Source organism: Amblyomma maculatum, chromosome 5, assembly GCF_055883805.1.
Source record: "Amblyomma maculatum isolate TAMU_Amacu chromosome 5, ASM5588380v1, whole genome shotgun sequence".
NCBI classification, from domain to species: domain Eukaryota; kingdom Metazoa; phylum Arthropoda; class Arachnida; order Ixodida; family Ixodidae; genus Amblyomma; species Amblyomma maculatum.
Genome location: NC_139348.1, coordinates 121741124 through 121861601, shown reverse-complemented (window position 1 = coordinate 121861601; position 120478 = coordinate 121741124). Strand labels below are relative to the sequence as shown.

The window sequence follows — 120478 nt, the reverse complement described above, 5'->3', positions numbered from 1 at the left end:
CGAAGGTCGCAGGAGCGTTACAGAGGCCAAATGGCATGACCTTGAATTGGTATAGTCCGTAAGGGGTGACAAATGCGGTTTTCTCTCGATCCCGTTCGTCGACAGCTATTTGCCAGTAGCCGGAACGCATGTCGATCGAGGAAAAATAGCTGGCACCATGCAAGAAGTCGAGGGCGTCGTCAATTCTCGGGAGCGGATAAACGTCTTTTTTAGTGATCTGATTGAGGTGGCGGTAATCTACACAGAATCTCCAAGTTTGATTTTTTTTTTTTACTATAGCGACAGGAGACGCCCAGGGACAGCAGGAAGGCTCAATAGTATTATTTGTCAACATCTTGTCGACCTCCTTCTGTATCACGTGGCGCTCAGCAAGAGAGACTCGATAAGGCCTTCTGTGAATAGGGCTGGCATCACCAGTATTGATGCGATGGGTAACGACAGATGTCTGGGCCAAAGGTCGGTCGCCAAAAAAAAAAATGTCGCTGTAGGAAAACAAAAAGTCGGAGGGAGCACTGGCTTGCTGAGGTGTCAAATCCGGTGCTATCATGGGAGTAAAAAGGGTCGAACGAGAAGCTGATACGGGGGGTTCAGACAGAGGCACAGGCTTGAGGGCAGAAACTTCGCAGTCAGCCAACGTAAGCAAGTCAGCGAGTGCAATGCCATGGGGCAAAACTTGGACAGAGCGGCTAAAGTTAAGGACGGGAAGATAGGTTCTGTTATCCGTGACGGTCAGGACAGTGTGAGGGAGTATGACGTTACGGTGGAGAACAACATCGGTGATTGGACAAGTGACGTATGTACCATCATGAATAGCAGGAAACGGGCCCAAAGGAACATACATGGCAGCTTCGGGTGGTAGGCGAACAAACTCGACGGAGCAGAGGCGTGGCTTGTCATCTGTGCGGTCGGAGCAGAAAGGCAGGTCTAAGCGAAGGAGGCCACTTGAACAATGAATCAGGGAAGAGTGCGCCGTTAAAAAATCGATGCCGAGGATCACATCGTGAGGGCAGCGGTCGATTACAGTGAAGAGCACAGGGGTGGTTCGACCACAAATGCTCACGCGGGCAGTGCAAAGTCCCACGACGGCAGCGACGCCTCCATCGGCGACACGAACGGCTGATGAAGAGGCGGGTGTGACAACGTTTTTGAGTCGGCGGCGAAACGAAGAGCTGAGAACGGAAATTTGGGCACCAGTGTCAATGAGGGTGGTAACAGGCACACCATCTACACAGATATCTAGAAGATTGCGGCGATGAGCGAGGGTCAGCAGAGGATTTTCGGGCCGAATCGTCAATGCAGCTTCACCTGCGGGAGCTGCATTGATCAGTTTTCCGGGAGCGGGCCAGAGAAGTGAGGGGACGAGGAACGGCGAGGTAGGGGCGAGCGGGAACGGCGGGTCTGGGGAGACGGCGATCGGCTGGACATGCGCGGGGATGGCGGGTTAAAGTCACGAGAGGGCGTATCACGGAGAGAGGTTGGGCGTGGTCCGTAGCCGGTGCTGCGATCATGATAGTAGCGAGGTCGAGGTGGCGGAACCCAACGGCTGCGGCAATGGCGAGAAATGTGGCCGGCACGTGAGCAGTTGAAGCAGATGGGTCGGTTGTCCAAGGTCCGCCATTCTTCTGGGTTTCGGTAGCTTCGGGTAGATTCGGGGTATCGCGTCGGGAAGGGCGCAGTCGGAGCCGCAGCAGCTACCACCGGAACGGTGGGCTGGACAGATGGCTGTGCGGACGGCTGACCAGAGCTGAGGCTTACGCTCTCATTAAGGCCCACGTTCGCGATTTCTTGGCGAACGACAGCTTGGATCAGTGCTATAGTAGCATCCGCCGGCTGAGGTGTGAATACGACGGGGGCCATTGCCTCCAGCTCTCTGCGAACGATCCTGGTCAAGTTTGGCTCATGGGACGGCTGCTGCAGTGTTGGCAGATCTTCGCACGAAAACGTAGCAACTGTGTTTGGCAAGCGGTCGAAGCGGGGAGCAATACGACGATGTTTAGCTTGCTCAAACCGCCGGCATACCTCGAGGACGGAGTCGACCGTCGTACAATCTTTGCAAAATAGAAGGTTAAAAGCGTCGTCAGCAATGCTCTTTAAGATGTGGTCCACCTTGTCACACTCGGGCATGGCGCTATTCACTTTGCGGCATAGAGCTAGTACGTCTTGTATGTACGACAGATATGATTCGGTCGACGACTGTGCTCGCGATGCCAGGTCCTTTTTAGCGCCGATCTTGTGTCCGATCTGCTTGCAAAAGAGATCCCGAAGCTTCTCTTTTCACATGTCCCAGGATGTTAGATCTTCTTCGTGCGTCTCGAACCAGACGCGCGCCGTACCAGCCAGGTAGAAAATAACATTTGCAAGCATCAACGTTGCGTCCCATCGGTTGTGCTTACTGACTCGCTCGTACATAGCGAGCCAGTCTTCGACGTCGATGTCATCGGTGCCGCAAAAGGTTCCCGGATCACGAGGCTGCGCAACGACGACAGTGGGCGCTGGTTGTGCCGCTGTAGAGGTAGCTGCGTCGGACTGCATAGTGCTAGCACCAAGTTGGCGGCCACTACGGAGATCCAGCTTGTGGTATTGGTGTCTTACCCAGCAGCTCCACCAAGATGTTACGAGGCACGTCGAGATGTTAGGAGGCGATGGTACGTCGTAGCCGCAACAGTTCACCGTCAGGGACACACTCACAGGAGAACCAGACGTAGATGCAGCGTCGTCTTTCTCCACTAGCCCAGCACTTCGTCATCGTCCCTTTCACTGCGTACCGTAACAATATTATTAGTATTAGTATTACTAACATTGCACCAAAGTTACTTTATACCGATCAGTGAGGCAATAGCGAGAACTACTTTAGTGGGGCGGCATCGTCGCAGAGGAAGCGGCCCCGTCGAAGCTGTTCGGGAGCAACGTGATGGCTATCACATAAATAGTCAGAGTCGAGCCGATGTCTCAGGGGCGTAGCCTCGGTGCCAATGCGCCAGAGTGATATTATGGTTGTCATGTGGTTTCTTCTTGGTTCAACAGCAACAATATGAACTACATCCGACTTGCGCGATACATGCAGCGTACTGTCAACGTTACTCAGACCGCAAAGAAGCAGCGGAAAGGCGTAGAAAGCTTTCCCTTTAAAATATATATTTACAGCTTTGTATGGGAGAGTACGGGGTACGGGCTGCCCCTTATAATCTCTCACTTGGTTCCCTCTCATGGCAGCCAATTGGCGTCGGCCGCAGCCCGGGCCCGTTCGACCAAGGCAGGTTGGGCCGTCACGTCAGAGCGGCGGACAGAGGCTTCCCCATAGTCCTTTCGGGAAATGTTGAGTAGAGAAAAAGATTCGTAGTTCTGGCTTGCCCACACCATATAGAAAATGTGCAAAGACTTTTCCTGACAGTACAGTCATTTCCCCGTGCAAGCGCTGTAAAAGGAGTTAAGTACTGCCACACACAGTAAACACGTCAGAGCGGCGGACAGAGGCTTCCCCATAGTCCTTTCGGGAAATGTTGAGTAGAGAAAAAGATTCGTAGTTCTGGCTTGCCCACACCATATAGAAAATGTGCAAAGACTTTTCCTGACAGTACAGTCATTTCCCCGTGCAAGCGCTGTAAAAGGAGTTAAGTACTGCCACACACAGTAAACTCAAACTAAAGTGTGTCCGCGCGCCTTACATGGACGCGCATCCTACTTGCGTTGGACACAACAACCCAAAATAGCCCTGCATCGTTAACATGCCAGGGGCAGCGAGACTAAATGGAAAATTTAAATAAAAGACAAGCCGCAAACTACGGCGCGAAAAGCAGCCTAGTTCGTTCTGTTTACCTACTTCGGCTATGATGGCTTTCATAGTAAATTGGAATTGCTGGGGACTGCTGGGGACTGAAGGGATATAAAAGACATTGTAGGTGCACACTCAGCTGTCGCTTTATGCTTATAGGGAACTAGCCTGGGTCCTAGCAAACGATTCTATTAAAGTTGCAAAGTTTTTCGCTTTGGCAGAGAACAGGTAAACAGGCTCTTTGGTGGGGTTGCCATTATCTATGAAATCAGTATTGCAGAACGTGAATACAAGCTAATGATAAGGTTTGAAGTAGCAACCGCCACACTGGTACCATATAAAACAATTACAATGCACAGAGTCTATCTCTGACCAAACCTAAATGTATCACTTAATGAAGTAATGATGAATCTCCAGCCACACCTTAATGTATCGCCTAATGAACTAATGAAGAATTTTGTTTGCTGTTCAATGATATCAATACCCACTCTTCATTTGGGGAAGGACGTTATAGAGGACTTTCTTTTATGGAACAATGTTTGATTGCTAAAAAAAGCAGTAAGGCTACGTACTGTTCTCCAAGCTCAAGGAAAATGAGCTGCATAGATTTGTCGTTTAGCTAACCCGGTGTTTTTAGCGATTTTAAATGGGACGTTCTGGACAACGCCGTAAGGAGAGAATTCATATTATTCACTTTATTATGTGCGCCAACTGTCATACCCAGAAAGCCACCAAGTTGGACGCTTTACACGACAGACTAGAATCTGTTTAGAAAAGAAGCCAGTATACATAAACATTTTCAGGGGCCCATCGTACTGACCAAGTCGACGAACTTTTCACGACTTGTATTATTGTTGCACGTCTAGCCATGCGACAATCCACAGAAATAGCATAACAAAGCAACAAGGTATTGTGGACACACGAATTCAAAGAAGCAAAGAAACATTAAAACAAAGCATGGGGTATTTAGAAGATAAGGCAAGAGCCAGGCCCGCTATATTCTTCGTAGTGCAGAAGAAACATCCTGGCACAATTATGTGTCATCTATAAATAGCTCTGCCACATCAAAAAAATCTGGTAGCAGGCACATAAACTAAACCGTACTAAATCTCTAGTAAATCTCCCTTCACAGTCCCGTTTTACAGCCCCGGGAGTAAAAACAAGATAGACGAACAGGCGGATATACTATGTGAATATTTCTCCACAACTTTCGATTTTGAAAACAACCCAGAATCTTTCTTAAAGTAGAAAAGAACAACTGAGAAACAAAGGAGGAGGAGGAAACAACTTTATTTAACGCATTACATTAAGTGTTAAGAATGTCCTGGGCCAGGGTCACCAAGGCCAACTGATCTTGCAGCTGGTCAGAGGCTAACCAAGCCCGCCAGGTTGGGGGAGGAGGGTGTGGAAAGTGAGGAGATTGTAGGGTGACAGGGCATGAAAAGATGCAATGTTCCAAGTCCACATAGTGTTCTGGGCAATTTGGGCATGCAGGGGAATGTATGATTCTGAATAGAAGAGAAACAAAGACTTGCTAAAGGCTGTGTAGAAACTAACCTTGAATGCAAGTAAAGAAACTCCTGGCCGCTGATAAGCAGACTGCGTCCGGCAAGAATGAAATACACCACAAAGTGCTCGCGCATCTATCTGAACTCTCGGTACAAGCATTTTTTACATTTTATCTAATTTATAGGCATTTGGAAAAACGCCGAACGCCTGGAAAAAGCTGTAATTGTACTTTTTCCCCAAACCGGAAAACCCCAAACATCACCGATAGTTAAAGACCCACACGCCTCACTAGCTGTCTGGCAAAATCATTTGAAAGTGTTTTAAACATCGCAGTAACCTTCATTTTAGAATCTCGCCAACTTCTCCATACTCATAAATGCGGTTTTACCTCCTGTGTTTTTAACTACCTGCAGGATGCAATGCTCCTAAGCAAGTTGTAATGTCTCAGATATTTGTAGTTTGTATTCATAACATAAGCGTAATACCCCTAGTGTGGCGCATAATAGCCTTAGTTTCTTATGCGCCATAAAATCCAACAGCACAACACATTATTCAGCCTTCGCTGTAGATTTTCAGCCGATTTCAGTACTTCTGATGCAGATAGACCAGTGTGGGATAGAAATGATCAAACGAGGGTGGTCAATACTGCAGGCGGGTGTAAAGTCGGATGAAAGAAAATCACGATGTGCATCAATCGTGTTTGTGAAGAATCTACGTGGCTAGGTTGTCGGAATGCTGGCCATATAGTAAGAATAAATCAGAGAGGTGACAAATATGTGCTGCCAGTGCACCAGCTGTTATATAATTGTTCCCTGAATTTTACTTTATTGGTGAGAACTTGTGCATCTGTAAAGGCGCACTTGGGCAATTCTAAGCGCGTCTAGATGGCTTTAGTGTTGTGGATATCGTATGTTTCTTTTCTTCAAGTTTCCAAGTACAGAAAGACTGCGCCAAAAAAAAAAGAAAACGCATAGATATGCATCATCGACCGCATTGGCGCTCCGCACGATGTTTTTTGAGTACTCAGGCGATATCAACAATCGCTGTGAGCCTCTTTTCATGCGCGAGACACGTGGTATCCGCGTACATAACGACGAATGATTGTTATGAGGAAGCAATGACTTCTTTTCGAAGTGCATTGATATGCCATTTGTATATACAGAATAATGAGACATGATATTGCCTATAAAGACAACAATGAAACATTTTTTAGTTGAAGTCTCCGGGCATTGAGAGGCGGAATCGGGATATTATAATACATGCCGAGTTTTAAAATCCTTGTTGGTGTTTGTGGCCGCATATCTTCTTGTGCCGAGATGCAATGTCATCCGTGTAGATTGGGAAGTGCACTGAATGTGGTAGTAAGTAGGCAAGCCAAGTGCAAGATTGAAGAGCGTTGCGTTCAGTACTGCACAAAGTGGGACTCTATGGGAAATGAAATCTGAAGATGTCGGTGCGCCGCAGTTTGTGTGAAGAGCGAGTTTTGGACTGACAGCTCCATAGTCAGCAGAACACGGGACCACCAAGCTCGGCAGATGTCAGAGCGTCTGTATCACGCTGGTGAGTTGCAGTTTCATACGCCTCTACACCGAAGTGAACAATTCAGCGGTGAAACTATACAAGTGCTTTTGGTGTTGAACGTAGTCAAGCACACTGTCTATAGAGGAATTTCGATGTCATAACTCTGGAATTACAGCCGGTTATTTTGCTAGCGCTCACACTACCATGCAATTATTCCCAGTATCGTTCCGTGACACAATGCAGCTTGCCAGGGATGTTGGTCCGTATGATGTATAACGAGACAGTGAATTTCAAGTGTTAAGCTGCGAAACTGGAGAACTGGATTCGCAGCATGCCATAACTGTACGCGAGCACTCCAACATTTGTCGCATGCGTCCATGATTGCGCGTCGAGAATCTTGACTGCTTCTGGCATGCGTGGTGTATGTGGAATATGAGGCTCTAGTGATGGCGGTCCTCTGCAAGCCGATTTGCGTGTATAGCTCTCCTATGAACAGGGGATCAATTCGTGATTTTATACAGCTAGGAACTTCGCGACGAGTGAGTAGCGTCGATGTGGGTCCTGGGCATGGTACCCTAGGGCAGATGTCTTCGGCACCTCGACCTTCCTACATTCTTGGTGAAATGCGAGATGCTTTAATGCTTGAAGTTGCTGAGCAGATCTGTGAAAAACACGTACTACATTTCAAAACAAGTGAAAGAAACATTCAAAGATGCAGCGATTCACAGAATTTCTTCAATAGTCAGCTTACGAAATATGAATTCTGCACTAGACTTTATTGTACATGTGCCTTCCATTCGTGATGTCTAGGAGAGACGGTTTACACATGTAGCGCCTTTTTGATTGTTGTCATATTGATCGGAGGTGCCGTAACGCCGCACTGAAAGCTACGAGCTTTCGCGTTGTGGGGCAGGCGAGGCATTTCTCGTTTACCTTAGCCTCTTTGTACGTGTAAAAATACGCGTGAAAAAGGATTGTTTACACGCTTCCTCCATATCAGTTTTGAAAATATACCACTGTGCTACAAATGTTTGTCAAAGGCACATAGAAAAGCCAGGTATAATAGATGTAAGAATGTGACTACTCCCATGTGTTTCAGTATTTATTAGGAATGTTCCGTTGTGGTGGTGCAGTGGTTAGCGCGCTCGAATGCTGAGACTAAGGGTGCCGGTAGAATCTCGGCCACGGAGGCCGCTTTTTAGGAGGCAATGGGAAAGGCACCTATGGGCTGTGCATGTAAGTTCACGTTAAATAACCTCAGATGGTCGTCATTTCCTAGCCCTCCACTATGATGTCTCTCATAGCCTGAGTCGGTTTGCGATATTCGACCCCATTAACGAAATAGCAGTGTAGCTAAAGGCAGAAGGACATGAAGCTGTTACAATACAGCTCATATATGCCCGTTGAGGAGCCGTCGCTGAGACATAGCAGGGCATGCATATCATTAATAGAGGTCCAAAGACTAGCGGATACAGCTAGCAAGTGCACGAGTCTATCGGTGTTATACTGGAGAGTAGAAAATATACAGGCACACAGAAGTGTAATAGTGAGGTCGCTCCTTCACTGCCAGGAAAACGTAATGAATGCGGATTTGAAGGCTAACGGAAAGATAGATTTAGGTAAATTCCTGTTGATTGCAAACAATTACCTTGCTGTTTCCTGAGAGATAGGAGGATTGAAACCCCTAGTAACGAAAAAGTGGGATGGCATTTTGTAAACTTGGCTCACAAAGCACGATGATTGGACATTCATGCCTATTGTATTTTGTACAAAGAGGTGTCCTCAATTGATGACCAAGTGTGTCTAAATAATGATTTCGCGAAAGTGATTGCGTGGTGAAATGAATGGCAGATGTGTGTTAATTTTTAAAATACAGTTTTTATGATAATTACACATAAGAAAAAACATCTTCAATTTGTGTACGGCACTAGCAACATGTCATTGATGGAGGTAATAGAGTATAAATATTTGGGCCTGCGGATTACTAACAACCTTTCCTGGATATAACACATAGATACTGTTGCAGGAAATTCAATGCGCAAACTCTTTTTTTTTTTTGAGGCGTTCATTGAAGTCTGCCCCCACCAGTGTTCGTCTACTAGCATACGATTCCCTCATCCGGCCGCTCTTAGAATATGTTCCGAAATTATCTGGGACCCTTTCACATTAATCAACATTCATAAACTAGAGCGAATACAGCACAAGGTAGTTAGGTTTTTGTCTGACTCATACGGCCGTGCATCTGTCAGTGAGCTCGTGAAACGCAGCGGATTACCCCCAGTTAGTGAGCACAATCGTGTCTGTCGATTAAAGTTTTTGTTTCAGCTCATAAAAGGTCACTATAGTATTAATAATTCTAATTATTTTATTTACTCCTCAGGTTATAACACGCGACAAAGGCACGATCCGACAATAACTCCCTTGAAAGCGCGAAATAACTGCTTTAAATATTATTTTTTTCCTAGAACAATTACTGAATGGAATGAACTTAACAGCGAGACTGTTACTCAGAATAGTGTAGTAATATTTGAAAAGTGCCTACAAATGTTATGAATTTGAAGTGGTGTTTATATGTCTGTATTTCATTTTCCCCACCCTGTTATGATTTGTATTGGATCGCAGTATCTATAAATAAATAAAAATATAAAAGCATTCTCAAATGTTTCAAATGCAGGATTTGAGCCGATTGGCATTCGAATTAAAATGAACGCTCCCTTTGCTTGTTTTACTCTTTACTTCTCTTTTTGAATTCTAATAAAGAACAGCGTCTTTGTCTTTTGAGGTTTCACTACGCTAGCCTTCATGAGCCAGTGGCAGTGAAGATTTATATTATTGGCCAACACAAGAGTGTTTCACAGCGTCTCGAATTTTGCGAAAAGTTTGACTGCGGATTCTTCAGTGTTCTCTGATTCCTTGTGCCAAATGTTGCGGTGGCTGTTGCAGCTGAAATGTTGTTCAAAAATTTCAATTTCCTCGCCCTAATGCAAATAATTTCTAGGGGAAACTTGACGCCTTACGTCACTTGATGCATAGCCGTCTTTATTAGGTGCGGAATGTTACAGGGTGAATTGAGGGCAAATTTTGACTATTTCAGAGAAGTAGCGACCTCTACGGTCGCTTATTGCAATCATTTTAGACAGCAAGAATGACACTAATAACTTGTTATTATATGCGAGACGCCTTCAGCTGGCATGTTGGGATGTCAGTGATTGGCTGAAACCTGTTTTGCATTTCTCATTATTGATAGTTTAGGTTCTTATTCCCGGTGTGTTGAAAAATGGCCTTTTGTAATGTAGAGACGGCACTGCAACAAAAGTTGATTGTTAACTGAAATATAGGAAAACGTCGTCGCATTTGCCATTTGATGATAACATTGACGCAACCCGCAACGTAGCGAACTAGAGATGCATTCAGGTGAAAAGCAGAAATATTGCAGCCTCGGCTGTACTACCATCTATTGTGTCTTGGTTCTTGGACCAAGGAGTATGGAAGACTATAAAACACTAACCAGGCCTGCATCGCTAAGCGCAAAATAGTTAGGTTTCGCAGCGATTAGGTAGTGTCCATCAATGGAGGCTAAACAACTCAGCTATAGCCGAAACTAGCGCGAAACGCCGCGGGCATGATTGAAGCCTGGTTATAAAAAATATAATGAAAAGTCTCAATGGAAACTGGCCGTCACGTGACACAGCAAACAGCGGGCGGTAGCTGGTTTTGATTACGGTTTCGCACGCTTCGCTCTGGATCGTAACGCGACGCCTGCGCTTTAAACTTGAGGCGCATGCTGTGCGTAGACGATGTATGGTACTTTGGACATTTAGACAAGGCGAAATCTTAGGGGGCTGCCCTCACCACAGTGCACCCGTGTATTTCGCAAGCTGTGGTTGGGTCTCCTCAACTGCGCAACATATGCCGGGATGCTACAACTGCAATACGTGCCAGCATACTACAACTACACGGATATAACATCTGGACCTTCACTCCATCCGCATCTTGCTATGCACACTCCTCAAGAAACGAAACCTTTGTCTGTCAAGGCATGTACATGTATTGTTCGAGGGGAAATTTGCCTGTTTTATTTAGGAGACGTGGACATCACAATTCATCATCTACTGTGGCAGTCAGTTCCCCAGGCATGTAAGGCTATTTCGGATCCACAGTCCTCCTACCTGCTGTTCTCTTCAATGTGCCTATAAGCATGGATTAAGGAAAGTAACTTAGGTTTTAAGAGGAGATCCTTAAGGTTCAGTGGTTCACTCCGGTAGGCTCTCTGCTGGGGCAACAAAACTTATTAAAGAATACCTTGCATCCTGGTGTATTTGAGCCTAGCAACTACGCTGGCCAACTTCCCCATATTCATCGCGCGCAAGAGAGAGAAGACAGCGGCGTCAGAAGAGGTTGGCGCGAAGTGTGCGCAGCTCCATCCAAGTGTTTTGGTTTTTCCATGTTCATTCGGAATACTTAAACACGTCCGTAAAGTCGACGCTCTGTCAACGGGTCGAAAACCATGTCGCAGTGTACTTTGCAGTTACTACCTGGGATAGGCGGGTCATCCGTGGCAAATGTTATGCCCTAACTGAGCAATCACTTGTTGTGTGGTGCTAAGACCACAAATGGAAAGCCTGGTCCCTAAAGCGCAAAAAGGTCAAAGATCAGAAATTAAAGAAATATTTCCTGAAAAAATATTGAGTCACCAGCCAGAAATTTAAGATTTGGTCTGTTCAAGAACAACTTCAACGTAGTGTTTCTGTAAAGCCTAAGACGAAGTCACTAATTATAAGTTATCATGAACCAATAGTTACACTCCACCAAATCGCTCAATCACAATTGCCTGTAATCGGGTTCAAATGCTTGTACTGCGAGCTGTTTCTTATTATATATATATATATATATATATATATATATATATATTGAAATGTGGACTTAATAGTTGGCTGGAACGGCTAGCGCTGGCAGTAATTCGGGCACAGCAGGATCGGAATACCAGCCGCAGGGCATAGCTTCAGCGCGAGAGCGATGGGCGCCGGAGACCAGCGATGGTGATGGCGATGCCGCAGCGTTGTTTCTTCTTCATCTTCTTTACATTGCCCCCGCGTGAAGAAGTCGCCATCCTGGCGACTCACGGAGAAGAGACAACCAGAGGGTTGTAATAGGGCGTGAGGCGGCTAACATGGACAACCTCACGGCCGCGGCGGCGGTGGTCGGAAGAAGGGGTGACTGGCTCGATGATGTAGTTTACAGGGGATTTGCGTTCCAAGACGCGATAAGGTTCGTGGTATTTCGTTTCTAGTTTGCTGGTGGCAGGAACGCATAACCAAACGAAGCTGTCGGCCAGGAACGTCGGAGCAGGGGTATCGCTATCATGCTGATCTTTGCGATAGCCTTGAGTGTTGGAGGTAATCGTGCGAGCCAGCTGACGGCATTCCTCAGCCTTCTGTACAATATTGGACAAAGCACTGTACTCAGAGGCATCTGGATGGTATGGCAAAATTGTGTCCAGAGTACAAGATGGTTCACGGCCGTATAAGAGAAAGAAGGGCGAAAAACCAGTTGTTGCTTGGGTGGCAGTGTTGTACGCGAATGTTACGAATGGCAGTACCTGGTCCCAGTTGGAGCTCCCAGATTCAGATGTAACATACATTGCGAGCATGTCTCCAAGCGTACGGTTGAAACGCTCCTTGAGGCCGTTGGTTTGCGGGTGGTACGCGGTTGTAGCCCGATGTATCGATTTGCAAGACAACAGGAGCTCTTGGACTACTTCGGAAAGAAAGACACGACCTCTATCACTCAGTAGCTCGCGGGGGGCGCCGTGTCGAAGAATGAAGTGGTGCAGAAAAAAATGGGCTACCTCTCGGGCTGTCGCCGCGGGAAGTGCAGCAGTCTCGGCGTAACGGGTCAGGTGGTCGACGGCGACGATGACCCATCGATTACCAGCGGCACTGCATGGTAGCGGACCATAAAGGTCAATTCCCACGCGATCAAACGGGCGAGCTGGACACGATAAAGGCTGAATGGGCCAGCAGGGTGGCGAGAAATCTTGCGTTGTTGACAGGCGGTACAAGAGCGAATTTAGCGACGTACGAAATTGTACATTCCCCGCCAGTAGTACCTTTGACGAATTCGATCATAGGTTTTGAAGACGCCGGCATGAGTGCTTTGCGGGTCACTGTGATGGTGGGCACAAAGCTCAGAGCGGAGGTGGCGCGGAATGACAAGAAGCCACGTTCTGCCGTCTGAGTTGTAGTTCCTTCGGTAGAGAAGGCCGTCCTGAATGGCGAAATGGGAGGCCTGTCGGCGGAGTGCCCGAGGATGCGTAGCCGCGGAAGTAGTGCCAAGGATATCTAGCAGTTTAGAAACCCAAGAATTTTGTCGTTGTTCGAAAGGCATATCCTCAATGGTGAGTGCTGACAAGGATGCTTGAGGAGGGGACGATGAGTTAGGCGAGCACACCGGTGACCGAGAAGGAGCGTCAGCGTCAGAGTGCTTGCGGCCAGAGCGGTACACTACACGGATGTCGTATTCCTGAAGCCTGAGAGCCCAGCGCCCGAGACGGCCAGACGGATCCTTGAGAGACGCGAGCCAGCAGAGAGCGTGATGATCTGTAACTACCTCGAAGGAGTGGCCATATAAGTAAGGGCGGAACTTCGTTATAGCCCACACGATTGCTAAGCATCCTTTTCGGTAACGGAGTAGTTGGTCTCGGCTTTGGTAAGAGCACGGCTTGCGTAGGCGACAGCGTATTCGGAGAAGCCAGGCTTGCGCTGGGCGAGGACGGCGCCGAGGCCGACACCACTGGCATCGGTGTGAAGTTCTGTAGGTGCAGTAGGGTCGTAATGGCGAAGGATTGGCGGTGACGTCAGAACATTGCGCAGCGTCGCGAATGCATCATCGCAGGCTGGCGACCAAGAGGGGAGGTTAGGGGCGCCTTTCAAGAGCTGTGTAAGGGGGGCTATGATGGTCGCAAAATTGCGAAAAAAACGACGAAAGTACGAGCAAAGGCCCACGAAGCTTCGCAGTTGTTTCAAAGTGGTCGGTTTCGGAAAGTCAGCGACGGCGCGCAGCTTCTCAGGATCAGGCAGAACTCCATCTTTACACACAACATGTCCGAGTATTGGGAGCTGGCGGGCACCGAAGCGGCACTTTTTGAGGTTTAGTTGAAGACCGGCGCGGGTTAGGCAGGTGAATACCTGGCGAAGTTGAGTCAGGTGGGTCGGGAAGTCTGTTGAAAAGACGACGATATCATCAAGGTACCATAAACAGATGTTCCATTTCAGGCCGCGCAGTACAGTGTCCATCATTCTTTCAAATGTGGCTGGGGCGTTACAGAGTCCGAATGGCATAACATTAAATTCGTATAGTCCGTCTGGAGTAATAAAGGCGGTCTTAGGACGATCCGCCTCTGCCATGGGCACCTGCCAATACCCGGAGTGTAAATCGAGTGAGGAAAAGAATCTTCGCCTTGCAAGCAGTCTAGGGCATCGTCGATTCGTGGGAGGTGGTACACATCACGACGAGTGATTTTGTTGAGGCGGCGATAATCAACACAAAATCGTACGGAGCCATCCTTCTTTTTAACTAGGACCACAGGAGACGACCATGGGCTACAGGATTCTCTAATTACTCCGCGTTGCAGCATGTCATCGACTTGTTGGGCAATAACACGGCGCTCAGTCGGGGACACCCGATACGGCCTCTGATGGAGAGGTGGGTGAGCGCCAGTGTCGATTAGGTGGGAAACGGTCGTCGTGCGGCCCAAGGAAGATTGCGGAATGTCGAAGGAGGTGCGGAATTGGTGTAGAAGGTCGAGAAGTTGCTCGCAGTGGCGCGGTTCTAGAGATCTGTCCACAGAATGGTCAAAAAGGTCCCGCTGTAGCGGATCTGAAGCCACACGAGTTGGAGTCAAGGCGTCAACTTGGCAAACAGGGAATGACACATCATCAAAGGCGAACAGAAGGTCCACGGGCTCGACGCGGCCGAGGCACTCCCCTTCGATCAACATAGCGGGTGACGGAAGAGGATTGGTTACCAGAAGTGTGCTAGCGCCGTTTTTCATGTCAAGGACGGCAAACGGCAGCGGTAAGTGGCGTCTGCGGCAGACAACGTTAGAGGGCACAAAGAGGACTGTCGCGGCGGTGCTAAAGAGGCAGTGAGGGGAACCAGAACAGCGCTAACGGGTGGGATGGTTGTGTCATGTGCTACGAGGAGTTTGGTCGCAAAACGAGGACACGGCTCGTGGAGCAGGGAATCAGACGGTGCATCACTCGATTGAATGAGCTCTGCTTGAGGACTGGCGCAGTCAATGATAGCATGATGCTGGGACAGGAAATCCCAGCCGAGAATGACGTCATGAGAACATGTGGGGAGAACGACGAATTCGATGATGTACAAGGCTGCAGCAATGACGACGCGGGCAGTGCAGATAGCTGTCGGCTGTATACTGTGAGCGGATGCGGTACGAAGCGATAGTCCCTCGAGAGGCGTAGTCACCTTTCGGATGGAGCGGCAGAGGTCTTGGCTGATAACTGATACAGCGGCACCGGTGTCGACGAGCGCAAGAGTATGAACACGTTCAACGATGACAGGAATAACATTCGCGGGATTAAGACGAGGACTTGGAAATTCTGTCGAATACGCAGTTCGTGTCTCGCGAACTGCGGCGGTTAGTTTTCCGGCTGGGTAGCGGGTCGTCGGCGCATTGGCGAAATGGAGCGGCGGCGTGGTGATTGCGAACGACGAGGGAGGAAGTCCGGAGGATCAGGGGGTGCCGTTGGAGGACCCGATGGGACTGGGTACTGGGGGGCCAAATAGGGTGGCGCAGGCCGTGCAGCAAAGGTCATATTTATTCGGCGCCTGCAGTAGCGTGTAGTGTGCCCAGGGATGCCGCAGTGGTAGCAAATAGGCCTGTTGTATGAAGTGCGCCATGGAGATCGTGTCAGAAGCAAGGGGGGAGCAAAAGCTGTTGGTGCGGACCGCATGGGGGGCGAAGCATAGGCATATGCTGGCTCAGGCGGTGGACTTGAAGTGACTTCGGCATACGTGCGACGCAATACTTGAGGAGGAGCCGGCGCGAATGCTGGAGCGTAGCTCAGTGGCGCAACGCCGGACGATGAAACTGTGGGCGTGGAGAACGGCATTGAAGGTGCGACCGGAGCCGATTGAGGAACAGGATTAGGGAGGACTTCAGATACATGCTGCTGGATTGCATGGCGAAGCTCCGGAACAAGGCCAGTTGTTGACGACTCCTTAACATATAGCTGCAGGGACAGTTGTCGCGCGACTTCCTGGCGTACAAAAGCCTTGATGTCTTCAGAGAGGCTAGATGACTCCCTCTCCGCGGCTAGTCCAGCAAGTGATGTATGAGGCTGGCGAATCAAAACACGCTCCTTCCGGAGCTCGTCGTAGCTTTGACAGAGGTCATAGATTTCCTTGACCGTAGTGGGGCCTTTCGCGATGAGCATGTGGAAAGCGCCGTCATCAATTCCTGTGAGGATATGACGTATTTTAATGGCCTCGGTCATGGTCGGGTCAACGCAACGACACATATCAACAATGTCCTCAATGCAAATGGTGAACGTTTCACCAGACAGCTGCAGTCGCGACCGAAGACGCTGTTCCGCGCGGAGTTTTCGGACGGCGGGGCGGCCAAAGACATCAGAAAATTTCGTCTTGAAATTCGCCCAGGTGGCAAAGTCCGACTCGTGGTTTCGAAACCACAGATTAGCGACGTCGCTCAAGTAAAAAATGACATTATTGAGCTTACGATTGTTGTCCCAGTTATTGTGACGGCTGACCCGTTCGTAAGTGGTTAGCCAATCGTTGACGTCGTCATCGCTGCTTCCACTGAAGGTAGCGGGGTCCCGTTGACGAAGCGCACCTGTGCAGGTGACGGGCGGAGGCAGGTGCAATGAAGTCGGCTCCGTCATTGGGGTAGTCAATGTTCTGCTGCGAAGTTCCAGGGCGAGATGGTTACAGGGAACCTCAGATTGACCTCCACCAAGTGAAATGTGGATTTAATGGTTGGTTGGAACGTCTAGCGCTGGCAGTAATTCGGGCACAGCAGGATCGGAATACCAGCCGCAGGGCACAGCTTCAGCGCGAGAGCGATGGGCGCCGGAGACCAGCGATGGTGATGGCGATGCCGCAGCGTTGTTTCTTCTTCTCCTTTACAAGATATATATATATATATATATATATATATATATATATATATATATATATATATATATATATATATATATATATTTATATATATATATGGTCGTTTACTACCAGATTGAATATCATCACCCTCTCTAAAGTGTCATTGCGTCCGTCTGGCAATACGAAGTATCTAACCGAGGCCTCTCTCTGCTTTCCTCACTTGGATATGCGGCCGCGTTTGGTGCAATGGAGCTATCAATGCTATCACTGTGCGCAAGCTAACAGTGGACGAAACTGTAATTCCGCGAACTCGGACATTGCAATACAACTCGAAAACTCCATTCCAGCTGTAATCTCATGCTACTTAATAATTCCTAACTATAGGCTAGCAGGGAAGAGCATATTAAAGCGGGAAAGAGTCATATGAAGAAAGGAGACGAACAGGAGACAGTAAAGTGCCGAACGGGGGCAAGGTAAAGAAACCTCAGCGTTTCAGTTTCTCTCTGAACCCTACTGCGGCGCAATGTAATGAGACGGAGTCAACGGCATAGAGTGGAGGCGCCAAACGTGTGAGTGCAATTGTTCATGCTACTTGAGAGTGTAGAGGTTATATTTTACAGACAATGCAGAAAAGGGTGCAACGAGCCTTCAATCGTTTCGATCAAAGGCTGCTGCGCCTTAGAATCCAGAAAATATGGAATGTGAAATGTTCTTTTTTTTAGAAATGGAGAAATGGGTTCACTTGTATTCTGTTACTTAATCTGAGAGATTCCGGTGCGGATAATAGACGAACCCAGAAACAGTGAGGTAATAGGGCAAACATTGACGCAAATACAAAAAGTTCGCTCGGGTTAGGCATGACAGCACGGCCATACGAAATGGTTTGCACGGTTAAGGACTCTGAAGGTTGTATCCATGTATAGCCACCTTCCAGGAGACCTAACATTCAGCGATACCAGAGATATTGCAGGTCGAGCTGTGGTTGATGTTAGCATAACGGGATGAAAAATCGGTCCCTTAAAAGCATAGCGTTGACGTAAGGGCATGAGAGCAGAAGAAAAACCTAGGACGGCGCCTGATTTTTTCTTTAAGAGTGGCCGTGGTCGCACTTTAACAGCGCTTTTTATTCTGTGAATTGTGAGCAATCTTTCTTTAAATAACGAAGAATAAAAATTATTAACATCAGCAGATATCATGAGTAAAGATTAGTAAAACTTACTCGGCACAACGCACTCACCCTACTCAAAGGGCCTGGCTTTGAACACCAAAAATGGCTAGCTCATTTTGTTAAAGTGCATATTTTTGGACAAGTTAATGGGCTACTAGTTTCAATTCTGCGTTACGGACAACGGCGTTTCGGCTAAATCAGTCCTATACGCTATAGTGAAAAAGTGGCAAGATCTAAATTTATAAGGAAAAATAACGAACGTTCTGTTCATGATAACTCGTCAATGTATTGAATGAAATAGAAATTGAACAATGGGGCTAAAGCTGCGGAGAAAATCTTGGTAACATCTTTTATGCAGATGAAAGTTTACTGCTGAATAACTAGAGAAAAGAATTGCAGGGCATAAATTATTACCTAAATACAAAATTGGTAGAGATAAGCCTCACGGCTGCAAAATACCTCAGGATACAGGCATGGCTGAGGTATTCAAAGCCTTGGGTGCGACCGACTGCCGCTTCTTTCCGGCCGTCAATACAGGTGTCGCGTCATACCCCTGCCACTGCCCCTCTGGAGGAGCAGGCCCGAGGTGGAGAAAAAGGTGTGCTCCGAAACGCGTTAGTATGGTTGCTGAAAGAAGGGTCCGCTTGAAGCTTTTTTTGAAGCAACTGGGCTGCTGCAGAGTGTTTCGCGTAATTTGACCATCAGCCGACCTTCAGCCCCATTCATAGTGGCGGGCGGCCTAGTTGCTTCTTTTTGCGTGTGGTGCACAAAGCGGGCGGTACCACTTTCTTGGGGTGCTGCTTCGCTTCTACTTCTACCTCACACACCAGCTTCTTCAGATACTAGGCGAACTTCATTCGTACCTAATCATATTGGCGGTCTTCGCACTGCGTGACTTCAATAATTAGCTATGCGCATGCGTGGTGCTCTTCAGCTGCTGCTCCGCTGCGGGGGATATAAGCCCTTGAGAAGCCGCTCTAGAGCTCACTGTATACGCTCGCCTACAAGCCGAATCTGCTAATCCTGCCGGCATCGCTCGCCGCGAAGAGGCAGAACTTTGGAAGAAAGCTCAGAGAGCTAAACGAGCGCCGCAAACTCTTGAAGAGTGCTAAGAAAGGCTTGCAAAATAGCAACGCAAGGCGGCGGAGAAGGCACTATACTCCGTTTCATACATCAGGTGCAACGCAGCGAAAGCTACGCAAGTAGTCCGCAAGAAAAAAAACAGGAGGCGTATCACTACGCGCTCGTTCCGTAGTCGAGTGGTTCCTGCCTAAATGGGCTCTATTCCGAGCATACAAGTTTACAATAACATGCTTCGCATGCTTAGACATATTCACAGAGCGGATCTTATATAAAAAATGCACACCAAAGAACCATTTTCTCAAAAAGAGATGCGCTGCGCGGAGGGCACAGCCAGCGCCATCTGGTGGCACCGCTGGCAAGGTTGCGGGGCAGCAAAACGCGGCACGAACAAAAACGGCATAAAAAAACATACAAATTAGCCGAATCCGACCTTTTCTCCCTAAAAGTGCTTTTTATGAAGTTGATGGCAAATGTAAAATGTATTAAGCTTGCAGACAAAGCCACTATTATTTTCTCTCGTCAAGAGCAGGCACTATTTTTTATCGCGGATGCGGAGAGCGCAAACAAGAGCTGTAGCTTTGGTAGTGTTGCACTTGATGTATGAAATGGAGTATAGAAGAACAAAAACAGTGGAACGATTCGGTCTCATCAACTATACTACAGATTTCGCTTTGTATAGGCTGGATTAGCCGAGTTAAGCCACTGCCAATTTTTGCTTTCTGTCAGTCAAGTAGAATCATGTCGTACTGTAGAAGAAAAGTTAGAGCGAGGATAGTAGGGTTTCTATTCTTGGTATGGCGTCATTTCATGGCTCTCTTGCTTGTCCCATGAGGACCCCTTAAAGCGTAGCAGATGCGGCTTCACATTGTAAAGCGAGAATGCGCTTCCGGTGCCAGTGCTGTAGGAGAAGTGGATACCGTCGCGCATGGGCAGAACAAAAGGTTGCTCTCTGGCGAATGCACTATACCATCGCGCATGCGCAGATCACAAGATCGTGCTCCGGTGAAAGCTTAGGAGGGTTCACTGCTAGCACTTAGCTGGGTTTTTAGGACGATCGCCGAAGGACTAATACATGCACTTCACGCTGGAAAAAGATAGTGCTAGAACCGGAGGCGCATATAAAGATGGCTTTTATTTGAAAAAGTCGAAAGGAGAGAAGAAGTTTACAAAGCTTGTAAGCACTCATAATCATGCGGCGTATATACAGGCTGCTCGAAAGATATCTGTAAATTCCGGAAACGGTAGATACATTTATGCAACAGTACGAATAAAATAGCGAATGCCTGGTAGGTGCCCAGAAGTAATGAGTAGCTTACACGTTATAATGCCACGGACGGAAGGGTTAAAAGACTGGGATTTCGTCCTTTTTTCAGGCTTAATTGTATGCGCAATGTGTGGGTAGCTGAGAGCCATCATTGACAGCGTTTAACGAATGAATATACGGTAAAGGAAAGAAATTTAACATTAGTACCATAAGAGTCCAGCAACAATACAGAAACAGATGTACCACTCAGAAAATACTACACTGCTGACTTAAAACTGCTAAAGCCAAAGTAATACAAACTACACATCTACTGATAGATTTGAGAACAAGGCCCCATTTTAGGAGCCGAAATGTTAACGCAAATTGTTTTTTTTTTACTGGTCGCAGACACTTGGTTCGTCCAATATATTATTTACTAGAGCTTAAATAACAGTTAAAACATGAGCCAGCAAGAAATCTAAAAACTAGGAGTAGGTTTCCTTGTCAATAAGTATATAGCGAGTAATATAGATGAATTCTATAGTATTAATGAGAGGGTGGCAGGCATTGTAATTAGGCTTAATAAGGGGTACAAATTGAAGGTTGTACAGGCCTGTGCACCTACATATAGTTATGATGACCAGGCAGTTGAAAGCTTCTACGAAGATGTAGAATTGGCAATGCGAAAAGTAAAGACACAGTATACTGTACTAATGGGCGACCGCAATGCCAAAGTAGGGAAAAAGCAGGCAGGAGACCAGGCAGTTGGTGACTATAGCATTGGCTCAATAGCAGAGAGGATTAACTAGTTGAGTATGCAGGGCGCAATAACTTAAGAATCACGAATATCTTTTTCAGCAAACGGAAGAACCGAAAATGGACACGAAAAAACCCTAACGGGGAGACTAAAAATGAGATTGACTTCATAATGTGTGCTACCCCCACCGTTATGCAAAATGCAGAGGTAATCGGGAAAGTGCGATGCAGTGACCACAGGATGGTGAGGTCCCGAATTAGTGTAAATCTGAAAAAGGAACGCAATATATTAGTAAGAAAGAAGACCATCAATGAATTAGCGGTGAAAGGGGGAGGGAGGGCAGAAGAGTTCAGGATCTCGCTACAGAATAGATATTCAGCTCTAACCGAGGATGGCGACATTACCCTAGAAGCAATGAACAATAATTTCAGAGATATTATTACTGAGTGCGCTATAGAAGTAGGCAGGAGGATAGTTAGAGAGGATACCGGTAAGCTGTCTAAGGAGACTAAAGATGTGATTAAGAACCGCCAGGGTATAAAAGCTTCCAATGAAACAGATCAGATAGAACTGGCCGAGATATCGAAGCTAATTAATAAGCGCAAGATGGCCAATATAAGGAAGTATAACATGGAGAAAATTGACCATGCTGTAAAGAACGGGGGAAGTCTTATAGCGGTAAAGAAATTGGGCATAGGCAAAAACCAGACGTATGCGCTAAGGGACAAGGCGGGCAACGCCATCATGAATATGGACAAGATAGCAAAGTAGCCGAGGAGTTCTGTACAGATCTCTACAGTAGCCAAGGTAGTCAGGACCGTAATGAGATTGACGGTAGGGAAAAACAGTCAGACGTTCCACCAGTGACGAAGGACGAGGTCAAGAAAGCATTAGAAACTATGAAAAGGGGGAATTCAGCTGGAGAGGATCAGATAACTACAGATTTGTTGAAGGACGGGGGGGATATCGGGCTAGAAAAACTGGCCACCCTGTATACGCAGTTTCTGGTGTCATCGACGGTACCGGAACCATGGAAGAATGCCAACATTATCCGCAATCATATGAAAGGGGACGCTAAGGACCCTAAAATTTCAGACCAATCAGCCCTCTGTCTGTTACGTATAAGGTATTTACTAAGGTAATCGCTAATTGAATCAGGACAACCTTAGACTGCAATCAAGCAAAGGATCAAGCAGGTTTTTGGAAACGGTGCTCTACTATCGATCATATCCATACCATCAACCAGTGGATAAAAAAATTCTCGGAATATAACCAGCCTTATACATAGCATTCATTGATTTCGAAAAAGCATTTGACTCAGTAGAAACCCCTGCGGTGATGCAGGCATTGCGAAATCATGGGGTCGACGAGCCAGACGTGAAAGTGCTGGAAGATATATATAGTGGTTGCACAGCAACCATAGTTCTGCATAAAGGAAGTAACGAAATTCCCATAAAGAAATGTGTTAGACAAGGAGACATGATCTCCCTAGTGCTATTCACAGCTTGCTTAGACGAAGTATTCAGAGACTTGGAATGGGAGCAGTTAGGTATAAGGGTAAATGGAGAACACCTCAGTAATCTGCGATTTGCTGATGACATTGCCTTGCTAAGTAACTCAGGAGATGAAGTGAAAAGAATGATTGATGACCTAGGCTGGAAAGTAGAAACGTAGGCTTGAAAATCAATTTGAAGAAGACTAAGGTAATAATCGACAGCCTCGGGAAGGAACAGCAGTTTACGTTAGGTAGCGAAGCACTGGAAGTAGAAGGCGAATATGTCTACTTAGGACAGGTAGTAACCGCAGATCCGAACCATGAAAAGAAAATAACAAGAGGAATAAGATCGGGATGGAGCGCATTTGGCAAGCACTCGCTGATTATGACTAGCAGCTTATGTGCTACAGATATTACAGGGAATAAGATTTCGTTCATGGAGAGTAGCGGCCGAAGTAAATGCGCGCGCGTTCTAATTTGAGCTTTTCACTTGTGTAGCTAACTAAGACGTATTACTGGCAAGATAGAAAAGATGCTGCCTTCACGGAGCAGTACGCTGCTAGAACGAAGAAGGATCGTGCGAAAGTCAGGTAAAATTTTCTTAAAAAAGGTGTTTACATGGAAGTTTCACTGAAGTGAACTAAAGAGTCTGCAACCACGGGTTGCGGTATGCATGATTAGTAGTCTCAGGCAGCGTCTGCAGTGCTGAGGTAATTTCAAATGTCAGGGTACGTGAATAAATGGGAAATCGAACATTACATGTTGCGATATGCTGAAGTATGCGTCAGCAAAGCTACTCGGTGCGAGGAAAACAAATATGCTCGCCCGTACCATGATTATCAATGACGGTAGTCAGTGCGCAAGAATTCGCAACGTGGGAAGTACTTTTTTGCACTTGCTATAAAATTAAACCATGTCGTCCCCACAATCTAACTCTTCTGTTCTACTATGCTCAAGGGAGCCGATGAACCGATATTCCACCGCTTCCACAGATATTTGAAGGCGGTCAACATCGGTCAAGTGCCTGGCAGCTCCGCTTCATGTAGCAAAGAATTCTTGTAATTAAGATTTACTGGCAGCTTGCTGCTGACTGGTTGTGTGGGAGCTTGAGTGCCTTCCACAGTGGCAACACCAACACTGGAGAGTCCGCGTGCTCGTCCAAGTAAACTTATAGGCCGGGCCTACGCTTCGGCAGCTAGCTGACTTGATAAAGTGCTGTCTTCCTGAATGAGTGGTCCAAATACCTTAAATAAGCTTAGAAATGCCCAAACCTAAGCAAATAAATATGTGAATACAGCATTAGCGCGCTTCTAAACTGCATAGGAAACGATGGCATAGCTGGAGTTCAACACTCGTTATCTCCCTCAGGGGCTGCCGCGAGATGGCGCCGCGCTACGTCCTTGTGTCCAATACCATCACGCATGCGCGGAATACATGATCTTGGTCCGGTGAACGTTTACGAGGGTTTCACTGCCAGCACAACACTGGGTGTTTTACGGAAGATCACTTAAAAACCAAGAGATACAGTTTATGCTGCGAAACAAAAAATAGTGCTAGAACCGCAGACACCCATAAAGATGGCTTTTATTGAACAACTCAGGTAGTGAGCAGCAGTTTACCAAAGCTTGCTAAATTGTTGTGGCGTACAGAAATGCTGGTCGAAAAATAAGTCTAAATTTCTGCAATTGTGGATAATATTGTACAACAGTGCGAATAAAATATCGAATGTCTGGTAGATGCCCAGAAGTAATGAGTACTTGCCATTATGCGACAAAGGGAAAGAATAAAACATTGCGCTTTCGTGGTCGTTTGAGGCTTAACTGTTTGTACAATGGGCGGATAGCAGAGGGCCATTATTGATTGCGTTTAATGAAGGACAATACGGGGAAGCAAAGAAATTTAACATTGCCTCAAGATTCCAGCCACAATAGACAAACAGATGTTTCCTCAAAATATTAAGCTAGTGGCTTCAAACTGGAAAAGCCGAAATAATAACGATTATACATGGTGAGAGCCGAGAAGTCAGCACAAATCCACTTTTTTTTCACTGGTCGGAGACTCTTTGTTCGTCCAAAGCAGTTAACCTTACATAACCATTAAAACATGAGCCTAATGCTCGAACGTATGGTTCCCCGAAAGCTGGAGCACATCTACTTGGCAGCAAGAAGCTTAAAAAATGCCTTTTATATCTCTGCGTACAACTTCGTATATTTATTATCCTTAATCCTTCGACGTAAAAGTAGACTTCTCTCTTACAGTTTGCTCTGACAGTACCGAATATATGCTCCAATACAAAAGATTTTGATCATCATACTCAGACATTCAAAGCCGCACTGTCAAGACAAAATTACACAGAAGAGATAGCCGATGACGCGATTGAGCGCGCCCGCAAATGAACCGGGTCTCTATCCTGGAAGAGGAATCAGTGAAAGACGACGGCAATACCAAAATAAACCTAATCCTTGCCTATTGGTCTACAGCTCTCAGATTGAACAAGACATTAAGCCACCATTTTTACATAATAAGACAGCGTGCTCGGCTGCCATCGATATTCAAGGAGCCACCACGGGTTTTGTACCGCCGGGACAGAAACTTCAGAGACCTACTTGTTAATGCCCAAATCAAAAAGACTGTTGGTCTTATTGGATGTCATCCACGCGGGTAACCTCTCTGCAAAATTTGTTCGCACATATCGGACACCAAAGTCGCAAAGTCAAAGTCCGGCAGGTTCACGTTTCAGATAAATTAAGACCTCGACTGCGACTCACGCAGTGTGGTTTATAAACTGAGCTGTGAAGTTTGTGAGCAGGAGTATATCGGTCATACAAAGACATCATTTCACCTCCGCTTTAACAACCACAAAGCCCATGCTACATCCCTATCAGATTTGCCCCCTTCTAAACACCAGCGTGGGCCACTGTACAGTTTCGAAACTATCATGTCATTCTTCCACAGTCAGACTTCCTAAATACCAATTACAGGGAACAAAGAGAATCATAGTCATATATGAGTTTGACACTCATCTATGGCATCAACGCTACTCCTGGCAGACTTTCCTGCTCAGAGGAAGGAACTTAGAAAGTCCTACTCGCTACTGATCACCAGGACGCGCGAAGACTAAGCGTTTTTCTTAACAAAGACAGCCACGCGTTCACACTACATGAAAGAGACTCGATATTTATTTGTTTTTAATTTTTTTTTCTGCTGGTCGCTTCTCAGGTCAATATTCACATTCTTCTCAGTAAAACACTGGACGTCCTTCAATCTTCAGAGATGACAGAGACCACGGTGCGGCTTCGCGAGCCGCAAACCTTATCACTGTCAAAATTTTGTCTTTTTGATTTACATGTTACATTCATTACCTTGATTTATTTTTACATTTTTCTTCCCGTCGTTTACATCACTTTTTTACACAAGTTTTTAAACTTCACTCTAGTTTCCTTCACCTGTATTGGAAAATACGGAAATCGCGACACTATGACTGTGTCGAGGCATTGTTCTTGAGCCAAGTCATTCCAAATATTCTGAAACTTCATTTCGTTTAGCGACCTATTTTCCTTAGTAATATTTTTGCGCCCTTCTGTTTCCGCTTTCCTTTTCCTCTGTCTCGTCTACGCAGTACTTCTAATGCCATGTTCCGCAGGTTTACCCTTTCCTGTTTCCTTTCTTCCTCCATGCTGCCGCTTTTCTGTGGAAAAGGTGGAGTCACTACAGTGTGAAACTGAAAGTTTGAGAGGAAGGGCGTCATACGGTCTGAAAGCAAGTTTATGTACAGCTAGAAGAAATATGAAAGGGAACACGGGAGTGCGTGGCCTCTGCGTTTTGCAAAGCGCTGCCACCAATGCAAGGCGAGAATGCGTGGCACCAAGGGTATGCTCGGGAAGAGTAGCCGATCAAGCTTTCTTTGGATGCCTCTTTACCACTGATTCTTGTCACCTGCCGATGACAGCGCATTTGAAAGCATGGATGCCACGCGCTGCCGTGTTCCAAATCCAAGCGAAAGAATGTAAGTTCACAGATGGAAGCGTTGCCAGCGGCCGTTGTGGCGGCTTCTAGCTAGTAGCATTCAGTTGTCGCTTCTGCACCTACCTTAGAGCGCTCTTCCGGGCGCCTGATACGGGCCGGACGCTGTGGCCCAGCGTCGTGGTGGTGGCAGCCTCACGGCCGCCTAGAACCTGCGCTCAATGTTCTCCCCAGCCTCCCGGTTCTTCTCTATTTTTTCTTGGTTTTCTGTCATCCGTTCTTTGTCTCGCTCTACTTGCACCGTTGGAATGTCTGCTGTTGGTGTTCTCCTGCATTTTTTTTTTAAAGCAGGAGCGCCTTCTGAAAGCGGCATGCTATATGGTCTCACCTTCACTCTCAAGTGAGCTGCGGGGTCGGGATCACACCTCTTCGTGGTTTTCGTCAAGCTGATGATCTCAAAACTGGGCTATTGTACAGCTATCCTGACGAAGGGAATACCATCCCGAAACACTCAGCGAAATAAGCACCGGAAACTGTAGCGGTTGTCGCGACGTTCTACTTTCTTCAATAAACTGGCCCATTTAAATTTCAGCTGTGTATATATATATATATATATATATATATATATATATATATATATATATATATATAGCGCATGAGCGCCTTGCTTTGCGGCTCCAATGAAAAGCGGCCGCCGCATCCCTGGGCACAGAGTCGAGTGCCTTAACCACTGCACCACCATGGAATGGAGACAATAGAGGGCCTCAGAAGACACGTAGAACACCGAAGCCACTGCTAGTCTCGTTGTTTTCATGCGTCATTTGTGTCGCTGTCCCTTTTACTCAGTGCGTAGTATCAGTTTCATCTACTCTCGGAGAGATTGTTGGCCTCATAAAAGAGGGCACATATCCGCACAGGGGGATCGCCCATGATATAAGGTTGGGAGAGAGTTTTTGAGATACACATCAACATGGGCACATATATTATGGTTTCTTGGGCGAAAAGAAGTTCCTGCTATAGGGAGTTTTTGAGATACACATCAACATGGGCACATATATTATGGTTTCTTGGGCGAAAAGAAGTTCCTGCTATCAGGAACTTCTTTTCGCCCAAGAAACCATAATATATGTGCCCATGTTGATGTGTATCTCAAAAACTCTCTCCCAACCTTATATCATGGGCGATCCCCCTGTGCGGATATGTGCCCTCTTTTATGAGGACAACAATCTCTCCAAGAGTAGATGAAACTGATGGATATAGCAGGATGGTTTCTTGGGCGAAAAGTTCCTGCTATATAGCAGGAACTTCTTTTCGCCCAAGAAACCATAATATATGTGCCCATGTTGATGTGTATCTCAAAAACTCTCTCCCAACCTTATATCATGGGCGATCCCCCTGTGCGGATATGTGCCCTCTTTTATGAGGACAACAATCTCTCCAAGAGTAGATGAAACTGATACTACGCACTGGGTAAAAGGGACAGCGACACAAATGACGCATGAAAACAACGTGACTAGCAGTGGCTTCGGTGTTCTACATGTCTTCTGAGGCCCTCTATTGTCTCCATTCCATGATGGTGCAGTGGTTAAGGCACTCGACTCTGTACCCAGGGAAGCGGCGACCGCTTTTCGTTGGAGCCGCAAAGCAAGAGCTCATGCGCTGTGCGATTGCAGTGCATGTTAAGGAAGATCAAATGGCCGAAATCTCCTGAGTACTCCACTACAGCGTCTCCAATAGTCTGAGTAGCTTTAGGATGTTAAACCATAGGATGAAAACAACGTGACTAGCAGTGGCTTCGGTGTTCTACGTGTCTTCTGAGGCCCTCTATTGTCTCCATTCCATGGTGGTGCAGTGGTTAAGGCACTCGACTCTGTGCCCAGGGATGCGGCGGCCGCTTTTCGTTGGAGCCGTTAAGCAAGGCGCTCATGCGCTGTGCGATTGCAATGCATGTTAAGGAAGATCAAATGGCCGAAATCTCCTGAGTACTCCACTACAGCGTCTGCAATAGTCTGAGTAGTTAGGATGTTAAACCATATAAAACCAAAACCAATTTTTTGTTTTTTTTTTCGCGGAAGCCCTAAACCTGATTTTAAGCAAGAAACCTTAGATGCCAGACCAAAGTTTCAGTTCTATACTAGCGAAAACGGTTCACTATAGGTCCAAATAAAAGAGAGATGAGGGACACCGCACAGCGTAGAATGATATATCATTGATAGCGTTTGGGAATGGTTCCTGGAAGGGTTCTGAGGGATGAAGTTGCAATAAGCCTGCAATACACTCGATATTTTTTTATACATAGGTATATCGACGTTTTGTGTGTCTTTAATAAGTGCAATATTAATAATTTAAACATCCTAAATACATATTTACTTATTTATGGAGAATAATATTAGGCGCATTAGGGAATATATTCTTGCTGACGAGGACGAAGAAGCGGGCAGTGGCATGAGTATAAGGGCAACAACAACAGAACATTTGGCAGTCCACACTGGACCCTGGCCAATCCCCCTTCGTGAGCATGTGCCAAATATCAAGGAAGAAGAAGAAGAACAGGAGCGCTCGCGCCCACGAGACAATCATTAAATGTTCTATCTCTCATCGCCATCGGTTATGTTCTGTTTCCTGGCGTTCATCGGCTTTCCTCCTTATAACATTTTGGCTGGAGGTGCGCAGTACATTCATCCCTCCACCTACTGGCCCGGATCTTCGGCGACCACTGCAGCGTCTGCTTTCTTATCGGTAGCGGGTTCGTGGAACACATTGCTGGCTGATTCCCAGCCTGTCTGACACGACTTCACCGTTCACTCTGGTTCCTATTGTCCTCCGTCCCGACTACAAGACATGACGAGCTGGAAATAGACCAGATGACTTCACCCGCCGACCCGAGACGCCGACCCATATGAGCACATAGCCCTCACTCATGCCGTGCAATGCGCGCCTAGACATCGACCGTCGTATTGCGGCGACTTTGTCCCGAATGGTTTCTGCACCAGATTTCTTCCGGGGATCATTTTATTCGTGACATTTTAAAACAAGGCACATACCCACATAGAGGAGTGGCAAAGGTGTAGTGGTATAGACCTTTTCATCGGGCGAGCAAGAGGTCAGAACACCTCCTCTACGGGCTGTACGGACCAGTTCCGATGCCACTTTCACCGTGTTGACGTCAGGAGCACACAACAACCACGCGAGCAATATGGAGACGCTCAGGAAACACTCGTTTGTTGCAAAGGTCTATAAACATAAAAATTTATACAGGCAACTAGGACAAAATAATAGCGCAAAAGCTGCAAGCCGTTGTCTTCCTTCTCATCCGTCTTGATTCCTCAGATCACGCCCATCATTATGTCATGCATCTGAAGGTTGTCGATATTCTTTTTTTACACAATCAGGACGACCGCTTGTTAGTCCGAGGAGCGTTACGACGAGGAGGGAGAAGCAGGCAGTGGCGTGGCCTGGAGCCTCGCGCTAGGCCAGCCGACATTCATCAAACGTCATCTCTTATAGCCATTTGCCATCCTTTGTTTTCCTGTGTTGACCGCTTTGCAACCTTGTAATAGCATCAATGGTAAGATTCTTTATTCTCACGCATGCGGGTGCATGAGAGTTTAAAAATGTCGGTAGCACCTCCTGCGAGGAATTCAAGAAGCGGAATAGCAGGCTTATGCGGGTTCAGAAATATTCTTCCTTTGTTTTGGGGTCATTTTAGGCGCCTATAATAAAGTCCCGAGGAAACATCGATATTAATTTACATTATTTAATCTATACGCGGTGTTGTAAACCACAAAAATATTACCCAGACTTTATTTATTTTATCTATGCCGAATACGAAAACCGAAAGCGGAAATTGGAAGTTGGTTTGGAAAAATTCCCATGAACCTGCTGTACACATAAATTTAATGGTTGAGAGATTATTTAACAAAAAGCACTACAAGAATAGCATTACTCGACAACTTTTGTTTGATGGTATTATGTGGGGCATAGTAAGTCTTACAGAAATACATCGGTCGCCCTCGCTTCAGGTTCAATTCGAATTTTCCTATATGGTACACGATGAGGGTGTCGCTAAAGTAGAAGAGATAGTGGAGGCCGCTCTCAGGAAAGCAATGCGGCTATTTGCTCATCTATATAGTACCTTGTAGTGTAGATATCGCATTGGATGGCTATAGGTATGCTTGGGATTGCTGCATAACATCGCAGTATAGTTGTAAACAGCACAATATTATTTTATTTACGCCACCGATCTGGTACTGGCTATAATAGAGACGTGTGTTCAATATGCCTTCATTAGGCATGCATACATGAACCATAATGAAGATACGAGAAATATTTTCCAGTCCAAGGTGAGCTTTAATTAAACAAACAGCTCCAGATGCAAGTCGGGCGGGCGTAGCTAACGTTTTTCTTGACGGGCTTATGAAGAAGCTGCGCGGAAACATTCGCACATACAAAAGTGTTCGCTTACAGATTGGCGCAGCCCTAAATGATCAAATGTCAATCAACAGGGTGAAAATTGAGAAAATATTTATATGGATATACTGAGAGTATCCTCAGCTTTTGTGATATAATCATGCGGGCTTTAATTGAGAGCTACTTCTTTCTGGCTGAAATGAAGGAATGAGATCAGAGCTACGGAAATATTACATCGTCTTCATTATTTTCGGAGCTAGCAAAATCTTGTTATTGATACATATTTTGAAACTTTCCCTAAGGTGTCGGGATTATTTTGTTCTTTGGGGGCCGAATTTCACGCCGAGAAACAATTTTACCACACTATGCAAAATGAGTTTTATAGAGAAACGCATTCTGAATTTCCTGTTTTGTGACATTGGTCATGGCGATTACGTGAGAATACCGTGTCTATGTGGAGGCAGAATGGGCACTCTCATCACCATATTCTCTGTGTTTAGTAGAGCAAATCAACTTGGGCTGGGTTTCATGACAGAGAATAAATAAAATTGAAAATCACTTACAGCCACGAAATTAGGCAACGTGCAGAAAACTGTTCTCGTGTAATATCTGGGATAATATATGTTTGTTCATCCCAGAATCATACCCTTAATAATACCCAGTACTGGTTTAAATTTTGGCTATTGTTAGTTACACAGTTTCCCTGCTTATTCCAGATAATTATTTAACAACCTGAGCGGTAGGTCACAGATGTAAAATGTAACAGCGTGGACATTTCCTTTAAATATTCACACGAGGCGGCATTTAAGCCCTGCCGGGGTGGTGCAGTGGTAAGACGCCCAACTACTGTCCGGAGTTCCTGGGCTCGAATCCGACCTTGGCGGCTGCGTTTCGATGGAGGCGAAATGATGTGGCGTCCATGTGCTGTGCGATGTCAGTGCACGTTAAAGATCCCCAGGTGGTCGAAATTACTCCGCAGCCCTCCACTACGGCACCCCTTTCTCTCTTTCCACGTTCACTCCCACCTTCATGCCTTCCCTTACGGCGCGGCTCAGGTGTCCACAGAGGAAGTGTGACAGATACTGCGCCTTTCCCTTCCTGTGAACCAATAAATAATAATAATAATAATAATAATAATAATAATAATAATAATAATAATAATAATAATAATAATAATAATAATAATAATAATAATAATAATAATAATAATAATAATAATAATAATAATTATTATTATTATTATTATTATTATTATATTATTATTATTATTAGGCGGCATTTAAGACTTAACAACTTAGTATATAGGCGGGTCATGAAACTTTCTGTGGTATCGGCCTTGGCGACATGAACGCTAAAGATTAAAAAGAAGGGCAATGTTTGTCCTGTATTTAAGCAATATCCCACTCCACTTCGGTTACTGTGCGTCCAAAAGGGCTGATGTTATGGCCATTATTTACGGTCGAATGTAATTACAATAAAGAAACGGGAAATTTTTCCGTGAACGAAATTGCAAATTCTATGGCACAAACACACGGTGCTGCTCCTATATGGGCTGTTGCTAAACGCAGATTAAGATAGAGTAATAATGATGTTGGTCCCGATTAGCTTGGATACCGTAGAAATTGTGACTATGTTCGTAGCCTACGGTATAACATTGTGCTACCCAGGATCGAGCCAGGTATGCCATCAAGACGTGTGCCTATTCGCCTCCTGGCATGATTCTTCAGCGCATTGTGTAGCTAGGCGAGTTGTTAAAACCCCAGTTCTTATCAGAGGAGACCATCGTATATGTTGAAATGAAAAACAAAAAGAACATAGCAATTAAGCTCTGCTATGCGCCTAATGACTGCTCGGAATGTAGTCGAATTTCCATAAGCAAAAAAAGAATTTAAACCCTATTCATGAATTCCTGGCTGCAATATTTCTGTTTGTTTTCATTACCAAATCATAAGGCAGCTACTGTCTGCGGCTCACTCTATTACATGCATTTTATTACTTGCCTAGTGACTAACCATTCCAGTGATGTCTGCATGATCCGACGTATGATTACTGGCTTGCTTTCATTACGCTAAATATCCCGAGACATAGATATAGCATGTCGTTTCACTAAGCAGTACAAACAGCTCCTCTCCTGCTTACTATGCGATATCATGAGGTCTCGTGACGTCACAAAACCTTCCGACTAATTAGTGCCCGTCCATGTAACCCCCCAACAGCCACCGGAAAGAGGTAGATTCCTGTTTTTTCACTCACAATGCTGACAATTCGACGTCAAGAACCCCGACACTACATTTTCTTTAAAACAGGACATTTTAAAATCCCGTTAAACAGCACAAGCAATGACAAAAGGAGGTTGGGGGAGAGGGAGAGAGAGGCATTTGAATGAATGCAGGAGGTCGTTGCCTGGAAATGAGCCTGACATGCTCCTTCTGAGAGCGGAAAAAGAGAAGAAAAGAGAGGAAACAGAAATAAAATCTACAATAGAGCACATTCGTGCATGAATGCACATACACAGAGACAAATAGATACATGTGCAAATGCATATACGCACATACTCACACAGATCAGTTTTAAAGGGCGTGTATGAATCTGGGTTCTTGAGATAAGTCAATATGGCATTTGCGCCTTATGCAACCTATAGGCCCCATCGCAACGCGACAAACAACGCGCTCATCACGCAGGTTCCATCCTGAAGTACTATTAAACGAGTTCATTGTGCCCAGCCCCGTGCGTTAAATATTTGACACGAGTAGAGCAAGTCATTAAGGTTTTCGCGCACATCACATGTCGAACACAGAGGGCTGTTTGATACTGCGATAATAAGTCTTAGGCATGTGTAGAGGGACACTTATGCTCTGATTTTAAAGCTGTGACGAGGAAGCGTTCATCGGTACTGTGTGCAGCTCACTTTGCATATTCGTTTGCGTTTCTGGCGATTTCTACTTGTTCAATGAGAAATAAAGTAATTTTAACCTCTATTAACTGAAATATACTGTATGATTTTGTCGTAAAGTTCAATACTCGTATTATGCACTACTTTGCACAACTATAAAGCCAGGCTTTACCTAACCATAAGAAAGTGCCCCAAATGCTTACGGGTAGGGTGTCTGACTTAGAATGCAAGAGTCCTGGAGGCTTAAGTTTCCCTCACCACAGACGCATCTGAACGAAGAAACCCCATTTGCTAGCTCATGCTAACATGAACATGTCATTTTGACTACTGGCAGTGCGTGCCCGGCCATATTAGCTGGTCATCTGCCACGAGCATCCCACCTGCTACTGGCATACCCTGATTCTCCGCTGTCAGTGCTGAAGCCTGAAATATTGGCTGCGTACCGCTGTCACTCTCAAATATATGTGCCAAGCGAAGATGCATTCCAGGGACAAGAACTGCAAAGAAAACGTGAGAAGGAGAAAACGGTAAATACGGCTTTGCGAATGTGAACACAAACGGCCTGTGAGGCTGTATGCTGCCCGTAATTCAAGGTTTGTTAAGCGGACTGTTCTACTCCAATTAAACCTGTCCTCTGCTAGCTGCGTCTACGTGACCCCTGCGAAATTCTTAACCTCATCCACCCACATAATTTTCTGCCACCCCTGCTACGCTTTCCGTCCCTTGGAATCCAATTAGTTACTTTTAAAGATGCATTTGTTATTATCTCTTCGCACTACATGCCCTGCACATGCCCATTTTTTTCATTCTGGTTTCGGCCGTAGTGTCAGTAACCCGAGTTAATTTTCTTACCTACTCTGCACGCTTACTATCTCTTAACGGTAGACCTACCAATTGCCGTTTTATAGCCATCTGCGCTGTCCTCAGCTTAGTAGAATCCTTTTCGTCAGCCTCCATGTTTCAGCCTCATAGGTGGCTACCGGTAACGTGCAACTGTTATACACTTTCCGCTTGAGTGAGACTGGTAAGCTGCTAGTATATATATATGCGGGTACGTACCAAATGCGCTCCATCCCAATCTTATTCTTCTAGTTATTGCCCTATCGTGGTCCACATCTGCTTTTACTACCTGTCCTAAGCAGACATATTCGTCTACCACTTTCAGCGCTTCGCTACCTATTATAAACTATTATTACTATTATAAACTATTATACCTATTATAAACTGCTGTTCATTTCCCAGGCTGTTCAAGATTGCCTTAGTGTTCTGCGTATAAATCTTTAGGTCTACCTTCTTGTTTCTCCTGTCTAGGTCATTGGCCATGCGTTGCTACTGGTAGTTTAATTTACTTAGCCAGGCAATGTCACCAGCGAATCGCAGATTACTGATATTTTCTTCATCCAAACCTGATGTCTAACCGCTCCCATTCCATGTCTTTGAATTGGCCCTCCCAAATGCCACTGTGGACATCGCGTCTCGTTTCCTAACACTTTTCATAACTGGAATTTTCTTTCTTTTTTTAGGCAGAACTATATTTGCTGTAAAGCCACTATCGATATCTTCCAGTACTTTCGCTTACATACGCCCTGTTCTCGCAACGCCTCATCACTGCTGAGGTTTCGAATGAGTCATATGCTTTCTCGTAGTCCATGAATGCTACGTATAGGGCTACCACTAGCATGCCTAACTAAACCTGTCTAATGTATTCTGTAGCTATATTTGGCGGACCCTTTTCTGTCGTGCATTTTTGCTCACTTGTAGACGTCTGTAGAGCTGCATTCCGCAATTGTGTTTCAAAGAAAAAATAAATATGGTCATTTTTTACATTTTGTTAAATATTGTCACGTGGTGGTGACAAGGTCGATGACATAAATGAACAATTGAAGAAACTCTTTACTGGGCTGAGCAACTCGGCGGTGGCGATAGCAACAAACGTGCTCGTCGATCGTCGAACAAAGAATGCCCGTGGCACTCGTCAACGCTCAATTTAAAGGCTGCTCAGAACAATCATGATAACGTCGCAAGCAGCTACCAGCACAAGCTGAAACATTGTAGAAACATACGCGAGGGATCGGAATCTTCAAGACAGATCTCAGGGCATCGTTCGCGACAAAGAAATTGATAACGCGTCGTATCGCGACGAGCATGAACAAACACTGGTTACAGAATTGATAAGCGCGCCAGAATCACAATGATAAGGCCGTGTTCCACCGGCTGTCGAACAGGAACAAATAAAGATAAACAGTTCGCGGCATTACATCAGTGTCAAGGTTATCTCCTGAATACCTTGCAGGCGCGCGGATGAGCATAATATACTTAGAAGAAAGGCCATGCAAGCAACTGCTTTAGTATAATTTTATCGAGGAAGCAATTACTAAAGACAACCAAGTATAGTGGGCTTCCGAGTTCAATAAGTGCGTTCTAACCGCAGGTTTCGCAGATCTCGAGTATTTCCTTACTAATGTGGCGAGTATATATGTTCTCGAGAAGAGTAGTCTTCTGTAGCAGCTCTCTGTGTGAATATAGATTCAGCAATGTAATTCGGCTTTCAAATATTCGATAATTTCGACCCCGCCAGTCACCCAAAACGTGCTCAGAAAGATAAGGCATCCGGCTGGAGATATGACTTGATAATAATAATGATAAGCACCTATGAAACACCACGGTGTCGGTATTCTGTGTAACCTTGCACCAATAGCGTTAACAGCTTCGAAATACAGCCATAATTATTCGCCAGTAAAAATTAACGTGTTTAAAGGCTTCCGCGGTTTTTGACCGTAGCGTCATCACAGGTTAGGGTTGACGCTTATTCGTCAAGGTTTGGCATCCAGATCCTAATATTGATGGTTTAACGCAATTCTTTTCGAATAAAATCTCTGCTTAACAACTTATCGAATAATCTGTAAGCGTTGAGGAGGACACAGAAATTCGGACATTCGATATGGTAATGACACTCAACGGCACATTTAGGCATTTGAGGAAGGCCGAAGTTGACGTAATGCAGTTGCACACAAGGCACGACCTCTTGGATGAAGGAATAGGACAAACAAGATATATATATATATATATATATATATATATATATATATATATATATATATATATATATATATATATATATATATATATATATATATATATATATATATATATTGAAGATGGTCAAGGCGAAAAATATTGTAACTGACGTTTCGGCCGGGGGCTGGCCTTCGTCGGAGATTTGTTCATTCCGACGAAGACCGGTCCCCGGCCGAGACGTCTGTCATTGAAGTGTTTTTCGCCGTGGCAATCTTCAATATATTCTTTTACCCTGGATATAACGCCTTTTCACTTCAGATATTTATTTAGTGCATCAGATATATAGTGTTCATTTGTTATATGCTTCATGCTTAGGCATGTTTGATGAAACAGGAAACAAAAGCAGCCTACAATTGGATATGTAAATATTGTATACTGGGAAGTATACGCGAGTTATATTCGTAGTTTCTGCATTAGCGCTTCTCATACCGACTTAGAGAGCAGTAAGCAGGAAAATACAATGAATAAATTGAAAAGCGTGGCTATAAACTCAATGCCCTTTTAAAAATAACTAGCCTGTAGGGAAACGAACTTCTTATGCACTATCATTTAACAATGAGTTTTTTTTTTAGACACAATTGAGCACGACATGAGATTGGTATTTATGGGGATTGTAATGTCAATCTTTTAGCAGTTTTGTTAGAGTTTATTGCTTCTTGAGATGCGTGAGGTGTTAGTAAGAGCGTGTTGCACTCTAGGTAAACCCCATTTTAACGAAAGGCAGACAACGTCTGGTCCCTACTTGTCATTCCCTTTATGAAGTTTTGCCTTTCACGCAGGATGGCGCCTGTAATACCGAATACATATAGGCGTTTTGTCATCGTTTTCTTAGATTGTTTCCAATGATTTACATACCGCTTCTGTACTGACGCTCCACGTGGTCCTCTCCCCGCTCACAAAAGGCTGCTATTTAAGAAACGGCTTTTGATAGAAAGGGCAGTGTGAAAATTTCGTCCAAACCCACCGGTTAATAGTTTTCACAGTGATCCGACTTGACAGCATGTTTGGTAAGTATTCGCCTTATATCACAGAGGCTTCCGTTTACAAGAGAAAAAAAAAAAAAGACTCGTTATTGACTTTTCAAGGAACATGTGGCCTGCAATGTGCGATGGACGAAACATGAGTATCGAATGCAAAAAAAAGCAAAAAAAGAAACACCCCTCAATGGCGTGACCTAATGTTTTTAACTGTACCTCGCTATGGTGGAAGCCTCTATTATTTATTTTATGGTTACAACGTCAAGTGACTGGGTCTTAAAAACGAGATAGATAACTTTTGTGACCATTGTTGTTCAGCATGATTGTGACGGATAACACGTAAGAAGCATTAGACAGGCTCATTGTTTCCTATTCGAATTTTCACCTAAATAAAAGCAATCATCTTCACAGAGACAAAGTATTGACTCCTATAAGTTTTTAGTGTGTCGCCTTGAAGACGCAGTCGTCGATTGCGGTCGTTATCATAGCACACTTAATAAAAATGTGATGAAATGTGCTCTCATGAACGTGGAAAGATCGGAGATTTAACTCTAAGTCCCTTAAGCGATGAACATTATATTCCTTGTTTTTTTACAAAGTATGATGCTCAATTATAATATTTTACTAACGTTTTTTAAAACGCGCATTCAAATTTATAATATTCAGAATTATAACAGCCTTGCATCTCCCACATATATTACGTTCTAATCTGATCACTGTATATAGTATCTGTTTGCGCCAGCATCGAACAAAGTCATGTGTATCGCAAAAACGTCAATGGCAGCATGACGAATTAGGGTACCATTGACTTAACTAGAAATACCAGATTGGTCGAGAGAATCGGGACGTTGTCATGACGTAACAAGTAGCGACTGCTCTTCATATAAACTATGGGTGTTGTAGGGGGGCTTCGAGCTTCTAACCTTTCTCTGGTGAAATAGGAGGAAGAGGAGGAGCAGGAAGAAACTTTATGTAAATGAAAAACGTAAACACTTCCAGGAGGACCTCTTAGTCCAGGAGCCTTCTGGCTGTTCCTTCTAGCTCAGCCCGCTCGACCACTCGCAACTGACCTGGAGGTTGCATGGCTAGAAGGGCAGCTTCCCAGGAGGAGGGGGTGGGGTGTTTGACGGGAGGAAGGCGGATGGGATGTGGGCATTCCCATAAGTAATGGTAGAGGGTGGGTGGGGTGGCGTTGCATGTGGTGCAGTATGGCGGGAAGTTCGTGGGGTGAAAGATGTGGGCAAATTTAGGAGATGGGAACGAATGTGTCTGGAGTTGTCGCCAGTATGTGCTGTCAATGTGAGAAAGCATGTGATGTGGTGGCGGGTACGTTGCACGGCAACGACGATAGTAGTGAGCAATTGTAGTGCAGTCAAGAGGTTCGATGGGGGTGTATAATGAAGGTTTGGGGAGGCCATCCACCGGCGTCCGGAAGCTTAGTTCTTGGGCAAACGCATGAGCGCGCTCATTTCCGAGGATGTCCTCGTGCCCAGGAACCCATGTGATGGTGATGGTATCGGGAGGGGTAGGTAGAGTAGATAATATTTTAGCAGATGAGTGTGGGAGAGTTCCTCGCCGGAGATATCTGTATGCTGTTTGGGAGTCTGTGCATACTGTGGTGTGCTGAGTGTGCAACTGACTGATGTGTGAAATAGCGAATGTAATGGCCAAGCATTCTGCCTCGGTGATGCTAGTGCAGTGGATGGAGGCGGCATTGCATGTTGAGCGGGCGAAATTCCGTGAAAACAGCAGTGCAGATGAGAGGAATGTCCGGATTGTGTGAAGCATCCTGGTGAACTAGTCTGTACCATTACGCCATGGTTACGCGTTGTTTCGAAAACGTTGAAAACTAGTATTTTAACGAAAGAAGCGGGACGGTGCCGGCAATAGGATGCGCTATTATACCATAAAGCGAGAGCAGGCACGGCGGTTAAGTTATTGCTTTACGCTAAAAAATACGTGTGTCAGGAAAGTAATTTTTCTTTGTGGTGTAGCACTGTCCTCAGGACACGAATGACGCTCTGGTATTAATCAAGTTAGATATGCGAAATTCATATAAAAATTACAGTGCAAAGTTAAGATTAAAAAGGCAAGCAAAGTGCAGTATGATAAATTGTATGTCGCTATATTTGGTTTAAAGCTGTATGGACGCGGACGTGTCGTTCGTGCTGATGCCGTCAAGGAAATAAAATATGGAGCAGAGCTGTTATGAATGATGTTGTTAACGGGGGCGCAAAACAATAATCTGACCAAGACGACATTGAAAAGTGGTATCGCTCAAATCGGTGTACGGATGCACTTTTAAGGGGCTCATACACTTAAAGTTAACGGCGATCGAGAAAAATTCACAGGTACTGAGGGAGGTTCACTGACATCTATTCTTTACCGTTACTTCTCTACAGCTTGTTACTTGATTAAGTCATCTCTTGTAAGAAATGTCGTCCTAGCATATGGTGAGCGGTAACTGGCGGTGTTTTGCTGCTATTAAGATGACGTGTATAAAAAGACTAAACCCCGTGCCCGTTAGCAGTCATGAATAGTGAAGCCATTACATTCGCCGATATCAATCTACAAGCTTTTTTGTCATGTTGTTCGGGACATAATTGCTCTGGTGAAGTGGAATAGCATAAATCTGAATATTAAACGTCCTCTTCCAGGTGTGATTTTCACCGCTTGCATCATCACCACAGCGTTGTCAGGTAAGGGGAAGAACTCTATGCAAGTTTCCATGTGCATCGTCGTTTCGTCACAGGGATTGTTGCGTGCCCTTATGAGGGATCGTGTTGTTTCCACGGACAGTTCCACAGTAAAGCAAAAAATCAGTCATCGAAGCATTAATACCATTGCCCTCAATGACTCAGAAAGTAATTGGCCTGGAAAAAGTCATCGCCAACTTTAGAAATTTCGTACAGTACGCCAAAAACTTGAGCTTTTACGCACGGTAAGAATAATAATGTTTCAAAGGTTTAAAAGACAAATTCAAAACTGATTCTCAAAGGCTTTGTGAAAGCGGTTGAATGTAAATTGCTTCAGAGTAAACATACTGCGAAATTGCGAATCGCTTGCCAAAGTATATTAGTAATTAGCATGCTGAGTACCTTGATATAACATGCCCACATAAGAGTTGCGATGGAATAGGTATTCAAAAAGAACAAAATATGCTTTTGGTGCCTAGAGGCGCTATATACTTCTCGATGTAGAATGAGCGAGGCAAGATGCGCTGTGTTTCTGGGTACCCTCCGATATGTTATAAGTACACTCTTGCTTCCCTCATTTTAACCGGCTCACCAGATTACCAAAATGGTAACTTTTTTGTGGGGACTAACACTTGTGGGGACACTTGAGGGTATGAAGAGATGAAGGTAATGGTTCCAGTCGGCGGATCCTCTTATGAACCTTCGTTTACTTATGTCCAATTTGCTATTCAGTCCAAAACCCTTTAATATGTGCGCTTATAATCTACCACGTATTCATTAGCACACGGTTGTAACTACACAGATATGTAAAAGACCACCCGACACAGGTATCCACCTAGCCTTGATTTAACCTGGGATTCATTAGCACACGGTTGTAACTACACAGATATGTACAAGACCACCCGACACAGGTATCCACCTAGCCTTGATTTAGCCTGGGATTCATTAGCACACGGTTGTAACTACACAGATAAGTACAAGACCACCCGACACAGGTATCCACCTAGCCTTGATTTAACCTGGGATTCATTAGCACACGGTTGTAACTACACAGATAAGTACAAGACCACCCGACACAGGTATCCACCTAGCCTTGATTTAGCCTGGGATTCATTAGCACACGGTTGAAACTACACAGATAAGTACAAGACCACCCGACACAGGTATCCACCTAGCCTTGATTTAGCCTGAGATTCATTAGCACACGGTTGTAACTACACAGATAAGTACAAGACCACCCGACACAGGTATCCACCTAGCCTTGATTTAGCCTGGGATTCATTAGCACACGGTTGTAACTACACAGATAAGTACAAGACCACCCGACACAGGTATCCACCTAGCCTTGATTTAGCCTGGGATTCATTAGCACACGGTTGTAACTACACAGATAAGTACAAGACCACACGACACAGGTATCCACCTAGCCTTGATTTAGCCTGGGATTCATTAGCACACGGTTGTAACTACACAGATAAGTACAAGACCACCCGACACAGGTATCCACCTAGCCTTGATTTAGCCTGGGATTCATTAGCACACGGTTGTAACTACACAGATAAGTACAAGACCACCCGAGACAGGTATCCACCTAGCCTTGATTTAGCCTGGGCGTAAGCCCGTGGGTTCGTGCTGTGGCTAAATCCTTACCGAATTATCGTAAAAAGTTTAATTCCCATACCATTATCTCATCTCAACTGAGAAGCCAGAGATAGGAGCGTCCCACGCTCCGCCGATTAGTCAGATCCCGAGCGTGTTACCTGACCTAATAAATGCAACGCGCCAGATACACAACCCTGAGTTCAAGGCGAAAGTCTTTCTTGACCCATGGGCTGCAGAAATATCCAAGGAAGGAAAAACGTGCCTCCACTGGGAATCGAACCACTATCTGCCCGGTCACCAGCCGAGGGCTCAAACTACCACTCCACGCCGGAGCATGTTTAATTTATTACCAGGTTTTAACAGACATCAAAATACATTGCAAAATGAAAATAAAACGTGCCAACACCTACTAGTATGGCTTTAACACAGTGAAGTTCACTTTTTTTTCCATGCCGGGCTCTTGTTAGAAACCCATCGTATTTCTCTTTGCCATGGGAGGGTCATATTCGCGAGGGCAGTGACGATGCAGTTAGTGATATTGAAAGCAGTAACGGTGATAATGGCGCTGCAGTTAATGCTGATAATAGTGAGGACAGTAGCAATGACAATGACAATGGCGGCATGGCACGGGCTGAGGTGGTAGCTAAAGTAGTATTGCTTCGCAATAATAAGTAATTCCTTCCCTCAAACAAAACTTACTCACGTAAACTTTCCCATTTTATGAGCTAAGACGTAGGGGTGTACAATGAGCCATCTCAAATGTATCTTGATATCTTGAGGGCCTTGACTCCCAGTACAGGCTTGAATAACAAGAAAAAGTCACCCTTTGTGCAGTTTGGAGCATGTCGTTTTAAATACCCCTTCTTTTAATAATTTTGGCATTGAGCAAGAGCAACAAGACAAAAGTAAAAAAAAATATTTTTAATTGTAACATGGTTGAGGTTTAAAGGTTTAGGGCTATCCTCCAATGTGGAGTAGATCCAAATAAGAAAAAGAGGTGTAAAAAATTTCCTAAAGCATAACATTTTTTGCAGTTTTAGGAATCATGAATAATCCGAAAAATTCTTGTATTGTTCCATTAATGAAGTCACATGACAGACCACTGCCGGTGAAAAAAAATTAAGATAATATACGTTACTGTAGCGTATTTCTCGCATATTTAGGAATTTGTTCCATAGTTCAATTTTTGCTCCTTCCCGGAATCTTAAAACACCACTTATGCATGAAAAAAAAAATTCAGAAAAAAATAATCGACGAAATTGCCAAGACGCCCTGATTTTGCTGCCTGGTACGTTTCGCATGAAATGACCCCACACTAAAGTTATATGTCTATCATTCTGCTAATAATGTGATACTTGTTACCGGTTTCGATGGTTGAAAACTAACCATCTCGGTGCAGGCAAACGATGAGAGGACCATGCCTCACCAGCAGCTGGCTGGCGGTACCACCTAGGAGTCGGGAATGAGAATTATTGCATTTAAGTGAGAATCGCTCCCTCCCTCTCTTATCATCGGTATTCATAACACAGTACGCATCCGAGCACAAAATTAAGCATTTTTGCGCTCAACCTGAACAAGAAAAGTGATAAATGAAAAAAGAAATGCAAGAAAAAATTTTAAAATGCAAAATCACTCATTCACAATAAGATATTGAAGAGTTGAGACGACTTAGCTTTTTGAGGTGGTCGAGATCTAATCAGACTTGAAGCTCGCTGTCGAAGTCGGCTCCCTGGGGTAAGTTATCGCTGGCCGGGTACTGTAAAGAGCCAATCACTTCAGGGCTGACGCTCCATACATGCGCACAATTGAGCAGCACCAGTTTCTACACAGGACAGCCAAGGCAAGCATTTGCTGTGAGCGTAGGGTCCGTAGTACCCCGACAAGAGGCACAGAAAGCGGAAACGGAGGACGCCGGATGAGAGATATGTGCGAAAATATAACGTTCGCTGGGACGACCGTCGCGCTAGCGGCAGCGCGCAAACGAGTTCGTTGAACAAAAGCGCAAAGAAAAATGGTGGCCGTCAGGAAGGGAGAAGCCGGGCGGGGAATTTTTTCATTCATGCCGCCGAGCATGACTGTTGCTCCCACTCAGCCAAAGCTTCTTGCCAATGGTACGGTACCCCGAAAAACGATGAGTCATATAACGACTCAATCCACAATGGTCAAATATAGGCAACGAATACTAAAAACGCAGTTTACTCCACGGTCGCACAACGGTGGCAATGTCGTTCAATCAGACATGGCTGGCACTAGCAGCTCTCGCGATAGTAAAATTGCGCGGGAACAGGGCCTGCGCCACCGCTGAATGTTATGCGAAGCGTTCAAACACCAGCACGCCAAGCCTTCTCTCTTTCTCTCTCAATCTTTTTTTGTGTGTGTTTTCCTTACATCACGCCAAGCCGCTTAATCGGACGCCATGTGTTTTGCGTTTTCTCGCAAGGTCCGCAGACGTACGCTTTCTTGCGCTTTGATGCCGTCAGGCACACCACGCAGAATACACCTGTGTTTCTCCAATCACTCTTTAGCATGCTGTTTGTCCTCACAGCTGCATCAATTTTGACTCAAGTTTTTCAGACCTCGGCATATCCACATTACAATACATAGAAAAGAAGATATATATTAAACGTATATAACAGATATATACCACAGTGACTGTCGGGCTCAGGAAAACGTGTGTAACACGGATGTTCTAGACTTCTAGAAGACACTTCGTGCATGCGCGCGTGACGCTGTCCGATGCATAAGTGTCGTCACTTAAAGAATTCCATCAGCGATGGAACATTATTAATAGTAACCGTTGATGTGGTATATTCTAGGTGCGGTTTCTTTCTTTTATGTGCATCAACATATTTCATTCCTCCCGCCAAAGCGTTAAGGAGCTCGTGCATGCCAAAGAACATCAAGTATTCGGCATCCGTAGGAAATAATGATTTCGATTTCAAATCCTTAAAGAGCGGCCACCAAGTTTTGGAGGGCACAATTGAAACATATTTCAGAAATGACTGCACATATTTCTATGCTGTAAGTTACTGCAGTTCCCGGTGTTTGTAATTGAATCCAGGCCTACTGCTCGGCAAATGAGCACGCTACCCATGCTACAAATGCCCATTGGTGCAAGTGTGTGTTTCGGTGTGTGCAACATGCAGCTTGCACTACATCGTATAACAAATCAGAAAACGAAGGAAAGGCGGAAAAGATGGTATCGCGTTTCTTGGTAAGACGAAACTTAATCGTCCTCCAAATGTTTTTTTTTACATACGGGGAATTCCTTCGTTTCATCATCATCATCATCATCATTAGCCTGATTATACCCACTGCAGGGCGAAGGCCTCTCCCATATTTCTCCACTTAACCCGGTTCTGTGCTAGCTGCATCCACTTGAGCCCTGCGAACTTCTTAATGTCATCCGCCCACCTAACTTTCTGCCGCCCCCTGCTACGCTTTCCTTCCCTTGGAATCCAGTTTGTTACCCTCAGCGACCATCGGGTATCCTCTCTTCGCGCTACATGTCCTGCCCATGTCCATTTCTTCTTAATTTCTACAAGAATGTCGGTAACTTGAGTTATTTCTCTGACCCACTCTGCACGCTTTCTATCTCTTAATGTTACCCCTACCATTTTTCGTTCCATAGCCCTCTGGGTTGTCCTCAACTTAAGTAGAACTCTCTTGGTTAGCCTCCACGTTTCAGCCCCATAGGTGAGTACAACAACGCTCCTTCGTTTGGGCGATTGTAAATGTTGTGTTTTTGACGGGCTTCTACCTCGTCTACAGAAGCTTCTACCTCGTTCAGTGAAATTGCGCAGCAGGCGCCGACTCCGTCGGCCCTGGATCGCGGGCGGGACTGAAACAGATAGCTCTTATGTCAATCAGTTCATTTAGAGTGGACCCCATGAACAGGACGCTGGGCAGTTGCAGTGAACCAGACGCGGTTTCATTCTGCTTGCACGACTTTCGTTGCGGCGAGCGTTTGTTCAACACTGCCCTGTGTGTCTTCCTCCTCTTGGTGCTTTGTGCGTGCTTGCTTCCAAATTCTCGCCTTCGGTCGGATACTTTGTGCCCGCGACAGAAGTACTTGTTTGTTGTTATTGATCCAGCATGAGTGTAATTGTTACAAAAAATGCACTGATGGGATCACCATCTTCCGAGCACTCCTGGACAGCTGCAGGGCACTTTACAGAACGTTCCAGTACAGCATATGCTAGGCACCCATCCACACTTATTGCATTCATGTTTTCGTGCAACATTATTTCATAATCGTCGCGAACACTCTAGAAGAGCCGAAAATTCCGCTAGACGATTTCAATCATGCTCACATCAAAAATAACCGCGAGAGTGTTCTCGGAGCCACAATATAACCGCTGGTGCGGCTTAATTCTGCTGTTATAGAGAATGGAGATTCATTACATCTGTCAACTTTTTTCTCTGCCACGTGCGACTGTTCCATAAAATATGCTTTCGTTTACTTGAGCAAACTTTACCAAATGCTAGTAACTTATTCAGTCCTCTTGGTAGAATTAATTGCATATTCTTATCCGTGCGGATTTGTCCAAGCAACTACATGTACAATTTTAAAGCATATCTGTGTACAAGTAAATGGATAAAACTTTACAGTGAATGATAATGGTTCCTTATTCTGCGTTTGAATTTATTTAGGTTTTTTTTAAAGCTGGCCTGAACGGTCGGCCTAAATCGTGCTTAAAGCATTCCTGCGCTGCTTTATGGTTGTAATCAACATCCAGTAAAGCATATGTTTGAGTCGCGAATACTTGCTGGCTACTGGCCAAACTGGTACGTGGCCGTCTGTGGGTCGCTAAATGCCAGAGAAACCATTGAAAATCAGGTCGGCGTTTAGTCGGGATCTCGGGCAATGAGCGCTAACTTCTGCCCAACCTAGTACGTAGTCGGCCTTGGGCGCCTAATGGCCGAGCAACTGTGACCGATTTGGTCGGCGTTCACTCGGGTGCTTAAGCTGTGACCTTGATCGATGGCCGACTTCCGCCGAACCGACCAGCAGTCGATGGCTGGCCATTGGACGGCAGTCGGCCAATGTCGCCTGGGTAACCGTACCTGACGAGTTGTAACTTCTGCCACTAACACATATTATGTGGTCTCGTGATATTAAATAGACCGAGGACCGATCGCTGCATTGTCCAGTGATCTGCCAGCTCCGGCCTGCCAGAGAAATGCCCATGATTTCTCGCTCAGAACGTCGTCATGGCGATGTCTGAATTTCTGGAGAATGTTCCTTCAATGCTGCTATCTTAGTAGAGTCTGGTGGCCTAGGGCGAGAGCTCTGCCACAGCCTCCGCTCGCAGCTTTGTTTTCTCGTTTATAATAGTAGGATCAAGTTGCTATATTGAGCGACCCACAGGCTCTCGGCATAGACTGATGTCAGGGTTCCACAACAAGGGCGTTTCTTGTGGGCAAAATCTTTCCCTTTCTTCCTGGCATGCCCATACGTTCTGCTGATTGAGCCTGGCTGTTGAGATGAATAAGTGGATGCACCACCTAGAAACCATACTACGTATTACAAAAAAATATGAAACAAAAATAACGGAACAAAAATATAAAAAAAAACGATGATTGAAAATACAATGTTACAGGGTTATCGCTGAAACATTCACTTCTTTCACGCCATCACTAGGTTTAAGCCATGCTTAAAGCTTAGAGGTTTGTCTGTTTGTTACAGTGCGCTTTAAATAAATTCCAGAAGATGCTTGATGTGCATGGCGGCAGAAATAATTGTTTTTATCCTTTTTCTTCCAGAATCTTTATACCGTATGGAGTTGCTTCAAAGCGCATTTCAACACATGATGTCGAGTGACGCCTCCCTTCCTTTACCAGATAGACATTTAGAAATTAATGTGACTTCCCCGACTGGTACGCCTGATATTTACACCTTCAATTTAACAAATGGCGTCCTCCATACAACGAGAACACAGCATGATCTTAGAAACGTCGGAAGCTGCTCAGTCGACGACAATAATGTTTTAAAGTGCCGCGTCTCTACTGAAGGCTGGCAGGCCACATATGATGGAGTGATATCTCATCGTGGAAACCAATCTGAAAAATTCAGGTCTATTACGACTATATCTAAATATTGGAGTCCACATAATCCAGCCGAGGTTACTGTACGGATAACAATGACCCTTCAGCCACCTGGTAAGTGCTTTTGTAAGCTCAGAGATTGAAAAGTTTAGATGGAAACTAGCCCCAGTGACACGTAATTTGCCGCGTTTGCATTTATAAGTAATAAACGACCACATCTAGATGGTCTGAAGAAGTTGATCAATTGCTATGTGTTTAATCACAGTTACTTTTATAGAGCTGTGCAGCAAGATAATGAGTACATATACATAAAACATTAGGTAATATAAGGTCCCAAAATCCGGCATTCTACTCGCTTAGCAAGTGTGACACTTCGGAGCACGTTGCAGCACTCAAAATACAGAAAAGTAATGAAGATGGTTGTTCTTGCTGGGGAATGGTATAAAGAGCAGTCCGATATGCTATCAATTCTTCGCTGTAAGAACCATGGAATAATTAGTTTCCTCGTGAGCATGTCTTATGAAATCTTGAGGTTATCGAGTCAGCAATTTCATTGTGAACATGTTTTGTGAAACCGGGAGCTTACAAAAAAAAAAAAAAAGAGTGCTACCATCTCCACTTGATAGGAGCACACTGTGTGTACTATCACTTCACCCGAAACTGACGGTTGGCTTCTACTCCACGCTGCCACCACTGCGGCGTCACTGCTGATGGACAGCTGCTTGCGGAGGGCTGTTTCTTGAAAGGGCGTTACAGTGGTCCCAACTAGCTGTTTTTACCTCAAAAGCTTGAACTCAAAAGCTTGGTTTGATGAGCATAAGAATGCCTATATATGTAGTATGACGTCTAGAACGAAATCATATTAGCCACTTTTATTGGCAGGGATAAAACCGTAGTGTACGTACGCCGCAAAGATTCATGTGATGGTAGTTCCCTCATAAAAAGCACCCAAACGAGATGCGCGCACTTACGTGAGGTAGTGCATTCCATTCAAGTCAGTTTATAAAAAAAAAAAATTTACCCTAGTGCAGAACATTTGGAGCTGTTCAGAGGCACTGCTGTGTTAATAGACAAATTAAACTTAAGCACACAGGGTGTCGCGAATCAGCATTGTGCACCGTCTGCCAATAAGATCAGCCTAGGAGAAATGGCTTGAAGCAAAGGAGTTTTGTCTAAACTTCGAAATCAAGTCCACACGGCATCATGTAATATCCAAGGGCCTTATAATTTTCAGATATATTTTTTCCTGTGATATATAATAGTGATATACAATATAGATATGCTAGTCGAAGTAACTGTATTCTTACCTCACCTATGCAGAAGCCCTAGTAGTGAGGACAATAATAAGATTGGCACTAAAGCAGAGCAATCAGAGGTTCATCTATTAACGACGAAGGGAACAAAGGAAACTTTACAAACCCTGGAAATAGTCAAGTCAGCTTTAAACCGTCGTGACGCTGGCCAAGCGTCTACCCGGGGTTAAGCCCTACTCTGCACTACCTCATTTGGCCCGTTTGTGGTGGGTTGTAAGGCTTGTGCTTTTCGAGCGCACCCCGGGCCTGCTGGACGAACGACGCTTTAATCCGTCGTTTGCCGGCTCCCCAATAAAGTTACACATACATACAAGTCAGCTTTAATTATTGAGGCAACTGCAGCTTTGTTGAAGAGAGTGGAAATGTGATCGAAACCCTTACCTCCTGCATATGAAATCCCTCGTCGTCATCGATTGTACTGAAATCTTTGAAAAACACTAATATTATTCTAACCTATAATGATAGTCTAATCCCTTCAAAAATATAGAGCGATCAGTTCGTTAAGTATAAGGTATTTAAAAAACAAGTCATTAATAGAATTAGGACATCCATAGGCTCAGTAAACACAAAAATCAACCAGGTTTTCGGAATGGGTACAATGCCGTCCATTACATCCATTTTATCTACCAGGTGATGGAAAAGGGGTGACCATATACATTGACATGGTAATGAAAAGGCCGTAGGCAACAGCGCATCGGACTCCAAGTTCACAGAAATTAGTAGTTTATTGGGCTGACTTGCACCCTCAAAAGAACTAAAGAGCTCGGCTGCGGCGTCAGCAGTTATTGTGCTCAGCGGTCGTCGAATTACAAATGCCCGTCGCACCCGTAAGCACTCAATTTAAAGGAGGTGACGAATCATGTAAATCGAGGGAGAGGTAAATCGGAAGACTATTCTTAAATTAATATGCAGGAAACTATGGTAGTCCTCAACAGCCTCGAAAAGGAACAGCAGTTTGTATTAGTTGTCGAAGCCCAGCAAGTGGTAGGCGAATATACCTATTTAGGACAAGTAGTAACCGCTGACCCGCACCACGAAAGGGAATAAAAAAAAAATGAGGCTAATGAAAAGGTTTCTACTTAGGTTGAGGACAGCGGAGAGATATATGGAATAGAAAATAGTGTGTGCTACAAGAAGAGATAGGAAGAGGATAAAAAAAATAACTCGAAGTAATGACATTTCATTCGAATCAAGACGAAACGGGCATGTGCAAGGCTTGTGCGAAAGGGGGATAAACAAATGCCGAGAAACCTAACGCTTTGCATTCCAAATTCCAAGAATGGAAAAACGTAGCTGTGGGCGGCAAAAAATTAGGTGGGAAGATGAGGATAAGTTTACAGGGGTAAGAGTATGCAGCTAGCACAGGGTCGGGTTAATGGAGGATAATAAGAGAGGCCGTCGTCCGGCTGTGATGACGTTGAAAAAAAAATATATATAACGAAGTCACGTAACCTGTTTGTCTTGCTCCGCGGGGGTGGTGCAATGGTTCCACTGTTCCAACTGTTCCACTGCACTGTTCCCAAGAATGTGGGATCGAATCCCGACCTCGATGGCCGCTTTTCGATGGAGGCGAAAAGCAAGGCGCCCCTTTGCTGTGAGATGTTAGAGCACGTTAAAGAACCCCAGGGGATTCTCATTTCTGGAGCCCTCCACTACGGCGTCTCTCATACACTGAGTCGCTTTGGGATGTTCAAGCCCATCAACGAAATCAGTAACCTGTTTGCCCTTCGAAGAGTGAAAAATAACAGTCACTTGACAAAATTACATGGTCAAAATTACAATTACATGGTGTGACGCAGGACGAGCGCTAACTTGCAGCTGACATTTTAAGCGAGAAAAATATAAAAACTCGAGGAAATATATATGCATGCTCAACTATCCAGTGAATTTGGATCAATGGGTCAGATAAGCCAAACTGTTTTATCTGTCTCCCTGTAGTCAGAGATTATCTTGGTTTAGTTTGGCTTATCTATCCTCTTCATCTAAACTCAGTCGATAGCAAAGCATGCGTATACAGCTTCCTGTGTTCCTCTCTTGTCCTTGTCTGTCTCGCGCTAAGACCACATGCCAATCATATAATATGGATGCCTTGCAAAAACATGACATCATCAAGTCGCGTGACCAACATGAATATGTGCCGGCGCCTTTGTCACATGACCTTCCCATTACGGGGATAAGTTACGAAAGGTTTATGACGTCGTCAAGTTCCTTGAGAATGTCACATGACCAGTACGAGTTGGAAAAGTGATGACATCGTCAAGATGCCATGCAAAACTGTAATGATGCAACTAGTGTCACAGCGAGAGCAACCCGCTGAGGTTTTCGCATGTCTCCAGTGCAGGTGGAGTGCTTGCAGGTTTTTCTGTGGCGTTAAGCATGGAAGAAAAAGTGGTCCAGTGGCACCATGGTGGGGTCTCTGTCAACGGATCCAAGGGTCACAGTTAGGGGAGCGAAAACTGACTACCCATGTTTTTAAGTGACATCATTACATGTAACGTTTTATTGCACCACTACTGCTCGCTACCAATCAGAATTTTCAAGTGAAGGTGGCGACAGCAATTGCACCAAAATAGAAAATTATGACTGTCGAATTCGTGCAATCTCAAAAAGACTGTCTTCCCTAATAGAAACTCATGTGATGCTCCAAATATTATAACATTCGCAGTACAGCTGGCAATGAAAGGGTGGACCAATTTTCTAAAGAATCCGTCTTAAGAATCGCAGTGCGGGAATGTCCTTGTGTTCTTAGATTCACTGAGAGCACTGCGTAATATGCGGAAGTTTTGACAATATAAACAGCGCGTGCTTCTTCCTGACTCGCGGCGCCTTGTGGAATTTTATGACATGGCTAGTAAACAACTGCTGGTAACTATTAAATAATTTTTGCAAGCGGTGTTATGAAAGGCTCTTGAGGGAACGCTTGTGCCATCTCGCTGATGGGTAGAATACTTTCACTAATAAGTCTGGGGTTTCTCTTGAGCCTCCGCTCTCATCGCCCACCTCAAGTACTCTGTCTGCAGTAAGGTTGCTTCGGTGGTGTTGTCTCGGCGGTACGCTCATCTATTGTATTTTCCGAGAGACTCTTCGAAACACACTCCGGACTGCAGTGCGAAGTACAGGCAATGATGCATGTTAGTTTTATGGGTTTGCTGTGCGAACGTAAGGAAAATGCAAGAAACGCATTCCGTGGCTTCCACTGTTTTCCCCCTACAGTTCTGAAGCGACATTATTCAGTCGTGTGGCTGTCCAGAGTGTAGGCAGTAGAGGAACTTGCGACACCGAGCTGCAGGCTCGCCCGTGCGTTTCTGTTCCAGAGCAGCACACTTCACTTTCTTGCCGCCTCGCCCCATTCAAAAGTCTTACAGCCACACACATGTACATCAAAAAAAGGCAAAGCAAGCGCTGCAGACACAAATGAAAAGCCTTTCAAGCAGACAATTCCGGTGACCTGTGCACAAGTGGCGGTGCCCTCACTAGATACAAGCAATGGTCACGACTGTAAACTCCTCCAAGACCAGCTCATCTAGTGGAAGCGGCTCAACGCAGCTTGGCGGACCTTGTGATTAAAAGATTTGACGCGACGCGGATTAGACCTCGCTTCTAAAATATTCTTTGCTGCTACATTAGGCGCTACAAGGGGGACTACTAAGAGGACCATAAGACAGAAGCTCAGAAATGTTTTAAAATGAAGGCTCTACTTCTCCCATGCCAAACTTGAAGTTCATCTGACATCGGCAACTTGAGCTTCAAGCCGTGCTGTGGAGGCGTGTCCGTGACGTCATGCCATTTAACTCGCCGCGCCTACCAGCTGTAAGAGCAATGCGCGGAGTCGGCGCTGGCTGGCCTCACAGTTACGCTCTACCACGTGACGTGCCCCGTATTCCGCTGCAAGCGCGAAGCCCCGATCAGGCATCACAGAATGAATGCGCAATAAATTTCGCACAACCTCAACAAAAGCTTTTAACTACGCTTAGCCGCGCTTAACCGAAAAAAAGGGGATGCTTAAAATGAGTAAGTACAGTATTTTAGTCAGTAAGCACTAGAACACGGTTCCAATTCATATAAGCGCATTTTCATGTTCCATCCTATGTAATTTCTTCCCACACGATCTAAATTTTTCTCAAAGTTGAAAACATGCTAAAATGTCGACCGCAGCATCCAACATTTTTAATAGCACCCATGTCAGTAATGCGCTATGAAACTGATGCTGTATTGAAAAGGTTAAAAAGGATTTGGAACCAAAATAAAAATTTTTTTCCCTTCCAAAGTATCCTTTCCTGGTACTTGCGATAAGCGGTTAACCCCACAAATATTTCCGAGTTCTCTTGCACGTAGACTATTCACAAAATGGTTGTCATCTTATCTAGTCTGATATTCACTCGATCGCAAGCACCCAATAAAGATGTTGAAAGTAAAACCCTGGTACGGTACAGCACTTCAGTGCCAATGTTAGCTTACCTTCCGTGGCCTAGCTATTAAGGTAGCAGCAATAGCTATCAAGAATGACTTCAGGGAACAAAAGGGCTCAAGCAGTAGATACAACATTGCTAATTCTAGATAGTATTTCGCTTTCTCTATGCCACCCGAAGCGTTCATTGCAGCGGTGCTTATTAGAAACGCCGATAGTCTGAGAGTACATTAGGCAAGATTTGTTCCAAACAAACCTATTCTAAAGTGAACATAAAGAAGTTTCAGATGCGGTCAAACGCTGGCATTGTACAAAAATATGCCGCATTAAATGCGATGTCACACGAAGGGATTCCGGGCGCTGTTTTTGCTTTAAGGTGGAGGCGGCCCGTTCTATGTTTAGTTCTATGTTTAGAGCGAAATTTCTCCTAGCATTTAAACACAGGAAAACAATAAAGGGCAGCTCTTAGGTACCCTTACATTGCTCGAATATCGTCATTGTTGGAGTAACGAGTGGCCAACTCTATGGCGACATTACCCTAGAGGCAAGGAACAATAATTTCAGAGATATCATTACTGAGTGCGCGGTAGAAGTAGGCGGTAGGATAGTTAGAGAGGATACCGGTAAGCTGTCTAAGGAGACGAAAGATTTGATCAAGAAACGCCAGAGTATGAAAGCTTCCAATCCAACAGACCAGATCGAATTGGCCGAGATATCAAAGCTAATCAATAAGCGCAAGGTGGCCGATATAAGGAAGTATAACATGGAAAAAATTGAGCATGCTGTAAAGAACGGGGGAAGCATTAAAGCAGTAAAGAAGAAATTGGGCATAGGCAAAAACCAGATGTATGCGACAAGGGACAAAGCAGGTCACGTCATCACTAATATGGACAAGATAGTCAAAATAGCCGAGGAGTTCTATACAGATCTCTACAGTAGCCAAAGTAGTCAGGACCGTAATGAGATTGGCGGTAGGGAAAAACAGTCAGATGTTCCACCAGTGACGATGGACGAGGTCAAGAAAGCACTAGAAACTATGAAAAGGGGGAAATCAGCTGGAGAAGATCAGATAACTACAGATTTGCTGAAGGACGGGGGGATATCGTGCTAGAAAAACTGGCCACCCTGTATACACAGTGCCTGGTGTCATCGACGGTACTGGAACCATGGAAGAATGCAAACATTATCCTCATTCACAAGAAAGGGGACTCTAAGGACCTTAAAAATTACAAACCAATCAGCTTACTGTCTGTTACGTATAAGGTATTTACTAAGGTAATGGCTAATAGAATCAGGACAACCTTAGACTGCAATCAAGCAAAGGATCAAGCAGGGTTTCGGAAACGGTACTCTACTATCGATCATATCCATACCACCAATCAGGTGATAGAAAAATGCTCGGAATATAACCAGCCCTTATACATAGCATTCATTGATTACGAAAAAGCCTTTGACTCAGTTGAAACCTCGGCGGTGATGCAGGCATTGCGAAATCAGGGGTAGACGAGCCGTACGTGAAAGTGCTGGAAGCTATATATAGTGGCTGCACAGCAACCATAGTTCTGCATAAAGAAAGTAACAAAATTCCCATAAAGAAAGGTGTTAGGCAAGGAGACACAATCTCCCCAGTACTATTCACAGCTTGTTTAGAGGAAGTATTCAGAGACTTGGAATGGGAGCAGTTAGGGATAAGGGTAGATGGAGAATACCTCAGTAATCTGCGATTTGCTGATGCCATTGCCTTGCTAAGCAACTCGGGGGATGAGCTGCAAATAATGATTGATGACCTAGACAGAAAAAGTAGAAAGGTAGGCTTGAAAATCAATATGCAGAAGACTAAGGTAATGTTCAACAGCCTCGGGAAGGAACAGCAGTTTACATTAGGTAGCGAAATACTGGAAGTAGTAGGCGAATATGTCTACTTAGGACAGGTAGGAACCGCAGATCCGGACTATGAAAAGGAAATAACAAGAAGAATAAGATTGGGATGGAGCGCATTTGGCAAGCACTCGCAGATTATGACTAGAAGCTTACCGGTATCGCTCAAGAGGAAAGTATACAACAGTTGCATCTTGCCTGTACTCACCTATGGGGCTGAAACGTGGAGGCTAACCAAGAGAGTTCTACTTAAGTTGAGGACAACCCAGAGGGCTATGAAACGAAAAATGGTAGGGGTAACATTAAGAGATAGAAAGCGTGCAGAGTAGGTCAGAGAGATAACTCAAGTAACCGTCATTCTAGTGGGAATTAAGAAGAAGAAATGGACATGGGCAGGACATGTAGTGCGAAGAGAGGATAAGCGATGGTCGCTGAGGGTAACAAACTGGATTCCAAGGGAAGGAAAGCATAGCAGGGGGCGGCAGAAAGTTAGGTGGGCGGATGAGATTAAGAAGTTCGCAGGGGTCAAGTGGATGCAGCTAGCACAGAACCGGGTTAAGTGGAGAAATATGGGAGAGGCCTTCGCCCTGCAGTGGCTATAATCAGGCTGATGATGATGATGATGATGATGATGATGAACTCTATGGTGTCCACATCAGGCATGCTATCAAAGTTGGCACAGCTAAACCTGGGGCGCAAAATCGTGCCTGACATCCTGCAACTTGCTATTGTAGTCGGCAATACAGACATTTTCGATGGCGTTCTTAATGCTTCAACGGTAGTGTTGAGATACTCATGGAGCTATTGGAGCCGTCGCGTCCTATACTTAAAAGGGAAAGGATGAAGCTCAGGCAAATTAGCGCAATATTTTAAAGAAGGGTAAACCAGCATTCATATCATAATTTTAAAGATGCCTAAAAGACAATGTATAGCAGGCACAAACGTCATGCATTCAAAATAACTCCGTCAGATTCTTTATTTTAGTGTGTTGCAAAGCTAAAGTACAGATGTGTAACCGCATATCATAGTTATCAGCCATTTTCTATTTTATTGCTTTCTATAGTGAGAAGCCTCCAAATAAGCAAGGATTTTATAAAATAAGATCCATTGAAGTTTTACCAAACGATGCGACTCCCATGGGGGTTTTCATTTTGATTGCTTCGTTAAGACGAAGATGGAAGTCAGCTCTGGGTATTTTGATAGCTAATCAAAGCATTCAGTTCGAAATGTTTGAATCAATCTACCTTGAAGAACTCTTTTCCTAGTTTCTTGATTTACCATTTACGGCGAGGTGCTCTGTTTGATCTTGGCGGCATACCCTGGCAATTATTGATGGTCCCATCGATGTGAGTGGTCAATGCAAATTTCAGATAGCGCCAGAACAGAAGCCCAGGCTTTCTTCACTCTAAACGTGTTCCACCTATTTCTAAAGCGACGAAAAGCGAGAGCTAGAACGTTTACATTCAATCAGGTAATATACTTTGCGGAACAAACCGGCTAAGGAGCATGAAAAAGAATCTTGCATATGGGCTACAAAAGGCCGATTGATTGATTGAATGTCCTTTATTGAATGGGAAGGCTCATGACCATGGATGGGGATAAAGGAGAGTGGACAGAATCTTCATTGTATAGGTTGTCACTCGAATCACATAGCTCTAACCATGGCTACTAAGCGAGCCATACTTGGCAAATATCATCTGTGTGTTAGCATCAGTTTCTAGAAGGGAACGGTAGTTCAGGCGGTAGGGTTTGATCTCGGAGCGTCCAGTAGAAAAAGCAGGGCAATCCCAAAGTAGATGAGATATGCCGCCGCGAGTTAGAGTCGTACAGTGGGGGCACGTAATCATTTTCTCTGTATACTGACGCCAGCGGGCCATACTACTTGTAGTGTAAGCCGCATGGGCAATGAGCTTGTTCAAAAAGACTTCTTGACTTATGAAATGCTAGTACTTTCAGCACAAGTCAGGAGCACAGGTGACTGGACGTGTTTTGTCCTGTTTGCGGACGTTTAAGGGTACATCTCACCATATTCTACAACAAGTAAGCCAGTACCACGATGCTAAATATCTTCAACTCATCATCTATGCCCCGATCTTGAGTCAAGTGTAGATAAAGAAATGCATTTTTCAGCTCCAAATGTCGAGACTTGGAATGCGTCTCCTCTTGACGTATACCTACGCTACGAACAGAAAAAAAGCTAAATAAACGAATAGCACTGATGATAATACCCTCATATTTGTTTTCAAAAGCAGAATGAAGCAATTCGCTGATTTGGAGGTAGCAAAGTAGAAAGGGTAGAGCAAGGAGTCATGGTGCGCAAGTAAGCGCACCAAAATTCAGTGTCTACTCCTTCATGCCTGTTTAGATTTGTGAATAACATCGTGAGCCCACCAGCTTTGATGTCAAGTGTTAGGCAAGATAGGGTAGATACAATTGAAAGAAAGAGCATAGTAGTGTTGCGGGCTACACTTCCATTCAACTGTGGACAGTGCCACCATATTACAAGTTGAATATATGTTCCTTCAAGTTGACGTGCGGCTTTGACTCGACAACGTTTTCATGTTCCTCGCTAGTCGGGTACAAGAAATCAACTCATGGAACATTGCCATATCTAGCCCAATAATTGCGTTAGCCAACCCGACAACATGGGTGCAATGTTAGAACAGACTTTGGCGTGAAGTAACAATTTGTTTACAAAGCCGACAATGTGAGTGAATATTTATAACGAACAGAAACAAAAATTCGCTAAATTTTCGTATTTAAGGTGACCATAACTTGCTATTTTGCACATTTCAGGGCTAATGGCTTCAGCATTTGCAACAACCTTCGTTGTAACAACAACAACAGAGCCACCGTTTCGTGACATGCCATTATTTCAAGGCGACAAGGAACTCGGCAACAAAGTTGAAGATAAGTTCGCTGATAAAATGTGGGATACAGCCAAACCAGACATGATCAACGCATTACAAACAAAATATGCCGATCATGTTAAAAGCACAATAAATATTGTAACATAATCCAGATTTACAATGACCCACCCGGCGCTTAAGAAATTCGTGTTAAGTGCCATGTTTGTTGATGACATTTACATGGGTTTACGCACAAAATGAACCTCTACTAGCGCATCGGAGAAAGTCCACACATCATCGGCTATTTTAGGACAGCCGTCAGTATACGTAAGTTTATTTAAGCTTTTCGTACAACTAATCCGCTGTTTATCGTCGAATGGTGTTTATACCAAACGACGACCGTCAGCACTTCAGTTTTCGCGCGTACTGTAAACATATTAAACGAGCCAATAGTTCACGTTCTTAATTTAGACGGATTACGGATAGTCCTGCATTGACGTAAACAGCCTAAGTGCAGTAACGGCCTAAGGAAACACGTTGCAGAGACAGCTAGTTAGGCATCATGACAGTCTTTGAGTGCACTTACTGGTCATAAATCTTCATTGTAAGTGTATGAGCAGCTTTATGAGCTGCCAGCGGTGGCCCAATTTCGGCACGGCTGTCATGCTGAAGAACCGAGGAGGCGGCAACGGCGGTGGTTGTTGTTTTATCGGTTTGAGTAAGTGCGCAGTTGTATGCCCCTACCTCAATGCGTTTACACGGTACGATGAGCGGAAAGGAGTGGAGAAATAGCACGTGCTGCATACCTGGGGCATCACCCGCATATGTAGTGAAAAACTAGCGTCGAAATTATACAGGACTCGCTCACAGCGAATGGCCTTAAGTGTCAAAGATTGCTAAAACACAGGAAAAAAATTCGCTGCTTTACCTTTGACTACCCCTTAGAGGGCGTGTGAGAACGACGTTTTGACGCTGGTGGCATTGTTTGTGGACTAACAGCTAGTTCAAGGTTTATTTGTAATGGCACAACATGCAGGTATGTAACCTGTTCTCTGTCCACGTCGAGGAATTTCATCAGCCTGCCGGCGTATTTTTCGGCTTCCGTTCTCCTACAGAACAAAACTGCGCCAAATGTAGTTGCCAATCAGACCTTCGAGATTGCGTGTGCTGTGCGCGGGCCTGCTGACAGAGCTGCTACAGAAAATGGTGCAGGTAATGTAGGTGACCACACAGGGTGTCTTTTACATACTTGTATCTTTCATGACAGCAAAAAGTCTGCAAACATTGACATGCTCCAGCCGCATTAGATCTTATAGAATGCATGCAGACGCCGAGTGATTTGACTCCCATATGAACGAAAGCTGTTCGGAAGTCCCTCGAACCACTTCTCTGTCGTTTGAATTTAATGGAAAAATACATAGAGAAGATCACTGTTAAGAAGGATCTCTTCTCAAATACCTGCTTCATCTCCACAAAAAAGCATAATACACGAATGTTGTATTATGCCGTTCTGTGGCAAACACGTTTGAAACTGACCGCTTTGTTTTTTAGGAGCCAGCTCATTCTTTTAACTATAGAAAAAATTTAACCACTCATTGCCTGTGCGCTCGCATGAAATCGGGCTAGTTGGGAAGATGAGATTACCGATGTCATTATGCATCAGCTTTTAACGGTAACAATAATATTTCTTATATTGTCCCCCCTCCCCCCCCCCCCCCCCCACTCTCCCTTAAATACTACACTGGAGCATTTTTATTTCATTTGTAAGTAGATAGTCCTGTGAGCAGTAGCGTGCAGAAGACGTTCCTACTAACCTCATAAAAAAGCACTGAATACGCCCATATGTATGGAGAACACAGCTTCCTGCTTTAGTGCAAACGTGGTTGTTAATCAGCTATACTTGCGCATCAGGTCTAGTTTCTTATTTTGCTTCCATCCATCTTTTCTGAAAACAACAAAAGAAGATCAATTTGAATATTGCATTGCTAGATTCCCGCGTGTGAATGAGTGATCGTAAGAAACGAAAGACCTACAACACGCTTATGTGAAGCACGCAATGGATCCTTTTAAAGGCATTCAACGGAAATTTAGACCAAGCTTCTGCTATGTTCTGTCAGTAATGGCGCTAAATGCATTGCTTTTTGACATTAGATATTCTAAATCACCAAGAAATCAACATAGACATTACAAGAATATTCAAGCTATAGGACAAAAACTATTTTTTTCTCAGCAAACCCAGAGCGCCAAAGTTCAACTGTGTTATAATAGCGAAAATCATTCGCACGAATTATAAAACAAAACGCAAAGGAAAAAGAGCGCTCAATTCCTGGAGCTTGAGACGCGGAAACTATTCAAAATTGCACCGATCCCTAAGAATATGCACCCGATTCATGACAAGGAACGAAGACAGCATAAGCAAAATTTATTCAAAGCAAACTAATAAACGACCTTCTTGAGGAATCAGCCTATTTCGACGCTGCCTGCAGGCTAGAAGGGGCCGCGGTCATAGCAGTGGTAGATGGAAATCACTCCCAGAAAGTAATTGGATCTATTAATACGCGTAACGCTTTAACAGCTGAAGAGGCTGCGATAGCGCTAGCATGCACAGGCACTAAAGCCAGAACTATCCTTTCAGATAATAAGGCGGCTGTTAGGAACTTCGGCAAAGGCGTAATTTCAAGCAGGCGGCCAGTCTACTGAGAAAGCACCCGCTAAACCGGGAGGTTTCAGTCATCTGCGTTACAGCTCACGAGGGTCTACCAGGCAATGAGGCTGCCCATCGCTTCGCTCGAGATGTATACACCCGAGCGGCCATAGAGACCTCGCTACCCGGAGACAAAGGCCCCCTCATCACTTACAAGGAGCTCTTTGAGACTCCCAGACTAAACAAAAGGATCTATCCACCGCCAGATAGGTCCAATACCCTCAGAATGCAGGGCCTGACGAAAAAGTCAGGCCAATCGTCTTTTTCCTCATGTTACTCTGCATAATGAGTTGACAGGGGATCTAGAGGCTTGCAATCTCTGCAACGTACCTCTGAGTCAAAATTACCTAATCTGGCAATGCCCCGATACTCCGCGAGCTAGAGAAACTGATCCCCTTTATCAAATTACCTGGGAGTCCTACATCCGCAGCTCAAATGTGGATGAACAAAAGATCGTCCTACGCCTGCCGGAGGAGGCTTACTCCAAGACATTCTCTACCGCCACGGCGCAGGAGAGCCGGCAAGGAGACCCTCCCCTGGCTGAGCCCCTGCCCCGAGGTCCATGTCGGTGTTGTCTTCTCACTCACTCACAAGCGAACGAAAAGATTATGATTTTTGTTTTGTGCTCGCTTTGTTTATGTGGAGCAGACGGGCCTGTGAGCGAACCACGTACAATTATGTAAAACGTGCTCTCTATTGAACTTATTATTTTTTTAATCGATAGTTACAGCCTCAAGGAATCGGTAGGGTATAAGATGAAAGATAATAAATGATTAAATGAATGGAAAAAGGTTGACTGATTTTATGAAGTCCAGGAAAGAGCTATGATGAGGTCCCTGCGTCCAAGCGACATATGAGGCAGCATTGGTTGTTGGAAGGCCAGCTATCCTCAGGTGCCGGATACGTGTTGGTTTGAGTGCTGGAAAGTCCCACAGGAAGTGGTGAGTGTCAGCCCCAACATCTTCGTTTTTAGAGATTGGGCACCCTGGGCGGGGATATAAGTGTTGGAAGTATTTCAATTCTGTTATTTCTCACTAGTTCTATTTAAAATGCAGACCACACATTTGAGACATTTTGCGGCTTTCCAACCAATGCGTCCACACCCCAAAGTTTGATGCATCAGGTGTCTATTCTTGTGAAATTAATATGCTGGAATGTTTATAAATGTCAAAAGCAGCCAAAGGATGTAGCCATACCACCCAAGGGGCATATATATTTGTCTTTCTTGTGTTATTTTTACAATAAAAAATTATGGCCAGAATTTCACTAATTCTAGAGCGCAAAATAGAGCTAGCTTCAATGTCAGGACAATTAATGAAGTTTTGTAGAATGCACGAACTAAATATTGCAAAATATTTGCTAAGTGCAAATAGCTCCGAAGCCGCCTGATTGTCCCGTACGCGTCAAATTCATAATCGATCCGTGCTCTGCGACCAGTGATAAGGCCGCACGACAGCGGCTGTTTTTTTTTAAAAAAAAAACAACAAACAAAAATTTGAATGGTTCGCGGCATTATATGTTTAATTGGGGATGCCAATAACTCGCTTAATATATTTCCAGGCTAGAGAAAATTTCACTTCAGTCGTTCAGTCGTGTCCGACTCTTCGTGCCCCTATGGATCATATTACGCCACGCTTTCCGGTCTCTCATTATCTTCCTAACATCACATAACTTCATCTGCAGCGCCTCGAGGATGCCATCTAACCATCGCGTTGCTGCCTACCCTTTCCTCGGTGACCCTCAACCTTTCCCAACATCAAATCTTTCTCCAGCGATTCCTCTCTTCTCATCAGATGACCAAAGTAGCTGAGCTTTAACTTTAGAATTTGACCCTCCAATGAGCAGTAAGGGTTTATGGTCAGCAATATCGACTGATTTGATCTTCTGGCTGTCCTAGGAACTCTCAAGAGTCTCCGCCAGCACCACAATTCAAACGCGTCAATTCTTCAGCGGTCAGCTTTCTTCACAGTCCAACTCTCGCATCCATACATCACAAGTGGAAAGACCATTGCACGAGTTATACGGATCTTGGTTGGCAGTGTAATGTCTCTTCTCTTTACTAGGCGGTCAAGGCTAGCGATGGCTCTCTTTCCCAGAAGCAGGCGTCTCCTAATTTCACGGCTGCAGTCTCCTTCCGGGGTAATCTTGGAGCCCAAGAAGAGAAAATCTGTCACAGCTTCTACTTCTTGTCCCTTGATGTTCCAGGACTTGATAGGGCAAGACGACATGATCATTGTCTTTTTAATGTTCAGTTTAAGCCCAAACTTCTCACTCTCTTCTTGTACGCGCATCAGAAGTCTCTTGAGTTCCACTTCACTTTCTGCCATTAAAGTGGTATCATCCGCATATCTAAGGTTGTTGATACGTTTTCCAGCAATCTTCACTCCAGCTGAAGACTCGTCCAGACCGGCCTTCCTCATGATGCACTCTGCATATAAGTTAAATAGGCAGGGCGACAGCATGCAGCCTTGTCTCACTCCTTTCTCAATCAGAAACCAATCAGTAAGACCATGCCCAGTTCTGACTGTGGCCTCTTGCCCTTCATAAATGTTCCTGAGTCAAACGCTTTCGCGTAATTAATAAAACAGTAGTAGATGGGTTTCTGGAACTCTCTTGCTTTTTCCATGATCCAGCGAAGGTTGGCAATCTGGTCTCTTGTTCCTCTGCCTTTGCGAAACCCAGCTTGCACATCCGGAAGCTCGCGATCCACATACTGCTGCAGCCTACCTTGGAGGATTTTCAATATCACCTTGCTGGCATGCGAAATAAGCGCGATCGTGCGGTAGTTGGAACAAGCTTTGGCACTGCCTATCTTTGGAATGGGGATGTAAACTGACCTCCTCCAATCCTGTGGCCACTGCAGGGTTGTCCAAATTTGCTGACATAATATACTCTACAGAACGTTAACAGTGTCGTCATGGTTGAGGTTTTGAAGCAACTCAGCTGGAATGCCATCAATTCCGCTAGCTTTGTTCTTAGCAAGGCTGGCTAAGGCACATTCAACTTCACTCTTCAGGATGCCCGGCTCGAGATCAGTAATCACAACCGTTTTATGTTGGGTTTGCACATTCGTGTCCTTCTTGTACAGTTCTTCTGTGTATTCCTGCCACCTTTTCTTTATCTTTGTGGCTTCAGTGAGGCCCCTGTTCTTGTTTGTCTTTTATCACGCCCAGCGTAGCACAGACGCTTCCTTTGATATCTTTGATTGTCTTATACAGAGCTCTTGTGTTCCTCATTTGGCTGTTGTCCTCAACTGCTTGGCACTGTATGTTCAGGAAGGCATTCTTATCTCTCCTTGCTATTTTCTGAAAATCCGCATTGAGAACCTTGTATCTTTCTTTTTCCCCCATAACTTTTGCCATCCTCCTTTCCTCAGCTATTTGCAAAGCCTCTTCAGATAACCAGTTTGCTTTCTTGCATTTCTTTTGCTTTGGAACTACTTTAGTAGCAACTTATAGTATATCACAACATCAGTCCACATCTCTTCAGGCTCTCTGTCTTCTAGATCTAATTCTAGAAATCGATTCCTCACTTCCACAGTATATTCTGATGAAATGTGACCCAGATCACACCTGAAAGGCCTTCTAGTTTTCTGCGTTTTCCTCAATCGAAGCTTAAATTTTCCAACAAGAAGCTGATGATCGGTGCCACAATCGACCCCAGGCCTTGTGTTTCTGCTTGTATAGTACTTCTTCATCTCTGCCGGCAAGGAATATAATCAATCTGATTCCTGTATAGATCGTCCGGTGAAGTCCATATGTACAGGCGCCTCTTGTACTGTTGAAAATGAGTATTAGCTATGGTCAGATTGTTTTCTTGACAAATCTCTACTAGCCTCTGCCCAGCTTCATTTGGCTCACCAAGACCGAACTTGCCTGTAATTCCGGATATTTCTTCACTCCCCACCTTAGCATTCCAGTCTCCTATGCGAAAAAGGACGTCTGATGACGGAGTGCGGTCTAAAAGGCATTGCAGGTCAGCATAAAATCTCTCAACGTCAGCTTCTTCAGCAGTAGTGGTTGGTGCATAGACTTGGATAACTGTTATGTTGGAAGGGTGACCTTGGATCCGAAGTGAAATCATTCGGTCGTTTTTGGGGTTGTACCCTAGCACTGCTTTGCCCATTCTTCTGTTTACTGTGAGAGCGACCCCATTCCTTTTCCTGGATTCGTGCCCCCAATAAAAGACATAATGGCCACCGGAATTAAATTCTTCCATTCCAGTCCACTTGAGCTCGCTGATACCCAAGATATCAATGTTCATTCTGTACATTCACGCTTGACGACATCCAGTTTACCTTGCGTCATAGATCTTACATTACATGTTGCTATGTGATATATCTCCTTGCAACATCGGACTTTCCGGTCGCTTCCCGACACACCCACAACTGAGCGTCCTTTTGGCTTTAGCCCAGCTGCTTCATTCGTCTTGGAGCTACTAGGAATCGACCTTTGTTCATCCCTGGTAACATGTGGGACGCCTTCCAACCTGGGGGGCTCATCTTCCGGCGCCATACCATTAATGCTATTGTGACTGGTCATAGGGTTTTCTTGCAGGAAATACTGGAGTGGGTTGCCATTACCTTCTCCAGTGAATCACATTTTATGTTTTGTTAAATCACTGGTCTTACTCATATATCAAAACATTTGCACATGAATGTTCGGATGGGCTAAAGGATTAGCTGCCATATAACTTGTTGCGACATTCATCGTTAATATTATTGGCTGGCAATCCAGCCTATAATAGTCATGTAGAAGTCCGTGTACGTACAATGAAGCTAGAGAGGAAGGCGAAGGATGCACCTTTTGAGTCGGCATATCCCAATTATCGTGTTTAACCAAGGTTATTCAAATGAGCCAACATTCGGTTAAACTGCATGTGCTGTGAAGGAGCAGAAAAAGAAATAAAATAATTGAAGCTTCTCCCTTTAAGGACTCGGCATATATATTATATACTCGACTAGGTTTAAGAAAGGGGGGTGATTTCTTCTTTTTGTAGCGTTTAGCAACTAGCCATGTGAAAACTATGTTGTCAGTTTTGCGTATCATGACGCAAATGAACCTTCCCATTACTGTATCTTTATTTTGACACACAGTATCTCACACATGAACACTTAAATAGAAGAAGCGGGGCGTGCACCGGCAGGTCAGTCGCGCTTCTCTCAGTACCTGAGAACGCAAATCGCTTAGAAGAGCCGCGCTGGCAGTGCAGAAGCTCACGCTGGCGTCGCTCAAGTTGGGCTGGTGGAACCACGACACAAGCGATTCTTGTTCATTCTGTCCACGAGGCAGAGCAGCACAACTGCGGCTCTGAAAAGACAATTTTATTAGGATCGGGCTTCCTTTTATATCATCTCGAAAGCAGGTATGCATGACTGGTCACAAAATATAGAATGGACTGTTCATGAACGCTTTCAAGTTTAGGGATAGCATTTACCATGTGAAGTCACCATATTAAATTGATAGAATATTCCGCAGTCTGCTAAATATTTAGGCAGTGGACAAAGTTGTCTGAGTGATTCAAGCCTACATCCACTAATATGCAACTACATTCGTTAACACAATATTGATGTTATTTTTAGGTGCCAGTTCAAGCTGGCTGACACCAGTTTATGGATCTCAAAACTTTTGTATTATTGTTCTGAAAGGTGGCGTTTTTCGTCGAATTTTCGAATGAATACGCTACTGGCCTCAGGGGAATCGTGGCTATATATTGGGAGTTTCTGGCCTCTTTTTCTGATTTGCTATCCTATAATTGTGAGCAAATTCGTAGGAATTTTAAACTCTTTGAGAGGCGCCACATTTTGTTGGTCGAAGCAGACTACGTAAACTGTATGCTGTTTGACAGGGCTCACTGTGCAGAAGCACTTGTAGCCTTGGTAGGTATGTAATCTATGTCTGTATAGTTATGTTTAGTAAAACATTCGCAGTGGTTTAACGCCGGTTAAACCTAGTTGAGGTGCGAAAGCAACAGCTGCATGGCTACGCTTAGGATAGCTTATGCTATGCGCTGAGCGGCGGCCGGGCTCTCCTTCTCCATAGTTAGTCGATTCTGGCCGCGCCGCACAACCAATGGATAGAGTGATTCGTAGCAGGCGCCGGCTGCGGTTATGACGTCTCTTCTCCGGCCCCGATGGAGCGCGGTGCCGGGACGGCAGCTCCGACACGCTAGCTGCTGCCTCTGCCGTCACGCGACTCCTCGCGTATGCGCAGCTTGGCCCACGCTGTGCAACGCGAAATGGCTTGACGACTAGCGCAGTGATGCTTTCGCAACAAAATACTAGGTAATTTGCTGTCGTCCCTTCCAGAACACCTAGTTGTCAAGTGCTGGACCGAGCGAAAATTACTCGAAGCCAGTGTTAAACATTAGCAAGAGGTTTCAAACGATCTTTGCCTTCGATTTTTTGTTCCTTACCCATGCTTAGCCCACCTCGTCGTTCCGTCATAATCTACGTGTCTTAGCGAGGGAAATTCAAACAGGCCTCTCGAAGAGAGATCTTCGTTCGAGTAGGCTACACCCGTGGAACGTTTAGTACAAGAACTCCAGTTAACATAATCAGGTCGTCGTTAACATAATCAGGTCGTCTATCTTATTTAACCTGTGCGAAAATTACTGAGTACTTAGTAACAGAGTTACCTGAGTTAAACCACTGCCATAATTTTTAGTGATGGCTTATTCGTTTGACAAACCAATTTCTTTTCGGATCCTAGTTGCCACCCACGCAGCTATGAAGAACTCTGGAAATGGTGGGATGGTGACATTGGGAAGCCTTTTCCGGACTGCTGCCCTCGGCGCATATGTAATAGGGAATCTACGCGCTACACGGCTCACGCTTAAGTGCCGCATAGACTAATACAACCACCAATCGCTCCTTTATATTCCCTGTCTGCTTGCAGCGACATCACGACAAATAAAAGTATCGCAATATTTATAGCACTTATAAACTGGATCTTTATTTTGCTAGATATCATGCTGCAGTGAAGTGAACTGAAGCTACCTTTACCTTAGATCTCAACTAAACAACTTTAAAATTCATCTCAGCAAATTGTGAAGATTGCTGCACGTTCGAGGCCTGTCCCGCATAGTTCCCGAATTCACCCCTCCTCCCCTCCCCGAGTAAATTGCATGCAGTAGTGCCGCCGAAGTTGAAATACTACAGGTGGATTTCACTCCTTCTTCTCCTGTCAGTGTTATAATACTTCGACGACAGGGCGGCGTACGTATCACACGCAGGAGGAATTGCGGCGTAAAAATGACCCTCGTTTGCAAAGCTCTGCGGTAGTCCCAACCACAACGAATTTATGTGCAACTCATTAAGAGCTCGCTCTCTTGAGGTAAGTGTGCGATGAAGCGTCCCTGTAAAGTACATTGATAATGGAATGCAAATAAACTACATGAAGGAATTTGACATTTATTTATTGCCTTCTTCTTCCTCGTTAATTTTGTTCGTAAATCACATAAACGTCAATGAAGGGGCTCGAGTACGGGAAGCGGTAACAGCAAACTTGAAAAAAAGTTATGAACCTAAACCCGTTACGCTTCTTCCATCCTCTATTTTACGAGACCGACCACCTACCACCATTATGACCATTCAAAATCCTATTTTATATATCGATTTCACAATCTCCCTCTATGGTTAGCCTTTCCGCCTGCTTAGAAGTGAGGTAATATCAAAGGAACTCAACCAATGTGGTCGGTGGCTAGTTCTTGTGAAATTTAGTTCTACTATAGCTGAACTTGTAGTTTTTAACATAACACGGAAATGAGCCTCCATTTAGATATTAGTAGGAGCATCCTGCTGATGGCGTGCTGTACCTACAACAACACAGCGTCCTTATGTACAGGGTGGCACACTATAAGTACGGGTAAGCTTGGCAGCACTCCGCAGAACGCCTGCGCATCGAAGCATGTAAGAGTAGACGTGGAGGTCTCTGGAGGCGGTGATTTGTGAAATCTAATATAGGGCACGAGCGCCAGTACCTACTTTGCTTTGATGCGCGCCAAATTCACTTGTTGCTTTCAGTTCCCGAGCACCCTATATGTATTTTAGGAAAGCGCACTTCACGGCAGTGCATTGCATTTTTCGCGTGCAACTGAACAACCGCTCTTCTCAACGCCACAATCTGCACGTATTCTTTGAGAACTAGATTCTCTTGATCTGGAGAGTTTAATATTCTGTAGCGAAGCATGGCATGCGATAGGCCGTAATTGAGGATCCAGGGTAATTTAGACCACCCATGGAGCTTTAAATCCAATGAAAATTCGCAGCAAACGGAAACCATAGTTTGCTTATATTACCGCGGGACCACCTCGTGTGGGATCAAACGGGCTTCCCGACTAAGTAGTTACGTGTGTGATCGACTGAGCCATCGCTGCTAGAGATTTTAGGATTGGCCAAGCTCTGAAACTAAGGAGGAAAATGGACTACGGCGGCTGCGTTTAGATTGAGGCGAAACGAAGTGGCGTCCGTGTGCTGTGCGATGTCAGCGCACGTTTAATATCCCCAGGTGGTCTAAATTACTCGTAGCCCTCCACTACGGCTCCCCTTTCTCTCTTTCCACTTTCATTTCCACCTTCCTCCCTTCCCTTACGGCGTGGTTCGGGTGTCTACAGAGAAAGTGTGACAGTTACTGCGCGTTTCCCTTCCTGTGAACCAATTATATTATTATTATTAAATGGACCACCAATTTATTTTATACGAGGGCTGTCTAAGGCGGATAGCATTTTTTGCAGATTCAGATATTACAAGTGTGTGCACAAACGCCGCATCCATCACGTTCTTGGTCGGATTCATCGCTTGACAAGTTCAGCCCCAAGAAGCTGACGGGTCGCTTCAAGCAAGCTTGCAATTTCATCACTGAACTTATGAAACTCCCCAATGTTTTTTTTCTTGAGCAAATGTCACTTTGTGGTGAAAATGCCGTAGTCGACAAAGGAGGCGAGTGGAGTGGCGTTCAAACGAACTCAGTATTGGGCTGGCTTGTCGCTGCAATAGAACTGGGCGAATCGGCGATGATAGCAGTAAACCTTCGGCGGTCGTCGCCTGTTATTTCCCGTTGTAATCGGCAGTGCTCAAATCAAGTCGGATCAGAAACAGCGAGAAAATAGGTAAAGAATACTGGGAACGTCTGAAAATATACTGAAGCTGTTGTGCTTGCCTAAGTTTTTCGGGACTACAGCTCGCACAGCACATAGACGCCACTTCGTTTCGCCTCCATCGAAACGAAGCGGCCGTGGTCGGGTTCGAGGCTAAGTTTCGATGGAGGCGAAACGAAGAGGCGTCCATGTGCTGTGCGATGTCAGTTGTTGTTGTTGTGGCTGTAGGAAGAAGGAAAAGAAAATGCACGGGCCTGCTACTGGCTCTGTAGCTGAGCCAACGCCGCTGCCTCGTGAGGTGGGTCACCGCCGCTTGCGGCGGGGGCTAGCCTGGCACCGACTTTCTATCTGTTCTAGGCCGGCATTGCACACGCCACCGCTGGTGGTGGACGATGGCTGTTGTGGCGGCGCGCGTCTTTCTTTGCCTCTTCCTTTTCTTTCTTATCTATATTCTCCTCTATCTGCACGAGGCAGCGGAGGTGGTTCAGCTACAGAGCCAGTAGCAGGCCCGTGCATTTTCTCTTCCTTCTTCCTACGTGGCCAGCGGTCCTGGCGCGAGCGCTCCGCCCCGCGCCACTGCCCGCTTCGTCATCTTCGTAGCAGTATTATAGCATACGCAAGCGGTGCTCAGACGAGCATCTAACGCCGACTTCGTTTCGATGGAGGTGAAACGGAGAGGCGTCCGTATCCTGTTCGATGCCACTGCACATTGAAGATCCCCAAGTGTTCGCAATAGCCCTCCGATATGGCTCTTGTTTCTCTTTCTACTTTCACTCCAACCTTCCTCTCTTCCCATACAGCGCATTTCAGGTGTCGACGCAAAAAGCGCACGCTGCGCCTTTCCTTTCCTTGTATAATATTAATACTATTAGTATTGCTAACATTGCACCAAAGTCACTTTATACCGATCAGTGAGGCAAAGGCGAGAACTGCTTTAATGAGGCGGCATCAACGTAGTGGAAGCGGCCCCGTCGGAGCTGTTCGTGAGCGGCGTGATGGCTATCACGCGAATAGTCAGAGGCAAGCCGATAGCTCAGGGGCGTAGCCTCGGCGCCAATGGGCCAGAGGGATGTTATGGTTACCATGTGGTTTCTTCTTGGTTCAACAGCAACAATATGAACTACATCCGACTTGCGAAATTCATGCAGCGTACTGTCAACGTTACTCAGACTGCAAAGAAGCAGCGGAAGGGCGTAGTAGAGCTTTCGCTTTAAAATGTATATTTACAGTTTTGTATGGGAGGGTATGGGAGTGGATATTAAGGGCCGCCCCTTAAAAAAATTACACGAGTTCAACGCTGCTGAAACAAATATTGAATGAAAGCATTAGCTGCAGGTGACCGAGCTTTCTTCTTCTTCTCTTTTTTGCCTTCCTCAGCCTAGATATAAAGCCCAGCTTTAGCCAAGCCGTATGAACGTACTTTAGTGGCCTATAAGGGTAAAGTGAATGCCAGGGTCCTAGCAGGTTGATTCTGACATAACCGTCCCATGTGAAACGAGAGACCCAAGTTGGCAGCTCTTGCCAACTGAGCCGGGGCTCCGACTGAGCCACGCCGACCGCTTCAGTTGGGAGTCCCTCTCTCGTTTTTGTGTCACGTGGGGTGTGACGTCACAGAGTCACTTGGGTAAGACGCGGCTACTGCCGCGCTACGTCCACCGCTTGATTTGGTAGCCCAGCTCTCACCTTAGTGTCACGTGGGGTGTGACGTCAAAGCGTCACGTGGGTAAGACGTGGCTGTCCTCGCGCTATACGCTGAAGGCTCGAAACCTAGAATAGTATTGCTTTCGCAATAATGTCTCGGTTGGCTCTCTCTCACGGCGCCAATTGGCGTCGACAGCAGCCTGGGCCCGTTCGACCAAGGCAGGTTGGGCCATCACGTCAGAGCGGCCGATCGGGGCTTCCTTCTAGTCCTTTCGGGAAATGTTGGGTACAGTCAAAGATTCGCAGTTTAAGCTTGCCCACACCATATAGAAAATGTACAAGGCCTTTTCCTCATAGTAGTCATTTCCCTGTGCAAGCGCTGTCAAAAAAGGTTAGTACTGCTACACACAGGAAACTCAAACTGAAATGTGTCCGTGCGCCTTACATAGACGTGCACTCTACATGCGATGGACGCAACCTAAAATAGCCCTGCATCGTTAACATGCCAGGGGTAGCGGGACTAAATGGAAATTTTCAATAAAAGACAAGCCGCGAACTACGGCGCCAAAAGCAGCTTAGTTCGTTCATTTCACTCACTTCGGCTAGGATGGCTTTCATAGTAAATTAAAATTGCTGGGGACTGGTGATACAAAAAGACATATTAGGTGCACACTCACCGGTCGCTTTATGCTCAAAGGGAACTAGCCTGGGTCCTAGCACACAATTCTATTAAAAGTTATAAAGTCTTTCGCTGTGGCTGAAAACAGGTAAACAGGGTCTTTGGCGGGGTTGCCTTTATCGATGAAAGCAGTATTGCAGAACGTGAATACAAGCTAATGATCTGGTTTGAACTGGCAACAGCCGCACTGGCAACAAGTGGCAACAGCCGCAAAACAATTACAATGCGCACTGTCTATCTCCAGCCACACCTTAATGTATGACTAAATTACCTAATGAAGAATTTTGTTTGCTGGTCGGGGGTATCAATACCCTCTCTTCATTTGGGGGAGTGAAAATCTGACATGGGGGGCCATAATATAGAGGATGTTCTTTTATGAAACAATGTTTGATTTTAAAAAAGCTGCAAAGCTACGGACTGTTCCCTAAGCTCAAGGAAAATGAGCTGCATAGATTAGTCTTTTAGCTAACCCCGTGGTTTTAGCGATTTTAAACGGAACGTTCTGGACAATCCCGTAAGGAGCGACCGTATACCTAAATTATTCACTTTATCTTCTGCACCAACTGTCATGCCCAGAAAGCCACCTCAAGTTGGACGCTTCACACGACAGACTGGAATCTGTTTAGAAAAGAAGCCAGCTTCGATAAACTTTTTCAGGGGCCCATAGTATCGACTAAGTGAAGGAACTTTTAACGACTTGTTGTATTAATCTTTCACGTCTAGCAACGCGACAATCCACAGCAATAGCATAACAAAACAACAAAGTATTGTGGACACATGAATGCAAAGAAGCAAAGAAACATTAAAACAAAGCATGGGGTAATTAGAAGATGCCCATCATATGGGAACTTGATAGTTTTTAAAAAGGCAAGAGCCAAGGCCCGCTATATTCTTCTTAATGCAGAAGAAACCTCCTGGCACAATTATGTGTCATCTATAAATAGCTCTGCCATTTCAAAAAAAATCTTGTAGCAGGCACATAAACTAAATCGTACTAAATCTGTAGTTAATCTCTCTTTTTAAAACAGTCCCTGTTTTACAGCCCTAGGAATAAAAAGAAGATAGACGAACAGGCGGATATACTAGTTGAATATTTCTCCAGAATTTTCGGTTTTGAAAACTACCCAGAATCTTTCTTAAAGTAGAAACGCACAACTGAGAAACAATGTCTTGCAAAAGGCTGTGTAGAAACTAACCTTGAATGCAAGTAAAGAAAGTCCTAGCTGCTGATAAAAAGACTGCACCCGGCAAGGATGCAATACACCACTAAATGCTCGCGCATTCATCTGAACTCTCGGTACAAGCATTTTTTACGTTTTATTTAAATTATGGGTATTTGGAAAAATGCCGAACGCCTGGAAAAAGCTGTAATTGTGCTTTTCATAAAACCCGGAAAACCACCAACATCACCTATAGGTAAAGACCCACAGGTCTCAATAGCTGTCTGACAAAATCTTTTGAAAGGATTTTAAACATCACAGTAACCTTCGTTTTAGAATCTCGCCAACTTCTCCATGTCCATAAATGCGCTTTTACCTCTTGTGTTTTTAACTTCCTGCAGAATGCAATCATCCTAAACAAGTTGTAATGTCCCAGATATTTGTAGTTTGTGTTCATAACATGAGCAAAATACCCCTCGTGTCTGGCGCATTATAGCCTTATTGGCTTATGCACCATGACATCGAACACAACGCACTATTAAGACTTCGCTGTCGATTTGCAGTCGATGTGAGTACTTCCAATACAAATAGGTCAATGCGGGATAGTCATGATCAAACGAGTGTGGTCAGCACTTCAGGCTAGTGTAAAATCGGATGAAAGAAAATCACGATGTGCATCAATGGTGTTTGTGAAGGATGTACGCGGCTAGGTGATCGGAATGCTGGCAAGATAGTAAGAATGAATCAGAGAGGTGATCAATATTCGCTGCCAGCGCACCAGCTGTTATATAGTTGGTCAGTGAATTTTACTCATTGGTGATAGCTGGGGCGTCTGTAAAGGCGCATTTGGGCAATCCTAACCACGACCAGAGATCTTGAGTTGTGTATATCGTATGTTTGTTTTCCTCAAGTTTGCAAGTACAGAAAGGCTGCACCGAAGAAATCGCATAGATAATGCATTGTACACTTGCATCATCGACCGCATTGACGCTCCGAGAAAGAGAGAGAATAAATATTTATTTTATCTATAGAGTTTGTGGTGGTTAGATGTCTATCATCTTCCGTAGCAGTGGTCGTCCGCCCTTATTCCAGGGCACCGCAGGATGCCGCCGCCAGCTGGGCCCGTCGGATCAGACCTTCTTGGTCTTCCCGCCGGTCGCTGGAGAGCATTCCCTCCCACTGCTCCACACTCGGGTTTGTTATGATAGGCTCTACTGGAATTCCCTGACATTCCCACGTCGTGTGATATAGCGTGGGTGTTTCTAAGCACCATGGGCATTTATTTGTGTATTATGTGGGGAACATTTTGTGTAGTGTGTGTAGGTTCGGGAAGGACCCTGTCTGTAGCTGCCTCCACTTGACGGAGTCCTCCTTGCTGAGGGATCTGTGCGGGGGTGGATACCGCATTCTGCAGCCTTTGTAGTAGTTCAGGATTGACGAGTACTCTTGGGGTACTCTTGGGGTTTCATTGTTGGCTTTACAGGCAGTATCATGTCTCATTATTCTGTATATACAAATGGCATATCAATGCACTTCTAAAAGAAGTCATTGCTCGCTTATAGCAATCATTCGTCGTTATGTGCGTGGATACCACGTGTCTCGCGCATGAGAAAAAGGCTCACAGCGATTGTTGATATCGCCTGAGTACTCGAAAAGACATTGTTCGGAGCGTTAACCCTCTGGACATTGACGCTCCGAACAATGTTTTTTCGAGTACTCAGGCGATATCAACAATCGCTTTGAGCCTTTTTTTCATGCGCGAGCGAGACACGTGGTATTCACGTACATAACGACGAATGACAGCCATAAGGAAGCAATGACTTCTTTTCGAAGTGCATTGATATGCCATTAGTATATACAGAATAATGAGACATGATATTGCCTGTAAAGGCAACAATGAAACATTTTTTAATAGAAGTCTCCGTCATTGAGAAGCGGAATCGGGATATTATAATACATGCCGAGTTTTAAATTCTTGTTGCTGTTTGTGGCCGCATATTTCCTTGTGCCGAGATGCAGTGTCGGCCGTGTATATTGAGAAGTGCACTGAATGTGGCAGTAAGTGGGCAAGCCAAGTGCAAGATTGAAGAGCGTTGCGTTCAGTACTGCACAACGTGGGACTCTATGGGAAATGAAATCTGAAGATGTCGGTGCGCCGCAGTTTGTGTGAAGAGCAAGTTTTGCACTGACAGCTCCATATTCAGCAGAACACGTGACCATCGAGTTCGGCAGATGTCAGAGCGTCTGTATCACGCTGGTGAGTTACCTTGTGATAAGCCCCTGCACCGAAGTGAAAAATTAAGCAGTAAAATTATTCAAGTACTTTTGGTGTTGAACGTGACATGAGGTTGAGCACTCTGTCTATAGAGGAATGTCGAAGGCATAACTCTGGAATTACAGCCGGTCATTTTGCTAGCGCTCAAACTACCATGTAATTATTCCCAGTATTGTTCTATAAACTTAATGCAGCAAGCTGAGAGAGGTGAGAGGGTGAATTTCAAGTCTTAAGCTGCGGAACTGGATAACAGGATTTGCAGTAAACCAGAGGTGTGCGCTAGCACTCCGACATTTGTTGCATGTGTCCAATCTTGTGCGTCGAGCGGTTTGATTGCTGCTGGCATTCGCGGTGTATGTGCGTTTGCGGCTCTTGTGATGGCGGTCGTCTGCAAGAAGATATGCCTGTAGAGTTCTCCTATGAATTGGGGATCAATTCATGAATTTATAGAGCTATAAACTTCGCGAACAGCGAGCAGTGTCGATGTAGGTCCTGGACATGGTACTATGGCAGATGTCTTTGGGACCTCAACCTTGCTACATCCTTGGTGAAATACGAGATATTGTAGTACTTTAGTTTGCTGAGCATATCTTTGAACACGTGCAACATTTCAAAACGAGTGACAGAAGCTTTCAAAGACCTTGAGATTTACAGAATTTCTTCAATAGGAAGCTTAAAAAATATGAATTCTGCCTTATATCTTATTGTGCATGCGCCTTCCATTCGTGAGGTCTAGGAGCGACGTTTTGCACATGTAGCGCCTTTCTGAATGTTGACAAATAGATCGCAGGTGCCGTAATGCCGCAGTGAAAGCTATGAACTTTCGCATTGTGGGGCAGGCGACGCATCTCGCGTTTTACATAGCCTCTTTGTACTTGTCAAAATGCGTCTGGAAATGGATTGTCTACATCCTTCCTACATATCTGTTTTGAAGATATACTACTATGTTACAAATGTTTGACAAAGGCGCAGAGGGAAGCCAGGAATAATAATATATGTTTTCTTTTAGAGGCGATAAGAGAGGCGCCTGTGGGCTATGCTATGTCAGTTCACGTTAACGAAGCTCAGATGGTCGATATTCCTGGCCCTCCACTACGGTGTATCTCATAGCCTGAGTCGGCGTGGGACGTTCGGCCTCATTAACCAAATAGCAACGCAGCTAAAGGCGAAAGTCAAGTACATGAAGCTGTTACAATACAGCTCACAAATGTTCGTTGAGGAGTGTTCGCTGAGACATAGCAGGGCATGAATATCATCTATGGAGGAAAGACCAGCGGATGCAGCTAGCAAGTGCACGAGTCTGTCGGTGTTGGAGGGTATGCGATATACAGACACACAGAAGTGTAAGTGTGAGGATCGCTTCTTCACCATCAGGAAAACGTAATGAATGGGGATTTGAAGGGAACCAGAGTGTTGGATTTAGGTAAAGTCATGTTGATTGCAAATGATTACCTTGTTGTTTCCTCAGAGATAGGGGGATTGAAACTCCTAGTAAAGAGAAAGTGGATAGAAGTTTGTAAACTTGGCTCACAAATCACGAGGATTCGACATTCATATCTTTAAAAGCATTCTCAAATGTTTTAAATGCAGGACTTCAGCCGACTGACATTCGAATTGAAATTGACTGTTCCTTTGCTTGTTTTCATCTCCTTTTGAATTATTATACGGAACAGCGTTTTTGTCTTTTGAAACTTCACTATGCTAGCGTTCTTGGGCCAGTGGCAGTGAAGACACCTATAATGGCCAACGCAAGAGTGTTTTCCACCCCCTCGAATTTCGCTGAAACTTTGAGGGCGGTTGTGTTAAAGTTTTCTGATTCCTTTTCAAGAATGTTGCGGTTGTTGTTGCAGCTGAAACAATGTTTAATTTTTTCAATTTCCTCGCCTTAATGTGAAGAATTTTTAGGAGAAACTGAAGACGCCTTACGTCACTTGATTCACAGCCGTCTATATTAGGTGCTCAATGTAAGAGTGAATTCAGGGTGAATTTTGGGTATTTCAGGAAAATTACGACCTCTGGGTCGCTTACCGCAACCATTTTAGCCAGCAAGAATGATACTAACATTTTGTTACTATGTGCGAGACTCCTTGAGTTGGCATGTCGGGACGTCAGTGATTGGCTAAACCTATTTTGCTTTTCTCATTATTGATATTAAAGTTCTTATTCCCGGTATATTAAAAAACGGCCTTTTGGGAATGTAGACACGGCGCTGCGACAAATGTTGCGATTATTAACTGAAAGTGAAGAAAAAGTAGTCGCATTTGCCATTTAAGGATAACACGGGACCCTTTACTAGCCGCTGGCTATGGGTCCAAGCAGTGTCTGCCTATTTTCCTGTAGCGCACCAAAAAACAATAAAAAAAAAACCACCAACGTGGCGAACTAGAAATGCATTCAGGTGAAAAGCAGAAATATTGCAGCCCCGGCTGCACTGCCATGCATTGTGTCTTGGTGCTTGGACCAAGAGGTATGGAAGACTATAAAACACTAACCAGGCCTGCCTCGCTAAGCACAAAATAGTTCGATTTCGCAGAGATTAGGTAGTGTCCATCAATGGAGGCTATAAAGCTATACTATAACCGAAACTAGCGCGAAGCGCCGCGGGATTGGTTGAAGCATGGGTATAAAAAATATAATAAAAAGCCTCATGGAAACTGGCCGTCACGTGACACAGCAAATGGTAGCCGGTAGCTGGCTTTGGTTACGGTTTTGCACGCTTTGCTCTGGAGGGATGCCTTCGCTACGCGACGCCTGCGCTAGAAACATGAGGCGCATGCTGTGCGCAGACGAGGGACGGTACTTTGGACCTTGAGACAGGCCGATGTCTTAGGGGTGCTGTCACTGTGCCTTTGGGTCTCCTCAACTGCGCAACATAAGCCGGGATGTTACAACTGCGCTACGTGCCAGGACACTGCAACTACGCGGATATAGCTCCTGGACCTTCACTTCATCGGTATCTTGCTATGCACACTCCTTGAGAAACGAAACCTCGTTTGTCAAGGCATGTGGATGTATTGTTCGAGGGAAAACTTGTCCATTTAGGAGATGTAGACATCGAAATTCAGCCTCTGCTGCTGCAGTCAGTTACCCAGGCATGTAAGGCTATTGCGAATCCGCAGGTCTCCTGTCGCACCCATGGACGAAATCCTACCTGCCGTTCTTATCAATGTGCCTCTAAGTATGGATTAAACTAAGTAACCTAGGCTTTAAGATGAGACGCGCAAGTTTCAGTGGTCCACTCTGGTAGGCTCTCTGTTGGAGCAACGAAACTTAATAAAGAATACCACGTATCTTGGTATATTTCAGTTTAGCAACTATGTTGGCCAACTTCCCCAGATTCATTGTGCAGAAGAGAGAGAAGAGAGCAGCGTCAGAAGAGGTTTGCTTGATGAGGCAGCGAAGCTCCATCCAAGTGTTTTGTTTCCTTCGTGTCCATTCCGAATACCTAAACACGTCCGTTGAAGTCGCCACTCTGTCAACGGGTCGAATAGGATGTCGCAGTGTACTCTGCAGTTACTACTTGGGACAGGCGGGGCGCTTGTGGCAAATGGTATGCCGTAACAGAGCAGGCACATGTCTTGTGGTGGCAAGATTACGTATAGAAAACCAGTTCTCTAAAGCTCAAAAATATAAATGTCAAAATCAGAAAGAAAATAAATATGTCCTGAAATAATTTTGAGTCAGCAGCCAGATATTATAGCTTGGTGTGTTCAAGTAGAACTTCAACGCATGGTTTCTGCAAAATGTGAGGCGAAGTCACTAATTATAAGTTGTCATGAAACAATAGTTACACTCCAATTCTTGTGCTGTGAGCTGTTACGTATATATATTTGATGGAGGCCAAAAGCAAGGCGCCCGTGTGCTGTGCGATGTCAGTGCACGTTAAAAAACCCCAGGTGGTCGGAATTTCCGGAATCCTTTACTACGGCGTCTCTCATAGCCTGAGTTGCTTTGGGACGTTAAACCCCACAAACCAAACCAAACTTATATACCTATATATATATTGTGAGCCTTCTGTGAAAGTTCTTTAATTTGTACATGCCATGATCTTCCTCGTTCATTTGTACATACCATCATCATTGTCCCGCGGCGCCGGCTCCGGCCCGCGCCTGGGTTTTGTCACCGGATTAAAACGCTAGACAAGGCATCGCTGGCCTTGCCATCACGACCTTGCCGTCTCAACCTAGCCTTCTTTCACAAGTGGTGGAGGTCGAATTCGATCCCCTTGCTGCCTCTCGCTGGAGCTACGTTCCGGTCGCCGTTTGGCAACTACCACCATAATCATGTCCACCGAGAGCAATCCCGACCCGGCCGGACCCTCTACCTCAGCTGCACCGATGCCTCCGACTCTGCCCACACGTCAACGCGACCCACCGCGGTTCGCTGGTCGTCGTGACGAAGACGTGGATGACTGGCTTGACACATATGAACGCTGCAGTGCCTATAACCGGTGGGACGATGCTTTAAAATTCCTCAACGTTTCGTCCTATCTAATTGAGGTCGCCAGAAACTGGTTCATTAATCGCGAACCCCACACTACTAACTGGACAACTTTCAAACAGCAATTCCGCCAATACTTCGCCGACCCGGCAGTTCGGACTGAGATCGCGAGAAACAAGCTCGCTTCCCGCCTTCAAGGTCCCGATGAATCATATGCGTCTTACATAGAGGCTGTTCTTGCACTTTGTCAGCGCATTAGTCCCACCATGACGGAACCTGAACGTCTGCACCACGTCTTAAAAGGGATCAATGCTATGGCATATCACACCTTAGTTGCCCAGAATCCTTCAAGTGTTGATTCAATCATTACGACCTGTCAACGCCTCGACCAGCTGCAGTCCTCTCGATTACAGCCCGGCTTCGCAACTGGTCCGACCTCTGCTGACCTTGATCTGCGGGCAATGATTCGAGCAATCATACGCGAGGAGCTTCAAGCCTTCAATCCTTTCTGTTGACATTGCTGCGATCATTCTTCCGCACCTCCTAATGACGCCGTTTTCCGTAACATGATTAAAGAAGAGTTAGCTACCATCAACCGCCCTATGACATCCGAACCTTCTGCAATCCGCCTAGCGCCGACCTACGCGCACGTCGCTGCATCCCCCCCCTTCTTAGGTTCCCCCGCCCCAACCAGCACCAACATACAATCACGTCAATGCAATGGTGATGGCTCAATCTACACAACCCAATTACGCACCTTGGCGTCCCCCCCCCCCCCCCCCCCCCCCACCCCGACCAGTCTGTAATTACTGTGGTATTAGAGGACATATATCCCGCTTCTGTCGTCGCCGCCTTCAGAACGAGCGCCGTGGTTACGACACCTTCGAATGCGACACGCCTTCAACCTCATATTATCAACGCCGGTCTATTCCAAGCCCACCTCGACGATCCTCCCCACCTCCAGTATCTTCCTCTGAGCCTCGTGGGAACCATGTATCCCGACGCCGGTCCACATCCCCATACCGCCGCTCAGTTTCCCCTCTCCGCCCCGCAACCGTTCTCCCTGTCCGCCATCCGGAAAACTAAGTGTTGCAGTTTCCGGAGGTCAAACTGCACTCTGCGAACTTACTAAAAGTCCTCCTGATCGCCCGTATAACGTGATTGCTGTTATCGCTGAAGGTTTACCGGTTGAAGCTTTGATTGATACAGGGGCTGCAATTTCTGTCATTCACGCTGATTTGTGCTACCGTTTGCGAAAAGTGACAACCCCATATGATGGGCCTGAACTCCGTGGAGCCAATGACGTCCCTTTGCGCCCTTCAGCGAAGTGCACCGTACGAGTTGTTATCGACGGCATCCGCTATCATGTGCAGTTTGCTGTGCTCTCACCTTGTGCGCATGTCATGATTTTCGGATGGGATTTTTTGTCAACCGCTTCAGCGTTAATTTCTTGTGGTGACCGTGTTATCCATATGACAGACAGCGATTTTTCATCTGACTTTTCCGAACGACATCATCCCCTCGTTGCCGCCGCTGATACTGTTTTGCCTCCTCAGTGCGAAAAACTGCTTACTGTTGTTTCTGACCACATCACTGACGGGGACGTACTCATTGCACCATCATATAGTCATCTTCCACGCGGCATCGCCTTCCTGTCAAGTCTTGTCCTGTTCCACAACGGCTCAGTGACAGTAGTGGCCACTTACACTTCACGTGAATCCCTCGTGCTCCCAAAAGGAACTTCTCTGAATTGTATGGTGGATGTTCAACCTTTTTCCCTGATGGTGCTCACCGCCCCTCCGCCTCAGCAACGTGTTTCGTCAGACGTCTCTCTTTCTGGTCTCGCAAAGACTATTAATCCTAAACTGCCGCCGAACCAATGCCAAGAACTGCTGACATTGCTTAAACACCACCAAGCCATTTATGATGCCACTTCCACACCTCTGGGACGGACTAGTGTTTACCAAAGAAGGATGATCGCATCATTACTGAAGGTAACTCTATCATTCGCCGACAGCCTTATCAGGTTTCCCTCTCAGAAGGAAAAGTATATGAAGAAAATGTAAATGACATGCTCCATTGCAATATAATTCGTCCTTAAACAAGCCCATGGACCTCCCCAGTAGTGCTAGTTAAAAAAAAGGACGGCTCGGTACGCTTTTGTGTTGATTACCGCGCACTCAACAAAATTACCCGCAAAGATGTATATCCGATGCCGCGAATTGATGACGCCCTTGACTCCCTCCAAGGCTCCGAATATTTCTCTACCTTGGACCTTCGCTCAGGTTATTGGCAAATACCTATGCACGAGGACGACAAAGAAAAAACCGCTTTCGCAACACCAGGTTTCCTTTACGAATTTAATGTTATGCCTTTTGGACTTTGTAACGCAACAGCGACATTTGAAAGAATGATCAACACTGTACTTCGTGGCCTAAAATGGAGAACCTGTTTGTGTTACTTGGACGACATTGTTATCTTTTCGGCAACCTTTAATGACCATCTGACGCGCCTGAATGAAGTCCTCACCTGTCTCGCTTCGGCAGGCCTTCAGCTCAACACCAAGAAGTGCCACTTTGCACAGAAGGAAATTAGAATATTGGGACATCTGGTCAGCCATGACGGCATTCGCCCAGATCCTGAAAAAATAATCGCGGTCTTGAACTTTGCTCATCCACAACGGACTACAAATTTGCGGAGTTTCCTCGGCCTCGCGTCCTATTTCCGGCGTTTTATAAGGCATTTTGCAACTATTGCTGCACCACTTCATGAGCTACTAAAAGCACGCAGCCCTTTCGTGTGGACTGAACAGTGCGAAACTGCTTTTAATGACCTAAAGCAGGCCCTTACATCAGATCCTGTTCTTGGCCACTTCAGTGACAGCGCTCCAACTATCCTGCACACCGATGCCAGTGGTCACGGTCTTGGCGCTGTACTTCTGCAGCGTGATGCAACATCGCGCGAGAAAGTGATTACCTTTGCCAGTCGGACTTTGACTCCAGCTGAGAAAAACTACACCATTACCGAGCAGGAGTGTCTTGCCGTCGTCTGGGCTGTCCAAAAATTCCGCCCTTACCTATACGGTCGGCATTTCACAGTTGTGACCGACCACCATGCTCTTTGCTGGTTGTCTTCACTCAAAAATTTGACAGGCCGACTTGGCCGCTGGATTCTACGCCTGCAAGAATACTATTTCGACGTCACTTATAAATCTGGTCGCCAACACCAAGACACCGACGCTCTCTCTCGCTGTTCTCTTTCGGAATCAACTTGCTGTTTTTCTTCCCAATGCATTACCACCTCTGACCAGAGCCGACCGTCTCTTTGCCCGACGTATATCACAACCGTTTGTTTTGACGACTCTGATAACAAGCACGCTCTCCGCTCACAGCAAATAGCCGATGCCTACTGCCGTCCTATTAACGACCGCCTTATCGGCGTTTCGAACCCACCCAATGCTAGGCTTCGCCGACAGCTTCGCAATTTCAAGCTCGAAGATGGCATCCTACTACGCTATGTGTATTGCCCTGATGGAACTCGCTGGATCCCAGTCGTGCCGCGTGTGCTTCGCCCACGTATACTGGCGGCTCTGCACGATGACGCTACTGCAGGTCACCTTGGTTTCGACAAAACCTACGACCGCGTGAGAAAACGATTCTTTTGGCCTGGCTTATCTTCCACCGTTGCCAAATACGTCGCATCCTGCCCTCTGTGCCAACGTCGCAAACGGCTGACTTCGCCCGCTGGCCTTCTACAACCTCTTCCTTGTCCCGCCACGCCATTCGACGTAGTCGGCATCGACTTATATGGTCCCCTACCTCTCTCCGATGGGGGTAACCATTGAATTATAACGGCTGTCGACCACCTCAGACGATACGCTGAGACAGCACCTGTACCGACTGGTTCCGCTGAAGAAGTAGCAGATTTCTTTTTGCAATCAATTGTATTGCATCATGGCGCTCCTCGGGTGCTCCTAAGTGACCGCGGTACAGCCTTCTTATCGAAAGTCGTTGCCGAAGTTCTTCACGCGTCATCCACCCTTCATAAGACAACCTCAAGCTACCACCCCCAACGATTTCATCGCACCTTGTCGGACATGATATCCATGTACATCACACCAGATCATCGAAATTGGGATACTGTTCTACCATTCGTCACATTCGCCTATAATACAGCAGTACAGCGAACTACCGGTTACTCTCCATTTTTCCTTGTTTATGGCCGTCCTCCCACTACAATTCTCGACGCTTCCTTCTTTTCTACACCCGACTACTCCACGTCAGTACCTGCCCATTTTTTATCTCGTTTGGCCAGATGCCGTCATCTTGCCCGCCTCAACACGGCAGCGTGCCAGGAAGACCGCAAGTCTCGCTATGATTCTACACATCGAGTGGTCTCTTTTCGTCCTGGTGACGAAGTACTGCTTTATACACCATTGCGCACCCCTGGCCTTAGTGACAAATTCCACCCCCGCTACGTAGGTCCCTATGAGGTCACAAGCCAAACTTCCCCAGTAAACTACAAAGTGACGCCTGTTAATCCCCCAGCTGATCGACGCCACCGTGGAACTGAAATTGTTCATGTGTCTCGCTTGAAACCATTTGTGCGTCGCGATGCATCGGTTAGTTAGGAGCGGCCAGGCTGGCCGCTTCCGACCCCCCGGGCAGATTGTGTGAGCCTTGTGTGAACGTTCTTTAATTTGTACATGCCATGATCTTCCTCTTTCATTTGTACATATCATCATCATCGTCCCGCGGCGCCGGCTAAGGCGCGTGCCTGGGTTTTGTCACCGGATTAAAACGCTAGACAAGGCATCGCTGGCCTTGCCATCACGACCTTGCCGTCCCAACCTAGCCTTCTTTCACAATATGTATATATGGTCGTTTACTCATAGATTGAATATGATCACCCTCTCTAAAGTGTCATGGCGTCCATCTGGCCAAGCGCAGCATCGCCACTAGGTATCTCTGTGCTTTCCTCACGTGGATATGCGGCCGCGTTGGAAGCGATGGAGCTTTCAATGCTGTCACCCTCTGTATGCTAAGAGGGATCGAAACTGTAATTTCGCGGACTCGGACATTGCAATGCATCTCCTCTCAAGCTGGAATCTCATGCTGCCTAATATTCCTTAACTATAGGGTAACAGCGAAGAGCATAATTAAGGAGGGAAAGAGTGACGAAGGCCGACGAACAGAAGACAGTAAAGTGCCACACGGGAGCAAGGTAAAGAAACCTCAGCGTTTCAATTTCTCTCTGCACCCTACAGCGGTGAAATTTAACGAGACGGAGTCAACGGCATAGAGTGGAGGTGCCAAACGTGCGAGTCCGATTCTTCATGCTGCTTGAGAGTGTAGAAGTTTATATCCCACTGACAATGCGCAAGAAAAGGGGCAAAGAGCCCACAAGTGTTTCGATCTAGGGTTGCTGCCCCTTATAATCAGACAATATGAAAAACGTTCCCCGGTATTCTGGGACTTAAACGAAGAGATTCCGGCAAGAAAAATAGACGCACCTAGAAGCAATGAGGCAGACGTGTAAAGGTTTGAAGTAAATACAAAAAGTTTACTCGGGTTAGACAGGACGGCGCAGCCATACGAAATTGTCTGCGATATTAGGAACTCAGAAGGCTGTCTATTATAGCTACTTTCCAGAAGATGTAACATTCAACGATACCAGAGATAATGTAAGTCGCTCTGTGGTTGACGTTAGCAAATTGCGATGACAAATCGGTCCCATAAAAACAAAGCGTTGACATAAGGGCATGATACAAGAGAAAAAACCTTGGAGGACGCCCGAGTTCCGCTTTAATAGCAGACGTAGTCATGCTGTTATTTCCGCCTTTTGATTCTGTGAACTGTACAGGATTTAAAAAATGTAGCGTTAAAATTGTTATATTATCACAAGATATCATGAGCAAAGGTTAGCAAATCATACGCAGCCTAACGCGCTCACTAGGGTTAAAGAGCTTGGCTTTGAGCCCTAATACGGACTGATTTATTTTGTTGAATTGTATATTTCTCAACACTTTATTAGGCCACGCGCTTGAAATCTGCGCTACGACGGCGCTTAGGATATACCAGCCCTATATGCTCTTGAGAAAAAATGGTAAGAGGCAAATAAGATTTGTGAAAAAAAATAACGAACATTTCTGTTCACCTTGCGTACTGAATGTATTGAATGAAATAGAAACTGAACAGCGGGGCTAAAACTAATGAAGGAAATCTCGGCAACATCTCATGTAAAAAGCCTTGGAGAGAATGATGGAGGACGCAAATAAAAAATTGGTCGAAAAAGCACCTCAGTATACAGGTATGGCCGCCTGATTCAAAGCCCTTGGTGCGACCCACTGCCACATCCCTTGACCTACAATACAGTTGTCGCGTCGTCCCACTGCGGCTGCCGCTTTGGAGGCGCGGGCCGGAGGCGGCGAGTACGAAGGCACACTCCGAAACGCGGTAGTATGATTGCTAGAAGAAGAGTCAGTTTGAAGTATTTTTGAAGCGAAAGTTTCAAAAATACTTCAAGCTGAAAAGCTTCACTGGGCATATGTAATTATAGTATACTGTGAAGTGTACTCGAGTTCTATTCGTAATCGTTGCATGAGCAGCGCTCATACCGACTTAGAGAGCATTGAGGAGGAAAATACAATGAATAAATTTAAAAGCACTGCTGTAAACTCAATGCCCTTTTAAAAATAACTAGACGGGAGGGAAACGAACTTGTTATGCACTTGCATTTAGTTCTGATTTTTTTTTTTTTTGGAGACAGAATTGAGCACGTCATAAGATTAATATTTATGGGGATAGCACTGCCAGTCTTTAACAGTTTTGTTAGAGTTTATTGCCTCGTGAGATGCTTGAGATGTTAGTAAAAGAGTGTTGCGTTCTAAGTAAACCCCATTTTAACGAAAGGCAGACAACGTCTGGTCCCTACTTGCCATTCCCTTTATGGAAGTTCCGCTTTTCACGCAGGATGGCGCCTGTTATACCGAATACATATAGGTGTTTTGCCATTGTTTTCTTACATTGTTTCCAATGATTTACATACCGCTTTTGTACTGACGCTCCACGTGGTCCTCTCCCCGCTCACAAAACGCTGCTATTTAAGAAACGGCTTTTGATAGAAAGGGCAGTGTGAAAATTTCTTCCAAACCCACCGGTTAATAGTTTTCACAGTGACCCGAGTTGACAGCATGTTTGGTAAGTATTCGCCTTATATCACAGAGGCTTCGTTTACAAGAGAAAAAAAGAGTCGTTATTGACTTTTCAACGAACATGTGGCCTGCAATGTGCGACGGATGAAACATGAGTATCGAATGAAAAAAAAAATCAAAAGAGAATTAAACCCCTCACAATGGCGTGACATAATGTTTTAACTATACCTCGCTATGATGGGAGCCTGTATTATTTATTTGATGGTTACAACACCAAGTGACTGGGTCTTAAGAACGAGATAGATAACTTTTGTGTCCATTGTTGCTCAGCATGATTGCGAAGGATAACACGTCAGAAGCATTAGACGGGCTCATTGTTTCCTATTCGAATTTCCACCTAAATAAAAGCGATTATCTTCACAGAGACAAAGTATTGATTCTTATATGTTTTTAGTGTGTCGCCTTGAAGATGCAGTCGGCGATTTCGGTCGTTATCATAACACACGTAATGAAATAGTGATGAAATGGGCTCTCATGAAAGTGGAAAGATGGGAGATTCAACCCCAAGCCCCTTAAGCAATGAACATTATATTCCTTATTTTTTACAACGTATGGTGGCTCAAATATAATATCTTACTAACTTTTGCAAACGCGCATTCAAATATATAATATTCAGAAATATAACAGCCATTTATCATCCTGCATATATTACGTTTGAATCTGATCACTGTATTTCGTATCTGTTTGTGCCAGCATCGAACAAAGTCATATATGCTTCACTTGTGTCGGTGTGCACCGCGAAAACGTCAATGGCAGAATGACGAATTAAGGTACCATTGGCGTAACTAGAAATACCTGATTGGTCGAGAGAATCGAGACATTGTCATGATGTAGCAAGTAGTGACTACTCTTTATATAAACTACGAGTGTTGTATGGGGGGTTCGAAGTTGTAACCTTCCTCTGGTTAACGCCATGGTTACGCGTTGTTTCGAAAACGTTGAAAACTAGTATTTTAACGAAAGAAGCGGGACGGTGCCGGCAAGAGTGTGCGCTATTATACCATCAAGTGAGAGCAGGTACGGTGGTTAAGTTATTGCTTTACGCTCAAAAATACCTGTGTCAGGAAAGTTATTTTTCTTTGTAGTGTAGCTCTGTCCTCAGGATCCGAATGACGCCATGGTATTACTCAAGTTTGATATGCGAAATGCATGACATGATAATTACAGTACAACGTAAAGATCAGAAAGGCAAGCAAAGTGCAGTCTAATAAATTGGATGTCGCTACATTCGGTTTTAAGCTGTATGGATGCGGACGTGTTGCTCGTGCTGATGCCATCAAGGAAATAATGTATGGAGCAAAGCTGGCATGAATGATTTTGTTAACGGGGGCGCAAACCAATAATGTGACCAAGACTACACTGGAAAGTGGTATCGGCCTAATCGCTGTGCGGATGAACTTTTAAGGGGCTCATACATGTAGAGTTGACGGGTATAGAGAAGTATTCACAGGTACTGAGGGAGGTTCACTGACATCTATTCTTTACTGTTACTTCTCTACAGCTTGTTACATGATTACATCATCTCCTACTGTAAGAAATAACTCAGACTATAATTTTTTTCCAAGTAATTGCATTGAGCTGTGGCAAATAATTGTATTTTGCACCAACACAGCAGCACACCGCGACTACAAGAGGACTATGCGAAATGGCCCCTACCAATTGATATGAGACCCTTTTTATTCAAGCCGTAGGAATGTACGTATGTGGTATGAGAGTAGCACACTAGACTTAGACTTCGTATCCTAGCATCGTTGTGGGGTTTAGGGTTTATAATATGGGAACAAATGCATTTTCTCGGCTTAGTAGCGGCTGGCGGACGGAACTCCCGACCCAGTCCGCAATCACGCGCACTACCGAGCGCACTGCGACCACGGTAGGCCGTGCTCTTGGCAACAAAGTAACAACTCGTAAAGGCAATAAATAGGCATTTATTGCTTCAAGTAACAATCTCAGCCAGTAATAGAACATGATAATGAATAATTCGTCCTGCTCAATAGTAAGGATAAGGTTACGAGGAAATGCTCATCCAAGCTATGACGGAGAATATCTCTGTTGCAGGATGGGAGGAGCAGGCGGAATAAGTCTCCGTGAGGGCTCGCCATGCCGGCAAGAGCGGAGTCCACAGGCGTCAAATTCCCGTTGCCGAAGACTGTCTTACCACAGTGAGCCGGGCGACGAAGCAATTAGTGGAGCTCGTGATGCCGCGACGTTCAGTAGTCTCGACAGTTACTGGTAACTACCGATGCTGGCGCCATCTCGTGATAGCTAACATAACTACCTCAGCAATATTGGGGGTGGGATCCAACGTTAAAGGAAACGGTGGGAAATCGTGCCTCGCCCCCCCCCCCCCCCCTCTTACATTGACCCACGCGCTTGCAAGTACATCCTATGAAGATGTCTTCAAGAGCTGACCTTGAGGCTAGACTTGCTGCAGATGTTGCACCGACGGCGTCCACTTTGTCTGCAAGGCAAATGCAGACTGACTCCGCCTGATGCAAGGCAGGATGTCGAGCTGAGCCAGGTGCTGCCTGTGATCGCAGAGAGTGCACTACATGTAAACACAGTCCAGGGCTGAAACAGCAACCGAGGATTCTGCAATTGCGGGCAAGGAGGCACGCTTGCTCCTTCACAGAAGGGTAGCAGCTGCCAGAGGTGTCTGCTGACTGGTCTCACCACAGCTGCTCCGGGTGGATGCGTCGAACAGGATACCAGCAGCTCCGTAGCAGCTGGCGGCAAGGAGGCGATGTGCATCGCCCATAAGCCTAGGTGGCTCCGGTCAACCTGCGTAACTGCCGGAATGCTCTCCGCATGCCTTTAGTCAGCTACGGGGGGCACCGGCGTCCGAATGGACCTCGTGGTTCCACAAAAATTAAGCGAGCAAAACTTGTCGCACTGCTGCACAAGCGCCACGATAATTGAGCAAAACTCTTGAGTTTAACGAGGCAGCAACGTTCGTGCGAGGCTATGAAAACAAGTGAGCAGCAATGTGATGCTCCCGCAGCCAAACACAATTCTCCTGGCTGCCGTTTTTCTTGACTTGGTACTGGCACATGCAAAGGTCTTAGGCCTAACAACCGCCATTACAAAGGTTGCCGTCAGAAAAAAGATCATGAAGGAATACGTGCACACAGCTGCGTGGAGACATCGTCCAAGAGGGGTAGTCCTACTCTGCTCACTACACAAAGCAGGTTGTCTGCGCCCATGTTCCCGCATATTTCCGGAAAGCCCGAATCCGATCTGCAATATTGGCAGGCTCGTCGTAGTACCCAAGACACCAGGCTTCTTGTCTGTGAGAGCTGTGATTCTAGGAGTCGCAAGAGTGAGAAGAGAAAAGATGTGAAGGAAAGCTGGAACCATCGACGCTCGTTTCTTACTCGCCGCATTCAGGCCGGCAACGTGCGTGCGCTAGGCCTCACTCTCCATCGATGGGGACCATGCGGTTCTCAAAGGGAAGAACAGTTTAGAAGAAGCACGAAACATGCGCTGGACATGCAAAAAAATTCAAAAATGCTGCCGAAAAATTCACCTCGCACTCAAGAAATCATACCGCAGGCCACAACGATCAGATTCACTCAAAGGGAGGATGCAAGAAGACATTGCTCTTTACCAGAACGCTGCGTTCCCGTCTCCGCTGTTTTTTGTAACGTGTGCCATGAGCGGGAGGCACCGCGCCCTTTTTCCTACGGCGATGCAAGGGGACACTCATCGGCCTCCTTTGCAACCCGGTGCGTCGGCACGGTCCCCCAAAGGAAGCGCCTCTACCACTCGAGTGATGCAAGTAGGCAGGCCACCGCGTTGTACTCGGCTGCTAGTGATAACTCTTCGACCGACGACAATGGGTTCGTGCCAGTGCTTAGCAAGAAAGCAAAGCGAAGACTATGCCGACCAGAAGACTCTTCCTCAACCAGCACGTCTACGGTCATCGCTACGTGAGGCGCCCCTACATACTCTGTCTTGTTTGTGCCAGAGACACCAAAAGACAACTTGAACCTTTCCAACAGGCATGTCACGTCTGTGTTGCTTGAAAGCCTCGTCCCCGGAAAGAAAAGGCGTCAGAGTGAATCCCTGCAGAAACATAATCGCCATTGGTGTCATGGAGCGGAGCGCACTGGAGAGATTGACTGCCATAAACAAAGTCGGCGACATGAGTGGGAGCTCCCATATTCTTCAGGACAGGGGCACTACGATTGGCGTCATATACAATGTCGACGTGGCCATCGCTGACACCGATCTACTTGTCTTAATCAAGTCAGCACCAAATAGCATCTCCATATTGCAAGTGCAGCGCCTCGGGAGATCGCAATGCATCAACCTCACTTTTAATAGCATCTGCATACCTTCGCATGTGAGTGTTGGATATTTCTGACACCCAGTCGAGCCCTTCGTGCCCAAGCTACTGCAATGCAGCAAGTGCACGGAAATCGGGCACATGAGTGGCGTGTGCAAAAATTTCATTGTGTGTTCTAGATACTCTGAGTCACGCAGGGGCGACATTTGCCGTGTGTTTGTTCTGAAGTGCGCTAACTGCCGTGGCCCTCATGATTCCTCCTATGAAGGCTGCCTCGCTTAAAGACCTAACACGCAGTGGTGAAGAAAATGGTGTGTGTTCAATCTACGCACAGAACGGCCTTTGCTAAGATGCGACAGCGTCGTTAGGGTTGCCTAAGATACTAAGAAAGCAGTTAATTTTGATAGCAAGGCCTCGAACACTACTGCATCTGGTCCTACTTCTATGCCTGCTCTTTTAAATAAAGGGGCCTCGACGGGCGGTGAAGCTGGAGGTGCTGCCTTAGATGCGAATTGGCCACTGCTACCAAAGCCTTCCACGTCCGCTAGGCTAGGGAACCTGCCGCGAACCGAATGTCCTGCCGAAATAGAGGAAAGTCCGGATGTGGGACATTGCCAAGACCTACAGGTAATTGCCATGCTCACGTCCATGATGAATGAAATCCGCGCTGTGCTATCTAGCCCGCGCACGCCAGCAGCACAAAACGCGCTACAGGTTCTGGACGCGCCAACACCAGTTCTAGCGGCTTTATAGCAGCAGGCACAATGGCTTCCCTAGAATTGCCATTAAACAAAACTCAAGGACGCCTCTATTTTTCAATGGATTGCTCGTGGGTTTCAGTCCCGAAAAGGAGACCTTCGGCAATATGTTCATGCAAATCACCTTCCCATCCTTGTTATTTGTGAACTGAATGTACCAAAGATGTTGCGAGTGTCAGGCAACGAGGCTTTCTCATCTCCAACGTACCACGAAAACAGCAAGGTCATCTATATTCGACGAAAACTCACGTATGTACTTCTTCCGGTTCTTTTCAGCAACAATAACCAGTACGTTTGCCTGACAGTGAAGAAGCGCAATCTCACTTTTACGCTTGTGGGTGCGTATATGTCGTCATCGAGTCGTTTTGCCGCCACACCACTAAACGACTTGATGGAGATTACACCTGGTCATTGGATCATTATAGGAGACTTTAACGCTCATCACATCATCTGGAAAAACGTTCGAATGAACCTAAGGGAAGAACGTTTGTGTCCTTCGCCTCTGATTATGACTTTCAGTGTCTTAACGGTGGTATGCTGACCTTTATTCGAGGGGCAACTCACAGTAAATGTCTTGATTTGGCTTTCGTGTCTCGATGCCTTACCAACACGTCAATGATTTGAGGATACAGAAGAACAGGGAATTGACCACATTCCTACGTATGTGATCATTACTGCCCTTTCCACATCCAGTTCTGCCACCCATATGCACCTCGTCGACTGGTCGGCGTTTCAAGCACTTATGGAAAATGCTTGCAGAGCAGGCCTCTCCGCAGATACTGAAAATAAAATTAAGGAGCTCATGATAAACGCTGCGTTTTTCTTCACCCGAATGCATAACTACACCGAGTTTGATACGGAATTACAGTGCCTGCGATCACTGTGATGGAGGGCAGTCAGTAGTTACCGACGAACGAAGTCTCGCCTCGACCTCATAGAAGCGAGGCGCATGCAAAAAAAAAAATCAGCGTAGAATTCAAGCCCTCAGGCAAAACGCTGGAGGACATTCTATGAAACGCTTGATCCACGGAAGCCTTTATCACGCATCTGGAATGTCGTTCGCGGTTTTCGAACATCCCATCAACAGCTGTACCCATTCAAATATCTCGCACTATACCAAAGACGTGGTGAGGTCGACGTAGCTGAAGATTTCTGCTCTAGGGTAGCAGGCCAATCGACCCCAACGGCCCCCACCCCATTTCAACGATGTTCCATCTTCTCGGTATTTACGAATGAACCTTCCCTTCTGCATGGAGGAACTTGACGCTGGGCTGCCTTCTTGCAGGCGGTCATCATCGCCAAGTCCCGACGGTGTGACATACTCCACGTTTGGAAATCTTGGACAAGAAGCTAGACACGTTCTTTTGGAATATTGCAAGAAATCGTGGAGTGAGGGTACGGTTCCAGACGAGTGGAAGTGCAGTGGTTTAGTTCCGCTCCTAAAACCAGGCAAATCGTCTCTGGACTTCATATCATACCGTCCAATTGCGCTGGCTAGTTGCATCCGTTAAGTACTGGAAAGAATGCTGCTTACACGTATTGGATGGTACCTGCAACGCTACCGTGTATATCTGGATCTAATGTCCGGGTTTAGATATGGACGCTCTTCAACTGATATTGTGGTGTACCTAGTATCATCTATACAACGTCAAAAAATTTTGAAGCGCTTTCCTGCGGTGTTGTTCCAGGATATAAAGAGAGCATATCACAACGTCACTCAGTTGGCCATTGTGGACGCTCTGGAAGCTGCCCAGCTTGGCGGTCGTGTGTTTTGCTGACACGCAGGTATGTATTCAACAGATCTCACGTTATTCAGATTGAGGATGGCCCAACATCTCATTTCACTTCCCATGGAGTTCCACAGGGTGGAGTACTAAGGCCAACGCTCTTCAATCTTACTTTTGTTGGGCTTGTCGACTTAATACCACAGGTGGCGCAACGCTCCATCTATGCAGGCGACGTCTGTATCTGGACATCAGGAGTTACGCGTCCACAATTTCGAGCGAGACTTCAAAAGACGGCAAGTATAGTGTCGTCCTACCTCCACCTGAAAGGTCTACAGATATCAACCAAGAATTGCTCGCTAGTTGAATTTACACAACATAACATGTCACCTTACACCGTACGCATTGATGGCAAAGCAATAATGCCCTACGAAAGTATTCATCGCTTTCTAGGGGTGGTTATCGACCGCAATCTTTCGTGGACTCCCTACATTTGATTCATCAAAAAGAAGCTGACAGCGATTGCTCATATACTTGCTTTTATTGGGGGAAAGTCAGTGGGAGCATCAGTGCGGTTGATTTTCCAGCTGCAAAATGCGATTCCTTCGGTACAGCTTACCTTCACAAGGAAATATCAGGAAAAACAACTTAAGAATTCTACAGAGCGTTCAAGCTCAAGCTCTGCGAACATGCCTGGGATTGCCGAAACGTGGCTCTACGGCTGCTCGGCTGCTACCGTAGTAATTGCCCAGAAACAAGGCATCACTACGTACATAACAGTTGACGTCCTGAGGGTACACATCCGACACATCTGCCGGGTTCCTTCTCATCATTAGGCCATTCATGCTATTACCAGGCCACGTACACAGTGTACAGAGACCGTGGACGCACATTGTCCTGTTCTGCTGCCCCAGTTTACACCTGCCTATAGTCCGTCCTCTCCACTATGAAGCCTGCATTAACCCCGCGTGCGTTTTTGAATACCCGGCATCAGGAAGAAGTTCGAGCTATCGCCGATGGAACTAAAACAAGTAACTCTGGAATACTTTTATGCGCACCATGCAAACCGTTTCCACGTCTACACCGACGGGTCAGTGAATGTCGTGAGTTCTTCAGGCTCCATGACAATCCCCGCTAGGACTACAAAATTAATGGTTAGGAAAATTCACCTCACTTCTTCGACAGCCGCAGAGCAGAACCCTCTTCGTGTTGCTCAGTTCTTTGAGATTCCCTGGGCTTGCAGGCAGGCTGCAACGAGAACGCTCGAATGTCAGCACAAACATGTTAGAAGCACTACGAGATTTCAAGCACGTGCTCCTGGATTCATCTGGCCACTGGGAAGATATAGAGATGTCGACGACGTTGTTTACTATAGGTCGGCCTCATGAATAGTGGTCAAGCGAGGAGCCAATGACGTCGGCGTGTTGACTGTTGCGATGGTCACGCGGTAAAACTGTATACCTAATGCGCCGAGAAAGGGCACTGATATTATCCCTACTAGTGATCTTGGCTCGAGACAATAACGCAAACGTATGTGGAAGCGAATGTGGAATCTGGCATCGATTTATTCATTATGTGATATTTTACTGTCAGCAAGCAGATTAGACTCAATATCAAAGTTTAAGTTGTGATACCAGTGCAAACGTCTAGAGATTTTTTACAGTGGGAATGGATCGTCTTTCAAAATCTTGTCTTGCTTCATTCTGTTCTTGTATTTTGCTGGGAATGATTTTATAGTGATGCGGCTAATGTAAATGAACATCCTTTAATTAAATAATAAAGCATCTCCCGTGCCTAATATTGTCGTGTCCTTCGTTTTCTCATGCGTTCTTTAACGGAGGTTTAAAAAGTGTAGGCGAAATTATGATGGCGGAATGTCCACTCATAATGATAAAAGTCGCTCTACATAGCTCGTCATATATTTCGTACACGCACGTTAGAGGGGCTGTTGAGAATGTTTACATATATTATTTGGGCGTTGAAATTTTGCTAACTTGTATGAAAGTTACGCGTTGAATACGTCGGGCATAATCAATTCATGACGTCATAGCACATGGTGGGCGGTAGCGGTCTGCGTTTTACTACTATTAAGACGATCTGTGTAATATGGCTTAACCCGATTCCGGCAGTCACAAATAGTGAAGATAATACATTCTTCGATACCAGTCTACTAGCTGTTTTGCCATGCAATTCAGGATATTATTTGCTGCGGTGAAGTTGAAAAGGCATAAATTTACATATTAAACGTTCTCTTCCAGTTGTGGTTATAATCGCTGGAATCATCACCACCGCGTCGTCAGGTAAGGAAAAAACCTCCATACAAGTCTGCATTTCTATCATTTCTTTACAGTAAGTGTTGCGTGCTCTTATAGGGCATCGTATTTGCTTCCTCGGATTATTCCGCAGAAAGGAGAAAAATCGCAGTCATCGAAGCGCCAATCACATTGGCCTCAAGAACCCAGAAAGTAGTGCACCTGGAAAGTCATTGCGAACTTTAGGAACTTTGTAAACTAAACCAAATACACAAGCTTTTACGTGCATTAGGAATTCTTATGTTTCATAGGTTTAAAAGACAAACTTAAAACGGGTTCTCAGAGGATTTGGGAGAGCGGTTGAATGTATACTGCCCCACAGTAAATATGCTGCAAAAATGCAATCGTTTGCCAAAGTATATTACGGCGCTAACATGCTCAGTACCTTGATATAAAATGCGCATATAAGAGTTGCGACGTAACAGTTATTCAAAAAGAAATATGTGCTTTTGGCCCCTAGTGGCGCTATATTCTGCTCAAATGCAGGATGAGCGAGGAAAGATGCTGACTGATTCCTCAAGCTTTCTTTCGAACTGTTAACCGGCTCACCAGAGTTCAAAATGCTTGTTAACTTTTTTTGTGGGCACTGACACTTGTGGGGACACTTGAGGGTATGAAGCGATAGTGGCAATGGCTCCAGTCGGCGTGCCCTCTCGCGGACCGTCGTTCGCGTATGTCCAGTTCGCTACTTTGTCTTAAACTTCTAATATGTGTTTTTATTACCTCCCACGTATTCATTAGCACATTGTTGTAAGTACCAAGATATTTGCAAGACTACCCGACACAGGTACCCATATTGCCTTAATTTAATCAGGCCGTAAGCACGTGACTTCGTGTCCTTGCTTAATCCTTACCGAAATATCTTAAAAGGTTCAATTCCCATATCATCCTCTCATCTCAACTAAGAAGCCAGAGTTAGCAGCGTCTACATCATGAGGTCACGTGACATTCTACTTCACCTGATAACAGATACACGACCCTGAATGTAAGGCGAAAGCCGTTCTTGGCTCTTGGCAGGAAGAAAAAATATCTTCCTAGTAGAACAGCAGCCTGTGGACTGCGCGCGCATTTTATTGCCGGCTGCTATTGGCAGGGCGCCCCTCTGACGTTGACAGTGGAGGTCACAGGGATTGGCCGCCACCGCAGCACCTCAACTATGATGCGCGGCTGTTCGAGGCTGTTGGTTTGCTTAAACTAAATAAAAAACTTCAACTTCAGTATCTTAATTGTGGCGTGCAAGTAGTCAGAGGTGGGCACTCTACCTAGTGCAGCGTCGGGGGGGGGGGGGGGGGGGGAGGGTTCTGAAGAGTGCTGAGGGGGAGAAGAAATAATTGAATGGGATGTTAGTTGCTTAGTTTAGAGTAGCAAGTATTTGATCATCGCGTGTTCATCATACACAAAATCAGACAACACAAACTGAAATGGGTAGACAGGGATTTTCTAGAAGGGGCGGTGCTTTAGGCCGTGCGGTTACGAGAAAATGTGTGCAAAAGTATTCATATTCTGTATTATGTGGGTCTGACTTCGTTTCTCTCTCAACAACAGAATGTTTGTTACAATGACAATTATAACTAAATTCCTAATGAAATCGAGCCTGTCGACGCCCACCGTCACCCAGCTCCAAGTGTTTCTTTTGTGGCTAGATATAATTTCTTGGTGTGTCATCAGAATACGTTAATAATTTTCAGACTGGATGCACGATACAATACGCAGCATGTTTGCGGAATGGAGATTTGCGAAGTAAAATGTACCGAATCCAAAGTAATACGGTTTCAATCACTGTGTATGTGTTATAGTACGTGGCCGGTAAGAGGCTCTTACTCTGCATCCGTGATAACATGGTCTAACGTTGGTTTGGGTAACTTTTGTTCAACTTCGAACAAATAAAAAGTTGGTTAGTCTGAGGGGCGGGGGGAGGGGGGCAAATTTTGGCGGGTGGCCCATCAAAATTTGGACGTTCCCACTTAACTGAGCGCGTCGAATCAATGTAGACATCAGCTGTTTGTCAAATTGTGATGAGGTCAAATTTTCAGGGTCCAACAGGCCACAATTACGGGGGTGGCCAGACCGAGCTGTGAAGGTAATCACCGAACTTGCCATGCTCGAATTAGTTTAGATATAAATTTTGGACAAACATATGACAAGGTCAAATTTGGGCGTAAAGCGAGCTAATTTTGGGGATTGCAAACATCGAAATTGGAAGTTGGCATGAGGTAGTCATATTCAGATTAGGTGAGACACTAAATATGGTTAAATCAAAATTTGGAAGTCCAGAGGGCCCAGTCTGGGCCTGCGGACAGATATGACTGTGCAAACTTTACGCGGACACGTTATGCGGATGTATTTTGTCGCATCATCCCCTGATTAACGCTCACGCTTTGAGCTCTCTGCGCTGATACTCCAAAATACAACGACAGCCACTTTTGCTTTTGCCAGTCCAATGCCCACAGAACGTATGCAGCACCGCGCAGCGGCTGCCGCTTGCAGCGCACAAAACTCCCCCAGTGAGATATGGCGCAGTGTTATGACCAGAAATGTGTTGAAGGACTCTGATATTTTATTATCAACGTATGGCAGTCAGTTTAATCGCTCTGTATCCAGGGCCTAGCATATCTTTGAGGCGTGCGGAAGTTTCTAAGGGTGATATTACTATAATGAGAGATTTCGTTGCGGATCACATGTTATATTTGGGAAAGATTTATTGTTTCAGAGTGAAAACTACTTTTCCCACGCCAAGCATCAAGGACATCTGGCTTCGAACATTTGACCTTGAACGGTGGTAGATAATGGACCTTCTTTTGTGCCAAAATACAATTTCAAATATATAGGAAACAGAATTTGTAGAATGAAAAAAGTTGCCGTGAACTAGACCTAACTAACAGGTGTCCACCGAAAATTGCGACAGATACTGCGCCTTCCTTTCGCCCAGGAAAACTAAAAAAAAAACAAACAAAAAAAGGAGATCGGGTAAAGAAAGCTCTCAAAGTAAAGAACAAAATTGGCTGTGGCTTAGCTTGGTTAAGCCTGGTAATTGCGAAGCAATACGTGGGCTCTGCTATTGTACCGCTTGTGGTGATGCTCTGGTTATGCTTATGCTAGTATGGGCTATGGTGATACGCCTGGCTGTGCTATGTTTCTGCTATGTTTGGCATAAGTAAACACGCACAGACAAGAATGACGACACATACATGTTACGCGTTTTCATCTTTTATTCAAACCTATAAATACGCTTTGGTGATCTGTGAAGAAATGACTCTTGGTCTGCACATCACTTATCACATATATATGATCATCACTGATATCACTGATATGATATCTATGATATGATATGATATGATACAAAATATCTGATATCACTGATATGATATCACTGATAGTGCACGTTAAAGAGTGATATAACTAGGCCATATAACCGCTCAATGCCCCTATATTTATCACGTTATCACACAGATGGTATGACGTCACGCAGCGAGGTCACGCGAAAGGTCAAGCGTGGCTATGTGGCCGCGGCATGGCACGGGCTGAGGTGGTAGCTAAAGTAGTATTGCTTTGCAATAAAAAACAGATGGGTTTAACGCTGCTGAATCGAATTTTGTACGGAAGCTTTGGATGCGGGCGACTGAGCGTTGCATCGAACACAACCAGCGTTTTGCTGAACACAAAGTTCCACGGTGTTCTAGGCAGAATCCACTCAATGTCTAGCGCATGCGATACCGGCCGACGCTTTCCTACTCCACTCGGTCAGCTCTCCGAAGCGGCGGACGCATGCGCAGTGCGGAAACTATCGCCTTCCTGTCCGCGCCGGTGCACGCATCTGCTGGAATGCCTTCACTGCCATATAATGCACGTGAAGCGGCAAAGCTCTTCGCCGCTCTCGACGTCGCGCCTCACTCGTCTACTGACATTTCGTTAACGATACGTCGCCGTTGTCGTTTAGCGGCTTGGTGACGTCTGTCCCGAAACGTTCCTTTCGTTCATCGAGTGCCTCGGCCACCCGCTTAGCGTTTTTCGCGTCGTTTTGATGCTGCGACCGTTTGTACCAATGTCCTTACGACAGCGCGGCGCACACCTGTGGCTCCGACGCAACTGGTTCCCATGGTAATGGCTCCTGCTTAGTAGTGGCCTCTGCCGGGCTCCTCAAAATGTGCTTAGCCCAGCATATTTTTCACTACAAAAATGTAAATTATTTTACAGGAAAAGAAAGGTGCAGTGATTGTCCCAATACGATTGGGACCCTTGAACCGCACCATAATGCAAGGTAGGAAGGGGGTGGTGAACGAATAGAGAAAGAGGTGCCATAGTGGTAGGCTTCATAATAATTTCGACACCTACCTCTAAGCCGCCTTTTTCATTATAGAGCCTACACCATCCCCGTGTTCTTTCAATACCCAGAATACAAGTGCCTAATGAATCCTTCCATGAGCACCCTTTAAACCATCTGGACGTCTGCACCGACAGCTCAGTGGATGCCGTAAATTCTTCAGGCTCCATGGTGATCCCCACTAGGACTACATAAATAAAGGTTAGGAAAATTCACCGGTATTCTTCGACAGGCGCAGAGCTGACCGCTCTTCGTGTCGCAATCAGGCATATTAGTCAGCAGGGCCACTACCAGTGGCCAATTTTCACAAACTTCGAAGCAGCCCTGCAAGCCTTACAAGTGGCTCCGCCGTGGAGCCCATGATAAACTCGTCGCGGAAATACGCGAACGTCATCATTGTGCCGCAAATGAAGGACATGACATCATTTACTAATGGCTTCCAGGACACAGCGGCACAGCGGCATAGCGGGTAATCTTTGTGCGGACGAGGTAGTGCGAACCGCTCACTAAGACGGCGATTGTGTTTTGATCCCCTTTTCCAGGGCAGACTCAGCAGCAGGCTTTGCGCACTTGCGCAGGAGCTCACGCTGGCCTTGTGGAATTCCGACCAGTTTGGAAACTGAAACTTCGGGTCCCGCCGGTCCTACCCTGACATGTAGCAACTTTAGTGTACCGCCTGTGAGCTGGAGCAGCGTTCATTATTATTCGTTTGGGATAGGTATGGTTAATTATAGCCTTGCATGTGCAATCTGTGGGTGCGATGAGACTATAACTTACATTCTTGTGAGTGCCCCACATACAGTGAGGAAAGAATGTCTCTCTGTTGCGCGCAGGAACGTCTAGATGGATGCCCACTGACAAATAGATTCTGGGCCACTGGCAACGGCAATCGCCGGCGGTGAAGGCCTCCCAGGCACTGCTCCGCTTCATGTGAACAATGGTTCTGATCGATTGGCTGTGATACACTAACTGTATTGACTTCATTGATTTACTAACTTCATATTCCTGAAACTCTCTTTTACCAATCACTTTTACATCCACTCACCCCTTCACACAATGCGTGGTAGAAGACTGGTTTCTTCTGCCGGTTAACCTCTCTGTCTTTCCTCTCTCCCTCATTTTCGTATTACGTTGATAGTAATTTAATGATAGCCAGATATAAATTGAATAATTTTTGCTTGATTGCACAGTTTCTAATCACCATAGTTGATGTGAGATTGGGGTGGTTTTACCTTTCCTATGTGACATGGAGCGTCTGACCGGTCTTACTGACTCGTAATTTTCAGAGATAACGTATATTTGATAACTTACCAACAGTAGACTATAAGTCCTAAAGTGCGACAAAAATGTTTATATTTTGGAATGTTTCCGATAGTATCGTTACGGACAAAGGAGGAAGAAGAGGGCAGTGGCACGGGCAGGAGCGGGCGCGCTAGGTCCGCACACAGATTCATTACACGTCATCTCACGACCATCGAGCATCTTCTCTCTGTTCTCTGTTCTCATGTTGTTATCGCTTGCCGACACGTAACATTTGGTGGAGGTGCTGGGTACGTCATCTGCATTCTCGCCTTGGAGCGTCGACGCTATCTGTAAGCCGGGACCATCGCCGAGCAGCTTCGCCCCAGCCCTTCAAGCCCAGACCTGACCATCTACCACCGCCCAGCCCCCAGCCCGGGTTTGATGACAAGGAGAACAAACAGATCAATCAGAACCGAGACGAAGGACCCGAAAGACCCGAATGACCCGAAGGAACCGATGGACACGAACACGCAACCGCCGCCCAAGCTGCCCGACGTGACCTCGAGCCATCGGTCCCATGGACTCTGGTGACGGATGGTTGACAGCTCCAGGGGAGGCGCATCACCCACGCATCAAATATTGTACCGGCAAGGAGTTCTATTCTTACTTCTTCTTCTTCAAGCATCCAGACACGCCCACCATCATGGCATAGAATTATCATCGGTAAACTTTCTCGTCTACGATCGGGACGATCGCTCGGGTGCCCCGGGTCATGTTACGGACGAAGGAGGAAGAAGAGGGCAGTGGCACGGGCAGGAGCGCGCACGCTAGGCCCGCACACAGATTCATTACACATCATCTCACGACCGTCGAACATTTTTTCTCTGTCCTCTGTTCTCCTGTTGTGATCGCTTGCCGCATGTATTAGGCGCTTTTGCAGAGAATACAGATAAATAAGGTTTCTTATAGGAAATGCTTCTGCCCTTGGAGGCCAAACCGTACATGGATACCCAGTTTACTTTGAAGCAAAAAATCTAGCGGGAGACATACTGCTTTTCATGACTTCCTGATGCACAGTAACATTTTGGAAGTTCAGGAAATATCCCCTGTCAGTTGTGCCTTAATGCTAAAAAATGAAGTACTGGTTGATATTTTCGCAAGGTTCCTTCAACACAGGCCTTTTCAGTCAGAACCATCTATTGGTATTTCTTGCCCTACCATGCCACCTCATGGAATTCTGTCATGGAGGCGAGCAATGGATATTGCTGTCAGTCGGATATTGCTCTCAGGGCGTATGTAGCGTGGAGACTATCAAGGAGAGCGTATATCGAGCCACAGGGTTTTTAACGCCGCGGCAAAACTCTCTACTGGTGAGACGCAATGAGCTTGGGGAGCCCAGTACATTGAGACGTGCAGTATACAGCTTTCTGAGTACATTGCTGGTTAATATAGCGCAAATGTAAGCGTTACAGATGCAGATATCAGCATAAGACTGATATACGTCCCTCTCTACTGTTCGAAAGCTGCTCACAACGCTCAGCGACACAACGCTAACCTCTCCCCGCTTTCGCGGCGCATGCGGCCAAAGAAAATGTTGGACATGTGCCTTTTCATATGCGGGGGCGCTTGTTGTTGAAACAAGCTAATTCTCATACCGTAACCATATTATGCTTCTAATTGCATTCCTAAATAATACAGCGCGAGCCCATCGACTTCCCCGTTCTCGTCATTCTCTTGACGAACCCCAAAACAAGTCCGAGGATCACCAGGGGTACATATTATAGTGAAGGCTTTTCAAAGAAAAATATAGAAAATATGCGAATAAAATATTTTGCTGAAAAAAAAAATGCTCTCAGTGACCACCATCCATGGTTTCAATGCTAAGAGAACAGCAGATACCGCGAAAATCCGACGACATGATGATACCTCATTGTGATGTCAACGGCCAATGGTTGCCAGACCAGCTAGCTGCTTTCGATATTAATAATAAAATTAATTTTAAAACCATATATTGCACAGATGAGTTCAAATTCTGACAATCTTTAATTTACCGTGTGTGGTGTGGATCACAATAATAAGTTTATGCTCAAATTTTAGCGGTCATGACCCCTTTAAGCGACATTGACGGCTCAGGGTGAGCGCTCCGCTCGAGCCACTGCTCGCGTCTTTGCCTTTCCTGTTCGTAACACTATCATCGCGGGGCTAAATAGTACGAGCCACCGAAACGCTGCTCACACCGATAACATTAATAATAATAATAATAATAATAATAATAATAATAATAATAATAATAATAATAATAATAATAATAATAATAATAATAATAATAATAATAATAATAATAATAATAATAATAATAATAATAATAATAATAATAATAATAACCAATCTTTATTTAATGTGCACAGGAACAACCATGTGGTCTTAGTGCTGCAGCACAAATAAAAAAAAAAGAAACAAAAATGAAAATGCACAAACATGTTTACACACACAGAGAACACAAAAAAAGAAATAAATAATACACGAAATGAAACTGAGATGAAAAGTATCACGGAAAGTAAGCAATCAATGAGTAGCATCACTTATATACACAGTGAGAGAATTTTTGAGCACACCAGGAAAGAAAAAAAAAGAACGGTAGATAGAAGAGAAAAAAAAAACAACAACAAATAACTGACATTGATTATAGTATTATAGAAATATACATAAACAACCATTCCAGGCGCAACAAGTGCATGGTACTTAAAACACAGGCTAGAAATACAGACTAATACAATAAAGAAGTAGAACTGAACAAGGGTCAGTAAGATTCGAATATAAAGTTTAAAGTTGAAATATAAGTAAGAAACGGATAAAAAGTTCAAGATACAGACAGCATTGAACAGGAGAAAAAGCAAAAAGTGAAGTAAATACAATATTAAGGCTAGAAAGTGGGAGTTATATGTGATAAAGTACTATTTAGAATACAACGCTACGAACATCCAATGTAAATGAACAGAGCGAGTTTTGGAAGATGTCAATGTGAGGACAAAAAGAGTTAAATAACCACTGCATCCTGTCCAGAGGGGAGTGGGAATGAAGAGGAGAAACCTGAAATGGTCTGAATTCCCTCATGCAGTTTCGCGGAACGCGCAGTAGGATGTACTCTAAGAGCTGAGGGCACATAATGTGGCCATGAAGGAGTTTGTACAGAAAAATGATATCAAGTCTGATACGACGACAGTGAAGAGAAGGAAGATTCGGTTGGGCGCCCCTGGTGGAGCGTGAGGGGGAAGTTGCGCAAGGAAAGCGATAATGAAATATCCGTAAAATTTTGTTTGCACTCTGTCAACCTTGTCCAAGTTCGATTTGCAAGTGCCCTTCCAAACAAACGACGCGTACTCCAAGAGCGGCAAGCCTATGGACAGGTACAGTTTTAGGAACGGAAGTGGAGTATGGAACTCTCTCGAAAGTCTGCAAAAGAATTCGAGTGTGCGCATAGCCCGCTGAGCAATGCGTTTAGTGTGAGATGAGAAGCTGAGGGTGCGGTCAAAAAGTACACCAAGGTCATTAATTTCATCAACCCTGTCCAACAGCACGGAATTCACAGAATAATGGTAGATAAAGCTATGTGTTTTACGAGTAAAGGATACAACCCTAGTTTTGGAACAATTGAGGTTAAGTCGATTGTTCGCACACCAATCAGAAAAAGCAGATATGTCCGATTGCAACAACAAGCAATCTTGAAAAGAATGTATTGCCTTGAATATTTTTATATCATCAGCATAAAGAAGAAACGAGGAGTTCTTTATCGCCGAGGAAACATCATTAATAAAAACGGAGAAGGGAAGCGGGCCTAATACTGAACCATGAGAAACTCCACTCGTTGCAGGGTAAACGAAAGAAGTCTGTCCATTGACACTGACAAAGCAGAAGCGATTAAGGAGATAGTTGCGTAGGAGGGCTACGAGTGAGACTTCAACGCCAGAGAGTAGAAGTTTTTCAAGAAGTAGTGAGTGAGTAACAACGCTGAAAGCTTTGCTCATATCACAGTACACAGTGTTAACCTGACCCCTCTGAAGGAATGCTGCAGAGGCATACGTCGTAAACGTGACTAGGTTGGTAGAAGTAGAGCGACCCGACATGAAGCCATGTTGATTAGGTACTATGATATGTTTGAGATGGAAGGAAAGTACGTTTTGCAAAGCTAATTCGAAAAGCTTAGAGGTTGCACATAGAAGAGAAATCGGACGATAATTGGAAACATCAGATTTGTTTCCAGACATGAAGACAGGAAACACGCGTGCCATTTTCCCCACGCGAGGAAAGGCAGCATTTTTTAAACAGTTATTAAATGTGGCAGTGAGTACTGGTACAAAGATATAACTGAAAGCTTTTATTATGGCGGCTGGAATGCCATCAGGTCCAGGAGACAAAGATGGTCTCAGACGCTTAAGACTCTCAGTTATCAAGTCCTCGTCAAAGAGAATGGAATTAGATAGTGCACCAGATAGGAGGCAAACGGAATCACAATGTGGATGTTTGTAAACGGAGAAAAATGTTGGGCAAAACGGTCAACATCCCGAATTTCCGAACCCTGAGAGTCAACTAAGCTGATACTTAAATCTGATTTAATGGAACGCTTTCGAACGTGACGCCAGAACTGACTAGGACGATTTGAGGCACTCCTCTCTAAAGACTCAAGATAGGAGTCGTAGTCCCGCTTGTATAAGCGTTTGCAAAAAGAACGCACACGGCGAAACTCATCTGCCCAATTGTGAAACCCAGGGCGTTTCGCTTTACGATGGGCCCGTTCCTTGAGTTTTAACGCCGTTATTAGTTCTCTTGAAAACCAGGAAGGGAACTTCCTACGCGTAGGAGTATGCAAAGGTATGTACCGACGCATACCTTCAAGAACTATTTCTGTAATGCGACTGACTTGTCCATCTGAATCATTAATGTCATTTAAAAGGGACCAGTTGACGGAAGAGAAGAAATTGAAAAGAGCGACATAATTACCACGTGCATACGCGAAACGGGGCGAATTCCTCACCCGATCTGAATTAGTAGAAGGTGAGGCAGAGACAGCAGTAGTAACTAGAAGCGGAGGGTGAAATTTGTCACAGCGAGTCAGCGCTATGTCTGAACTCGAGACTCGAACACTTTCAAAATTCGATAGACAGATGTCAAGAATATTACCACAGCAGTTTTCAAAGAAATTGTGTTGCTGCAAAGAGTTAAAGGCTATAAAATCAAGTAGAGCGTTACACTTACTTAATATGTAATGATTGTTGTGAGAAGAAATAAATGAGTTCCAGTTGATACCAGGAGTAATAAAGTCGCCTAAAATAAGAAGTTTGCGTTCGCTATGACGGGTTATACCATGTTCGATTGAGAGCAGAACATCATCATATGCTGGAGGAGGAAGGTTCGGAGGAATGTCGAAAGCTGCAAGTAAAAGTTTTTCATGTCGATTTAAAGTGAGCTCGAGCCACACGCATTCTTCAACAGTTTCCAGATCGGAACGTCGAACACACTTCACAAAACTGTCAATAGCAATGAGCACTCCACCTCCTCTAGATTTGGAACCTGTTTCAGGGCGTTCGCTACGAAAAACAGAGTGATTATTTGGAAAGAAAACATTGGAAGGAATATCACTTGACAGCCAGGCTTCGGTAACCACAACAGCGGTATAGCAACAGGACAAGACGCTAGAAAAGAATTCAGATCCCTTACTCCGAAGACCTCGGGCGTTTTGATAATAGATGTCCAAATTAGGGGCCACTGCAATTTTGCGTCAGTGCAGAGGGATGAAGCATATCGTCGTAAAGCTTCCCACGAAAGTCCTTGTATATGCAACCTATCGGCCACATCGAAGGCTCAACAAGCTTGCGGTAGGATTCTTCATCAACTTCAATATGGAAGGACGAGTAGGAATCGTACCTTGTTTTCAGCTGCCGGCAGGCAATGGGGGTGATATTCACTGACTTTAGATGGTTGGTAAGGTCTACCGATGTTGTATCGGGACTGAGTTTAGAGACGAAAATAGTCTTCGAACGCTTCTTTTGTAAATGGCAACGTTCAGGACAGATGAGCTCGATGCGCCAGTAATGGCTCGACTTCGATGCTTCTTCATCGCACTGGGTGAGTTAACCGCACGGGAAGGAGCAGAGGCAGAAGATGAACAGGTAATATCGCCGGGAGTCATCCCTCGATGAAGAGCGGCGGAGTAGTCCACAGACGGCTGCTCCTCACGGGTAGGATTGCCTACGGAAACGACGGGAGGACGCTCGACGAGAGGACGCTCACACTGCGAAGCAGCGCCCCGCACAAGTTCCTGGCGTAGGCTGTGAACATAAGCACGTAGAGACGCAATGACCTCGGCTTGTTGTACGAAAACCCGCGAGTTCTCTCCACGAAGGCGCTCGTTCTCCTCTCGTAGCTGGGCAACCTCATCGCTCAGAAAAGAGATTCCCTCAAGCGCGTCGAGGAGGAGAGCCCGTAGCGAGGCAAACTCACCACCATGTTCGCCGGTCGCGGTTGAAGGGGGAAAACCGGTCGGGTGGCTGGGCAGGAGTGGGTCGACGGGAGAAAGGAACGTAGCGGCCGGCGCACCACCGTCGCTAAGCCTAACACCGTCAGACGACGACGACGCACACAAATTGCACATGAATGGCCGAGAGCCGGACTTCAGGAGTTGCAGCTCGTCACCCGCCCAAGTGACGCACTTCGTGTGAACACGTTTCGCACAGTCGGCACATCGTAAAAACTGCTGCTTGCCAAAAAACGGGCGAGAGCACAGCGCACATGCGTCCTTACTGGGCGCCATCCTGGAAAAAAAAAAAATAAAAAAAGAATAGCAGAATAATAATAATAATAATAATAATAATAATAATAATAATAATAATAATAATAATAATAATAATAATAATAATAATAATAATATTAATAATAATAATAATAGTAATAATAATAATAATAATAATAATAATTGGTTCATAGGATGGGAAAAGCGCAGTATCTGCCACACTTGCAGCTGTGGACACCTGAACCGCGCCGTAGGGGAAGGGAGGAAGGTGGGAGTGAAAGTGGATAGAGAGAATGAGGAGCCGCAGTGGAGGGCTGCGGAGTAATTTCGACCACCTGGAGATCTTTAACGTGCGCTGACATCGCACAGCACACGGACGCCTCTTCGTTTCGCCTCCGTCACAACATGGCAGTATCACAAGTTCGTCTCCTTGTGTGCAACCCTTTGTTTTCTTCTCGCCCTGAAATATTTTTGTTTATGCGCTTTACTGATTACGCTAAACTGCAGAGGTGTAAATACCAGGACCGTCCCCTCTAACCATTATTCCTTCCAAAATGAAACGCGGCATTTGAATGTTAGAATTGGCGAGGGTGGAAGGAATGTCTCTCCTTTATTTTATTTTCCAGTACCGGTACCCGTCCAAGAGTATGAGATATATTTTGGCGCTCCAGCTGTAAAATAATATACATTAATTTTATGGCCACGTTGTTTCAAATTGCCTGAGCTTCGGACGCTAAGCGAAAGTATCCTGCGCTCGCGGGTAGCAGTCAATACATGCTCTGAAATCGAAAGGGCGTTTTAAAGTAATTCGCACGGCTTCCCCAATCTAATGAGGGTGGACCAGGTTGCAATAGCGGCTATACACGCCAGGGATGACACTCCAAGGTTTGAGGTATCATGGCAGTAAAGAATTTTCAAAAAAGAATGCGAAGGATTCGACGTTGCTAAGCCGATTGTAGAGCGAAAGTATTAGCTGCGGGTGATCGAGCGGACTTCTTCCTCTTTGTATTCTTCGTCTTCTTCGTTGCCTTATTTTTCTTCTTCGTTGTCTCGTCTTCTTATCTTCGCCTGCTGCTTCACTGTCATTTCGTTTTCTTTGTCTTCGTCTTCTGTTTCCCGTAGCTGCGCTTCTTCACGACGTATCTGTGGCCACCCGAGGTCTCGCTTTGGTTGTCGTAGTGTTGTTTCGCAATAAAAGAATCTTGTTCTAAAGGGGCACGTGAGTGCAGTCTATCGACTAACGAACGGAGCCATATCATTGTCACGGCGTAGCACAAAAAGGCAGGGCGCGACCACGTAGAGGTCGCTCAAAAGTGAGCGCTTCAGAATAGTAGAGGTTCGCCATTCAGGGTAGTGTTTTTCGCAATATTGTAGAATAGTGAAAGACAAAGCTGCTTTGTAATTTTTGCGGCCTAGAGTAAGGCTAGATAATCGGTTGTCTAGCATACCTCAGGAGGTAGAGGTGATCTCGCCCTGTCGCAGCCCGGCTATTGTGCAGGCCTAAAGACTAATGCGCTACCTGAGACCTTCGGCTTTGAGACATCCCACTTCCCGACAAAAGTGGGGACCGGACATCAGCCCACCTGATACGGTCTCTTCAGAGCCCACCGAGGAGGCATGACCCCTTGTGATATCTCTTCGGGCGGTGAACGAGCTGTTATGATTGGGCTTCCACCCGAGATTCGTGCGAATTTTACAATGGTCGACGACTGAGACAAGCGGGTGCAGCTGAAGCGGCTAACGCCTCTTGACAAGACTCAGTGCTGCGATGCATTTCATCAGCGCACCTAGGTAAAGCCTCGGCGGCGGATAAGGCCGAAGACACTCTAGACGGACTGGCGCCACTGCCCGCCGCAGGTGCCTCAGCGGTCTCTCCCCTCTTCCGCTCGTACCGCGGCAGATTCGAAGCGGGAGACCAGAGTCCGGCCTGTTGGACTTCTTGGGCTGCCGCCAAATGCTTCCGCCGGACGGTGAAATTGAAGTGGGAACGGCTTCCTGGCTTATATACGCAGAATAGTTACCGTTTGGAGAGAAAGAGACCATGCATATCGTTCATAGCGTTTGTAATTGCTGTGGTGCTCGCAAGGAGGGGGCGTGGCTGAATCTCCCTCGTCTTTGCTGTGCGATGAAAGTCGCGTATAACCGATAGCTTTCGGCCCCCTTCCGATGTTGTTCTGTCTTGTACGATGACCGTAATATTGTATAAATTCGCCTTTTGTTCTCATCGTGGACACGCAGCTTTAAAACTCAACTTCGGACTCTACCCGCGATATTATGTTATTTCCAATTCGTAATAAAATGAAATAATCTGTCCTGACTATAGCAAGGGTAGCTAGATATTTACAAATGTATCACTTTATTTTGAACACAGCTACAATAAGCAAAATGCAGAGATTTACATATTTGAGAGACCGCTTGAGATCCAAGATTTATCATTAGTTCTTTGCTGTCCGCGGTTTGTTCACCACTCGTACTGTCACGCAAAACAATGTTTTCACGGCCATAAAGTTTGTTAAATCATGTAATATTACATTTTACTAAGCCGCGTTTCCCAGAAACATATGTGGCATCTCGAATGTTCCTTCCCAAAGCTACGGTTGCAACGAAGTATTATGCAACATGTTTAGAGACATTATTGCTGACCGAGCAAATCTCAGAAAATCGTCATGTAATAATTAACTCATAGGAAATGAAAGGTGCAACATCTGTCACACGTGTTCTATGGACACCTGAACCGTGCTGTAAGGGAAGATAGCAAGGTGGGAGAGAAAGCGGAAAGATGGAAATGGCTACCGCAGTTGACATCTCCGGAGTAAATTCGGCCAACTGGGTATCTTTAACCTGCTCTGACATGGCACAGAACGCGGACGCCTCTTCATTTCGCCTCCATCGAAACGCAGCCACTAAAGGTCGGGATCGAACGCGAGTACTCCGACACAGTAGTCGGGCATCTTAACCACTGCACAGCCGCGGTGGAGCATCGTCATGTACATATTCTTCGTTTTGTAAACATTTTGTTCCGTCTTCAAGGCAGCGTTTTTCATTAAATTCCAGAACACATCTTATGTATGCCGGTGGAATATTACTGCGAAAGCAATACTACTCACACGTTCAAGCCTTCGCGTGACCCTGCCGCAGTTACGTCTTACCCACGTGACACACGGGCTGGCAGGAGCTGCCAACTTGGTTTTCTCGTTTCACGTGGGACGGTTACGTCAAAATCAGCCCGCAAGGACACTGGCATTAACGTTACGCCTATAAGCCCCTAAGGCACGTTTCTATGGGTTGGTTAAAGTAAAGCTTTATATGTTGGCTGATTAAGAAGAAAAAGACAAGAGCGCTCGGTCACCCGCAGCTAATGCTTTCGCTAAATATTTGGTTCAGCAGCGTTGAACCCTTGTAATTTTATTAATTGCGTTATTATTTTCTCTTTCAGAATCCTCATACCGGCTCAATTTGCTTCAAAGCACGTTTGAGCACGTGATGGGGCAAGACGCTCACCTCCCTTTACCAGATAGAAATTTGGAGATTACAGTGAGGTCTGAAACGAGTGAACAGCAGATATACAAAATTCAATTGAAAAATGGCGTGCTGCACACAATAGCACAAGGCGAGGCTTCTAAAAACACCGGAAGTTGCTCAGTAGACGAAAATACTACGCTAATGTGCCGTGTCTCAACAGAGGGCTGGTACGTCACTTATAACGGAGTGATATCTCATAATGGAGACGAGTTTGACCCATTTGCGTCTACTACAACCATTTCTCACTATACCAGCCCATATAATCCAGCTGAAGTTACTGTATGGCTAAAAATGACATCTAAGCCGCCCGGTAAGTGAATGTGTCTGTTGCGGTTACCTAGATTCTACGTAATAAGGTTAACAGAGGCCAGAAGGTTTCACTGCCCTTATAAAACTACTGTTTAATTTTATCATTTTGCCTTCTCCGTCATGCTATGTTTACTCCTTAAATGAATGACACCCAGGAACATTGCCTCAAGAAGAGCATGAACTTGTATGTGTATAGCGATCATGTTCATATGTCTGCATCACAAAGCGAAGAGTGCACACTCAAGGAAAACAAGGTTATTTAGGGGCCCGATACCTGCAGTTCCAGTCATTTATGAATAGGGTTGTAGAAAATTTACGGGGTCACAGCGGGGCATTAGAACGGAACGAAGAGCGTGGCAGGCTTCTCGAACAGAACAGCGCGTGCAGTGAATACACTTGCGTACACGTGCGTACCTTATTTTCTTCTTTCACCGGCTGGGAATGCCGATCTTAACGCCTCCACTTTACAGCATCGCTGTGCGCTATATAGGATCACTGCAATCGTCAGGGAGTATCCTGGAATGTTTAAATGTTTAAAATGTAGCCGACAAATTATGATCGGTGTACTTGCTGAGGGATATTGCGTGCAGCAACGCGAAACGCTCTCGATGCTTCATCATGACGTGCGCTTACCTCGGTGTCACATTCATCGAGTCAGCATGTTCCTTGCAACCATGCTTAAGAAAATTTATCGCATACAAACGAAGTGTAGAGTCCCCGCCTCTCTATGAAAGCATACGAGGTGCGAACTGGCATGTCTCCTGTAACCGGCAGGGTGCGCCTATTTCACGTCGCCACCGCCTTGGCGCCACTGCTTGAAGACTGCTGTACACGGAGGGCTTCACTGTGACGAAAAACTATGTTGCAGAAAACGTGAGCACACTAATTCATGTACTGTTATGCCTGGTGGAACCAGCATGTTACTCTCTGCATTTTTTTTGCAGAAAGATGTCCGGCATGCAAGGCTTCGAGCCACTAAGTCCCCCATGCTGTGTCATTTAACTCAAATATGCCGATTATGTGAGGTCGTACGTTCCATTCAATTTGATTCAAAAAATAAGATTGCTCTCGTGTGATACATCGGGAGTTATCCAGCAGCCATGCTAGAGGAAACCATTGCTTATCCATTTGCAGTCAAATGGGTCGCGAATCTGCTATGCTTTATTTTGAATCCGGGTACTATGTTGTAAGAAGTGTAGCCTGTGATCTTCTTTATTTTAACATCATCATCATCATCATCATCATCATCATCATCATCATCATAATCATCATCATCATCATCATCATCATCATCATCCTGATTATACCCACTGCAGGGCGAAGGCCTCTCCCATATTTCTCCACTTAACCCGGTTCTGTGCTAACTGCATCCACAGAACCGGGTGCAGTTAGCACAGAACCGGGTTAAGTTAACATAGCCTTTAACATTTTAACATACCCTTTGGCCAACCATCAAAAATGTGTATTTTATGTGTAAAGCTACAACACGCAAATATGTAGGTATGAATCGCCCTTGTTCATAATCCGTGCAAAGAGGGCTTGTAAGTCTCAGTTCGTAGCGCATCTTATTTGCGAAAAAGGGTTAAGGGTTCGAATGCCGTCTATGCTTTATAACACCTAATATGTTTTGCGAAAAAACTATTCGCTCTTAATGAGAAGTCAAATTCGAAATTAATGTTGCGTTTTGTTAATTCACATGCTATTGTAACATTTAACACGAATGTTTTGGGATGTTCGAGATTCCAAGCGAGGTTTTTGATTTTGACTTCATTACTCTGTAGACCAATAAGAATGGTTACTGAAGTTCAACGGCATCGCCTTATCTTAGACAATATATTGTTAGTACTATTGCTTTAATAACATACACCACAACTAAAATGACCAGTAAAGTATGCAGCGGCAGTGTTAAGGTCTCAACTATTGCATGCAGTCCCGCGGCGCATGTCTTCGCGGATGTCGATAAGATTCTTGCCATCCAGTGCCGCTTTGTGCTGGATGGTAAGTATTGTCCACTCATCTACTAAGTATTACTTTCGGGAACCCCTATAGTAATTTATTTTCAGTGTGACTTGCGTACGTGTAATGTACACAGCTTGGCCTGAGTGTCAGTAATAGTTAACGCTGTATGGAGAGTTAGCTACAACGAAAAGGATTTATTGTAGTCTGTCCATGCAAGGTTGAATCTAATTTCATTCATGTTATAGAGTTTAGGCCGTGCCGTAGATTGAAGGAAAAAAGGTCTCGGTGGCGTGATGGTAGCGCCTCTGCCATTGTCCCTAAGCTTCAGAAAGCCGATTGTGAAACTTGATTACCTTGTTCTTTTGTTTGCCCGTGACACCACCGCGCGCAACAAGATGACTACGCGATGACCCCTCTCCGAAAATCAGAATATTGCATACAGCCGTATGCCGTATGTTTCGTACAAAGCGACCGTTAACGCTAATACGAAAAAACAAAGGCGAACTCACAAACGAAGGCCCTTCTTTGTATGAGGTTTGTGCAATGCAGTAAATGTCTCTTCAGTATGGAGTCAATAATCCCAGCCGAAATTTCAAATTACAGGACGTATGAAGTTTGTTAAGAACATCTTGCAAAGCATCGCACTCAGCACACCGTTGTTGTGTACAAAGATTGATCGCGGACACTGTGTAAAATGTGGAAGCTCAAATAGCAGCTATAGATCTTTCAGCTTCCAAACTTATCGAACCTTTTGCACGTTCATGACCGGTTTAATGAACGTGCACGCAGCGTGACCGCTTTCATTTTCTACATGAATACGTCCTGTGCGCAGTTCCGTGCTAGCCTTTAGGAGCACGTGCTTAAGTCTCTTCGCTCGCAAACACCAGAACACATTCACTCAAACTTCAGCACTTTCTCTTGAGCCTCCACTTTCATTTACTGCACGCACCATGTCATCAGTATATTTGTATAGCTGGTGATTTCTGAAAGGCTCGTTCTTTTTTGCTTGTACTGAGAATATGCTTGGAACGCATTCCGGACTGCAGTCAGAACTAGGAGCCTGACATCCATGTTCCTTTGGTAGTTATCTTAAGAGCGTAATGAATATACGGGACGGCTCCCATGATTCCCCCAGGCGTCTTTCTTCTTACGCTCTCCAGTAGAAGATAACCAGCAGACACGCTTAATTCTCGGCAGCGTAGGTAGCCGGGGAGCTTGTAATACCTAACGCTAGATCACGACGGCATTTTGGTTTCTGAACAGTACACACCATTTCTATGGCATATCTCTAGCTGCTACACATGCGCACAATACAAAGCCCAAGGTGAGCACTGTAGACATGAAGAAAACGCGTTCCGTCGCAAAGCAAACTGCCCACCCAGATCCGGCGATCCCCGTGACCTGTCCTCGAGTAGTGGCACCCTTGCTTCAACAAACGATCGCAAATATTAACTCTGTCAAAAACAGAAAACAAACTTACCCATGGGAGCGTCGAGACCAAGCTAGCCGCACTGAGCACGTTCATCAATCGGAAGTGCTACAACTATGAACTAAGACATCATTACAAGTCTTGATAAGATGCAAATGTGCTGTCGGAAATCAAATGATTAGAATTGTTACATTAGATCAGAGTAATCAGGAAACGTTTTGGCCATGTACACAATTAAGTAAATCTGCCAGGAGCGCTAAGTTTAGATACCTGTGCGCAGACTGGCTGAACCATCACCAATGCATATATTAAACAAAACCTGAACAGTTTAGCTTCCCCAAGCTGAAAAGGAATTGAGGCATGTGACAACTCAAACAGGACACATCACCGTTGCTTCGACAAAGTCTTCTGCGATTGGACATTTCTTGTCTATAGCAGGTGTTAGATAATCATGTAGAGGTGCTTCAAAGTAGACCGGACCATGTCAGTCGAGACTGACCTCTGTCTTATTGAAAGCGAAGCAGATAGACTTAGCCACAAATTGTAACGCCTCACCATCCACTGGCGCCTCTGCGCAAAGCATGATGGGAGAACGGAGTGATCACCTCCCGTGTCGGCTGCTGGCAGACGTTTTGGCGTGCTGCGCCACTGCCTTCTGCCGTTTTGCGTCTTCTCGTGCGCGTTGTTGGTATTTACTTAAATGCCGAAAGCATCGGCTTGCTTTGATGGTTAACTGCAAGCCTTTCTGCAATTTTGTTGTGAGTTTTGAAGCAAAAACTTCGTGGCAACGAGCAGCGCCGGTCCATAGGCGTCCCGCCGCTGTGATCGCTACAAGAAGGAGGATGAGGATAGCAGCATCCCAGAAGATGCGCGCGCCGGCGCAGAGAGGAAGAGTAGGCCTGTTTCCGCACTGCGCATGCGTGCGCCACCGCGCATAGCTTTTCGCGTCTACTGATTATCCATAGATTGAGAACGCAGCACCCAACTGTGCAACGCAATGCAAAGGAACGATGGCCGCAACCGAACATTAAACAGCGGGAAGTAGCAGTGCAGTGATGATGCCTAGATGCCAAAGAAAGGTTCGCCTGAGGGTCGGAAGAGTCGCAGAGACGGACGGATATACGTGAGCGTGGCGGCGGCAGTATGCGGCGGCGCTCTTTTTCCAGGGGGCGTGGTGCGGCTTAGGTGGCACAGTGGAATTAGTGGAACGGTATATTCAAGGTTAAGACGCGCAAGCTGCGTTGAGAGCTAATGTGCCCCTTAGCGTAATGCTGGAAGACACTCCTGTGGAGCTGAAAGCGCACGGCGGTCTTTAAGCGACAATATATTTGTGCCAATAACTGACAAAACAGTTTCCAGTCAACATTAGGCTCTTTTATCAAAGCTATTCCTACGTGTACCCATGGATACAAACAATTCTGATAAATAGTTCTGCCAAGATCTGAACATTGAAGGTGACCAACAGATTTTTATAAGCACTTTCAGTGCGATCTTAACTTGAACGCAGACAATTGATTCTGATAAATGCTTCCGTAGTGATGTTAAACATACTTTAGTTACAGTCGATTCTGACAAATGCTTCTAGCGTTATTTGATCCTTGCAGGTTTACCATGGATTGTGATGAATACTTCCATAGTTATTTGTCTATTGTTCGTACACAATAAATTCTTCAAATACTCCACCATGACCTGCACATTGCATCCGAATGCATAAAACACCCAGTAATCAATGTGCAGCTCCAAGGGTGCTAAATGGCACCAATGTTTTGTTTGGTCGCCTAACCTTTGCTGTCAGTGTGCGGCTCGATCGAAGCAGTGAGAAATAGTGTGATAACAATATGAGCGGTCCTGTTGCAAAGAATGTTTCTTCTTAATATTTCTTAGTTTTCAATTATTCTCGGTCTTAAGGTCCGTATATTTTGGCGGAAGTGAAAGACTACCCTTGATTTGTAGCCATCTCATGTAGTTACTGAGAGCTTCAGCCCAAAAGCAAATGAATATTGAGGAATAGAGAATTCTGGAACAACATTCCGCGGGTGCAAAGTTGACCACAGCGCCTAAGCTTTGGCTATCCTGGCCGTAACACTGATGACTGAGAATGGTTTCCAGTAAATAATGCAACGAAGGCCGCAATGAGTTGGATGAGTTACTGCTCATGCTATCTGGTTTCACGCTTTTCTTATTCCAACTAGAGCTTTTACAGCAAACGCCGGCTATTTGAGGTTACAGCAGGCCCACGTCTTACCAAAAAAATTCTGCCACACACAATAGCAAGCAGCATCACCAGCGAATATGACGCTTCACATGATCGAGAAGTTGCAACATGTATTGCATCGCTAATTTCAGGCCTTCAATGCTCTTTTATTGCCCTTAACCTGCGTGTTTCTATTTTAGGTTTCTGTGTTCAGATATTTATTCTCACTGAAACACAGAAAAAAACTTACACCTTTGCAATTCTTGTACCATTATCATTGACATCCATTTTAACGTAAGTTTGCTGATATCCAGGCTACTTGGATGTAAATGAAATATTACATTTATCAAGATGTTGCTCATTATGATTGCTTGATTAGGCGCGATTGAGATCATGGCTATTTGGTTATAGCCACAAAATTTTATTTGCTTGCGTGGTGTGCACTGCGACAGCTTGTTTAACGCGGTTGCGCGTCTCGGGTGATAATGTATTGCGTAATCGTATAATTTAGTGCGCAATATATAAGCCTTCCTTGAAAAATGGTATTTCTAACTTCGGTATTGTGTCATCCAGAAGCAGCGGGGGAACTGCTTGATATTGGCCTGAAATGCATGGTCTATTATTTATATTTAGTCCCACCGACGTCGGTGGATCTATATGGACGATTTCAGCCATCGCGAGGCTGACACTCGGGACGCTTTTACTGTAAACGTATTGTACTCTTCATAAGAGCTCTGAAGGGCGACTGAGGACGGTCAAAATCCATCGGCTGTCCCTGCCTAGTTCCAAAAGGGCTACGTTTCCTGAAATGAATAACCGATAGAAGGCGCATAAATGGTGCTGGTATCGACAGTACAAGCCGCTCTCACAAGTAAGCTGACATGCGCTCGCTATCTGCGTGCAAACTAAATATTTTGAGGCTACATCGCAATGCTTACGATCTCCACATAACTAGCACTGAGATGCCAAATATCCTGAACTCAAAATCAAGGCCACAGTTTTGAATCCCTTGCTGAGAAAAAAAAAAAACTTCTTGTTCCGCTTCGGATCCATACCCTCTAATTGAAGCTCGTACTGACGTACTAACTTCATCATCAGATGACACATAGTAAAAGCCAAGCACTGGAAGCAAACTATTCAAAATATTTCCACTTACCCAATAGAAAGCAGGGAGGTACTGTGTCGACATTTGTGTAGCCGACTCGGCCGTGTAGTATAGCAAGTAGATGAGATAAGCAAGGACACAGAAACTAGGTGCTTGGTGAGTACAAGCACATTAAAATTCAGCAATATTGCCAAGCCTCCAGAATGCCAGTATGAGTATACAAGAGATGCAGCCAGAACATTTGTGCAGCACATTATTTTCGCAACGTAGGCAATGCCACCAGGTATCACGCTTGGATTTCTTTAGTTTTTCAAGATAACATGGCTCTTCGACTCTACAGCGTTTTCATGCTCATTGTTGGTCAAGTGGAGGAAACAAACTAATGGAATGTTGTCGAGATATTTAAAATCGAGCATCAATTAGCCGGTCCTAAGCCGGCAGGTCGAACTGATCACTAAATTTGTTCCTAAATTCTCACGAGCATTACACCTTGTGCTGGCATTCATTCCAATGAATA

At 45.3% G+C, this 120478-nt stretch overlaps 1 protein-coding gene across 2 annotated transcripts; it reads left to right on the top strand.

Annotated features, from left to right (window-relative positions):
- Positions 1-6505: 6505 nt before the first annotated feature.
- LOC146189377 (uncharacterized) lies at positions 6506-58971 on the top strand. 2 transcript variants are annotated; one of them, XM_084604216.1, is made up of 4 exons: positions 6506-6841; positions 40667-40708; positions 48074-48469; positions 58751-58971. In XM_084604216.1, the coding sequence occupies exons 1-4, from the start codon at positions 6817-6819 to the stop codon at positions 58969-58971; spliced, it is 684 nt and encodes a 227-aa protein (XP_084460342.1). In that variant the 5' UTR covers positions 6506-6816. The 2 variants fall into 2 exon arrangements, with proteins under 2 accessions (XP_084460342.1, XP_084460343.1); XM_084604217.1 differs by lacking the exon at positions 6506-6841 and adding an exon at positions 37992-38039.
- The last annotated feature ends 61507 nt before the right edge of the window (positions 58972-120478 follow it).

Coding starts and splice junctions, on each gene's coding strand:
- LOC146189377 (XM_084604216.1), top strand. CDS start 6,817: ATGTCAGAGCGTCTGTATCACGCTG. Junction 6,842..40,666: donor AGAGCGTCTGTATCACGCTG/GTGAGTTGCAGT, acceptor GTCCTCTTCCAG/GTGTGATTTTCACCGCTTGC. Junction 48,470..58,750: donor AATGACCCTTCAGCCACCTG/GTAAGTGCTTTT, acceptor TGCACATTTCAG/GGCTAATGGCTTCAGCATTT.